The 141129-nt window shown below is 32.9% G+C and overlaps 16 protein-coding genes across 20 annotated transcripts; 10 read left to right on the top strand and 6 right to left on the bottom strand.

Moving 5' to 3' along the window:
* The first annotated feature begins 571 nt into the window (after window positions 1-571).
* LOC118030758 (uncharacterized) lies at window positions 572-9849 on the top strand. Of its 2 annotated transcripts, XM_035034995.2 has the most exons (13): window positions 575-939; window positions 2687-2861; window positions 2996-3079; window positions 3412-3653; window positions 3785-4028; window positions 4695-4774; window positions 5036-5120; window positions 5575-5706; window positions 5793-5906; window positions 6640-6684; window positions 7432-7513; window positions 9084-9134; window positions 9240-9849. In XM_035034995.2, exons 1-13 carry the CDS (start codon window positions 806-808, stop codon window positions 9329-9331), a joined length of 1560 nt encoding a protein of 519 aa, XP_034890886.1. In that variant the 5' UTR covers window positions 575-805; the 3' UTR covers window positions 9332-9849. The 2 variants fall into 2 exon arrangements, with proteins under 2 accessions (XP_073266111.1, XP_034890886.1); XM_073410010.1 differs by lacking the exons at window positions 9084-9134; window positions 9240-9849 and adding an exon at window positions 7619-9074 and having other exon boundaries at window positions 572-939.
* A 6035-nt stretch (window positions 9850-15884) lies between these two features.
* Window positions 15885-20040, top strand: LOC118030756 (protein phosphatase 2C 50). 3 transcript variants are annotated; one of them, XM_035034990.2, is made up of 5 exons: window positions 15885-16192; window positions 16678-17958; window positions 18072-18389; window positions 18499-18604; window positions 19284-20040. In XM_035034990.2, the coding sequence occupies exons 2-5, from the start codon at window positions 17071-17073 to the stop codon at window positions 19616-19618; spliced, it is 1647 nt and encodes a 548-aa protein (XP_034890881.1). In that variant the 5' UTR covers window positions 15885-16192; window positions 16678-17070; the 3' UTR covers window positions 19619-20040. The 3 variants fall into 3 exon arrangements, with proteins under 3 accessions (XP_034890881.1, XP_034890880.1, XP_034890883.1); XM_035034989.2 differs by having other exon boundaries at window positions 15885-16197; XM_035034992.2 differs by having other exon boundaries at window positions 15885-16457.
* A 296-nt stretch (window positions 20041-20336) lies between these two features.
* On the bottom strand, window positions 20337-25918 carry LOC118030755 (aminopeptidase M1). Its single transcript, XM_035034988.2, has 19 exons — window positions 25634-25918; window positions 25404-25549; window positions 25230-25332; window positions 24963-25149; window positions 24784-24877; window positions 24219-24372; window positions 24007-24111; window positions 23808-23924; window positions 23620-23733; window positions 23138-23320; window positions 22724-23009; window positions 22524-22645; window positions 22343-22440; window positions 21723-21900; window positions 21525-21639; window positions 21375-21442; window positions 21200-21274; window positions 20874-20951; window positions 20337-20740 (listed from the first exon to the last, which is right to left on the bottom strand). Exons 1-19 carry the CDS (start codon window positions 25841-25843, stop codon window positions 20555-20557), a joined length of 2619 nt encoding a protein of 872 aa, XP_034890879.1. The 5' UTR covers window positions 25844-25918; the 3' UTR covers window positions 20337-20554.
* A 9924-nt stretch (window positions 25919-35842) lies between these two features.
* Window positions 35843-37394, top strand: LOC118030757 (uncharacterized protein At4g33100). The gene is made up of 4 exons (XM_035034993.2): window positions 35843-36000; window positions 36123-36207; window positions 36312-36452; window positions 36998-37394. Exons 1-3 carry the CDS (start codon window positions 35912-35914, stop codon window positions 36402-36404), a joined length of 267 nt encoding a protein of 88 aa, XP_034890884.1. The 5' UTR covers window positions 35843-35911; the 3' UTR covers window positions 36405-36452; window positions 36998-37394.
* Window positions 37395-39599: 2205 nt separating this feature from the next.
* Window positions 39600-43918, top strand: LOC118030754 (protein PLASTID MOVEMENT IMPAIRED 1-RELATED 2). The gene is made up of 3 exons (XM_035034985.2): window positions 39600-39804; window positions 40130-42499; window positions 42613-43918. Exons 2-3 carry the CDS (start codon window positions 40206-40208, stop codon window positions 43703-43705), a joined length of 3387 nt encoding a protein of 1128 aa, XP_034890876.1. The 5' UTR covers window positions 39600-39804; window positions 40130-40205; the 3' UTR covers window positions 43706-43918.
* Window positions 43919-47256: 3338 nt separating this feature from the next.
* LOC118030753 (probable WRKY transcription factor 51) lies at window positions 47257-48614 on the bottom strand. Its single transcript, XM_035034984.2, has 3 exons — window positions 48256-48614; window positions 47908-48049; window positions 47257-47710 (listed from the first exon to the last, which is right to left on the bottom strand). The coding sequence occupies exons 1-3, from the start codon at window positions 48485-48487 to the stop codon at window positions 47587-47589; spliced, it is 498 nt and encodes a 165-aa protein (XP_034890875.1). The 5' UTR covers window positions 48488-48614; the 3' UTR covers window positions 47257-47586.
* A 4055-nt stretch (window positions 48615-52669) lies between these two features.
* Window positions 52670-57761, top strand: LOC118030751 (25S rRNA (cytosine-C(5))-methyltransferase NSUN5). The gene is made up of 12 exons (XM_035034982.2): window positions 52670-53000; window positions 53128-53186; window positions 53277-53327; window positions 53459-53597; window positions 53851-53936; window positions 54082-54180; window positions 55175-55228; window positions 55793-55937; window positions 56122-56180; window positions 56613-56772; window positions 57015-57176; window positions 57322-57761. Exons 1-12 carry the CDS (start codon window positions 52745-52747, stop codon window positions 57591-57593), a joined length of 1542 nt encoding a protein of 513 aa, XP_034890873.1. The 5' UTR covers window positions 52670-52744; the 3' UTR covers window positions 57594-57761.
* A 335-nt stretch (window positions 57762-58096) lies between these two features.
* LOC118030752 (17.9 kDa class II heat shock protein) lies at window positions 58097-58907 on the bottom strand. Its single transcript, XM_035034983.2, has one exon. The coding sequence runs from the start codon at window positions 58806-58808 to the stop codon at window positions 58335-58337; it is 474 nt and encodes a 157-aa protein (XP_034890874.1). The 5' UTR covers window positions 58809-58907; the 3' UTR covers window positions 58097-58334.
* A 6623-nt stretch (window positions 58908-65530) lies between these two features.
* LOC118030750 (uncharacterized) lies at window positions 65531-67383 on the top strand. The gene is made up of 2 exons (XM_035034981.2): window positions 65531-66221; window positions 66482-67383. The coding sequence occupies exons 1-2, from the start codon at window positions 65613-65615 to the stop codon at window positions 67277-67279; spliced, it is 1407 nt and encodes a 468-aa protein (XP_034890872.1). The 5' UTR covers window positions 65531-65612; the 3' UTR covers window positions 67280-67383.
* Window positions 67384-67922: 539 nt separating this feature from the next.
* LOC118030749 (uncharacterized) lies at window positions 67923-70778 on the bottom strand. The gene is made up of 2 exons (XM_035034980.2): window positions 70012-70778; window positions 67923-69636 (listed from the first exon to the last, which is right to left on the bottom strand). The coding sequence occupies exons 1-2, from the start codon at window positions 70624-70626 to the stop codon at window positions 68854-68856; spliced, it is 1398 nt and encodes a 465-aa protein (XP_034890871.1). The 5' UTR covers window positions 70627-70778; the 3' UTR covers window positions 67923-68853.
* An 8484-nt stretch (window positions 70779-79262) lies between these two features.
* Window positions 79263-81513, top strand: LOC118030748 (uncharacterized). Of its 2 annotated transcripts, XM_035034978.2 has the most exons (2): window positions 79267-79774; window positions 80337-81513. In XM_035034978.2, exon 2 carries the CDS (start codon window positions 80444-80446, stop codon window positions 81299-81301), a length of 858 nt encoding a protein of 285 aa, XP_034890869.1. In that variant the 5' UTR covers window positions 79267-79774; window positions 80337-80443; the 3' UTR covers window positions 81302-81513. The 2 variants fall into 2 exon arrangements, with proteins under 2 accessions (XP_034890868.1, XP_034890869.1); XM_035034977.2 differs by having other exon boundaries at window positions 79263-81513.
* Window positions 81514-83791: 2278 nt separating this feature from the next.
* LOC118030747 (PHD finger protein ALFIN-LIKE 4) lies at window positions 83792-88211 on the bottom strand. Its single transcript, XM_035034976.2, has 5 exons — window positions 87823-88211; window positions 87682-87714; window positions 85527-85755; window positions 84591-84723; window positions 83792-84329 (listed from the first exon to the last, which is right to left on the bottom strand). Exons 1-5 carry the CDS (start codon window positions 87917-87919, stop codon window positions 84060-84062), a joined length of 762 nt encoding a protein of 253 aa, XP_034890867.1. The 5' UTR covers window positions 87920-88211; the 3' UTR covers window positions 83792-84059.
* Window positions 88212-88640: 429 nt separating this feature from the next.
* Window positions 88641-90705, bottom strand: LOC140955658 (uncharacterized). Its single transcript, XM_073409639.1, has one exon. It carries the CDS (start codon window positions 90668-90670, stop codon window positions 88967-88969), a length of 1704 nt encoding a protein of 567 aa, XP_073265740.1. The 5' UTR covers window positions 90671-90705; the 3' UTR covers window positions 88641-88966.
* Window positions 90706-105435: 14730 nt separating this feature from the next.
* On the top strand, window positions 105436-110389 carry LOC118030745 (omega-amidase, chloroplastic). Its single transcript, XM_035034975.2, has 10 exons — window positions 105436-105748; window positions 105835-105951; window positions 106168-106392; window positions 106536-106629; window positions 107394-107468; window positions 108238-108316; window positions 108575-108590; window positions 109705-109785; window positions 109869-109951; window positions 110061-110389. Exons 1-10 carry the CDS (start codon window positions 105479-105481, stop codon window positions 110140-110142), a joined length of 1122 nt encoding a protein of 373 aa, XP_034890866.1. The 5' UTR covers window positions 105436-105478; the 3' UTR covers window positions 110143-110389.
* Window positions 110390-113541: 3152 nt separating this feature from the next.
* On the top strand, window positions 113542-118196 carry LOC118030744 (phytanoyl-CoA dioxygenase). Its single transcript, XM_035034974.2, has 8 exons — window positions 113542-113798; window positions 113882-113942; window positions 114159-114227; window positions 114403-114521; window positions 115955-116102; window positions 116203-116347; window positions 116472-116558; window positions 117989-118196. Exons 1-8 carry the CDS (start codon window positions 113622-113624, stop codon window positions 118029-118031), a joined length of 849 nt encoding a protein of 282 aa, XP_034890865.1. The 5' UTR covers window positions 113542-113621; the 3' UTR covers window positions 118032-118196.
* Window positions 118197-133886: 15690 nt separating this feature from the next.
* LOC118030743 (protein BIG GRAIN 1-like D) lies at window positions 133887-135903 on the top strand. The gene has a single exon (XM_035034972.2). The coding sequence runs from the start codon at window positions 134246-134248 to the stop codon at window positions 135623-135625; it is 1380 nt and encodes a 459-aa protein (XP_034890863.1). The 5' UTR covers window positions 133887-134245; the 3' UTR covers window positions 135626-135903.
* Window positions 135904-141129: the final 5226 nt, after the last annotated feature.

The raw sequence follows: 141129 nt of genomic DNA, 5'->3' as shown, positions 1-141129 counted from the left end.
ATAAATGGGAATTTCCATAATAATAATAATAATAACTCACAAGTGTCTTTTTTTTCCCCCCTCGTACAACTCAAAAGTACAGTGAAACTAATACAGCCATTTAATGTATGAGTGTATAACAGACCAACTCACAACCCTTCAAGCAGAGACACCCAATCACTGACCAAGGAATTAACGCATCAACATCACCATGTCAGAGATTAGACGACACGCCCCAATCACAGCCAAGCAACATGGTCCCTCCTTGTATTCTTGTGCTGTACTAAGATGTGTTGAAACGTCATTTATTACCTGACACTGACACCTTTATTGCATCTCACGCAATATTTATAGCGCGTGAGTACCATCATTCACCCTTTTTGACAACAATTGTTAAGCTCACTTGATTAAAGACACAGAGCTTTTATCCTCTACTTTTCACTAACTACGAGACTGATTACACGTCATTCAAGTACGAGAATGATTAAACCCATTTAATCCACCTTTCAAGTTTTCATTGGCTATAGAGTTTGTGTTTGTGTGATCATTATTTCAGGGAATCACATGGCACTGAACGTTTGGGTGTCTAAGATAAATGAAGGAGAGACTGTATGAGTTTCAGCGACTCACTGAGCTTTAGAGAGAGAAAGCGAGCGAGTATTCTTAGAGAGAGAAAGCGAGCGAGCACTCGAAGAGAGAGAGAGGAATTTTAATTAAAAGAGTTGTTCTGCTATATGCTTAGTTAGATACAGAGATAGATACAGAGAGAGATTTAAGAGAGAGAGAGAGAGAGAGAGAGGAGGGGTTTCAGAGAGAGAAAGTAGAAATGGAGGATATAGAGGAAGAAGTGGAGGAGGTGCTGGGATCGAGCTTGACGATGGAGAAAGTGGCGGCAGCAAAGCAGTTTATAGAGAATCACTATAGAGCTCAAATGAAGAATATTCAAGAGCGAAAAGAAAGGTCTCTCTCTTTACATTACTGCTACAAATTCATTGATTAGTTAATTAGATTCTGAATAAGCTTGGTGATTTAGTTGAGCAGCTGTGCTATGCTGTGCTTGATTGCTCTTATTATGAAGAAAATTCTTGAATCTTACATTGTGCATCATTGGATGTAGTAGTTAAATTGATTTAGTAATTTGTTTTCTACTAATTGTATTTAATAAATTGGATGCTTAGGGATTTTATGTTAAGTTTTAATTAGATTAAATAGTGAATATACATTATTGGATTGTGTTATGGCTAAGCATGATTTATGTGTCTTCTTGATATCAGTTTGTTTTGTTTTGGAAATGAGAAAAAAGTAGGAAATGATTAAGGGAAGAAGATCTTTTCTTTTTTCTTTGGTTATTAAATATGTAGGGTGTTTTGTGAAGCTGATCTAGCGGGACTAAGATACCGATGCATCGCTATTATTCAACCCTAGTAGGTTGAAATGTACCTTTTATCAACCGAAATGGTGTAAGGTAGTCTAGTGCAGATTGTCAATGTATTTCTCCCTGGATGAATTGAGTTTCTTAGATCATAGAAAATTTTCTTCAGAGTTCACAATTTTGAAAACCCATGCTGATTGTCTAGAAGAGTCAACTACAACATCTGAGTGGCTGCTGAAAATTGTAGTTTAGTAGTTGATGAAGAGCCTGTCCTGAAAAGAGCTGCATTTCTCTGAAAAAAAAAAAAATTATCAGCAAAAATATACTTTAAGTACAATAAACTAGGCCTCCTTCTGCAACGCTGACATGAGACTCCTTTGCTGGATTGGTTTAAATAGGTTGTTTCAAGAAATTCCAGAAGAGTTTTTTCATACCCTACCCATTTAAAACTTGTTCATTTGTTGTTTTGTGATTGAGGCAGCTGCTGTTTTTTTTCCTTTTCTGGGTAATTTCTCATAATATGGATTATTTCTATCAATTCGGTGTGCATTTGATCATGACAACGAAGGGAAGTGTCTTCATTTTGTTTTTGACTACGATGTCTAAATACCCGATTTATTTAAAACCTTAGGATCTCTACCATCTGGATTTTGTAATAGTAGTTCAAAATCTTTGGCATATGTATTCTGCAATTAACAGCGAAGATTTTCTCCAGTTAAGTCAATTACTCTTGGCATTAAATTATATGGCTCATATACAAGGCACTTATTTTGTAATTTTACTTATTACTTTCATCTAGGATCTATTGCTTGGTGTAAGAGCTAAAGTCTCCTGCTTGCATTTGTAAAGGTGCAGGTTCAAATTCTGATAGCAACAATTTTGTTGAAGATTAGGATTTCTTTCCAAATTCTTCCTCTTGAGACCATCATGTCCTATCTGATGGACTTGAGATTTGTATGACTATCCTGACTAGGCTTCTATAGATTCTTCATTGTGGATGAATGACATAAATCTTTTGTTTCTTCTTGTTATTTTTTCCCTGCTACCTGGAGCTTTGTTCTGTTAATGGATATACTGCAAAAGATGAGTTTCCATCATCAAGTTGTGAATGGTTGTTTCTTGAAGATGACTTACAAGATGATACAAGATTTAACTTAAGACAGATTTTAGTTATCTACTCTTTAAAACCTTAATTCTGTAAATTGACATGTTCCCATCAGTTTATCCTGACCTGGCTCAAAACCTTAATTTGATGATGCTGTTTCTCAGTCATTGACATGCTTTGTTCAAAGATATAGTTCTGGACTTTACAGTCATGATTTACTTTCATTGCAGACGATGGGTGTTAGAAAGAAAGCTAGCTTCTTCTGACGTTCCCAAGGAGGAGCAGATGAACCTGATTAAAGACTTAGAAAGAAAAGAGACAGAGTTCATGCGACTTAAAAGGCACAAGATATGTGTTGATGATTTTGAGCTTTTGACCATCATTGGAAGGGGAGCCTTTGGTGAGGTTAGAAATGTGCATGATACATGGGCAGTGCACTGAACAATTCATCATTCATTAAATTCTCATGTTAGGCATTATATTTTGTCACCTTTTGCAGCTTTGAATATATTTGTTTCTCATGTTTTCTCAAACTACAGGTTCGATTGTGTCGGGAGAAGAAATCTGGCAATATTTATGCCATGAAAAAGTTGAAGAAATCTGAAATGCTAAAGAGAGGACAGGTGAAATGAGAACTACCATCACTGATCTATTCTGTGTCCCCAAGCCTATTCTGAGGAATGACTTGTTTCATCAGTCCCACTATTTGCACAATGTACTGCCTAGTCATCACTTTTTATTGCAGCAAGGGTTGTACAGTCCCTTTTTATCTGTCTTGCCCATGTGCATGTTTAAGTGGAGATGACTGATCTTTTTTATTTTTTACTCTGGTTACAATGGCTTGTTTTGGCACCTTTCTTTTTGTGTTTTTCCAGAGAAATTCTGTGGTGTTATCTCATATTACTCTGTACATTGCTTCTTTAATATTCTGAAAAAATATTTTTTTGCAACATAGGTGGAACATGTTAGAGCTGAACGGAACTTGCTGGCAGAAGTTGCAAGCCACTGCATTGTCAAACTGTATTACTCATTTCAGGATGCTGAGTATCTATATCTGATTATGGAATATCTGCCCGGTGGTGATATGATGACTCTGCTGATAAGGGAGGATACCTTAACTGAAAATGTGGCTAAGTTTTACATTGCTCAAAGTATCCTTGCCATCGAGTCGATTCACAAACATAATTACATTCACAGGTTAAATATTATTCCAGCTACATCCTTAAACTAATGCTTTTGACCGGGTTTATGTGGAGATTTTTATCACTTTCAGCTTTCATTTAAGTATTTTTCTCTTTCTTATTAAATTACTTTCGCTTTTCTTCCAGAGATATTAAACCTGATAACCTTCTTCTGGACAAAAATGGCCACATGAAGCTATCAGATTTTGGCCTGTGTAAGCCTCTTGATTGTGCAACTTTATCCGTGATCCATGAAAATAAAACAATTGATGATGAAAATATGACTGAACCAATGGATATCGATGGAGGTATTGCCGATGCGGACAATAAAAGTAGTTGGAGAAGCCCCCATGAACAGCTTCAGCATTGGCAGATGAACAGAAGGAAGTTGGTAAGGAACATACTTCTATTAGTATATTTCTCGAGGTGCTGAAAAAAACATTCCACAAGCATAAATATGGGCATGCCTAAAATTTTTGTGAAAGTATGATTGAAGTTTTGGAGCATAATTTTTAGATGATGCAACATTTCATCCTTGTTTTTGTGAAGAGACATCTAAAGCCATTGAGAAATGTTAGAGAATTTTATCCAGATTATTCTGTCGGATATTCAAATTTGGATGCAGCAATTGTTATTTGCTTTGATCTCTAATAACTCTTCATTTCCCATTCTTGAGTGCTTTGAAGTTGTTGTGAACTTGAAAAATTTCAGAATGCATTTCACCCATTGAAGGGTCCCCCTCCCCCCCTAAAAGAAATTAAAGTCACTCTGCTTCCAGGCTCTCAAAAAATGTTAGTGGTATTGATTGTGGATTAAGAGCGCCGCATGGCATCTAATGGTGCACGGACACACAAGTGCATGCAAAGTAGTAACTTAATTGATACCACTACTCTTAGAAACTCTATAACTTAGAAAGGAACATGAATGCACAATATATTTTCCATCAGCAAGCCTTATTATAAGTTGTGCACTTTCTTACATCCCCATAACTGTTGAGATTTTACAATGCTTTTTCCCCCAACCATTATGGCTAAAATCGATGTATCTTCTCCAAAAGGCATTTTCAACTGTGGGAACGCCAGATTACATTGCTCCTGAAGTTTTACTCAAGAAAGGCTATGGCATGGAGTGTGACTGGTTAGTTGACTTTATTAGTTCATTTATGTTTAAAATTCTCTTACAGTTACAAGTTGTAATTTGTTGTTGATTTTAGTTTCTATTCCTTTTTCATGGTTCATAGTCTTCTCACTTCCTATATGTTTTATAATAAGGAATGTCGTAGACCTTTCTTGATGCTTACCATGAATTTAGAAAATCTTTTTTACTGTTCTTAGAAATGCATTTGGTATCAAGTTTTCTAAATGGCAGTCATTTGCTCTTTATCTCATCTCCTTGTAGGTGGTCACTAGGAGCAATACTGTATGAAATGCTTGTTGGCTACCCTCCTTTTTACTCAGATGATCCAATAACTACCTGCAGAAAGGTAACTTGTTATATGCTTCTGTTTAGTGTTTCTTTCTCAGCTTCAATTGATCTTTGTCAGCTTTCTTTTTTCTCTACTCCTTGTAGATTTCCATGCAAACATTCATTCCAGTAAGTTCAAATTTCATCTTACAGGGCATAGCTCTTAAGCCATATATGCTCTAAGCTAGAATTTTCTTTATTTTGTGTTTTAAGCACGTGTCCAAGCCACTTCTTGTTTAGCTATTCTTTAGCATTTTTGGGAGAAATATTATACTGTAATTACATCATGGTGATTGTGCCATACCAAACTGTTTTCACTTCATAGATCATTATAAAACTGCTCCGTAGCTTTCTCTTGTGGTTTCAATCCATGCATCTTTCTTTGGATTTCTTCCCTCCTTTCAACCCTTATTCTCTTGGTGCTGTATGGATTCACTACTCTAACTGATGGTTGGTTCATTAATTGCTTTCAGATTGTTCATTGGAGAAATCACCTTAAATTTCCAGAAGATGCAAGGTTGTCACTTGAAGCAAAGGATCTCATTTGTAGGCTCTTGTGTGATGTTGAGCATAGACTAGGTACTGGGGGAGCAAATCAAATTAAAGTAAGAAATTTGAATCATCTTAAATATTTTCCTTCATTTAAACTGTACGTTCTTCCCTGACAGCTATTATAATTTCCCTGTATCAGGCCCATCCTTGGTTCAATGATGTTGCATGGGATAAACTCTATGAGATGGAGGCAGCGTTTAAACCAGAAGTCAATGGAGAACTAGACACTCGGAACTTTATGAAGTTTGATGAAGTATGAAACAGTTAGCCAATTTTTAATATTTCTTGACCAAACTCTTAATATACCACATCATCATTGTTATGTTCTCTCTCTTCAAATCAACAAATTTTCATTAGACCCACTTCTACTCATTTAGTTCCAAACAAGAATGACTGCATATTTTAATAAATCAACAATAGTTCTGATTCATAAATATGTAGATTTATGATGTGTGTTATTATGTCATGCTGCTTTGCACAGTGATATTTGTAAACAATTTCAGGGTGCAGTGCAGTAATGCATGCAATCAAAACTTTATCCATTGATGAGATATTTATGATGAAAACTGTGGACATTTTTTTAAATTCTGGGTTCCTCCTATTGATTCTTAGCGTTTCCTTGTATGAAATTTTGGTTACATTATAAAAAATGTTAGACAACAAATAATTTATGCAATCCGTATTCTCTTTGGCATATCTGCAAATAAACGTACTTTGAAAAGTTAACAATGTAGAGGAAGAGCATGCAGGCGAGGCACCTTGTTGTTTCTTACTAAGCAAAATCTTTATAAAATAATGGAAATGAAGGTCCACTTAAGCATGACCAGAAAAGAAAAAAAAGGTTCACTAAAGTTCAATATTGTTAGGCTTTCCTGCTGCTGCTTAGTCATAATAGATTTCCTGATTTCCTTGTTATAATTTTGTTTATGATTATGCCTTCCATGTATTTTATTATTTGTGTACTAAGATTTTTCAATTTTTATCAGTCAGATCCTCCAGCAGCAGCAAGAACTAGCTCAGGCTCACGGAAGGTTTGTTTTTCATGCTGGCTAGCCCATGTAATGCATTAACCTGCACTACAGTTGGTATTATCATATCATCACCATTGAGCTGAGATAATTCCACTTGGAAACTTTACGAGTGGATATCTGCATCTGCAAAGTAGATTGTTTACTGTCCCAGCATGAAGATAAAGGGAACATTGTGCCATGAGCCCAAGATCATTTAGTTGTTTGTGGACTTGACTTGACTTGAATGGCACCATGCATGCAATTATTTCCACTGATTCTTCTAAATATAGTAAAATGGAAATATTAAAGCGATTCTTGCTGTAGAATTTTCATCCCTCAATCTTTTCTTTCTGCAAATGTGCCTGGTGCCGTCTAGCTTTTATTATAGGATACTTGTATGCAAAAAACAAAAAGAGATACAAATATTGCTTTCCCTCTTCTGTCACATGAGATACTTAAACGTTCAATTGTTTTCACCATAGAATGATTGATCAAGGAAAAGAAGATTTTTCTTTTCTTTTCTTTTGGTGGTGTGTTGTATACCCCACTCTCTTTCTTTCTTTGTTCTTTTTTTGTACAGAATATGCTGGAGATATAAAAAAATATCTACTGCCATTGAACATGGTTTTCCTATGGATTATATTGTTTCTGAAATTTTTATCTTGTTTCCCATGTGTCTTCTAACTAATGTTACCTGCCCATCCCAATATAAGACTGCAATGTGTCATCTACTTCCTGTGAATTCAAAATCTATCCGTTTCCATGCAGATGCTTTTGACTCCCAAAGATCTAAGTTTCGTTGGCTATACATACAAGAATTTTGATGCTGTTAAAGGACGACATCATTTCGGTTTGTAATTTGACTCTGACTTGTCCATGCTATCTTATTCCTCTCATCCATCGTTGAAAAATTTTATGCTTTGCTAGTTGAATGCAAGAACTTATCTTTTGACAGGCATATGCAACAGTAACTTGTACACACATCCATGTACGCCCACTTATCTGGGATCATTGAGGATAGGAGTATCCTTTTTATCATGTTGCCAGTGTCTCTGAACCATGAGTAAATTTTATCTGAATAGCATGTAGATGATGGAATGCCAGCCTACCATCTTTATTTTGGGCTGGTGGATGGCCTTGTATCTGTACAAAATTTGAGTCAATTTTGATTTGAATTGGTCTGTCCCTGGCCTACAGTCCCTATGCTTTCTTGCAATGGATGGGAATGCATCTTAAAATTTTAGTTTGGAATGGAAAGAAATAGTCAATCCAACAATCTTGTTATGTATGTGGGAGGTATGATAGGAAGATTGGGTAGTGATGGGTCAAACAGTTCTGGATTCCATATTATTTGTGTGGTGAAAATAGAGAAGGCATAGTTGTGTGCTGTCTACAGTATCTTTACTTTAAAGCAAAGGCACTACCTTCATATTCTGCAGCGAGGTTTTGTCATATCTGGTAATACTTGACTGGATATCACCCAATATCCGGTCAAGTACCTGCAGATGTGGTAAATTGTTCACCAGATATGTTTCTATCTGTTATAGATCATGGAATGTTTGAAAATGCATTTAAAATCTGTTTAGCACAATTCTCGAAAGACATTTTAAGTTAGAGGCCTTCGCAACTGAAGCAAGGTATTGTGGAATTCACCCATTGTATTAGTATATAACCCCAAGTATCCTTCCCAGGACCTGCTGGCTAAAAGATATCCAGTGAGAGGTTGACTTTGTAAGCAAACAATACAAATTTTAGTGTCTTAGGACCACCTTTGAATCCATCCCTCAGCTTTAGGCACTAGCTCTTTTTATGGAGAAATCCTTGTAAGACTGTCCACTCATTGCAGATTGGTAGTTGAATGGCAGGCTCATATATTATGCATATTTGATAAAATTCTCAGAAAATTGGTCTTCAAATGATCGTGTCCTTTTATTCTGTGCTAAATATTTCATCCTTTTCAACCAGAGGTTTTACCATTAATGTAAGTCCAAAAATGAAAAAAAAAACTAAAACATGACAACTAATCTAGCAGTGATCAGAAGTGAAGTTTTCTAGGTAACGACTTGACTCTATGGGTAAATTCTGGTGAAAACGCATGAAGTGGAAACCAACAGGATGCAACAAAAATGAATATTTGCTAGGAAAGTAGGATGTCAAATCCAAATAAGAAACAGACTCAAATTTTCCAGGTTTGGAATCACAGTACTGCTAATGTTAAAGCTGTGGAATCATAAATGAGCACATGAAAAAGAAAACGGTGAAATTGGTTTATATGATCTTTAAAGGCTTTAGAGTTGTGTTTTGATTTCATTTGATGCACTGTCCAAGCTCTTTGGTGTTAATTTTTCAGTGCTAATGCTTGTGTACTCTCTTGAATGGGAAGAAACTAATCTTGCTTTAAACTATTTTGATGCTTGCAGATCCCAGAGGTAGTATGTCACCACAACGGCCATCCATCAATTCTATATTCAGTATTAGATCTTACTTTTTGCCTACTTTTTAGTAGTGGATGTCCATATGACTATTGGATTTTTAGAACTCTAAAATGCATTAAACTTGATCATTAATTTCTGTAGGTGATTCTGGGGCAGATTATACTACCAAACAGCCAGCCGAAGGAACAGAGGTGGAAATGCTTGCATCATCAGGCGATCTAATGTTACCATAATAAGAAAACATGGAAAACCTGCAATGTGGATGTCAAGTATGCCTACTTCAAGTTAGTTTTTCCTCCAAAATCTGGATCTCCCATGGTTCGGCTGCCACACAACTTCCAGAATCACTGCTTAGGTGTACAGCAGTAATTGAGAAACTTATAAAGCCCGCTGGTGGGTTGACTGGCAGGACAAGTGATTATTGCCAAAAAGGCTCTGTAATAGATTTAGAGCAGAAACTGATGCCTTGGCTGCCCAGGTAGGCTGCTGTAACACTTGCCTTCTCTAGTGGCAGTTTCTGGTCAAATTTTAATTGAAAACAGACTACCAAGAAACTCAATAGCTGGTTTAATGAACCGCCCCTTATTATCGTGTTTGTGTTATGTGTAAGCTTTTATGCAAAAAAATGAAATATTAGCAGTGGAGAAACTGATTGAGAAGCAGCACTGAGTGGCTGAAAGATGTTGTCTTTCAGGCGTTTATTAACCACTGAGGTGTTCATTAATGGCGGCTGTTCTGCATTATTATTCCAGCTTGTGTGATATAGTTTTTGAAGGTTCTAGATTAGTAATTTGAATCATCTTCTGTTTTGCCTTTCCTTTTTATGGTTTAAAGTTTAAACTCTCTTTGAAATCAACACCCTTTAAATTAAATACAGAAACTACAAGTAACTATTGTGTTTTTCTGCAATTTCATTTCAATGGTGAGCTATAAAGTGGTCATCCCTTCCCGTAAATCGACATTTCACTGTTCTTGAAAGAATGTACTCTGTGAAAAATTATTAGGTATGAATATGTTAGATACGTATGACTCAATTGGTGAAATAATATCTCTCTCCCCAAAAGCATGTTAATATTTACTGCCATATAAAAAAAATATTTTGTTGCAAATAAACAGGATGTTGAGGAATTATTCATATGTAAAATCATAATTTTTGTTACAGGTCTTTTCTGCATAAAAAGAAAATCTTTTATTACAATAAAAGTAGAAATGATGTAGATTATTCAAGAATAAAAGTCATTTACTTTATAAAAAGAAGATATCAATGAATTTCTATGAAATACATTTCTCGTAGCTAAGATTATGCATTGAATTTTTGGTAGTAGTAATAAAAAAAGTATCTGTTATTATTCCAGAAAAAATAAAACAAAAGGTACAGTAAAGCTAGGAATAGTCATTGTGTAAGGTCTATCCAATGTTAGATGTAAAGGCGCATAATAAATCTATATGAATATCATGAGCTGCTTCGTAATAAAACTTGTTGTTGCTAATACCTTCTTCTCAGTTCCTTCTTCTATAACCCAAGCTTGAAGAAGGAAGAGATAAGAGGGTTCCATGGAAAATATGGTCAGAAATCCATAATAGAATCCGACCACAACAACCAAATTAATTATCTTCATGCATAAGGATACTAGATTACCTAGTATAAAAGATTTCAAATTCATCACAAACCTCCTTTATTTTCTTTTCTATTGCAATTTCTAGATTATTATATGATGATTTTGAAACTTTTCATATATATAGAAATAGAAACAAATAGACTATAAACAACATATCTTATGTTAATGACACCAAAGAAAGGGGATATTAAATAAATGGAATTGAAATATGGATAAAATATAATGAAATAGAGTCATTTTGAGGTTCCTATAAAATGAGGCATGGAAGAAGTTTCGAGAATTTTCAGTATTTATGGGTCACTCGTATAAATGCAGAAATTCACGAGAATGTTGTATCCTATAGTTATATTACATTAATAAACAATATGTTTCGTTTCATCTGTCACCATGAACTTGCCTCCCAAGTCATGGAGGAACAAGCTAGTTCTGTTTCTCGGTGGTTTCCCTCGTCTACCTAAAACGCAGAATATCTTCACCATATTCAAATTCCCTCATCAGAAACATGTTTTGCATTCCTCGCTACAAAAGTCCTGTCATTGTAGCGTAACATCCACACACACAAAACAATGGAAATAGAGAGTGGAAAACTGATGCATGGAAAATCACTCAAAGAGACACACTACTGCTCTGCGGGGTCAATCTCCATGGATTTGGTGCGTGTTCTGTTTACTCCTTCGGCCCTCTTTGTTGAATCAAACTCAATTGTCCACTTCGTTATGTTCAAAAAAAAAAAAAAAAGTCATCATATGACCCTTAACTAAAGAAATCAAGAAAATCGAGCTTGATTTCACACACGTCTACCAAATTTTATGTGAAAAATGGGTTTTGTACAGCTAGGTTCCCCTAACTCCACCAAGGAAAAGAAAAGATTATAGGACTAAAAGTAGGTCAAATTTGATACATATTGCTTTACATGATTAACTTAGATTAATCAATTTAGGTGAAGATAAGCACCAAATCAAAGATTATGTCACACTCATGATGGAGTTGTACATCTATCATAACACTCAAAAGGTTTTAAAAATTGATCTGACCTTGTTGGTCTTTCAAATCCAGGTTAATTAATATCTAAGCTAGTCTAAATCAACTCCGTTAAAATTTACTCAGAGTGCAGGTCAGCGATTGCATGTTAAATTAACCTAATAGATAGATATTGGTTGGTGTCCCACGCTATGTTTTTGTCAATCAATTTTTTTTTTAATATAAACATTAATATTTTTAAAGAAACAAGAAAAATTTAAAACCCGAGTCATTGACATAACAATGTTTAATAAGTCCAATTAATTTAATAATATGATTAAATAAAAAGGCATTGATGGTAGATAAAGTGAGCAAAAACATGGCAAATATTAACTATAAAAAATGAGTTGTTAATATCATACTTGAAAATAAAAGAAAAAAAATTTGTTGAAGACTTATTCGTCGCTCTGCCATGAAATCCACCACACCATCAGAAAAAAAACTCATCGAGACGGTTATAATATCATTACAAAAGGTTGAATGACAACACTAAAAGAGGTCGCACAAGCTGTCACTTGAAAAGCAAACAAAAAAAATATCATGAAGTTTGTATTTCATGCTTTTATTTAATCCATTAATTTAATTTAATTCAAAAACAAATTATGAAAAAAAGCTAAATTTAATAAAGAACGACAAATAAAAAGACCTAAGATAACTTGAGTTATTTTTAAAATTAGTGAGAAATCCTATAGATACCAAATAAAAAAATAAGTGAGCCCAATATCCAATTAAATATATGCTGAAAGATGAAACAAAAAAAAAAAGATGAAATTTACAACTCATGAAATCATAGACTCAGACTCAATCAAGCAACTCAATTTTCAGCAAATATATTATTGAATGATGAAATCATAAGAAAAATATTAATTAAAAAAATTCCAGGGTAAAAGCATGGTAATCAAAATAATGATAATTAAATCTAATAGGAAAAAAACTAAAAGATGATGAAATTGTAAAAAAAAAAAAAAATAATTTTAAAAGTTATTCAAATAAAACAATAGCAATGAGAAAATGAGAAAATGAGAAATAAATTTGACAGATGAAAGAATTGATGAATGAAGATGGAACTGAAAAGCAAAATTTTAAATTTATAAATTATTTCAAATAAAATAAATAGTAATAAAAAAAATTTAAAAGGACATAGAGTTATGCACGAAAATTAAGAAGGAAAGAGAGACAAAAAGAGGTTACCAACACTAAATTGAAAATTAGTGGCTATGTTGTCTAATGATGGAGGAGCCGCCAAGACAATTCTAAAATCATTATGGAAGGAGGTGTTTGGCTTCTAGGAAACACTGTATGCATCGCTCGAAGAGTATTAATGTCTCCTATCCACGCTAGCTCGTACTTTGTACACACCAATTATTTTTTGGTTTTAAGTTATATTTTATATTTATTAAAATATCAAATTTTCCCCCGTCAACTTGATTATAACTAAAAAAAATGAAAATACAAAAAAAAAACCCCCTTAAAAATCAATTAAAGAATGCTTGTTTGTAAGGATAATTTAATTATCTTATTATGATTTTAAAAAGTAGAAATAAAAAAAAACTAGGACAATGATTAGATATTCCTTGTTTTTTCTAGTAATTTAGTCATTTTATTACGTGAAAAAACTAGTTATTCCCAATCAATTTAATAATAATTAATAAATCATGTGTTGGTTAAATATTTCTTGTTTTTTAGAGTAATTTAATCATTTTACTATGTAAAAAAACTAATTATCCCCAATCAATTTAATAATAATTAATAAACTCAAAAAATTTATATTAACCAACCAAAGGATTTTATTTGGAAATAGCAAATTCACCATTGCATTATTTAGTGCTATAGTACTTTTTATTTAATTTTAATTATAATTTGTTGTATTCACGTCCTTCTCCTTCTTTTCATTTCATTCTCTTCCTTTTTCTTCCCAAGATTGTTGAATGATAGAATCTTTCCTGATATTATTTAGAGGACGTAGCTCTCTGCTTTTTTTTGACGTTTATTATTATTATTATTATTATTATTATTATATCCTTATGCATTCGATGAACCGATGGAATGCAATAGATTTAGACATACAAAACTAAATTTTTAATTAGTAAAGGTAAGATAGAAATGTGGGTATGGAATAAGTTTCTCCTAGCATCTTACAGGTGCATGAAACTATAATATATAAATGAAGTTCTTGTTTAATTCTATACACCAAGCATTACTCGATAAAGTTTCTTCCTCTAATTAAAAAAGATTCGAATATTTTTAAAATTAGAATTTAAATTAAAAACATTGGGTAATGTATACACCCTTTGTTCCTATAATTTTAATTTGGTTCTTTGATTATCAAAATTGGGTCCTTTTTTTTAATTATTTGCTAGATTTTAATGCATAATTTTCCCATGTCTCGACACAAAAATTAATGATACACGATATTAAATATAAAAAATAATTTTAAAAGATGTAGTTTAATTATTCAGATTTTAGATTTGTTTTCTAGAGATTACTAAGTTTAAATTTCACAAACCTCAAGACCACTAAAATTTATATGGTTGTTAAATTTAGGAATTCGTGAGATTAATTGAGATATATGCAAGCTAACCGGAACATCTATGTATATATATATATATATATATATAAACAAAATTGGACCCTAGATGAAACTTATAGTAAAATAAAATAAGGGATCAAAAAGTTTGTACAAAAATCTATTAAAAAGTAAGATTAGAGGAATAAGACATGGCATTGACCCGGCAAAATGCGCAACGCGGAAGGCTTTATTTATTATTATTATTATTATTATATTTTGTCTTGAGGCGGTGGAATAATACATTCACAAGAGAAGTCACATTTGAAGGTTGTTTGTTGTCAAATTATTAGCGGTCACGGGAGATGAATTAGCATTTTTTTTTAAAATGTCAACAAATAACATAATCTTTTTTTTTTAAATAATGAAACAACACAATTCTTTTTTCTATTTAGAAATGTAAAAATTTCAAAAATCAACTATGATATTGTTAAAAATAATAATAAAAATATCAAAAACACATTGAAATTTTAATTACAATACTACTAGTATTATTAAAAAGATCTTAAAAAAAAACATCTAATAGGTGGACCAATAATAAGAGTTTGGGATTAAGTGTTTTGCTTCCCCTATAATCTCATGTTTAAACTCTGTGGTTGCTAATATTAATAGTTACTGGAAATTTACGTAGTTATTAATTTCAGAACCTATAAAGATTAGTCGATACATAAGCAAGCTGACCTGAATACTCCACGTAAATAAAACAACAAAAAAACTTTAAAAAAGTAGTTCACTCGAATTATTATTGATGATGTTTTATAATGTATAGTTAAAATCTTTTTATTGATTTTTTTATTAAATTAATAATATTACATTCGAAGCTTCTTCAGACCTCTTTGCTTATTATTTTTATATGCATTCGATTTTATTTTATTTTTTATTGTTGTGTTACAGGAAGTGACAGATTTAAAAGTCATGATTTTCAACTTCCACATATATAATCTGTACTATTACCAATATTTTTAAAAAACCATGCTAATAAACAAAAACAACCGGAAAAGAAAGCTTCCTATAAATCCAAGCATCTCTAGGCTCACGAGTTGCTACAATACTGTATTATTTTATGTGAAAAAATCATCACATAAGCTGACAAAACTCATTAATGTCTTCATGACCTCGCCTCATTTCAATTCCTGATAGAAGATACCTCGAGAAGTAGTCTGTTGATTATTTTATTTATTTATTTATTTTGGAATTTTGAGAATTGATTTAGAATATAAAGGTCTTGAAATTGCCATGTATCATGAATGAGCTCGAGCAGTTCATTTGGAGCATGGATGTGAAATATTTTTTATTTTTTTTAATTTATATTTAATTTTAGTATCAACGTATTAATACGAAAAACTTGAAAAAAAACACCATATTGATATTTTTTCCGAGAAAAAGGGATAGCAAATGTAGAAGGAAGCGGTCGATTATCACTTGCACTTCACGTAAAAAGGAAGCCAAAATCATCTTAAAATACAGCATGGCAATTTCCTCTTTTCCGCAAAAAGATAAAAAGCATTAATCATGATCTCAACTTTAAACTTGATTCTGCAGTTCAATTAAAGAAATTTAAATGGCAGCAAGGAAGAATGTCTATGTATTAAAGTGAAGAAACAAGCTGACAAATGGATTGGATTAGAGAGATAAAAAGGAAAAGGAGAGCTTTGGACGGGTGGAGATGCTTTAATATGCTCTTCAAGATTTGACACCTGTCCATTTCTCTCTGTTGTTAACTTTATTTTTCTTGATTTCCCATCTCGTCTCCACCCTCTTTCTTGCTCTTTCAGCTTCCAAGACTTAAGCATCTCCCAGATATTATTAAATAGAGATATGTCCAAGGGCTTGATAAAGAATCAAGCAAGCCAAGTCCTTTTATTTTAGCTGACAGTAGTTTTTAGATGGTAAGGTGAGCAAGCACTACTCTCCATATCTTGTTTCTTGATCTCTTTTTATGGTTCTTGGTTCTGAAGAGAAGTTGTGAAAAGCGAAAGCCTCATTTACAGTTGACACAATTACGTAGTGTAGTGTCTTTGTTTTTTTCTTCCTTGTACCTTCACTTTCCTTCTTGCTTTCAAGATTTAATTTTTGCAATTATTAGAGAGAGAAAGAGTGCTAATTTACAAGAGGCTGAGATGGGTTGCCTTAGATCCAGGGATGTGAGAAAGGGTAATATCTTTTTTAGGGTTTTCTTGTGATTATTGGGACTTTCAGTTTTCTTGGGTTCTTTCTCATGACCTTTTTTTATTTCTCTTTCTTGTGTTTAAAGACAAGGGGTTGGCTTCCAATTTAGTTGCTCGCTCTATTTTTCTTCTTTTTTTTGAGATTTTGTTCTTTTTCTGTGTGTGGATTTAAAGTTACTTTCGTGGTTGTTTCTCTCTCATTGTAGTTGATGGTGGTAGATAGAGAAGACTCCAGAGAAGAAGTTAATGAGGCCATTAACAGGTCTAGCCCATCTACCTAGAGTCTCTAATTTCCACTAAAGGAAATTTGGATCCATTGCTGTTGACCAGATCTGACTTAACCATTTCACTTTCATTAACTTTTAACCCACCCATATCTTTGCATCCTCTGGATTTGCCTCCTGATTTAGTTCAAGTATTGAACTTTGTTTTACCTTTTCCTCAAAGGCATGGAAAATGGTCTGTCAAAACCTCTTGCTCACATTCCAAAATCATTCTTGATAAGTGAAGGGTTGTTAATTTTAGTTGAATAATGACAGGCTGTGTGATCTTGGAGGGGTTAGAGGGTAACTTTTTGTACTGCCCAGATAGTGATTTTGATGGAGGAGATGTATCCGGCGGTTGCAGTGCCATTTAGAGTAGGTAATTCAGCCTGTGAAAGTCCATCCATAGATACCCAAATGGATATCACAAGAATTTTAATGGCAGACACGGCTAGCTTATTATCTGATACTGTAACTAAGGTTCCTACTGCTGGGGATAAGGATTGTAATTGTGGTGATTTAGACAATGAAGTTAAAGATACAGCGGCTCCAGCTTCAAAAGAGGACAGGGGAGGAAGAGGAGCCCCTTTGTTGGATATGATCTCTGAAACTGAAAGAAATTGGGTTGTTGGCGATGATGGGATAACACGGGAAAGTGAGGAAGAGGATTCTTTGTCGTTGGAGGGTGATCCAATTCTTGATGGTTCTTGTTCTTTTTCAGTGGCTAGTGAGACAAGTAGCTTATGTGGAGAGGATCTCTTGAGTTTGGAGACCACCTCTGAGGTAGGAACACTGAGTTCTGTAGAAATTAAAAAGAGCATTGGTGGTGTTGATATTGCTGCCAAGACAGCAGATTTGGGGGATTCAAACGTTGACACTGTTGTGAGCGATCCCCCTTCGGTGGCAGGAAGTGTTGAGGAAGAGGCTGGGGATGGATCTGATGCAAAGACATCTTCTGTGGTTCTTCAGTTGACTCTGGAAAGAGGGACCAGTGGAACAGTCTCAAGAAGTGTTTTTGAAGTGGACTATGTACCCCTTTGGGGATTTACATCTGTTTGTGGAAGGAGACCGGAGATGGAAGATGCAGTTGCTACTGTGCCTTATTTATTAAAATTTCCTATTCAAATGCTGATTGGCGACCGATTACTTGATGGAATGAGCAAGTATTTGCCTCACCAGACTGCTCATTTCTTTGGAGTTTATGATGGTCATGGAGGCTCGCAAGTAACTTATCCTTTTTTTCTATGCTGCGTTGATTTTCTTCCTACTTTTAAATCATGTTGTTGCTTCCTTTCTAGAAGTGATTAGTTTACTTTCTGGTGGCTTTCTTTGTTTAGGTGGCAAATTATTGTCATGATCGTATCCATTCGGCTTTGTCCGAGGAGATAGAATTTGTTAAGAATGGCCTGAGTGATGGAAGTATTAAGGATAGTTGCCAGGAGCAGTGGAAAAATGCTTTCACCAATTGTTTTCTCAAGGTTGATGCTGAAGTCGGAGGAAAGGCTGGTGCCGAACCAGTTGCCCCAGAAACTGTTGGTTCTACTGCTGTTGTGGCCATTATTTGTTCATCCCACATCATAGTAGCAAACTGTGGAGACTCACGAGCGGTTCTTTGTCGCGGGAAAGAACCAATGGCATTATCAGTGGATCATAAAGTAAGAGCCTTTTACAACTGTAAGCTAGGATATTTTAAGTTTTAATGGTAGTAATAGACAGGAAAGCTGTTTCTTGTTCATTTGATTCTCTTGCTAAATCTAATCTTAGCCAAACCGAGAAGATGAGTATGCAAGGATAGAAGCAGCTGGAGGCAAGGTCATACAGTGGAATGGGCATCGTGTCTTTGGTGTTCTAGCAATGTCAAGGTCCATTGGTATGTTTTTCTACCCTGAATTTTTTCTGTTTCTTCTCTAATTAAGCCATGGCATCTGTCAGCAATATCCTTATCTGGTTTCTTTTGCATCTAAGTTAGTATTGTGCTCCAAATGGCTAATTTTGAAGGCAAGCATAAAATGACCACATTCACTTTCAAAAAGGACTCCATGGCATCCAATGACTATTCGACCATAGCTGTCTTTTCCCTCATCGTTGATTGTCTCTGGTAACAATTTAGGGGATGCATGTTCATAATCATAAGAGACATGGCAAGTTCGTACTTACTATCAATGAGATGCTTGGACATTCTTGGTGATCAGAAACAAATATTCCTGGATTAATTTTAGGTGTTGGAACCTCTGGAGAATATGTCCAAGTCTGAAAGAATTTCCTTGTCCATGTCATCAAAGACAAGTAAATAGAAATACATGGTATTTGTAATGCTAGGATAAGCAAGTGATCCATCAATGCCTGCTAATAATTTTTACATGTTAAATTTCTCTTTTTCCTACTTTGTTTATTTTCTTGGATAGCGAGTTCTTTGATGTTGAGGTGTTTTTTGGCCAGTTCAAGGACTTGATGATTATGGGCATATAAATTTGTTAGTCTCTCTTTATGAAAATAAATGGATCATATAGCCTAAAACGTTATGAATCATTCTTGCTTTTGGATTGCAGGTGATAGATATTTGAAACCATGGATTATTCCAGAACCCGAAGTTATGTTTATTCCCAGGGCAAAAGAAGATGAATGTCTCATTCTGGCAAGTGATGGTTTGTGGGATGTCATGTCAAATGAAGAAGCATGTGATCTGGCACGCAAACGAATACTTGTCTGGCACAAGAAGAATGGCGTTGCGCTCTCCTCCTCAAGGAGCGAGGGAATTGATCCTGCAGCTCAAGCAGCAGCTGAGTTCCTCTCAAACCGTGCCCTTCAAAAAGGAAGCAAGGATAACATCACTGTAATCGTGGTGGATCTGAAAGCGCAAAGGAAGTTCAAAACCAAAACATGACAGTATTCTTTTGGCAGCTCATTTTGTACACTTCTCATCTGGTACGATATAGTGTTGCCCGTCTGTTTTTCACTTGGGCTTTATTGCTAAATGGAATTAGATGCCTGTATGTATCTGTAGAACTCGCAGCGTCCTAGACCTCTTCTTTAAACTGAAGAGTTGCCATCTACTGGCTAGTTCTGGCTATGTAAATCTCAGCTGCTTGTTGTAGGATAGGAGATCGCAACGGTTCCTTCTTATGACATTATGGGCAAGTGTATTTGTTATGCCTCCGAGTTGGAAAAGAAAACAAATTGCTCTGTGAGGTATTAACTTCCTCTTATTTTAAGCATGTTGAGCTTCTTATAAAGGAATTAGATAAACTTTGGAGGTAGTTGCCGGTTTTGATGATGCCCGTCATCTCACTTTCTGGAGTTTTTTCACCTAGCTATTATGGAATTTATGATCATCCTAATTAGTTCTACTGAAGCAAAAATAGCATAGAAGGCTCTGGTTGAAGGCAAGGAATGCGTGTAAATTGGGCGACACAGAAGTTTCAGGTCATTGGCAGTGGGTTAGGGCAGCTCAGCAGCTTGATGCTTCTCTCTTTTTCAGTCATCTTGTACCCAAATGAATCGACAACATGTTAGTAGCTTGGAGGTGGGATGCATGCCGGCCAGCCATGTTGTCAGGTTTCAGTTAATGAGTTCTCGATGTCCAAGTACCAAACAAATTCAGATAAAAAAAATACAGCACCTTCGTTTCTGTGAACCTGTGATTTGCAAGTTTGATGATACACTGCCGACTACTTCGTTGGTAATGATCAAATATATCAAGTAGTTGATGAAGTCTCTTTACAGGCTTATTTTTCAATACCAAGTTCTTATTTTGACACACAGTCCATTATTTTTCTTCCTCGAAACATAAAGCCAAGACGCAAGCATGGGGAATTCATCCCTAGTATTTCCTGAAAACCAATTCTTTCACCACCTCGCCAAGGTTTGTCTCCTTCTGGATGCTTTGAACCCAATTTGCATTGATGTGCACCCGCTCAATGCTCTGCTTCAAGGTTCTAGAAATGGCAGGCTTCGTGCGGCTTGCAAAGAACTCCTCTACCTCCTTGGCCTTCTCAAATGAAGCAAACTGTAGAAGGAGGGAACAGCATAAGAACATAATTTCAGAAAAATTATTGTCCAGATATAAAATATTTACACTAGAAAAAACCAAAAGAAAATAAAGCTAGAGAAATCAATAGTATGAGAGAGAGGGGGCGAACCGGTGAGACAATCATGTTGACAAAGCGAGCTAATAAAAATCCTGAGCCCCAAGTTTTTGAAATGTGATCCCATTTATCCTGCGTACAAATAATATAACAAATTTTATTTTATTTTTTAAAAAAGGAATAAGAGGAAACAAAACCAATTAGATGAAAAGCAGGTTTCGTATTGTTCTTCCAAGTAAGAGTTGCAAGATGGTAATTCTGTGAACAACTCGTGTGCGGTGTCTTGGAACTACCCAATGTTGCAGATGTTCATGCTCACCAAACAACTTTACCATAAAGCTTCCCGATGCTTCTAGAATGACTAGCTTAGTAGGTATTACCTTCAGCCAAGCCCAAGCTGTTTCACGTCCTTCCTTGCTAACAGCAAGTCCAAAAACAGCATCTTGACTACGAACCTATATAAATAAAAAAAATGCACCCGTTAAGCTTCAAGAGATTTTACTTCTAGATGTGAAATGCTGACCTCAATAATTGTTCAAAAAAAAAAAAAAAAACCTCTGATGTCAACAAAAAGTTGAGAGCTTCAAGAATTATGTTTGGATCTGGACAAGATGCTATTGAACCTGCAAAGCATTAAAACATAAATTTACCAGAAATTTAATCGTTCATATATCAAGCATTACTTTAGCAAAAGACAGTAAATACCCAGAATGCGCGTTTTCTCCTGGCTTAGATCAGTCTCTCTATAAACCTGTAGAAGAGAATCATAATCTGATCTGTTTGAAGTGCTGACTCTCTGCATTACAGCCACATATGCTGCCTGCAACCATAGTCATTGGCCATTAGGCACTATAAATGGAGGAACACTTGAATTTAATAATAAACTGCAAAAAGCTTACAAACCTTTCTTATATCAGGTGGGAGGAGTGGCGTATTTCTGTCCTCTAAAAATGCATGAAAGCGCCTACTTGCTTCATCCAGTGTCAGATCATGTCGAAAATAAGCAAGGGCAGTCAAAACTTCTCCTCTTATCATTGCATCCAAATGGCTTTCGCCTTGCTTAGGGTCCCAACCAAGCTTCCTGCAAAGACAAATTGAACATTGGAAAAAATGGGAGCTAAAAGCATAAGAATTAACGAAAAATTATGCTTCTGGAATTGATAATGCTAGATATTTAGACCCATACACACACACATACATATTTTGCTTGACATATGTATTTATATAGCTTGAAATTTTGTTCCCTATGTGTTGGAGAATCCCTCCAGAACCAAACCTCTTGGTAGTCTTATACAAGCTTCTGTACCTATTTTCTTGCAGATTATGGGAAGTGACTTTGAATCTTTTTAGTTATGTTTTTATTCACAATACTTCACAAGAACCTTAAAAGTGCAGATTTGATGTTTTAATGAGTATGGTGAGCATGATCTTGGATCCACATTTTGCTTGGGCGCCACTTATTGCAAATACATGTTCCAGTTGATAGGGTGTACATGCTATAATTTCTAGTCGGTAAAACTTACTCTGCAGAAAACTGGAGAAGATTGATAAAAAATTGGTTAATGTCATCCTTTAGATCAGGGGTTGCATCTGCTGCAATCCTTCCAACTTTAGAACTTATCTGTGAAGAGAAGGGATCTTGATCAGGACTAATAAAGTATTGAAATAATTGAGATGAAAGATATATGTTGAGGTAAAAATTACATTAATCAAGTTAGATAGCACAATATACTCAAGTTCCTCTCTGTAAGCACCCATCAGTGTAAGCAAAGAGGTCAAAGATTGCTGACGAGCCATACAAAGGGCAAATGAATCATCCAAAATGCCTGTTAAAAGAATAACTGGGAGTTATTTTTCTCTTTTTCTTCACTTGTCAATGAGAAGCAAGTAGTAATCCAAATTACCAAATCTGTCTGTTTCAGTGAGGTTCTTCTTCTCTATAGCACATCCAAGTCTAGCTCTGAGCTCCTCATCATACTTAACCCTATAGAAACCTGTCTGTTCCACATTAACTTTAATCCAAGAACTTCCACTCCCCACCTGGCAGGAACCCAGGAGTTCCTTGACATCTTTAGTTTCTGACTTTGTTTGCAATAAGAAACTCTTGCGTGCATCGTATGAACAGCAGCATAAGGTTATTGGGACAATCCATTGTCCATCTCCAGGGGCACCACTTGACAGGAATTGTGACTGCCAATTGTTACATTTGCTTGTTAGAGAATGAGTCTTCTAGAAGACAAAACATTTGAATTGAAGTAAATTCAAGCTTTAAAAGAGAGAACAATAAAATAAATGTGTTGAAAATCAGAAAAGAAAACCTGTTCAAATTCCAATTTCTGATCCTTGAGTTTGACAGATACAACTGGATATCCTTGCTGCCTCGTCCATGAATTCATTAGCTTGTTCACAGGTTCACCAGATCCCTCCTCAAGAGCAGCCCATAAGTCTTCTGTCTTTGCATTTGAGTACGCATGCTTTTTTATGTATGAAGCAAGTGACCTCTGATTTATATAGACAGGGCATAATTAATTAATTAAATCATGTTCACCTATAACATATGCAAGTGCGAGCATGCATATGCATTACTCCAACAACAATAAGCTACAGTAATTGAAAATAAAAAGGTTGACTAAAAAGGATCAAGAGGCATGTTATGACAAACATTTATCAAATGAGCAACACATGCTATGCTTCTCTATGTCTCTGTTATATAGATGAAAATAGATACAAGAACAAAGATATAAAAGGCTGCTTCAATGGTAAAGATAAATCTTGAATTATGTCATATCAAAATATGAACCTGAAAGCTCTCGGCACCAAGATAGCTTTGTAGCATCCGGATAACAGACGCGCCCTTTCTGTAGCTTATTGCATCAAAAATTTCATCAATCTCAGAAGCATGATTTATGTCCACCTGTAGACAAAATTTTGATTGAGATAAGAAATGCTAGAATGAAGTGATGGTGTGGAAAAAAAAAGTCCATTTACCTCAATTGGGTGGGATTCTGCAAGGCCATCCAGCTTAAGACCCTCCGTACATTCATCAAGAAACTGGGTCCATATTTTCCAATCTGGGAACAAGCTATCAGTAGCTAGATAGCTCACCTGAACACATGCAAATCATTTATACATGATGCATTAACTAGCATCTGCTGCAACTGGTGTAAGAATAGAGCAAGAAATATACCCATGTAGCAAAACCCTCGTTTAGCCATAAATGTGTCCACCACTCCATTGTTACAAGATTGCCAAACCACTGGTGTGCTAGCTCGTGTGCCACAACAGTAGCAACCTGGACAACAACCAAATTGAAAATAATCAAACGTCTCACCCAAAGCAATCATACATTATGTCAATAAAAGTCTGACATCCAAAACCAATTTTAGTTAATGGACTTACCCTCTGCTTGTTGGCAGCAGCAGAATGCTGATCATCATAAAGCAAGGCTGTTTCACGGTATGTAACTAATCCATAATTCTCCATTGCCCCAGCAGCAAAATCAGGGATTGCAATCATATCCAACTTTGGAAGGGCGTATGGCACAGCAAAATACCTGTGCCAATCAGAAGAGTTGGTTTAGCTTTGACAATCAAATAGAGCACTATAAACAACAAATAGGGCAAGAACTTTATGCCATAGGTAGTATAGTTTTTCGTTACTATTGATCTGTATCCCTCTGTTGACAGCAGACACCTACAGCTAGTGGTCAAAACAAATCGGCTAAGACATAGTTTCAAACTAGTAGAAGCATGAACGTTAGTGATTTCCTTTCTTATCCATCCAATTCTGTTTAGAATCGAATTTTCAGTGAGCTATTGCAATCTTACCTCGCTGGCCCCACACCTATTTAGACTACCCCGTCACTTCTTTACCCCCGTAACTTGAATCTAATCACTCTACTGGACTGCCATACACGGCTAATGATCAATTAATTGAAAAGGTTACTAATGAGGGTAAAACATACCCTTTAAATAACTCAAGCGTCTTCACAGCAACATGCAATGCAAAGTTCCCTTGTTTTGTTTTCCCAACTTGACAATATACACGAACTTTCACCCCTGTGAAAATTTTTATAACATCCCATCATCAAAACAGAAACATTAACAATCATAAAAATCAATTCAAATCAGAGAAAAACAGCACCATCAGATGTATGATCTTCCACATAATCAAACAGGCCAACGACAATTGCAACCAAATAAGTAGACATGATAGGCGTTTCTTGATATGAAACCGTCTTCAAATCTCCATTCACTTTCTCCTCGATAATCGGCATATTAGAAAGAGCCACAAGTTCAGCTGGCACTTCCAATGTGATCTTGAATGTAGCCTACAAAACACCAGCAAACAACCATTAATAAAGAAAAAATAACACACTCACTCCATTTTTTGGGTTTTAAATTGACAGACCTTGCAAGCAGGCTCATCCCAACACGGAAAACATCTTCTAGCATCAGCAGGCTCAAACTGCGTGACGGCCATGTTCTTCTTCTCTCCATTAATCTCATAAGTACTAAACGCAACCAGAACAAAAAATCATAACATAACTAAAAAAAACTTACGATTTATTAACCTTTTTTTTACCTTCTGTAAAAACCTTTCATTTTGTCATTCAAAACACCATCAAATACAATGTCAAGAACTCCAATCCCAATCGGAAGCGTTTCCGCAAATTCCAACACCAATATCTCATCTGCTTCAACCAAGTCAACTTTCAATGGTTGCAAAACCTGCTTTAATTGTTTTAATTGATTAATTAACAATCGCATTAATATTATTATTTATAAAAAACGACATCGGATGACGTCGGTTACCTTGGAGGAGGAGGAGTAGGAGACGGAAGCAGAGTTGATGGAGAGGTCAGCAGCGTTGAGGACGATGAAGTTGGTGTTTTCAACGATATCGAGATCGATCGCGACGGAGCCAGCGAAAGTGCAGGCGGTTAAATCGGGTTTGAGGCGGATGTCGTAGCGTTTAGGGATGGCGAATTTTGGGAGGCGTGCCTGTCCTTTGAACTGATCCATTTTTCTGTTTGTATGTTTGGGTTTGAGAGAGAGAGAGAGAGAGAGAGAGATAGAGAGTTAGCGTGTGAGATGAGTGGTGAGGTTAACCGGCGGAAGGGTGGGAATTTATAAGCGTGATTGAGAGTGTGGTAATGTATGTTAATAATATTTTTTTTTAGTTTTTAAAAATTTATTTTGATATTAGTATATTAAAATGATATAAAAAATACATATTATATTTAATTTTAATAAAAAAAATAAAATTTTTGGAAACGCGGTTGAACCGCGTTCCCAAACATAATCTATATTATCGAAAGCATTAGTACTAAATACAACCTTGTTTTTTTAGATTACGATGTTTTGGAATTTTGATATTTTTTAAAAGTATTTTTTATTTAAAATATATTAAAATTATATATTTTTTATTTTTAAAAATTTATTTTTCTTATCAATATATTAACCATTCAAAATCATAAAAATAATTTAAATATAAAATAAATTCATAAATTTTAAGCACTTTTTAAATAAAAAAAACAAACCCACTTTTAAGGGTCATTTGAAATTACATTCACACAGAATTTTGGATTTTTTTACTTAATGTTTTTTAATATTTTTTATTTGTTTTGATATATTGCTATTAAAAATATTTTTTTTAAAAAAATAAATAATATTATTTTAATATAATTTTAAACAAAAATATACTTCAAAAAAACAATAACTACTAGATTCTTAAATATCTATTTTATATATTATTATTTTATGGTATAACATTTTTTTCATTTTTGAGATCAGCACATCAAAACGATCTAAAAAGTACAAACCGAACTCAATTTGTGCCAAACACTTCTTAGGCGAGAATGATTGGTTGAGTAGGCTCAGAGATAAAACAAAATAAAGATGATTTGTTTTTCTGGTTAAATCTATTTTTAAAATCTATTTTTATCACAATTACCAAATTCATATATAGATGACCAATTAATTGTTTTTTTTTTATTATTTAATTTAGGATTCCAATTATAGAGATCTTATATATCGAGGTTTCATTAAAAGTACTGTAAGCGAAAATATATAGTATTGTGTTTTAATCGAATAATTATTTTGAGATAAATAAATAAATAAGTTATATATGTTATAAAATCTATAATTACATGTATTGAATAACCATTTAAATTTTTTAGACTTCATGAATTTTGAGTCTAATCTTTTGGTTTTCCATAATACTTGGATCTGCTAGTATTTTTTAATGTTTTTATTTTTTTTTTCTATAAATAAACTACTTGTCTTGTATTTAAAGATTGAAAAATATATATAAGAAAATGCATGAATTTCTTTTTTAAATTTTATTTTGAATATGATGTTTTTATTTATTTTTTATTTTTTAAACACATCATCAGCATGTATCACTCTATATAATTTATATTGAAATCTTAGCATGCATTAACTCCTGTGGCTTATATCAATTTTTTTATTATTATTATTGTTCATATTTTTATGAGATATATTTGGTTTTGTGATTTATTTTGACAAATTTTTTTTTTCTATTTATCAAAATTTAAAGTTCATGAAAAATTAGTATAGTAAGCTCTTAAAAAATTAAATAAATTAAATATAATTTTTAAAGAACTAGTATTTTTAAATAACTAAGTAAATAGCGTAGATTGATTTTTTTATATTTATAATTTTATTTAATAAATTATTTTCTTTAATTTTTTAGATAATATCAAATACGATGAAAGTCGAATAAATATAAATTATGCAAGCTTCGTCGAAATCCTACGTTTTTTCCTTTCGTTTGTTGCTGTCTTATTTTCTTCAACGTAGTAAATTACGGTTCACATTTTGTTGGCAAGTCGCCTTTTATTATTTGAATAAATTTACAATTTTGTTTTTCAAATTTTAATTTTATTTTACTCGGTCAAATATGACCTACATAAGGTTGCATACATTTGATAGTTTCTATAATTAAAAGCAGTCAACCAAGAAAGTTTTTGAATTTATAAAACAGTTAAATAAAAAAATAAAAGTGCACATACTTAAATAAAAAAAAGATTATAAAAAAAGTAAAAAGTTTATGAACATTTGACATACATTACTAGTTTATTACATATCAATTTAATAATAAAATAATCAATAAAATGTTAGTCTAGTAGTTAAGGCACTTTTATATCTCTGTAAGGGTGAAAATATAAGTTCGATTATGAAAAAGCGTATTTATTGGGAGGAGCAACTACAAACCCCGAACGGGACTAATCTTATCCTTTAAAAGGGTGTGAGGATACCCGGATAAAAACAAAAAAAATAATAATAATGATAATATCAATATAATATTTAATAGAATATAATATAATATAAACATCTAATTAATAAAAACTACACACTCAAATAATATAAATAAAATATAAACATTCAAATAAAAAAGCTAAAAATCAACACATTAAATATATAATAATAGCTAATATCAGTATACTACTTAATAAAATATAATATAAATTTTAGACAGGCAACGCTTTGATGTATTAAAATTTGAAAATCAGTTTAATAATAGTTATTATTTAGAGTATTTTTAACTTTAAAATATATTAAAATAATAATTTTTTATTTTTTAAAAATTATTTTTGATATTAACATAATAAAACTATCTAAAAACAAAAAAAATTAATTATTTTTTTTATTTTTTTTAAATACAAAAATAAATAAAATCTTACTCTATCCCATGTGAAATTTACTTTTACTTGTTCCATTCTCAGCAGTGAGAAGGATAAGAAGTCACTTTAAAAAAGGTAGAATATTTGTACCCATAAGTCACAACTACATTATTGCTAGCCAAAAAACAGCATCATATTGAAATTTTTAAAAAGTGAAAGCTCACAAAGTTGACTATATTAAAGTATTTTTTATTTAAAAATATATTAAAATAATATTTTTTTATTTGTTAATATTATTTTTATATCAACATATCAAAATAATTTAAAAAAACTAAAAACAAATTAATTTTCAACAAATTTTTTTTTTAAAATTTTTTGAACAAATTATATTTTAACCACATTGCCAAACATGCTATATCCATCATATTTGTACTGCCATGGGGATATCACGTGAAATTTACCCTTCCTTATTCCATTCTCACTAGTGAAAGGGAAAAAAATGTCACTTTAAAAAGGTGGAATATTTGTACCCTAACTACATTATTACTGCCCAAAAACAGCATCGTATTGGAATTTTAAAAAGACAAAGGCTACGCGTGTTACCTCGAAATTGGAATAAGTTATTGCTTCCGGAGACGAATATATTATATATATATATATATATATATATATATAAGCATCGTATTGGAATTTTAAAAAGACAAAGGCTACGCGTGTTACCTCGAAATTGGAATAAGTTATTGCTTCCGGAGACGAATATATATATATATATATATATAAAAGTTTGAATCAATTTACATGTATTTCAATTAATTTAATAAATTTTAAAATAAATGATTATATAAACTTTAAGTGGCCTGAGATTTATGTGGAAAAAAAATTTATAATTGGAACTGAAAAATCTAGTATTTTTATGGCTATTATTGAGATTAGAAGATGATAATGATTTGGTTCGTTATGGTTCTATCCATGTTCATTGCTTATGATTTATGATGTGTCTTTCCAAAAACTTCTTGATGTAAAAAAATCAGTTCCAATCATGTCATAGACAATTTTTTTTCTCAAGATTTAGATAGTGTTTGGAATTATTATAACGATTATTTTTTAAAAAAAATTATTTAAAAATCTATTAAAATAATATATATATATATATATATATATTTTTTAAAAAATTATTTTTTATATCAACATATCAAAATATTCAAAAATAAAATTAAAAAAAATCAAATAAAATTCAATTTTTTTTAAAAGTATTTTTAAATAAGAAAACAAATACACTCTTAGTGTGCATTTCACGAAACCTCTTTTTTCCACTTCCAATCAAAACAAAAAGACTCGATTGTAACTATCTAGTAGATGACCAAGTAGTAGGAGATTGGGATCAAGAGGTTTGCTTCTTCTATGATCTCAGGTTCAAGCCTCGTGGTTGCTAATATAATGGTCACTGGAAGCTTACATGGTTATCAACTTTAAGACTTGTAAGATTAGCTGAGATACGCACAAGTTGACTTGAACATCCATGTTTATTATAGAGATGAAGAATTTTATATGTTCAATGCACAAATCTTTTATTTTTGTTATTTCATTGTGAGAATTTTCAATTTTTTCTATTCAAACACTTCTATTAGATTTCTTTAAATATATGTCAACATGCTTATTAAATTACATATGTTACATTGACTTGCACATCAAATATTTATTTTTCTGATCGGGTTTTTGCACTTTAATTTTTTTTATTCGAGCAAACCTGTGTATGTTTATGTATTTTTTATTTATTTATTTAAGTTTTTGTGCTTTCAAAAAATTATTAATCATGTATATATCATCATCTTGACAAGATTTCTAATGAAGTTACATTTTTTCTTTATATATATGTTAAGTTTCTAAAATATCTTTTTGACAAGATTTTCACTCCAAAACCATAGAAATTTCATTTTAAAATGCCCTTATAATTCAGACAAATTGAAAGCTTTTAAAATGGTTCTTGAAATCTTTTAGATTTTTTTTTAGTTTTTTATTAGACTTGTTTGGCTAAATATTAAAACAAAGATATATTAAAAATTAAGAGAAAAACATTAAGGTGTGTTAGACAAACATGTCCTTAGCCTAAGTAATGGGTCGGTTAGGCTCGAGACCCAAACCTAGTTTAGTTGGGTTAGGTCGATTGAAGGCCCAATATTTCTTCTCTTTTTTATATAAAAAAAGATGATATGAACCCAATCCAACCATATAAATGGTGCTAAGGTTAAGCCCATTTTAACTTTTGTTGGTAAAAACCTACAGATGCAGGATGTGAATTAATTCACGTCTTGCATGCAATAAAAGAGCAGATGTAGGAGCTAAGGATGATTACCTGGCATAAGAGAGAAATGTTACTACTATTATTAGTCTATTGGGGTGGTTGAGATGTTGCTAGAATTGCTCCTGGTGTCGTTGCTAGAGGTTACGATGTCAAGGTTAAAATTGCAAAAGGGAAGCTTGTGGTGCTGGACTTGTTTAAGCAGTCACATGGGGTCTCTAGTTAAGCATATGCACGACTCTTGGTATAGGAGGCTGGTGTTGGTAAAGGAAAAAATGGCAGGGAGATGTTTGGTAGTGAAGAGGAGATGTTGGGAGGTTGATTTGAGAGGGAGAAGAGAAAAAAATGGTGTAAACGATGATTTTTTAGCTTTCTTTTCACTCTGATTTCTCCTCCCCTAATGTACGAGATTCACTCTTATTTATAGGGGATGAAAGATGGATATTTGATCTTTATTGAAAATAAATCTTGGCCCTTGATTCAAACGAGAACGATCTCAATCGTTGGGCAAAAATCATCATCACAAATTGTAAATTTTGGTTGCAAAGGTTGATCGGGTCGACCTTTTTTGGGTGATGTCGTGGTGGCTACGTAGATGTCGTTTTGTATCAAAACAAGCTGTTTTGGTCAAAACGCACTGTTTCATTTAAATAAAATGACGTTATTTTGACATCTTTGAGGTTTTAATTAGGAATTTGACTAAAATTTAATTTAGTTTCTTTTCTTTTGATTTTTTTAATTGCATCCCTAATTGACTTCAAACTTTTAATTTTATATGATTTTACCATTACTAAACTCAAATATCAATTTTGAAGTTCAACACCTTTTTATTTTGATTATTGATTTTGGATTTATGCAAATTGATCCTCAATTATCATTTAATTTTCAATTTGCTTGAATTTCACCCATGTTTTCAATCAAGAGTCCTTAAAGTTTAGCGTCTTTTTTAAAAAGATTTTTGGTTTTGAATTTCTCCAATTTAACCCTTAATTGAACTTAAATTTTTATTTTCTTGCAATTTTATCCATGATTTCAATCAATTGACTATGTAAAAAATAAGTTTGGTCATATAAAATTTCAATTTTTCTAATTAAGCCTAAAATGGCCCCCCATACTTAATTATTCACTAATTAAATATTTAATAAAATTAATTTGACCTATTAAAAATATAATTAAGTCAATGCACCTAATTAAATCTTTTATTTTGACTCAAATTAACTCTTAAACATAATTAAAATTTTCAATTTGGCCTATGATTAAATCAAATTGGCCTATTAAAAATCTAATTAATTTTTATACAGATTTGTCCAATAATCATTTAATTAATCTTGAATTTGCATTGTTTCTTTAGTCTTGGGTACAATGAGGTATGATTAGGTTTCCAATTTTGTCTAAAACTATGACTTGATTCTTCTATACATTTGAAACCTTCCCCAACTTGCTTTTGATAAGTTGCTAGTCTTGTTGTTGTTGTTGTTGTTATTATTTTAAAAGAAAAAGATAAATTTTTTTCAGGGAAAACCTAAAAATAGGTTATAACACCCTTCAAAGTAATTTTTTTAAAACTAGCATTCAAGGGCTTTTCGTACTCTCACCTTGGTTTTTTAGTTATAATCAAGTCAACTAAGGGATAATTTGGTATTTTAATAAATATAAAATATAATTTTAAAAAAAATAAAAGTGGTTGGTGTGTGTGATAAACATGTTAGCATGCAGAGAACCTCTGCTGTCTTTAGATGACATGTTTGGCATCTCCTGACAGTTAAGCATAGCTTTCACGGTGGTGTTGGGAGCATCGCATCAAGCTCTTTTAGATGGTGGGGTGCATGTTGGTAGAAGACCAATAATAGGACTTTGACAAACTATTTTTCTTCTTCTCTCTCTTTTATCTCTCAATGTCCTGGGTTGTGTCTACTCTTCCAAGAATAAAATGTGTGGAAAAAAATACTTAATATTTATTAATCTTTGTTTACCTTATGTAAAATAGTTTCATTTTGTCATTAAAAACACCATCAAATACAGTGCCAAGAACTCCAATCCTAATTGAAAGTGTTTTTACAAATTCCAACACTAATATCTCATCTGCTTTAACCAACTCAACTTTCACTAGTGAATAACCCGCTTTAATTTTTTTAATTGATTAATTAACAATCACATTATTATTATTTATAAAAATGACATCCGACAAGGTTGGTTACCTTAGAGGAGGAGTAAGAGACAAAAGCAGAGTTAATAGAGAGGTCAGCAATGTTGAGGACAGTGAAGTTAGTATTTTCAATGATATAAAGATTAATCATTATGAAGCAAGCAAAAATGTAGGCAATTAAGTCGGTTTAAGGCAGGTGTCGTAGTGTTTAGGGATGGTGAAATTTTGGAGGCGTGCCTGTCCTTTGAACTAATCCATTTTTCTGTTTGTTTGTTTGGGTTTGAGAGGGAGATAGAGAGTCAAACAGTGTGAGAGGAGAGTCAAAAATAATATACGACATATGCTTGTGTGAAGATGTATTTTTTTTTTTAAAAAAATTATTAATGAAAGATCTTGATGGTTAAATATGTAAACGGTATATTTAAATTGATACGGAAAATTATCGTGGAACATGTTGAAAGTAAAAATAAAAGAGAGAGAGAGGGAGAGGGAGAGAGAGAAATGGTTGTTTCTGAATTTCAAAGAGTAATGTTGATCAATGGATAAATTGATTCACAGGGGTACCTTGACAGCCAGACCACTCACTTGAGCTAGAGAAGGGACTTCAAATACATTCAATAGGTACCTAATGCCAATAAAATTTTCAAGTTATGTTATTGTTATTATTTTTGAATATCATTCTCTCATTCTCGATATTATTGTGAAAAATAAGTAAATAAATGAATAATGAAAGGAAATAAATATATGGATGAAAAAACTTGATTAGGTATTCTTAATAGAAGTCTAATGATGTCTAAGGACCTTTGAAATCGATGTTAATAAATGATGAATTAAAGTATTTAAAATAACTTTATTAGTTATTCCAAGTTTGAATAGCTAATAATATCAATGAGTTGCATTAATATCGACATTTACATAGAATTTAATTAGCTAATTGGGGTTAGAATAACTAATGATGTCAACGGGTTACATTGATATTGGCATTGGTGTGGAACTTGATTAGCTATTCCTAATTAGAGGCTAATAATGTCACGAGAGTTCTTGACATTGATATTTTTAGATGACAAACTTAGATAGCTATAAAGAAATTGATTAGTTATTCTAAACCAAGACAACTAATGTTATCAATGGATTATATTGATATTGACATTGTTTGTTTACTCTAATTAGTTGATCTCGGATAAGAGAGACTAATGATGTTAATAGGTTTATTAGCATTGGCATAATCCTAAGAATTAGGATAACGAAAAGAAACCTGACTTAATAATTCTAGGTATTTGAGAAAACTAAGAAATGATGATAAGTCGATACTAGTGACTTGGTATTTTATAAATTAAGGAGATCTATTTTAAGACTAATATTTTAATATTGAGCTATAATCAAAGGATTGGTTATATTATACGTTTTAAATGTACTCATTATTGTTTATGACTGCTTTATTTATTGTAATATTTACATTGTACTTTTCAAGACTATCTTATTCATGTTAGTAGTATCCATATCTCATTTCATTTTTATTATCATAAATTTGAAATGACATATATTATTTTGGAATCACATGTGATGTACTTAATTTTATAATAACCATGTTAGACTTTTACTTTTGAGGCATGAATGTAAGCAAGCCTTTTGAATTAAGATTTTTTCATAATTTTATGCATATGTTTGATTTATAATTTCCTTATGATACATGATTATATATGAATATTTCCTTGAGAATTTGAGTGAAATAATGAGTACCATTAATGAGGTTAAGATCCAAGATGATTGGATCTTGAATGGAAAATGTAAATTAAAAGTGTAGCAGGTTTTTGTCAATAACTCTGGATCTCTAGATTTAAAGAAGACTTTGCTAAAATTCGATAGATAAAAAAAAAGATCTTGTGTTTTAACAAATATAATTGCGTTTTTTTTGAACCAACATCGAAAAATGTTACATTAAAATAGAATGTTTCATTGCTATAACATATTTGGTCACCTCTGATGATCAAAAAATTATAGTCCTAATTTTTGGATCCACAAACCAAATTTCAATATATTTTCACCTAATAACACCTTTATAAAGACCTTAATAATTTCAACATTAACACACCTTTTAATCATTTTAAAATTTGAAAATCAAATTGAATTAAAAAGCTTTATGGGCTCTTATTTATTTTCATGGTCAACCTCCATTAAATTCTATCTTTAAAATAAATCTATTGACATTATAATTGATATTTTTTATTGCTCGAATGTGGCTAATTAAAATCTTTCTATCTCTTCTTTCTTTTCAATAATTTTCTCTTTATTTTCTTAAAATATATGGATTAAAACATAATAAAAATAAAATTTTAGTATTAAAATGTAAATACTTTTTAAACTACTTAAACTAAATAATGTAAATTGAACTTTTCCACCTTTTATAAACAATCATAATGTTTCTTAAGTATAATCCATGTGTATCTTTAATAAACATTGCAAACATGAAAATAAAAAATATTTTATTTTCTTTTATAATTTTATAGTAATTCTTCATGTTTTATAAAACCTAGAAGGATAGAAGCAAGGCTACTCAAGTATAAATAAAAATCATTTCTAATTATACAAATATTCCCAAACTCAAAATTAAGCAATTGTTTTTCCTACTAACCTTTTATTTGAGAGTGTGATGTAAGCAAAAATTGGTTAATTTTTTTTTTATTATTATTATTTTAATATTTTTTAAAAATCATTTCTAATTATACGAGTATCCATAAGCTTAAAATTAAACAATTTTTTTTTAATCTAAACAAAAATTAGTAAATTTTATTTTTTTATTTAAAAATATTTTTTAATATTTTTATATTATTTTAATATGCTAGTTTTAAAAATAATTTTTTTTTAAAAAAATTATTTAATATATTCTTAAATAATAATAATAATAAAAAAGCAATAGATATCCAATTGGAGCATCCAGACCAAGACGCCGCCTTTATTTGTTGTTGCAGAAAAAGGGGCAAAATCATTAGGGAAGCAAGATGAGGATTACAAAGAAGGACAAAAGAGATCAATCTTCAACATCTCCTTGTGCTCATCTCAGAGCTGCTTACCACAATTGTTTCAACAGGTCCTTCTTCCTCGCTCCCTTAACAATAACGGGTCTCGTTTCCTTTTCTTTTTCTTGGCTGTTTTCTTCACTAAAACCCCTCTTAAACCCTAACTATCATCCTCTGCATACTTTTTGCATAGGTGGTATTCAGAGAAGTTTGTCAAAGGACAGTGGGGCAAAGAGGAGTGTGTTTCTGAGTGGCAAAAATACAGAGCTTGCCTTTCTGTATCTTCCATTTCCCTTACTTTCCTTTTCATATTGTCTCTTTAAAAATCCTGAATCCCATCGTTCAAAGTTTATAATTTTATTCGTTTATGTTTTTGTTATAGGAACATTTGGATGATAAGCATTTGAGTCGTTTCTTGGAAGCTGAAATAGTTCCATCTGATTTAGGAAAGCCAGTTGACGGTGTTTCTCAGTGAATTTTATACTTTAATCTTTATTTAACACGCTAGAGAACAAGTTAGAAGGTGAGTGCTGTAGCTTTTGTGGGTTTGCTGCTTGATTGTTTATATTTTTTGTAAGATGTGGTGTTGGATTAATTCGATCAAATGGTTTACTGGGTTGTTTGAGTGGTGTGATTCTATTAAGAAATTGATTGCAAAATATTTCGATGAAAATGAACTAGAGCCCGTAACCTTGCTCTTGGGCAATAGACTGTCTATCTGTCTCTAATTATGTATCTGTGATATCTCCATTCTGTAGCTCCTCCATGGTTTAAATTCTGTTCATGCTAGGGTACATGTTCAGCCTAAAAGATTATCGTGCTTCAATTACAAAAGAAGAATCGGTAATTGTTATTTGTGAAATATCAGCTCATTTGTTTGTGTTTGCGATTCTATTGAAATGATGGATTAAATCAACATCTCTGACAAACCAAGAACGTGCGTATTTTACTTTGACAAAATGTCTTCCTTGCATTTTGTGTTTTTGCTGTTTTTTAGCAAGGAGAATATAGGATGAACATACTAGTTTTTGATTTTCGTTGACTGGTGATAATTGTTGTTTTCTTCAGGTAATAAATCTGCAGAACCTTCTAGCAAGCAAAACTGATAAAATGTATAATGATGGCATCTGGATGCAGACTATTACCACGCGCTAAATTGCTGGAGATGCATATCCATTGAATCTAGAAATTTATCTATCCCAGGTTCCTCCTTTCGTTTTGCATTTTCTGATGTAGGAGAGGTTTGTTCTGTAGAATAAATGGAGAGAAGCCTGCTGTTGAATTATTTTATTGGTTGTACGATGTGAATTTGAGGGCATGGCTCAGGAAACTTGTTCTGACATGCTAATGTTGAGAATTTCAAGTTAAATGTTAGTTATTTACAACAACAGATTTTGATTTGGAGATCTTGTTCAGTTGCTTGTACTCTTTGATGATGAAATACAGCCAGGTTTCTTGTTTCCTATCTTCTTTTGTACAGTGCACTGCTCTTAAATGATCAGTACTTGATACTAATGCTCAAGCTTGATGGCAAACCCATTTATTACACTGCAAGAGGATTTTGAATCTATTTGACAGAATATATCTGCATGCATTACAATGCTTGCAAAAGCTTTTTTTTTTTTTATCACTTGCTATGTTTGGCAACACGGTGCGCATGTTAAGCTCAAAGTTACATGGTGACTGAACATGACTTCACCCTTCCACCACCAGATACTCAGATAGCATATAGCAAGCAATTCCTAATGTAGCATTGAAAACTGAAATCAAAGGAGGAAATTTTAATTGAACTGAGAAACTTGGACCATAGCTGGCCATAAAGCAGTTCCTGACATTGATTCTGGGAGCCCAATTGCAACTGTACTTGTGATTTAAGAACACTGTTATTCACCTGATGATGGGTTACACTTTCAAAATGCTAAAACACATCCTCCTTGTTCAATCGACAGATTCGCTTAGACCATATCATGAAGGCTTTATTGACTTCGACAGCGAGATTCACAGCACCACCTCTTCCACCGTAGTATTTTCTGCTGAAAAGGAGCCAGGAGTCCTTCATTTTTTCTTAAATAGGAACTGTGCAACTATCCACCCTTCTCCAATGTTCTATGCAAAGAGTTCTGCAACAGCAATGAAGAATGTTCTCCTGTAGACGGTTCATTTAACAGCTTGATCTTTACCATAGGTGAAATCCTTTATTGGCTTAATGGAAGCCAAGTACTGGTCCTTTCTTTTGAGCCACTCCTCACCGCGAGATTTCAATTTCAAACTTGGGATGACTTTACTTTTTTTTTTTTAATTGATATTTTTTTTAATTTTATTATTAAATTTTGAATTAATTCAAAAATTAAGTTTGATAAATTTTTTTAAATTTTTTTCTATAATACTATCATAGTCTCATGATCTAAGTAGCTGATTTAAAAGATTACCGAGTTAATTCAAATCAATTTAATATATTGTCGTTTTATTATTTTTTAAAAAAATATTTTCTTGTTTTTCTTTTGAGTTAAACTACAATTTTATTGGTTATCCTATTGTTTTTTAACTTTTTAAATTAATTAGATTGTTTGATTTTTTTAATTAAAAAACATTTTAACAATATGTTTTACATCCAAAACAAATTTGATTTTGAGGAGGCGTTTGTTTGACAGAAAGTGATTCCCTGAAAACCACTTTCCAAACTTTTTTATATTTGTCTGTTATTAGAAAAGTTGATCAACGGAAAACACTTTCTAGTCAAAAGAAAATTTAGCTTGGTTTCCAGAAAAGTATTTTTCCTTTTATTTTGGGTGAAAAACACTTTCCAGAAGTTGTAAAAAATTTAGAAATACCATATTATTTGCTGATTATTTCAAATTTGATCCCACACTTCTGATTGCTATATATATTTTGTTTTGAATATATTTTTTTTTAATTTCATCCCTTAGAATTTAATTTTTATATTAACTTTGATTCTTATTTTTATAATTCTTATTTATTTTTTCTTATCACTTTTTAATTGAAATTTTTTTATCCATCAAATGTGGTCTTCATTCTTTTAATTGTTACTTATTTTATTTAAAATAATTTATGAAATGATTATTATTATTATTTTAATTTCTTTATCTTTTAATTTTTTTATTTGTTAGATTTGATCTCTATTAATTTCATTATTATTTATTTTATTTGAGATAATTTATAAAATTATATATTTTTTTTCAATTTCATTCTTTTCAACTTTTTAATTTGTAAGATTTATTTTTTATTATTTAATAAATTTTTAAAAAATAAAACATTAATAAATTATTTTTCTTCTTATTTTCCATGATATAACCAAACACTAGAAAATATTTTATAATTTATTTTTTAATTTACTATCAAATATTAAAAAATAATTTATTTTTCTAGAATTTACTTTTTTAAAATTTACTTTTCAAAAATAATTATTTTTCAATAAATAAACAGGGCTGAAATTTAGCACGGATAATAATATAGTTTCTTTTGTAATTCAAAGTTCTTAGAACGAAATACAATGGCAGATCAAATGCAAAATCATTAATGTGGATTCGTTTGTATCGTTTTTATTATCAATCAATTAAAATAATTTAAAAATATAAAAAAATAATTTTAAATAAAAAAAAATATTTTAAAAAAAAATAATGTCAACGGCGTTATCTAACACTACCGCAGACAAAACATTGATTTTCTCACTCAAATTTCGTGAAAACTTTTCAGAAGGCAAGGACACGATCCCCGATAAATTACCGGTATAACCAACTTCAATTATCATATTTTTATCCCCATTTCCTTCGACCTTTCTTTTCCCTGTTTTGGACCCATCCAGAGCTTAGCTATTGAAACAAAATTTGATCATTGGGAACTGAGTTTTAATCACTGTAAGTAAACTATTCTATCTTTTGTTAATTTTTAGTGCTCATTTGATTTGATTTCTTAGAAGTTAAAAAAGATTGGTTCTTTTTGTACGATGTAAGTGTTTATTTATTTATTTGAATTGAATGAGAAGTTCAAGATTGATTGGTATGTTAATTTTTTTTTTTCATTTTGCATTTTTGGGGTTTCTTGTGATTTCCCTTTTGCTAAATTGATCTGGGTTTCGCTTATCTGAAGGGGTTGTCTCTTTGTTTGTTATTTGATGCATCCAGTAATCTCTGATTGATTAAATTGTTGATACTTATTTATCTTTTGTGAATCATTAAACAGTGAAAACTGAATTGGCAAGATGTTCTATTGAGAATTGGGTTGTATGTGAGAGGTTCTTTGTTTTGATGATGCCAAAATGATGCTTTCGAAAGCTGAGTCTAGAAGTGGTGATGGTGATGGAAGTTCGAATAGTGGTCAACTGCTGAGAGACATTGAGGCAATAAGCAAAGCCCTATACTTGCATAAAACCCCACAAAAGGCTTTGATTTCCTCATCCAGTGCTCGATCTAAATCAGTTGAGAAACCCCGCTTATCAGAATCAAAATCGAGTCTGAACCCACAAAGTTTTAATGAAACTGTGTCATATAAGGACAAGAAATCATCATCAGCATGGAATTGGAAGAAGCCCTTGAAAGCTTTAGCCCACATTGGTCGTCAAAAGTTCAATATTTGTTTCTTTCTCCACGTGCATTCTATTGAAGGGTTACCCCCGAGTTTTAATGGTATGAATTTGTCTGTGCATTGGAAGAGGAAGGATGTGGTTTTGCAGACACGTGCAGCAAAAGTTTTGAAGGGAATTGCTAAATTTGATGAGACTTTGATGCATAAATGTTCTGTATATGGTTCAAGAAGTGGGCCCTATCATGCAGCAAAGTATGAAATGAAGCTTTTCTTGATTTATGCATCCATAATTGGGGCTCCAGGCATTGACATGGGGAAACAGTGGGTAGATCTGACACTGTTGCTGCCATTGAATTCGGAGGAACTGGAGGGGGAGAAAAGTACTGATAAATGGACTACAAGCTATAAGCTTGAGGGCAAGGGTAAGGGTGCTACTCTAAATGTTAGTTTTGGTTTCTTGGTATTGAGAGACAATTTTGTTGAATCAAGAAGTAATATGAGTGTCTCTGACCTTCTAAATTTAGTGCATGATAGGCCTGCAGTGGATCCCAAAACAGGTATTGGGCACACTAACAGTAATGGAATGCTTCAGCAACTTGAAAGTGTTCCTAGTGATTTAAATCGCTGGCCTCCTCTCTCTTCTCAGTCTGTTGATGCGAAGAGTTACCATGATGTTTCATCAAATTTGGGATTGGAACTCTCCAAGTCAATAAATTTTCTATATGAAAAACTCGATGAGGTGAACTGGCAGAATTCAGAAAAACTTGACGCATTATCTGGCCATATGCAGCAACTCAAACCAAAGTTTCACTTGGAGTTTGAGCTTGATGAAGCTGACTGTGGAAATGAGTGTGATATTGAGTTTACTGTTGTTGAGCAGGGGATAGAAACATCTGAAATGGAACAAATGGAACCAGAACAAGATGATGTTCAGACTACTGATGGTTCTGCAATTGAAACCATTGACTTGGATGAAATAATCAAGGATGTTGATATAGCCCCTGATGAGGAGACAAAGTTCCATTCGGAGGGAAATATTTTCCATGGACATGTAGATGAGGTTTTAATAGATGATTGCAAACATGAAGAGAATAGTGCAAGTAGGAAAGGATCAATTATGGAAGATCTGGAATCAGCTTTTAATAACCAGCTCATTTCAGAATCTGAGAAGTTGGAATCCCAGCTTGCTATGAGCAATTTTCTAGAGAATGGAAACTACATGGAAACTAAATCAAATTACAGGGCTAATAAAGTGGCAAAGAAATTGCCGAGCCTGGATGAATTTACCACATCTGTTGCGAGTGATTTTTTAAATATGCTGGGAATTGAGCATAGTCCATTTGGTCTGAGTTCAGATAGTGAACCTGAGTCTCCTAGAGAGCGATTGTTAAGAGAGTTTGAAAAAGAAGCCATAGCTTCTGGCAGCTTCATCATAGATTTTGATGGAAACAGAGGGCATGAAGAATTGGGTCGCATTGCTCAGGCTGGGTCTAGTTACGAGGACCTTTCTGATGATCTTGATTTATCTCTGGTTATTCAGGCTGCTGAGCAGGAGCATTGGAGAGCAAGTCAGTTGCTAAGTGGAAGAAGGAAGGTGAAGGTGCTTGAAGACTTGGAGACAGAAGCTTTAATGAGAGAATGGGGCTTAGATGAGGGGGCCTTTCAGAATTCTCCACGTTATTGCTCTGATGGGTTTGGGAGTCCAATTGAGCTTCTTCCTGAGAAACAAGCTGAATTACCTCCACTTGGAGATGGCTTTGGACCCTTTATCCATACCAATGATGGAGGTTGTCTGCGGTCTATGAATCCTTCTCTTTTCAGAAATTCTAAAAATGCAGGGAGCTTAGTTATGCAAGTTTCTTGTCCTGTAGTGCTACCTGCAGAATTAGGTTCTGATATTATGGAGATATTACAGTATCTGGCATCGGTTGGCATCACAAAACTATCTCTGCTGACAAACAAATTAATGCCTTTGGAGGATATCACCGGGAAGATATTGCAACAAATAGCAGAGGATATTACTGAAAGGTTGGTGAGCATATGAATTGCATTGAAGCATGTTTGCCTAATCTTTTATCATTGAAAAAAAAGTCATTTTACATGTTTCCTTATTGGATCTTATTTTCTCATTGCTGTCACAGGAAGGCTCCTTTGTGTCATGAATCATTGTTTGAAAAAGATCCATTTAATCGGAGAAAGGAAGTTGAAGGAGTTTGTTCTCATCAGTTCTTTAATAACATAAAGTCCAGCCTTATCGGCGGTGAGGTAGACTGGGAATATGTTAGTCTTGAAGATCTTGCACCTTTGGCAATGAAAAAGATTGAAGCCATGTCCATTGAAGGGTTGAGAATCCAGTCCGGCATGTCTGAGGAAGTGGCAGCATCAAGCATCAGTCCCCAGTCTCCTGGAAAGATGCTGGCTTTTGAAGGGAAGGATGCCAATCTTGTTGGGTTTCTCAGTTTGGGAGGTGCAGAATTGCACCATCTTGATACCGAAGATGCTGACAGTGGTGCTGACGGATTATTGTCTCTCTCTATAACATTGGAGGAGTGGTTGAGACTTGATGCTGGAATCATCAGCGAGGAAGATGAAGTTGATGAGCACACAATAAGGATCCTTGCAGCCCATCGTGCTAAGTGCATAGATTTTAATGGAAGGTTTACAGGAGACATTAATCGGGGTACAGCATCTTGTGGAAAGCATGGTTTGTTGGGGAACAACCTCACGGTAGCTCTCAAGATACTGCTTAGGGATCCTCTTCGAAATTTTGAGCCAGTTGGTGCTCCGATGCTTGCTCTAATCCAAGTGGAGAGGACTTCTATCCATCCCATGTCAAAAGTGCATGGTTCGGTGTTAGAAAGAAGTAGAAATGAAGAAGATGATCATGAATGGATCCAGTACGAAAAGAATGATCGTCTTTGGTTTAAAATCACTGAAGTCCATGTTTCAGGGTTGAATACTGAACCTGGCAAGACACAACATTGGGCTACCAAAACGCAGCAACAATCTGGGACACGCTGGCTGGTGGCAAGTGGCATGTCTAAGTCCTACAAGCAACCATTTTCGAAGTCAAAGGCCATTGTATTAGCGTACCCACAACTAATCAGAAAGGTGGAGGCAGGTGATATCTTGTGGAGCATAAGCTCTCAAGCTAAGGACACAGTAACTAGATTGAAAGACCTGGCAGGATTTGTTCCACACGTACGGAACCCTAACGTCATCTTTCCTGGATGAAACTGTGAAAATTTGAGTATTGCTCTTACATGGTATTTAGCATGAACTGAGCACATTTAACCTTGCTACTTGGTCTATTGAGTTTTAGAACATAGCAAGACTGGATAGCATGCTCGGAATAAGAGTTAGCTAACAAATATACTTGATCGGTCTAAAGGACCCAGTGAAAATGGTGAGATATATAAAACGAGATATATAAAACCTGCAGTTGCATATTGTTTGTTGATGCTACAGAATTGTCGAACAAGAATACATTGCTGAACTCCAATTCTTTTTGTAAAATCAAATGTTTTTAATGCTTTGCTTTGATAGAAAATATATCATCAAAATTAAGCACGAAACACGAGATGAAAGGCAGAATTGAAGACTATGTACTTAGTTAAAGTAGAAGCCAACACTTCAAGAGTTTCCTCCTCACCAAGAATCAAACAAGGCTTGTTGTTCACATAATAAGAAGTTACCTTCCATTGAAATGAGAAACCCTAGATTTGATAAATACCTATGCGATAACTTACTACCCCACTGTACCTCACAATTAGCCACTTCCCTCTATATTTCTTCAGGTGCACGAGCTTATCTTTGATAGCTTTTCCCATGGCTTCACTATGCCTATTAGCAAAAATAAAAAACCACTAAATGTCGCTACCATCATAGGTACTTTTAACCAATTAGTAATAAACCTTGAAGCGGTTTATGATAGGCTTTACACCGATTAAGTCCAAGAAACTTGTCAAATGTTGACAATATCACCTATTTACTAGGATGTAGTTGTCCAAGTCTAACCTATAATATCTAAAAATATCATTAATAAACCCTCGAAGATGAAAGAAATGTCCTAATTCATTCATACATAAGGGGACTGTAATTTCAAAACACCTTTGAGCAGAAGCCAAGGTCTCCTCATTGATTTTTTTTCTCTCCTAAAAGGCAACCGAGTCACATATGCTTCAAGTTGTCGACTATTGACAAAAGCCACCTCCTCATCACTCAAAGTGCTAGGAGCCTTATCTACAAGGGTTTTGAGGTGACTTTTCTCTTTTATTAAAACCTTTTGAAACACTTTGTGAAATGATGTTTACGCATTTAGAATCAAATTTATCCTTATAGAAATCTTTTTTTTTAAAAAAGAAAGAAAGAAAAGGAGTAATAAAGAATGTAAGATGAAGAGAAAGAGATAAACTTACTTAAAGAAAATCTTCAAAGAAAAAACTGAGAAAAGATAAAGGAAAGAAAAGAATAAGCGGCTAGGATTACAAAATGATTTATCATCCCCATCATTGAATAAGTGACCCATCATGTCACCACAATCCCTATAAGTCTATTAAATTACTGCAGTAAAGGTGAGCTGTCATTTTAATTCTCGAAAAAGATCCCTTTTAATAAGAATGTGATGTCTAGCCTCAAGAATCTCAACAGTTCTACATTGAGAAGATAAAATGTAGGAGGAAAGTAAGAAGATTTCTCAATTAAAGAGGATGGCCTTTTCAAGATTTTTGTGCATTAAATATGCCAAGACTTGGGGCTTCAAATGGATAGATGTATTTCATACTAAAAACCTTTTTTTTTTCTTTCTCGTAAAGCCTAGAAAGGTCCAAGAGAAAGAAGATTCATTATAGAAGCTCAACGAAGACCAAAGCCCATGGCAAGAGGGTTTGACAAGATGTTAGACCTAATTCCTCTAGACTCGACTATGTGTTAGGCCCAAGGGTTCACTCTCTTATAACTTATTCTCAACAGTTATCATATATTAACTAAGAATAAACTTTCTTGTTCTTAGAACTAATGCTCATTTACTGCAACTTCTCATAACAAAATCATTGACTTTATTATTGGAGAGTCCCTAAAATTCCAAAAATTAGATTATTTTGTAGGAAATTCAATCTGTCACTAACCCTTGAAATCCTCAGTAATAGAGAATGAAAGATTGACATGAATACATGATCATCTATCATCCAAACACTATAAAAAATAATTTTCCTAGCATTCTGGATTTTAGAAGCATCTTCATATATAAATTACATTTTTCATATCCTTTCATAATTTTTTCTCTTTCCGGTAATACCATTAGTGTGTGTGTGTGTGTGTGTGTGTGTGTGTGTATAAACCATCTCCTTTTAAGTTTAGCCAAAACACTTTTTTCCTTGTCTCTTCTCCTCCGTTGTTCCATTCTATCGCTACTTCTCTCTCCCTTCTCCCTTCTCCCTTCTCCCTTCTATTGCCAAAATTTGAACCAAACACAAATCTTTTCTTGTTTTGTATGTCATCAGTCGCTATGGGGATTGACCTAAAAATTAGGTCAGATGTCCTTTTTGCAATTAACCTTAAAAAACCAAGATTTCTTTCCCAATTGAAGTTTTTTCATTATAATTTTTGGAAATATAGTTGTGATTGTTTTTTAAATAACTTTTTATGCTAAAATATATGTTAAAGATATTTTTTTATTTTTTAAAAATTATTTTTGACATCAACACATTAAAATGATTTGAAAATACTAAAAATATATTAATTCAAAGTAAATAAAAAAATAAAAAAAATTTAAAATTTTTCAAAAACATTTTTGAAATGCATAAACAACTTGCTTAAATCACTTCTAAATTTTATATAATATATAGATTCTTTGGTTCAATATTGCTTTGACAATTAAAACTCTAACAAATACTTAAAACAAGTTAATAAAAAACAATCATATTAAAATTACATCAAATTAAATCCATAAAATTATTATTTTGGATACTTTCTCACCTTTTTCCTTATAGGGAATTCTTAGTTATTGTCTGATGTTACTTCTGATTTCTTTGATAATAACATTATCCTATCCCTTTTTATTAACAATGCTGATACGAAAAGAAAAGAGAAAAATATTTAAGAAAGGATTTATAATCTTTTTTACTCATATATGTATCGTTAATTTCTATTGATCTCATATATATATATATATAAGGTATCCTTTGAATAATAGAGTTTAGAAATATTGTGATATAATAGTCATTGTAGTGGAAAAATACACTGCAATTTCATAATATTTAAAATTAAATATTATTATCTGACATCAAATTATCTATATCAAGTTTATTTATTTTCTCTCAGACATTTACAAGATATTTTTTAACTATAAAAATATTTACTAAATGTTTGTAATCAAAACCAAATGTCAAGAAATATATTATTTATTATCAAATTTGAGTTTCGATTTCTGATTAATTACCAACTTATCAAACTAACTTTATTTTAACTTTGGTTGTTATATATGGTATTTGAAAAGTTATATTCATGAAGGAATTTATACACGAGGATGCTTATAATATTTATTGATGCTATAGTTATATATACGAGACATGACTAAGATAATTCTTAGCATATCATATTAATTTATAATTCAGTATTTTAAATTAAATTTTATTATAACAACATGATCTAAAAAATATTATTTCAATTTCTAACGATCCTTGTAAAGGCTTTAGTGCAAATTTCTTACTGATTGTTAAATTTCAAGAACTCCTGTGATAAATATATACAGTCTAGCTAGCTAATGAAAGAGAAGCCAGATAAAGTAATTTAATAATTAATCATCAAACTTTATAAGAAACATAATTAACTACAGCTGAAATTGTATCAGACGCAATTAATATTGCATATATTGAGGGGATCCCGACTAATTAGTACCAAAAAACCACTCAAGGTCCTATATTATAGCTAGTCAAAAAGTTGGCAAAGCTGACTTTGTCTGATGTTCTTGCAAGTCGTCCATGAGCTTTCCAACTCTTAAAGATCGCAGCAAAGTCAAACCAAGATCGATGCAATACGTTATCCTTAACAAGTTCATCAATATCAAGCATGCCGGAGGATCTGAAACCATGAGCCAAGGCAACTTCGCTTGAGAACTAGGAAAAGCTCTGGTGAGAGTGAATGCCCTCGTAGGTTGTTATTACATATCTTGGATCATCCCTGTCTCTTTCTACTCTCTTCTTCACAGGGCAGCCTTCAACCGAGCACCTGTAGTAATTCCTGGTAACAAACACATGATTCTATAAGGTCATTATGACAATATTATGCATTGCAGATTACTACTCTTAGCTGCAGTTGATCAAGTTATGGCTCTCAATTTCTTAACAGTGGTAAAATATTTAGCATAAATTAATCTCGTGCATCTAGCCTATGATCCAAAGCTTAAATATGTAACAAAGCATTGTATAAATATATACCTCGGGTTGGGACTATTCTTCACCATCTTTTTCCCATATTTCCTCCACTTGTACCCATCATCTAGTATTTCGATCTCTGACTTTGTTTTGAAAGCAACCCTTTCTTTGGTTTCCTTCTTCTCTCGCCCTTCTTCACCCTCTCCTAGTTAAGCCACGAGCAATCAATTACTACCACAAATTAACACGAGGAAGCGACAAACATATATATATGGAATATATTATGAAAACGAAGATATCAGGTTGCTTATCAGCATCCTTACAGCAATGGCTGGACTGCTAGAACTATCATGGCTTCTTAACATGTATGTGCACGTACATGCTTATTAATTCATGACTTAATTTGCTTACCACCACTTAGCTCTTCACGAGGGCTGCTACTTCCACCTGACTCGCCAACGACACGTGCTCTATAAACCGGGTTGCAGGCATAACCGGAAGCTATGGACGACGGAGCATCTTCTAGCGCTACCCATTCATCGAAGGTCAAGAACTCTGAGAGCTCAAAATTGGACATTTGGTCGTGAGCGTAGTCACTCAGCTCGGATGTATCCTGCTGTGTGCTAAACTTAGGACTGGACATCTTAGTATAAGAAAATCAGATCATAATTCTCTTGATCACCAGAGCAATCAACCTGAATGTTCAGTACTATAGAATTATATATCTGGTGTCTCTCTATTTATGGCAACCTCATGCTGGCTGCTTCGTTATGACCTTCCTGTGACGTTGCAGGAAACTTCACCGCTAATGCCAAGAGACCGGGAAGTTTGATGGTCAGCCATAGCATTTTAGCTTCTTGACATTTATAGGTGGTGGGGCATGCCAAGGATGACTTCGAGGAAGACTTGGGCTTCATTTTTGTGAATTTGGTTTTAGGTCTCGTGGTTAGACCAACCCCTTCACAACGGTGAAGATTGCTATAAATATAGAAAAATGATAATGGAGTCATTTGAGTGTGACAGCTCTAAGAGAAAAGGAAAGGGTGTAGTAGATTATTTCTCAAAGCATAAGCCTTTTTTTATTAAGATAATAGTGTTATTAAATCTTACGCGAGGTTGAATTGATAAAATTTGAGTTACAGAGCAGATGAGTCAACTTTGGATTGTCCTTGAATTAGATTTTTTTTCAAAAAGATTAGATTAATGTTGTTTTGAAAAAAAAAAAATTGCTTTTGATAAGATTAATCGGGTTAAATTAGATAAATAAATAATTAATTTTTTTTATACCTGTCATGAGCGGGGAGTGAGTCAATTGGATCTCAAGTTAACTTATAAGGCTGAATAGATATGAATTTTTAATAACCGAACCTATTTCAATCATGTCCTTAACACTTATCGGATATTTATAGCTCGAACTCGAACTTCAAATCAAAACCTGATATTTTTAGTTTAACGTAGATGTTCGGACCAGCTTGCATGTACCTCGACTAATCCCATGGGCCCTGAAATTAATGACCATGTAAACCTCCAGTGGCCATCATATGAGCAACTTAGGGCTCGAACCTGAGACCACAGAGGGAACAAATCTCTTGGTCCCAAGCTCTTACCATTTATTACTTTTCAACTTATTTGAAAGTGTAATTATAATTAATTTAAAGTAAATAAAAAAATAATTTTTATTTAAAATATTTTTAAAATACAAAAATAAATTATAATTTTTAAAAAAATATATAAAAATAGACAGGTAGTATGGGCTTAATAAAAAGTATACAAGGCTTTTTGGTGTTGAATTATGTTCTTTCGATGTTGACACCTTGATTTGACTGGATGGTAAAATCTTCAAAATTCCAAGAATATTCCCGGTTTTTTTTTCTTTTTTTGGGAAAAGGGATTTGGAAATATTTTTCTATGTTATTTCCGGGAAAAAAATACATTTCACGGGCTAGACAAGCAATAAATTGTACGGAGACAGTTGTCAAAGAGCATCCAACTATCATCTTTCGAATCCATTCCACATCATTTCATGGAGGGGCTACGGCAGCTTTTTGCACGGGGTCTTGTAGAAAACACAGTAAAAATTTTTTTTATTTCCTGTACTTAAGTTATTTTTGAAAGCATTTTTTGAATTAAATATATTAAAATAAAATTTTTTTTTTTTAATTTTTTTTTTTAAATTAACACATCAAAACAATCTAAAAAATATAAAAAATTTTATTTTTAACAAAAAAAATGAATTTAACAGCTTCTTATAACCACGCAGAACTGCAAACAGAAACACAACTGTAATTTTCTTAGATATTTTTTATTTTTATGTTTTAAAAATATTTTTAAAAAATTAATTTTTTTTTTTTAATTTAAATTAATATATTTTTGATATTTTATATTATTTTGATAATGTTAATATTAAAAATATATTTTTTTAAAAAAAATGATATCACATTTTCAAAGCAGACAGGAGTGGGGAGGAATCTCTTGAAGACATTCCTACGGTTACCAGCTGATTGGAGCCAATTAGCCACAGCGTAACTTAAAAAAGATGGTGTTGAGAAGTCAAGGCCATTCACCTAACCAAGTAATGTTCTTCAATTCAATGCATCGAGAGGAAATCAGACTCTTTGACTCACTGGGAAGCTTATGAGTAACTTCCAGCTTAATTAGAGTTGTTTTCTTCTGTGCCGCCCACTGATCCGATCTCGAGCCTTCCCTTTCGATGGTGTCTCCAGAGCAAGCATGTCGACTCAGTTTCATTGGCAAGCTGCCCCACTAAAGTAAGTCCAAGACTTCACGCCGTCAAGTCTATCCTTTTTAGGGTCTGCCAATTCTTTCAAACACGCCTTTCTTCCAGGAAGCCCTTTGCTGGACCTCACTAACGTTAAAAAAGTGTTAAAGAAGCAATTTGGAGCATGGTTTCAAGACCGGGTTCCGGGTTTTGACCGGATCTTGACTGGATTGTCAAGTCATTCGGGTCAAATTTTTTTATAAAAAAATTAAAATAACGTTATTTTAGTAAAAAAAAAAAAATCAACGGGTTTACGGCCGAGTCTTGACTGGGTCTTGCGTGGTTAATCGGGTCGTTGGGTCAACCGGGTCACAAGTCTTTTCTTCTTTTATTTTTTCTTCAACCTGGTCTAGTTCCAGCCTTGGATCGGCTGGGTTCTAGGTCGACCCACCAAGTCTGACCGGGTTTAAAAATTATAGTTTGAAGTAAATTTAGGTTATGTTTGGAATGATTTAAATGTTAATAATAATAATAATAATAATAGTAATAATAATTTAAATTTTTTTTTTTTATTTTTTACTTTGATTTAAATAAAAAAAAGATGTTATAGGACGATTTGGTTATAATTAATAACCTCGAACTTAAATAAAAATCTTGCTATAAAATTGAGTTAATTTTTTTTATTTAATTAAAACTTATAATTTTTTAACTTTTAACTTATTAATTATAGCTTTTATAACATTTTTTATCTTAAAAAAATACTTTGGGTCATTTTTGTCGGTCAAATATATTTCTAATTTAAAAATGATTTTAACTCATTTTATTACAGGTTATTTATGAAAGATAAATTTTAGATTATAACTCAAAATAAAAAATCATAATCCAAGTATTCTTGTCCCTAAATAAAAATGTGTACTTCCGTAAGTCTACAAGTATGATTTGCAATTTTTTTATTAAAAAAAATACATTCCAACAATTGTTTTTCTTATGTATTATATCTTCGTCAAGAATTCAAGATTTGAAGATAAACATAATAATTATTAGTATTTTTTCTTTTTTTTTCATATGAGCATTTGTTTTCTCCCTATGTAAAATTGCGAAAACTATCAAATTTTATTTAGTCAAGTGCTTCAATTATATTTCACCTAAATATATATTCACGGAGTTATTAAATTAACATGTTCATCAAATATGCATTAACTTTTCAATTGACTCTAAAAAAGGATGGTTTTAAAACTCTAAACCCGGGCTGGCGGGTTGACTGGAATCCAGTTGACTCAGGACTTTAACCCAGTCTTACAAAGCAAAAAACCAGAGTCACAATTGACCCGGTCAACCTCAGGTCAACCTCAGACTAAAAAATAACAAGTACCCAGAATCAAAATCAAGAATCCATGATTGAATCTATACCTAGATGCAAAATCAAGGTAAAAATGGTAGAAACACTGAAGATTGAATCTAGATCAGAAATTTAAGAATACTATTAAGATTGAGTCTTTTAGAAAAATAGCAAGTACCCAGAAGCAAAATCAAGATCAAGAAACTAAAAGGGCTGTAAAGACTCAGACTTTTCTCATAAGAATTAACATACAGATGGTTAGATTATTAGGTTGCAGATAACCACATGAGAGATATAGAGTTTCCTCCGATTGATTGAGTCTGTGGGCAAGCGAACTCTCCAACCCAGTCTCCTAGAGTCTAAGACAGGGAGTGAGCAAGTTTTCAAGGGGAGACGGCAGGTTAACGAGCCAGTTTCTTTCACCAATCCTGTGAGCTAGCTTCTTTCTTTCTTCCATAAGAGAGCGGCTAGACAAAGAGGGATTTGCAGTGATTTACTTCAGTGAATGTCAAATGTGTATATCTAAAGCAAAGAAAGAATGAATGACGAAGATTTGATTGTTTGGAGGGGTGGATGGTGGGTGAATATAATTTTTATTGAAAGATTCTTTTTTTTTTCTTAATTTATTTTTTTATATAAAAAATAGATTAATTCGAGTGAGTTTTGACCGGGATTAATTATCGGCTCAGATTTTAAAATTATGATGGACAACTTATATACTTGGTGTTATTTTTGAGGTTTATTAAAAAGAAAGGAACGCCTCGTCGTCTAGTTGCACTTTTAACTTTGCGCTGTTAAGGCATCACTTTCGCTCCCTCACAGTTATTCAGAGCCACCACACTATGGCTCGAAACAAGGCGCCTTCCGTCAAACCCAAACCGAAACCAAAACAAACCACCGATAAATCCGCCAAGCCACGGCTGAAAAACGCCGAACGGTCTGCTTACTTCGCTAGAAGAGAAGCAGCCAAGGTCTTACACACGGTTCTTCAAGGAGACGCTAATCGCCAAGCCGTTGCCTCCATTAAATCACTTGTCTACAGCCCTTCCATTAGAAACAAAAAAGCAACTTTCGCTCTTGTTTGCCAAACTCTCAAACGTAAGTCAGCTTTATCAAATTTATAATAGTATTTTTCCAATGCTAACCGAACAGTGCCGAAGAGAGTGAAATGCTTATAATTCAAGCTAAATGTGTGTGTGTGTGTTTTTTTTTTTTTAATTTTCAGATCTAAGAATAATCAAGGATGTTTTGGAGATTGCGAATATACTTAATAGCAAGTGGAAGGTAAAGAAAAATAAAATATTTTAACATTTTTTCATTTTATTAAAATTATTTTTTTGGATTAAATTTGTGTTTATTGTTGTGTTATTGCAGAGACAAGAGGAATTGATTTATATTATAGCTTATGACATTTTATTTGGAAAGGTAATTTATGCTAATTTAATAAAAAAATATATATATAATTCTGTTATGCGTGATATTTGATATTTGTGGGGAAAAAAAAGATATTTGATATTTTTGGTGGTGGTTTGATGTGGAGTGTTAATTTTTCGTAGGAGATTTCATTGGTTGGCGGTGATGCGGAGAAGTTCCTTGCATGTCGAAAAGATGCTATGCAGTCAGCTTTAGCTAAGCTTGTAGTGAGAAAAAAAGCGAAGAACATTGATGACTTTATTGCTCTTTATCAGCCTCCGGGTACATGTTCTTGCTAATTTTGAATTTTAGTTGCGCTCCGTGGTAAAGCTGTTAGAGTGAGAAGGGTTACTTGAGGATAGGTTTAGTTTTAAGCTCTACATTCCTTTGCTATAATTGATCTAAGTCGAGACTCTACTATTGCTAGATTTTGGATTTTGTTTTTCCTTGTCCTTGACCTTCTTTGAATTTTTTAAAGGTTAGCTGTCTGCTTTCTTACAATTTTGTGAACATTTGGGTGCTAATTGTGGTGCAGATATTACAAAACCCTGTTATGTTCGCGTAAATACCTTGAAATTGGATGTTGATTCCGCCTTGCATGAATTAGGAAAACAATTCAAGGTACTTTCTGAGATTTCTGTGAAGCTTTAGTGAGGGAGTTTGAAATATTTGTGCAAAGTAGCAGTTATCCTTTCACGTGAAAGGAACGTTGAATGTCATGAACTGGAAATAATTTTTTTATGTTTTTTGTTCTTTTGTTAAACAGGTTCAGAAGGACGACATGATACCTCACTTGTTGGTGCTCCCACCACATACTGATTTGCATAATCACTCTCTGGTCTTGAATGGAAGCATCTTTGTGCAAGTAAGAAGTTATTTGAATTTTACATTGATGCTGTGACTAAAGCTTTTGATATTCAAATTTACACTCAGAAAACATGTCAAGTCCAGTTTCTATAGGGTTCTTTTAAATAAGCACGAGATTGGAAAGGTGCAGGGGTTTAATTTAACCAAAAAGGTTTGCAGTGAAAAGGCAACTTTTATGTGTATTTTTTAAGGCCAATAAATGTTCATGCACAGAGTGATTAATAAATATGGAACCAATTCAAGAATCAAAAATCAAAATTTGGGAGCCAATATTGGTGTTTTCCTGCTACTGCAAATCAAATGCATGAAGTTATATTGTGGTTCTTTCTTGTTCTTTTGGAATGAGAGACCAATCTGAATTTTTTGTAATTGTTTTAGAATCTAAGAGATGTTGGAACATTCTACCATATGCATTTATGAATTCTGGAAGGCGTATCACCGAAGTTTCCATCTGCTTCATACCCAGTGTTAGATATCCTTCCACAGTTGAAAATACTAATGATTCTGAATCACTTTGCAAGGAAAGTGGCTGCATAATGAGACATAAAATTGAGAGTCAAATATGAATCCCGACTTTGACTAGGAAAAACCAAAGGAAAATTACTTATCAAAACACACATACTAGAAGGAAGACCCACCTATTGTAGAAGAAGAAGAACAAGAAATTATTAATACATCCCCTAACTCTTAAAAAATCAACTTAATTAAGGAAAATAAGAACATACTGAAGTATGGAAATTAGCAACATACTGAATTATGGAAACATGAAATTGAGAATCAATGCAGCTAAAATACAGATATAAAACACCATAGAGATAAGACCACACTGCATCTTTTACCAATATAGTAGGCTTCGTTGATTCTTGAGGCCCATATTGTTCCCATTGAAGCATTTTTTTTTCTTGATAAAAAATTTGTTGACTAAGGTTTGCTGATAAATTCTTATTTGGGTCTTTCTATATGACTTATAATGGAATCCTCTATTCTCATAGGGAAAGGCAAGTTCAATGGTGGCAGCAGTTCTTGATCCCAAACCAGGATGGGAGGTGAGTTTTGGTAAATGCTAGCTACTTTCTACATTCTTTCTCCGCTTCTTGTATTGGTAACCTGTTAAAAATCTTTTACTAGTCAGTTTTAGATGTGCCTTTTCTTTTCCCCTCCAGAACCTGGGGTATACCCATTCCCATTTGATTTGATAATTTAACATAGTTTGGTAGCATGTGTTTTACCTGTTTTCTTGAAGAAATAAATGAAGAAATAAATTATGGTGCTCAGCATAGTACCCTTTTAGCAACTAATTATTTGCCGACAAGTTATTTTCATTGTATGATGGCGTGTAATCTCTTTTTTTGGGCTATTTTATAATTTTATTAAAATTATTAATTCTTGAACCATAACAATTGAGAATTTTTACTTTGATATGCCTTCTTTCTTTCTGAAACATGACGCATGAAGTACAAAATAATGTTAAAAAATTCCTTACAACAATTCCTTTACCCTGCCATGTATATATTTTTTTGCTTCATGTTGGCAGTGGGGCCCCAGTCCATTGCATTTCTTCTGTAGTTTCCCTCATGCTCTCTGTGGTTAATGTTTCATTTTCTGTAAAGGTTCTTGATGCATGTTCAGCTCCAGGGAACAAAACCGTTCACCTTGCTGCCCTTATGAAAGGAAAAGGGAAAATTATTGCTTGTGAGCTGAATAAGGATAGGGCTAAACGTTTAGAAGACACTGTCAGACTCTCTGGTGCTGCTAGTATCCTTTCTGGAGTTTTCTGATATTTTCACTTTTGCATGAGATCTCTCTCTCACTTGGCTCCCAGTTTTGTTCATGCTAAATTCTCTTTCGTGGTCAATAATTTTATTTATTATTGCTTTTATTCTTAGCTTTTAAGTTTTCATCCTACTTGACATCCCATTTAGCCTTAACTGGCTTCTAGACATTGAAGTTCTGCATGGTGATTTTCTAAACATTGACCCAAAAGGTCCTTTTTCCAAGGTAAATAAATCGATGATGTTATTTAAGATTCCTGATGCCTAACTGTTTGCACACTGTTTGGCTTTTCAGTGCTCAAATTTTTATCACATTGAAAGAATAATTTAAGCTTGAAACATAATCTATCGGAATTCGCCAAGCTCATTCTTGAACTGCAACTGCAGCATCCCCACATGCCGCCACTTCTGCAACTGTGGTGACTGATACCTAGTATTTCTGCTCTTTTTTAATGAACATCGAGTTGCTTTTTCCTTGTAATTAGCAAGTTGTTTCCAAAAATTATCTAGCCAGTTAACCCTTAAAAAATGCCCTCGTTTTTTTAATTTTGGTTCACTTTAATAGGTAGGGAATATTATTTATTGTAGCCTTACTATGAGGGATCCATCTACTTGGCATATCATGTGCTCTTACTTACGAGCAAATACTTTACCACAGGTCTCTGCTATTCTTCTAGACCCGTCTTGCTCTGGATCTGGGACTGCTGCTCAAAGATTAGACCATTTGCTCCCGTCTCGTACCACTGATTTTGTTGACACAGAGAGATTGAACAAGCTTGCAGCTTTTCAAAAGAAGGCTCTGGCCCATGCTTTGTCTTGTATGTTCTCCTTTTTAATTGATTCAAACACGTTAATTCTACAGTTACTTTCATGGTATCCTTCCTGCAACTTAAAATTGCTTATATCACCAGAACCATATACCAGCCAAAATGAGAGAGTGCTGCGTATAAGGGTTTCCAAAAAGTGTGGGATATGAAAATTATTGGCTGCTATTAGTTGCTTACTGTTGTGCACTTCAAAACGTTCTAACTAGCATGGTGTGAAACAAAAACTGTTGCAGTTCCAGCCGTTAAAAGAATTGTCTACAGTACATGCTCCGTCAATCAAATTGAAAATGAAGACGTTGTTAATTCAGTTCTACCTTTGGCCACATCCAATGGTTTCCAGCTTGCAACCCCCTTTCCTCAATGGCAACGCCGCGGTCTCCCAGTTTTTGAAGGCTGTAAGTGCTTCTGTGAATCATTATTGTATTGCTTTGTGTAAAACTCCTGATTTGACTCAATTGAATGCAATCGCGTGTTACTGAATGAATTGTGCAGTATGAAGTTCAAACCTTTGTAACTATTTCTTGTTTTTTTCCCTTGCAGCTGAACATCTGCTTCGAACTGATCCCGTTGAGGACAAAGAAGGCTTCTTCATTGCCCTTTTCGTCAAGAAGGGCTCTGAAAAGAACTCAGAGGAACGAAGTGGAAGCCAGAAACTTGCTGGATCTCTTTCAAATGGTAAAGGCTGGTTAAAAAGATCTTGCCATGTGAACAAAAAAAATCTTGCGCTGCCTGTCTTCTACAGAGGTATTTGTAAACCATGGTTGCACACCAAGAGCTCGCTGACAAGAAAGACATACAATTCCTCTAATTGAACTATCCAAACCTGAAATTAGTTCAAGGAACTCTCCATTTGATTGGCTTACTTTAATAGTTTCGGTCCTCGTCCTTTCCTTTTAGATAATTGCCTTTTGTTTTCAGTTTAAACACTGACGAAACCCATTACATGATTGATGAGAAGTTCGAAAGCTTTTGCAGATAAATTTACCCTTGCTCGATAGACTTTCAGGCTCCTGCTACTATCGGGCAAATCAATATGGCAAGCAAATAGGGTTTCAAGTTTATTAGCTTTAGTTAGTTTTAGAATAGAGTTTCAAGAACCTCAAGGCATGCCTGCTCCGTTTCTAAGCTAGTAGGATTATCGTGAATTGGTATGTCAATGGTGTATGACTGCGGTGATTAATTAATGCTTGCTCTATCATGCAACGATCGTCGAGAATTCCAAATAAACCTCGAAAATATCAGAGATGAAGATGTTCAGGGGAAGAAAAATGGCAGAAACCTAAAAATACATATGAATTAGAGTAAAGCAACCGAGTGGAAAGAAAAGGTAGCGTATAACGCCACCACTACATTCATATATTTCATACCACGTTTTGAACAAACAATCACTAGTTTCCTAAAGAGAAAACTAACAATGAACTCATTCAAACGCAAACATACTCAAAATTAGCCCACACCCCATAGCAAAGCACCCAGCAAAGCCCACATTATTTATCTTAATCACCTTAGAACGCAGAGCAAGCCACATTATATGTGTAATCAAGCACTCTTCTTCAAGCAATCTTGACCTCGATAGTCTTAGGCTTCTTAGGCTCAGGAGGTGGTAATTTCTCGACAGTAACAGTCAGAACCCCATCTTGACAAACAGCAGAAATAGCGTCTGTGTTAGCATTCTCAGGCAACACAAACTTCCTCATAAACTTACCAATCCTCCTTTCCATTCTCACGTACTTGGCCCCTTCTTTCTCCTCTCCGCGCTTCCTCTCCCCACTAATAACCAGCACATTGTCATCCTCCACTTGAACCTTGATGTCCCCTGATTTCAGTCCCGGCATGTCAATGATGAACGCGTAAGAGTTTGGATACTCTTTCACATCAGCTGGTGTCGATGCCATTGCCTTGGCATCGCGGACGTAAGTGCGTGTTGGCGCATTGAAGGACTTGTCTGCCTCATGATCACTTGCATCCATCATGTGCTGGAGGGTGTTGAAGAGTGGCGCGTCAAGACCCATGATTTTGAAATCCATCTTTCTCTTCTCGCTGGAGTTTTCGCTTGTTGAATTTTTTAGTGTTTCTTCTCTTGCTGGTGTTTGAACTCGGCGAGCGGAGGGTGGTTATTTATAGAGAGGGACATTGGGGGGGGGGGGTGGGGGTGGGGGTGGAGGGATGTAGAAACTGAAGGGACTTTCCAGGGGTTTCTGCTGGGTTTACGAGAGGGGTCTAGAATGTTCATAGAAGTCTTCACGAGGAGCCCAAAAAGTAATTGCCAAGACTTAGTGCCTGTTTGGATATATGTTTTGCTAGTATGGTCCACTAATATTTAAGGTTGGACTGCAGGTTTTGAGAAGCAGGCTCAACAGATTTTGCTGCTTCTTGAATAATGGAGTCATACTTCATTGCGCACTGTTCGCGTGAACTTTTTTTTTTTTTTTTGAAAAACCAATGTGCAAAATTTATTTTTTTCCTGAAAAACTAGTACAGTTAATTAATTGCACTCGTATTGTTTACGTGAACGTGAACAATATTTTTTTTTGTTTTTTTAAAAATTAGTTTAAGGTAAATTAAATTTGTTCATACTGTAATCTCAATTTTATTCCTGATAATATTTTACTTAATTTTATTACACGCATGATAAATCATGATAACTGTAGTTATTGTCGAATGAATTTTGTACATTGTCGCACCCCAAAAAAAATCAGGCGCGCGGCATCGGCTGGCGATTTTTCTCGTTGTTGCGTTTGCTTTGAATTCGTTCGTGGGAGTCGTCACCTAGTAATTTATTGAGGGCTACTAGGAAACCTGATGTACTGGTCTTGTCAGAGATCATGGGTAAGGGACTGGTTGTGGTTAGGGAAGGTATTAGCACCCCTAACACACCCTACCTGAGATAAGCTGCTTCGTGTTCTGATGTGATTTGAAAATTTAAAATATTAATTAAATTCTTAGGCTTGAATAAATCAGTTATTAAATGAATATATGTAGAAACTTGTCCTCATATTTTCATGGAAAATACAACTTGATTTTATTTGTCCTTGAGATATTTAACCATATTTAAATTAACAAATAATTCTTTTTGTCCTTTTTTTATTTTTAATTCAATAACATAAATAAATAAAAAAACAAACATGCAAGCACACACAAACATTTCTTTTTTTTTTTTATTATCACTCTCTTTTTCTTTTCTTTTCTTTTTTACATTACATTTATACAATAAAACAAATAACAAAAATTCAAAACAAATCAAATACAATAATATCTAAATACACACAGCATCTAGAAATTACAAAAAGGAAAAAGGAAACCTCGGGAACAGTGCTGCACAGCCTTGGTGCCATCTGAACAGTGGCGGCGCGTGGGCTTCCTGCACCGCCGCCGCTGGCGGCGCGTTTCACGCGCCGTCTCGGAAACTGGGCAAAACAAGGTGCATGGAGTGGATTCCTCCCCGGTGACCTGCAAAGAAAAAAAATCAAAGCACAAAAAGCCAGTTGATTTAGTTATTTTCTCATCACTGTTTCGGATCAGCTTCTCCTCTTTTTCTTCAAATCTGCCGAATCTGAAGCTGGGCTTTACACGCGCCGCCGATGACAGATCAGGCATGTGGATGGCAGGATCGGCAACTTCCCTCTTCCTCCTTCATTTCTACGCAGGCGGTGAAGATCACCGCCACCTGCAACAACAACAAAAAAAACTCACAAACAGCAATCGGTTTTTATTTTTTTTCTTTCCGTTACAGATCTGCTTCTCTTTGATCTGCAGAAGCAGATCGGTTCTTTTCCTTCTTCCGATCGATCTCGCCTCTGTTTTCGTTCCTCTGCTGGTTGCTGGATCTTCTGGAGGCTGGAGCTGCTGCGGACAGAACTGAAACGGCGCTGTCGCTGCTGTTGTCGGAGGCTGGACGGAGAAGAGAGGTCGGGGAAGATGGTGAGGCAAACCGGCAAGATGCTCGCTCTGGCTTCTGTCCGGCGTGTGGCTTGTTGGAAGTTTCCGACCGTGCTGCCTGAGAGATGAGGGGCTGCTGTGTTTGGCCGGTTGGGGAAGAAACGGCTGAGAGGGGAAGATTTGTGGGATTTGAAAGTAAAAGGGGGTGGGGGCGGCCGGCCTTTGTGATCAGGGAAAGGGAGGCTGCGGCCGCCCCTGTTTTCTCTTTAATTTTTTGACCGGGGCTATGAGCGGCTGAGGCTGGAGAGAAAAAGGGAAAAAAAATTTGATGAGAGGCTGCTGGCCTTGGTGATCGGCTGGGGAGAGGTTGAAGAAGAAAAAAAATCAAAACAGGGATGTGTGGGGGAGCTGACGGCTGGAAAAATCAAAACCAAGGAGGGGCTGGCGGCTGGTCCCTTGTGAGGGAGAAGAAGCTGTTAGTTTTTTTAGGGTTTTCCCCTTTGTGTTGCCTTTCCCCAAAATTACCAAATGAACCCCCCCTATTGCAAGTGTTGGAAACCAGTATTTATAGGCAAAAAAATATTGCCAAGTTTTCAAAATTGGTCCCTTAACTTTCTTTTCTGTAAAATTTGATTTTTCTTGTTTTTTTGTATTTTTTTGAAAACGAGCAATATCAGCGTCGACTCAAAATGCGGAAAATCAATGATTTTAAAAATGACGCGTGAAAAGTCGAACGCGTTCGAAAGACCCTTAAAAATTTAAATTCTTTTTTTGGACGACGTTGAAAATGCTAAAATGATGAAAATATATTAAAAAACATATTTTTTGGATTTTCTTTGTTTTTCTCTATTTTTTTGGAATTTTTTTGAAAATATATCAAAAACATGGGTCGAAAAATTTTAGCAACATACATAATGAAATTATTGATTTTTTTTAAAAAAAATTGTGTTTTACTCGAAAAACTAATACTTAATATTATTTAATAACACTACATAAATTAGAAGGATATCGCATGATGACGTAGCATTTGTGAAATTTGATTGCAATTCCAATTATGTTATTGCCAGGTCTGGCCCAGTTAAAAGAAATTCAATTTTTATTTTTATTTTAATTGTGTTCTATTCAAAAAATTAGAAAGAGATTGCTTGATGACGTAACAAAAGATTCAGTTTTTGTTGTTGCGCGCTTAAGAAACCATGAAAAATATAGTCCTTGTTGGATAGATTTCGTATGTGATGACATTGCACATAGTTTAATGGAATAATAAAAAATATTTGATATCAATATTATTTATTTAATGATGTAATAACAGTAGTTAAATTTACAATATTTAAATTAAAAATCATTAATATTAATATATATATATTTTTAATTATTTTATAACCTCAATTTAAAAAGCATTTTTTTAACCAAACACATTAAACTACTTTTTCTTCAACCTTAATTTCAACCATAGTTTTTAACCAAACACCTATTTTTTCAAACTAACATCAACTAAAAGTACTTTTTATAAAACAATTTTTTTTCAAATCATAACCATAAAAGTTATAGCAATACAAAACATACTCTTACTATTTGAAGTCTCTCTCTTTCTCTCTCTGTGTATTCTTCTACAGAAGAAAAGTCAAGTCATTCCCTTGGCAAGGATTCCTTCCTCGAGAGAGAGAGAGAGAGAGAGAGAGAGAGAGTAAAAGAAAAAAAGCAAGGATTATTTAGGATTGGTTAAAATGACAATAATATACAAAAAGACCCGGAAATTTTGATTAAATTAAAAGGGTCACAATCCGCAATACCCTTCGTCAAGGGCGGTGTGCTCTATTGCACATTTCGTAGTTTTTAACATAGAATTAATTTTTTTTTAAAAAAAAAATCTAAAACCCATCAATGTTTTGCTATAGAAATAGATTTAGCATACCATGAATTACTACTTTTTCATATATAATAAAAAAAAAAGGTCTTGTTTTTCAAGGCAAAATAATCTTTTAAATATAATTCATTTGTTATTATAAAATTGTTTGGGATTTAATTGTCTATCAACTTTTTTTACATAGTTAAATAACATAACTTCAATTTAAAACAAATAAAAAATTAAGGCTTTTACATTTTTTTTTTAAAAACAAAATTACTTCATTGCCTTTAAAATAAAATAAAAAACTTAAAGAAGAAGTCCATGGGTATTTTGTTTTAATATACTTGAATTACTTCATGGTTATTTTGTTATAATATACTTGAATTAGGGGCAAATAATTTTTTTAACAAATAAAAATATTAATAAAAAAGTGGTTAGTAGTTATAAAACACACGTCAACGAGTGGATGGTGTCTGCGCTCTTAAAACGATGCTTGCAGTGACATCTAGCAATCAAAAAGGCCCAATCATCATTTCTTTCGAAACATCTAATAGCAGCAAAGCTAATAGGGGGGCACATGTAGTTAAATTCTTGACAATGGTGGGATTCAATTCTTCCCTTTTTGTTCTCTCATTTCCTTGAGAATCGTGCTAGGTCAATCAAAATTAAAAGTTTTCCTAACATTTATCTTTATTTTAATTGTGATTCTCATTCTTTTAATTAGTTCTTATTTGTTTTGGATTTTTTTTATTGATTTTTTTTTAAATTTCATCCCTTACCATTTGGTTTTTATATGAGATTTGATCCTTATTATTTTGATTGTTATTTATTTTTTTAATTTTTGATGATTAAGAGTTTTGTTCGTAAGTTTTTTTTTTTTTTGCCTTCTACAAGGTCATCCAGGTCTTATGACCAGGGTCACTGATTTTAAGAATTAACTCAATTTAACTTTTGGTATGAAGGCTTAGTTGAGTAAGGCTAGTTACACAATTGAAAAGCTTCCTTAAGACTGGAACCAATTAAAGATGTGATTGCAAAATTACAAGAAAAATAAGAAGCAAAATTGACTTGAAAAAAAAAGGCAAAAAAAATCTAATTAACATAAGTTGAAGAAACAACATCGTTTTATCTTCAATAAAAAGTGTATTTGGGGCAAAGTTATGTGTATTATATATATAAAAAATAACATTATTTCTATGTGTTTAAATAAAAAAATAAAAAAAAAAAAAAAAAAAATCAAATGACTAATTATTTGATACCATTCAATCTTCCTCATTGCTTTATCCCATTTTGAACCAGAATAGCTACCCCAAGTAGCCACATAAACAATCTTGGTTCAACCCGATATTTCCACTAAAACACACCAAATCTTTCCCAAATCACAGCCTATATGACCTCCTTCAAATCTAAAAGGAGAGGCCCACAACTACTACCTTTACTACTTTTCTTAGTCTTGCTTCTTTTCTTTTAAAATCAATGGATATATTGTCTCAAATGGTAATACTCTTTTTTCTAGGGTTATATATTGCATGACATTCAGGCTTTAGTAGTTAGCTGGGTTCTCACAACTTTTGTTCTTGATGTAATTTGGTTGGTTCCATTTACAATATAATTGATGTTGCTTTCTGAATCACGATATTTAATTAATATAGATGATCTGAAATATGTCTCAATTTACTCTTTAAAAATATTAGGGCAAGATGAAGAAATTATGTTTTATAATTAAATATTAACTCTTTAATGTAGATGATCTGAAATATGTCTCACAACTTTTTTATTTTTTTTTGCAAGATGAAGAAAACAAATGACCTAAATGGAATTTTACTCATAAAATAAAACATATCAACACTAAAAACAACGAGTTTCGTTGATGAGAAGTAGTTTTTCATAAACTTTCTCTCCTTTTCATTATTTTGTGATAACCCTCTCTTACCTCTCTCAAAATTAGAGACTAAAATGCAAGAAAAATAAAATTTTAGACTAAAATATTTAATTTCCAAACTAAAAGGACCTAATGTTTTTTAGCAAAATCTCAAAGCATTGAGGCTGCAAACAATTTTTTTAAAGGCCTTCCATTATTTCTCTATTTTAGTTTTGGTCCCTTTACTTTTTATTTTTCTCAAATTCTAAAATTGGATTTATTGTGAAACCAAGCCTCAACCCAATTACAAGATTTTTTTTTAGATTAAGATAATTATATCAAAAGTAGATTAAAACAAATTATAAATCCTAAATCTCAATGAAAACAATATCAAAAAAACAAATCAACAATAAAAAAAAAAAATTTGATGATAGAAAGAAAAACAAAAAAAGGACCAAAGCTGATAATATTTAAAAAAAAAAAAAAAAAGCAATACTAATTTATATTTTTTTCAATTTTGGTCATGTCCTCTCATTTTTAATTTTTTTTTGAAAATAAAAAAATTGATTTTTGTTTTGTGAAATCAAGCACTAAGCTGCTGCTGAAATGTTTTTTCCAAGACCATGATAGCTAGATAAAAAACAAATCGAGATAAATTATCAATCTTAATTTTCAATCAACACAACATTGAATGGTGAAACTGGAAAAAAAAAAAAAAGAATCAAAGTAAGAAAAAGATGTAAAAAAAGAAGAAAAACCTTAAAAGTGATTCCTCTCATATGGCTTGAGTGAATGTATGACTTTTAGTTTTTTTTTTTATTAAAATTTTTTTTTTAATTATAAATTTAACAAATTAATAATTACTATCATTATTCAAAAAAAAAAAAACACGATGTAAATGACTTAATAACATAACCGAAAAATTTTCTATCTCAATATACTTCTTCTTAGGAATTTTTATAGCTAGGCCCGCTTAATAAAGTTGGAGTCAAGCTACCTCTTTCCAGGGTTGGTTGAGTAGTCAACAAGAACAGATGGGAATTTCAAATTCTGGTACACATTTTTTATTGACATATTCAAACATTTCGTCTCATAAGACTTATTTTATATTTTATGCTGAATATTACGCTTTGATCTTGACTTCGTAGAAATTTCTGTTCATACAAAAAATAATTTGCTCTCCTATTATTGAAGTAGAGTCGTCAGACTAATCATCCTCGTAAATCGAGGGAACTGAAGCAAATGGTACTCATAAAGATCGGATTGGAGGGAACTATGGAGGAGATGCAAAGAAGACTTAAAGAAGCAGCGGTGGAAGGGAATGTCATTGCCTTGTTGAAATTGCTTGAAGAAGATAAGCTTGTCGTTGATGGATGTGCTCCAGATTGTTTTACAGAGACACCTCTGCACATATCTGCCATGCTTGGACACTTGGAATTTACAAGAAAAATCTTATGTCGAAAGCCTGAATTCGCAAAAGAACTCGATTTCCTTGGATCATCTCCTCTTCACTTGGCAACAGCAAATGGGCACCTTGAAGTGGTGAGAGCACTGCTGTCGGTCAACCCTGACATGTGCTTTGCTCAGAATCGAGATGGCCGGAACCCCCTTCATATTGCCGTGATCAAAGGCCGAGTTGATGTCTTGAAAGAATTGGTTCAAAACAAACCCGAAGCTGTTCTTCATCGGACTGCACGAGGTGAGACCGTCCTACATCTCTGTGTCAAACACTTCCAATTGGAGGCATTGAAGCTCCTGGTCGAGACAATCAAAGACTATGGATTTATAAATTCTAAGGACGAGGATGGCTCAACTGTCCTGCACTTAGCAGTAGCTGATAAAGAAACTGAGGTACGAGAATAGATTTCTCCAACTACTAAACACTCCAATCCCTTTGACTTTAGCGTGACATGAAGAGTGTAGATTTTAAATTAAAAAATTAACAACTTGTTAGACACAGGAGTAAAAAGAATTTGGTGTTTCACACTCCACAAAGAACTTGCATATAACTAGATTAAACGAACATTAATTAGAGGAGTATCTGAGACGATTGAAAAAGTTAATCGAAAGTTTTTTTGTGCCCATAATAACTTGAAAAGACAAATTTTCAGATCATAAGTTTTCTGACCATGAAAACCGAGATAGAGGTAAACGCGATAAATGCTAGTGGTTTCACAGCGCTAGACATTGCCTTAGCACAGGGTCGAAGAAATTGGAAAGATGTAGACGTCCAGGATTCCCTGCATCAAGTAGGGGCCTCAAGTGCAAAAGACCTCTCTTCAACAATGCACAGACTGGACGCTGTTGGGGCCATGAACTTACGATCAGAAGATCATTTTACAAGCTCACAGTCGCGGTTGAAAAGGAAGCATCGAAGGAGACAGAGCTATGGTTTGGGAGAAAAGCGAAATGCGTTAATGATAGTGGCATCCCTCATCGCCACCATGGCTTTCCAAGCTGGGATTAATCCACCGGGTGGTCTTTGGCAACAGGATTTACAGGGGGCAAATGAACACGAAGCTGGCCGGTCCATAATGGCTGATAAGTTCCCAGCTGCTTATAACAAATTTGTGTTGCACAACTCCATAGCTTTTCTAGCATCTCTCAGTGTGATCTTGTTGCTGATAAGTGGCTTACCATTTAGGTGGAGGTTTTCAATGTGGATTCTGACGGCAATCATGTGGGTTGCAATCACCGAATCAACATTTACTTACTTGATTTCCATCTACTGTCTGTCGAGCCTTCATCAGCGGAGGACTTACATTGTGACGGTGGTTGTACTCAGTGTGGTGATGCTTGGACTGTTGAGCGTTCTTCTTGTGGGGCACTCTGTCCGCTTGATTCCCAAGATTGTCAAGTTTGGAAGAAGGTTAATGGCGCCAAGGGATCGTCGAATTTTGTTTGAGTGAGTCACACCAATGTTGTCTCTGTACACAATCTTCCTATAAAAAAATGCTATTTGTATCTTGCGGGGCATTCTTCTTTATTTTATTCCATTTTGTAGTTAACTTTATGTTTCATGTTAAAAAGTTCTAAAGAGGGACCCAGTCGAGAGATACAAATTGTTTGGATTCTAAATCTTTATAATAAAAAACTATATATTAAAAAAAAACTTATAATTAAACATTTGGTGTTCTCCATGCCAAAGTTACCTCTTTTACATGTTAAAAGTTAAACGACCAAGGAATTGAATACGAAAAACAAAACACACATCTTGTTTAGACTTCGGGTGTTGTTTAGTTAAAATTGAGAGCTAGATTGGTTAAAATTATACAATTTTGAAAACCAATAATAAATTTGCAATAAATAATTAAATCTGGAGGTCTAAATTAATCCATGCAATTGAAAAGAAAAGGAGGATTCAGGACAAATTTAGTTGATATCGCAAGAATTTAAGAAACATAGACTAAATTAAGGAGACTAAATTGAAAAGATTTGATTTAGGGATTAAATTGAGAAACAATTCAAGATATGAAGCCATAATTGAATGAAGCGAAGGACTGTAATGAAAAGGAAGAAATATTTCGAGGACCAGTTAAATCTATTTACATAGCTTCATTTCGGTCCTATTTGTTTCAATCTAGTGAATTCATACCAATTAAGTCTAATTAAACTGATTTAGTTCAATTTAGTCCCAAATCAATTCGTACCAGTAGAAACACAGCTGCTACCATCTCTCTCACACAAATTCCGCCAAACCTTAATTAGTTCCCAACACCATCGCCTTCAAACATCCAAAACCCAGCAAACACCTATAAATTCCAGCCCTTAATCCAAGCAACAACTCCTTGCAGCATATTCCTAGCCAGACCTGCCCAGAAAAACCAGACCCAAATAACCCAAAATCTAGCAGACCCACTAAAAGCCCAGTTCAAACACCACAGTGACTCTCAGTCTCCAAATCCCACAGCCCTGAGCCACCATATGCATTCTACAACCATCAACCACCGTGTGAACCTCCCTCTCACAAACCTCAGGAACCACCGTCGAAATCACTAGGCAGGCCCCCCTTCACGCTGCCACCATCAAACCCCCACAAACCCAAGCGATCCTCTCATCCCCGTCATCGAAAACCACCCAAACCCTATCACCCTCTCGATTTTGCCCATAAGACCAACAGGGAGAGACACCCACGTGAAATGGAAAAATGTGGGCTACGGATTGATGCTGTGTCCTTAGGTTTTTGCAGGTTATGTGAATCGCGCGTGAGCTACATGTGCACTGCACTTCAGAAGACTCAAGTCACCAGCGAGATTTTTGTAGAATCTAGTATCTCCGCTTTGCTACCATTTTATGAATACGTGTAAAGGCTTATCTTTTCATTGATACATAGAACTAATTTATAGAGCACATAGTAGCATCTAGGTCTTAATTACATACTAATATTTAGGCTATAATCAAGAAAATATTTCTATAACTCGGTCTCAATGTTGGCCAAGAAAAATAATAGATTAATTCCCTGATACAAAACTGCATATACAAATTAAATGTTGGCGTGAGTTATGGTTGTTGATCGTGAAAATCTCCTTGCTCTCGACCTTCTTGCAAGCGTGAGAACTTTGCGTATTAGACGGATGGAATGTCCTATAAGAACAATGCCCATCACTCCATAAAATACAACACCGGCGCCAGCTTTGGCTGTAGTACTTTCACCCCGACGGCTAGACAAACAAGATATAGAGATGTAGTATGTCCAGATTGTTGCTATAACTGCGATCCACATGACAATCATCAAAATCCACGTGAAAATCCTCCATTTGAATGGTAGCCCACTAATCAATAATATGATCACACTAATGGATGCTAGAAAACTTGTAGTGTTGTACCCCACAAAAAAAGCAAAATCATCTGGCATTTTATCAGCCATTATGGACCGACCAGCTTCATGTGATTGTGATGGTGGTTGTTGTAGGTCTTCTTGCCAATTACCATTGGGTGGACTAATTCCAGCTTGGAAAGCCATGGTTGCAATTAGTGATGCAACCACCATTAATGAATTTCTCCTTTCTTCCAGCCAGTTTTTCTTCCTCCAACAATTCCTCTTATTTATAGTCGTGGAGTTATTGGGCCTGATGGCATCCAATCCGTGCATTGTTGATGGCATATCCTTGGAACTTATAGCTCCACCTTCTCTAAGAGTGTTTTGAATGTCTATATCTTTGATGTTTCTTCTGCCTTGTGCTAACACGATGTCCAAAGCTGTGAAGCCATTTGCGTTCAGTGCGTTTACTTGTATTGGACTTTCGAAGATGAGATAATTTATGGCCTGAAAATTGATTTTGCTACCAAGTCAGAAGGAGCAGATAAACAAGTTTTAGCACAACAGAAGAGGATCGGGAAAGATTACATTTGTTTCTTAATCAAACACCTGTTATTAGAGCTGGTTTATTTTAAAAAAAAATGCCCACCAGTTTTCTGGTACAAAACCTTTGTTCGCCTATGATGCCGATTGCGGATCACCGTGCTTTCCAATTTGGCAAACAGAACAGGACTGGAAGACCAGTAACCTTAAACAAAATGACTGATTGCTAATTGTAGGTGAAACTATAATGGGTCATGATTCAAGGTGCTGAGAAAATAAGAGGTCAAAGCATTTGAGCCTAAAGGCTACGGCAGTTCGAAAAGTTATTCTTTCTCATACCTCAATTTCTCTATCAGCTACTGCTAGGTGGAGGATAGTGAAGCCATCATCATCCTCTGAATTTACAAATTCAGTGTCAGCAATTGTGATCCCTACCAAGAATTTCAATGCCTCCAATTGGTAGTGTTTGACACAGAGATGCAGGATGGTTTCGCCTCGCCGACCACTGGCTCGAATGGCATCAGGTTTGGCTTGAACCAGCTCTTTCAAGACATCAATTCGGCCTTTTATCACTGCAACATGAAGAGGATTCCATCCATTTCGATCTTTAACAAGGCACAGATCCGCGTCCACCAATAACAATACTCTTACTACTTCCAGGTGACCATTTGCTGCAGCCAAATGAAGCGGAGATGATCTATGCAAGTCTACCTCTTTGACCAATTCAGGCTTCCGACAAAGAATTTCTCTCGTGAATTCCAAGTGTCCAAGCATGGAAGCTATGTGCAGAGGCGTCTCTGCTGGACATGTAACAGCACATCTATCAAGAACAAGTTTATCTTCCTGAAGCAATATAAGCAAGGAAGTTACATTTCCTTCAACAGCCGCTTCTCGAAGCTTTCTTTGCACTTCCTCCATTCTCTCCATTGTCCATTCTATCGGAGCGCGCACCATTTGTCTCAGTGGCCTAGATTTTATCAGAGAGACCTTGAGCCTTCCTTAGAGCATGAACACAAAATTTCCACCAGGTCATAACTTCAAGCTCGCATCAAGTCACATTATCGATCTCATTGTCTAAACGCCAGTGGCAAATTTTCGTCCTGACCACGAGGTGGACTTTTCTTATTGGACTTTGTACGCGTATACAAAGAAAATCAACAGTCCCTGAACATTTTTTTTTTTTTGGATCCGAGGAAACCCCATTTTCCGGAAAGCGTATTTTGTGGACCCAGATAAGTAAGTAAAACCCCGGCTGTCTCAGGCTCTTACAAGAAATGCACGCCCTGACTCGAACTCAAGACCTGCTGTGCAGATCTCAAGCTCTTTGCCACCACGCTACACCCCTTGGGACAACAGTCCCTTGGCATGCTAAATACAGTCACACATGGTAGGCTTTTAAGTGATATTGTCCTCGTTAACAGGCTAGAGCATGTAGTAAATTTTATGATTGAAAAAACATGTTTTTTTTTTCAAAGACGACCCTCTTTCGAGTCCTAATCGAAGAACCTACTCCTAAGAATTTGAAGACAGCAAGGAGAATTTATTAAGTGGTTGTTGAATTTTCAATGCCCTGAATGTAGCCTTCTCCACAAAGCAAGTAATAACAGGTCAAAGGTTGTTGTCATAAACATTTCTAAAACCAATGCACCCAATTCTTTTCTTTCTTGAATTTTCTTTTTTATTGAACAATTTTTTATTGGTAAATCATCATCCTTGCGTATCTCTAGGTCAACTCGTTATCCCTCTATAACTACCAACGTAAAATAATTTTTTCTTCACACACAAAATAATCTTCTTCAAGAAAAATGTTTTTGGATAATCTTGTGCTAAAAATCAAATGAAGGTATAAAGTTATATATTTAAGAAAAAAAATGATATTTCATCCTTTCCCTCAAATAAATTTTATACGAGATTTTCTTTCATATATATTTTTTTAATTGAGAGCTTAGATGTTAGTTAGTTTAGGTAAATAATATTTGTATAAAGATAATGTAAAGAATATATTATGACACCCATATTAAATTAAGTATTTAGTCCCATACCAAGGGAGTGTTTTATTAATTTATTAGTATTATGGATTTATCATGTATTATTTCCACATAATATTCATTTAGACTATTGTAATATTTTTTATTTTAACTTTAGTGTTATGAATTGTGGGGCTCATTAAAAAAAATATAAACTGTTAATTTTATGATTTTTTTTTTTTAAATTTGATGAGTCAAGTGTTGCATCATGTTTTTAGTGTCAACATTAATTGATTTTATCGAATATATTATCAGTAAATGGAAGATTTTATCTCATTAAAACCAATCTTAAGAGGATTCTCTTTGATCAAATTTTAAATATTTAAGGACTAAAATACTTTTTTCTATTAGTTTTAATAAATGAAGAGAGAATATTGATCCATCTAAAATTATCAAGCAACTAGCAATGAGGAGAGAATAACGTACAATCTGTGTCCTTTAACTATCAAAGAGAGACTAGCAACTCCTACGATAGACAAACAAAGCACATCGAATCAGCTAAAAGAAGATGGGACATTTCCAGCAGGGGATTCTCCAAAATATCAAATTTAAATACCCTCTCAGCATCCATCTTCTTTAGTTTTAGTTTTTGTGTTTCTAGTGTAAAAAATAACTTATTTGTTCGGTAATATATTAAATTTCATTTTATATTATGGGATTTATAAAAAAGTTGAGTTTTAAATCAGTTTCATGAAGTAGTTTTTATATATATTTTTAATTGAATTTTCTAAAATTTGATTTATTTTTGTGTTTGAAAAGCATTTTTTTTAAATATAATTTTTTTATATTTTTTTACTTTAATTTTTTTTATTTTTAAATTATTTTGATGCGCTATATCAAAAATAATTTTTAAAAAATAAAAAAAAATTATTTTCTTGTATTTTCAAGTAGAAGACAATTTTAAAAAGCAATCATAAATAAATATTTTTTTTTTTTTTGCACATAAACTCTAATCACAATTTTTACCAAACATATATATAAATCCAACTAATAACACCTAACTATATTTTTTAAAAATTACAATCATAAAAATTATCAAAAAAAAAAATAGACTGACAGATAATCAGAACAAGAATTAGCTTTTTTTTAAGGATACGTTGAAGAATAACCTCCCACTCGACTCAATAACTCCTAATATCCAAGATAATATCTCCAAGCTGATAATACTGAATATTATATGTCCTCCAGAGCAAGTCGTAAAACCTCCATAGAATCTGAGCTGCACAAGATCCTTCGAAAACCCTTATTCCTAGTACCCAGCAGCCCATGTTTGAAGGCCAGGAGCTCAAGAAGAAGTTATGTTGATATAGTTTTTTTTTCCTCCGCATACTCTCATATAAGTTTTCATTTCTTTCTACTTTTATCATTGAACTTTGTTTTTGTAATTTGTTATCGGAAGTTATGATTGCATGGTTTTATATTTTTGAATTTATTTTGGTGTGCATGCTCTCATGTATGTGAGATGTTTGAGAATATTTTGATTTTAAATGAAATATTGATTTTATGAAATAAAATGTTAGATTATTATTAAAAAATATATGAAAGAAGAATCATAATTAACATAACAATAGAGCCCCCTTTTTTTCTTTTGCACGGTTAAAAAGGCATGGAAAATTAATTTGATCCCTTAAGTTTTTTTTTTCATAATTGGCCCTATTGTTTTAGGTTTTTATATTTTGATATCAATTTTTTTGTTGTTAAATTTTAATCCATGGATTTGTTTTAAAAAAAAAAGTTCAATAGAGATAGTGTAGCTTTTTAATTATGTTACATTTTAGTCTATAGGTTTTTTTATTTAAAAAAAAAAAAAAATTGGTCCTGAGTGAATAAACGCTTGGCCTGCACAATTTCCCACAATCATATCATAAGACATTGGATTTTTTTTTTTTTTATCTTACAGAATTTCATGCATTTATTACACATTTACGTGAATATTAATGATAGATGTGATCGATACCATGAGATGCGTATGTTATATGGTAAAGAGAAACATAATCAACTCATGCTGATAGATAAAGATAAAAAAGTCAGTACTAAATTGATTTTTCATGGTTTCTTGTGATGGCAGTCACTTACTTGTTATTGTTATTGTTGTTGTTATTATATATTTATAAAGCTTAATAGGGTGATATTTTTACTATAACTACTCCACTGTTCACTTTTATGTATTTTATTATGGGTTATAACAGTAGAATTTTTAAACGTTTTCAATTTAATTTTCAAACATTTTTATTACACAATTAAGCTCAAAATAGAATTCAATTGCATGTTCTTTTATGATTGAGGGTTGAATTGCAAAATAGATGACTAAATGCAACATACGAGTAACATAAAATTGTTTCCTCATATTTTTTTTTTTTGTTATAAGGTGACCGGTACTTTGCATTTTTCAAATAGATTAGTTGGAGTGTCTTTATTCTCTTTTCTTTTTTTTAATCCAACTTGATTTTTATTTTCATTTTTTTTTTCTTATATTCTAAAAAAATATTTTCATAGAAAAGTTCTGACAAGTTTTTTTTTTTTTTTTTTTTCATTCTTGTTTCCAACATTATAGTATTAGGTTGGTGTTTGATTTTATGACCGTTTATTTTTGTTATTATGTAGTTAATATAAAAATAATTTTTCAAAAAAAAAATTATAATCTTGTTGGAGTCAATAACCTGATTCACAAGTTTGACATGCTAACCCAGGTTATATGGTTTATAGGTTTGACGGGTTCACTTACTAACAAAATATTTTTTTTATTGGTCCTCTAATTATTTTTAATATATTTTTTTTAATTTTATTTTTTAATATTAGATTGGTTAAGAAATAAACTGCAAATATAATTAAAAAAATAATTTAAAAAATATATAAAATTTAATGCAGTCCATGACAAGAGTCATTTTAGGACTGAAATTGAACCAATATGTCACTGTTTTAATAATTTTTTATATATAAAAATATCATTTATTTTTTTTTAAGCTAAGTCTTGTGTTTATGTTTATTTAAATTTATAAAATTAATTAATTTAAATTAAATTAATTTTTATATAATTTAATTAAAAACTCGTATCTCTAAACGATAAGTTTTCAAAAAAAATCAGTGTAATCCGCGGGGAGCGGGAACCACCGAAACATGTAAAGATAATTACGCAACTCAATTTAATTGCAGTCATGTATACATACTGCTGTCCTCCACTCATTTGAATCCATCATAACTGGTTTTATATTAATTGTCTCCCACAGGTCAACTTTCCTTCTTGCTCATTTTATCTTTGAATTTAAGTTCCCTGCAATTAATTTTGTTTTCTAAGAAATAATATAATATGGATGGAAAAAAAATTAAAATGCGATGAAAACCTTTAATTTCTGGAAGTTTGAGTGTAAAATTGATATAAATTATTATTTAATGGTAAGAATGAGACTACATATAGTTGTGGGATTTATTATCACTATTTTAACTCATTAATAGAAAGATTTTTTTTAAGGAGGTAATTAAGGAATTTTGATGATAAATATTATAAATAGAACCAATGTTAAACTATAATTAAGATTTGGTGGAATTTGGGTTTGAAGTGTAATTTTTTTTAATTAAAATGGGTGTTCAGCCAACTTACATATATCTTAATTAATTGTATGGGTTTTAAAATTAATAATTATATAAATTTTAATCATTATTATATTAATAACTACAAGAATTAAATTTGAAATCATAAAGAGGAAACTCGATCGTCCTAGTCAGACTATTTTATATCTAAATACGTTTTCTGGATAAATTTTACTTTACTTTGAAGATTGAAAGCAAAGCACACGTTGGATGTGAATTTGACAGTTGTATAGTCTGATTTTTATATTCAGGATTTAGATGTTTGAGATTGGATATTGAATTTCTACCCTTTGTATTTTTACTTTTTTTTTTCTTTTCCCTATTTTCACCGTTTTTTTCTTGGGAATATTTTTTTTTAGGATGAGATAGTAGGACACGTCAATACCCAATATACTAATTTAACAATACTAAATATATATATATATATATATATATATATATATATATATATATTGATATGGCATCTCACTGTTTTGTGTATTTCCTCTTATTTTCCTCTTCTTCTTTTTTTTTTTCTTTTTTTCCTCTCCAGTATTCGTTATCCTTGTCATGTTAAGCTTCACTTCCTCTTTGGTAGCAAGCTTTAATGAAAAGTTTGATTATTATTTTATTTTATTTACTCATAGAGTTAGGTCAAGTGATCAAACTTCCAATGCTTTGCAAGCAGGCATGAAAATACATCGTTAGAAAATTAAATCTTGTATATGAAAATATATGGTTAGTAAAACTGATTTGAGTTAACCCAAGTTAACATGTCAAATCTATTATTCAAGTTACGAGGCTATAATAGCCACATTAAAAACAAATCAAAATAAATTATGAAGCTCTATTTCCAAATAACCCAATATTAAAGGATAAAAAAAAAAAATTAAAAAAAATCTAAAAAAACAACATGAGTTAACATACTAAACCATTGACATAGGTCATAAGACCAAGATAGTTTCATAGAAAAGGAAAATAAAACAAAAAGTCATGAGGCTATGATAACTTAATAAAAATAAAACCAAAATAAATTATAAATTTTAATTATCAATCAAACACAATATTAAATGATAAAATTGAAAAAAAAATCAACTAAAAAAGAAAAGAAACCGAATCAATTGGGTTAACTTGTCAAACCCGTAGCTCGAGTCATGAGATGGGGACAACCTCTTAGAAATAAAATAAAATAAAATAAAAAACAACTCAATTTAATAGGGGTTAAATTATCAAAACCCGCAAACCTGATCATGAGACTAAGATATCCCAATATAAAGCAAATCAAAATAGATTGTGAAGCTTAATTCTCAACCAACTCAATGTTGAGTAATGAAATTGAAAATAAATTAAGGACATAAAAAACACCTCGAGTTAACTCGTTAAGCACTATTCTCGGGTATTGGGGCCAAATAATATAATAAAAAACAAACAAAACAAATTATGAGGCTTAATTCTCAATCAACCCAATATTAAATGATAAAATAAAAAAAAATTAATTAATGAGGTTAATTTGGCAAACCTGTAATCCAGATCATGAGAGTGAGATAAATCAATAAAAAATAAATATAATGTTAAATTATAAAATTAAAAAAAAACATTAATTGCAAAAAAGAAGGAGGAGTATTCCGCTATATAAGAAAATGTACAGTAAAAACTCATCCTCCTTTAGTTATATTTTTTTTTTAATGTTAACACACAAGTCATTCTCATCCTCCGTTAGTTAATTGGTGTTTATGTCTCTCAGCTAATAGAACACACAACACAATGATAATGAGATTAAAAAAAATTATTTTAAAAATATAAAAATTTATTTCACAAATTTTTTTAAAATATATTTATTTATATTTTAACTAAACATGTTTTATTTTTATAAACAAAATAATAATAATTCAATAATAATCAAGGGTGGGAAAAGAATAAAAGAACTCGGGTTCTTAAACCCAATAGATTAGGACAAGACAATTATTTACATTAGATTTTAAACCTATTTAATTATTAATAAATTACTAAACTCGGGTTCTCTTCAGCTACCTTCTTCTCCCTCCTTTCCCTGTGCACAAGTTGACGCTATATCAAGTGATGTTTTTTTTTTTTTTTTATTATTATTGTTTTTATTTATTTATTAAGATACATGTTTGGATTAGCTTACACGTACCTCAATTAATTTAAAAAATTCTAAAAATTAATGATCATATAAGCCTCCAGTGACCATTATATTAGCAATCACAAGACTCAAATTTAAGATTACAGGAAAAACAAATCCTTTAATCTCGAGTTTTTATTATCAAATCATCTAATAGATGGTTATATTTTTATATTACCATTTTGTAGATAATTTTAGTGATGTTTTTCCTCTTTAATTAGTATGTTTATTTTTTTATTCCTTTAAAGTTTTTTACACAATTCACAATAGGGCAGGTTTATATGACATGTAATGATAAAATTTTAATTTAATATTTGTCCCAAATTGCCTGCTTAAGAACTATATAAAAAGCCAATAATCGAAGCATGATATAACAATATCAAACGGTCAAAGATTTCCAACAAAATATAGGTAATAGTTTTTAATATTTTTATATTAAAGTAGACAAAGACACTAGAGAAAAACACTATTAAAAGATGTTAAGCACAAGGTGGTCAAATATTAATCCATTTCAAAAAATTTACTTTTAATTATTTTTTCACTTTACTTAATTTTTTCAGAAATTACGATTAGCATCCAGTCAAATAATTTTTAAAGTTGTATAACATTTTACATTCTAATAAAAAAATCAACAAAAAAATTTGGATTATTTACAAGATTACAATTATATTTTAATTCATGACTAAAAAGTTATTTTATTAAATATTAAAACTTTACCATCAAATTAAAAAAAAAAACTCAAGCCACCTAATAACTCTGCTCTTTTGCTTTGCTAAATTAAGTAAGAATCACTGCAATTTGTATGGTTTAACCTGTTTTTATAAAAAAAATAATTTTTTATAGTATTTTTGGATTATTGATATTAAAAATAATTTTTAAAAATAAAAAAATATTATTTTAATAAATTTTTAAATAAAAATTACTTTAAAAAACAATTTTTCTCTCTTTACTTTTAGCCTTGAAAAAAGCAAATGTGAAATAAACAGGAACTGGGGGTGATGAAATGGGTTTTTCGTGGGATTTGAAGGAGAGAGAGGTAATTGAGGATGAACAAATGGATGAGAGGATATTTGTGGATTTTTGGGTGACCGTACAAACGATAGACATAAATATGCTTGATAAGCTTTAGTTTGATTCTGTAATAGTTGTTTTTTTTTAGTAATTTTTATTTTAAAATATATTAAAATAATATTTTAAAAAATTTATTTTTTTATATCAATACATCAAAATATCTAAAAATATATAAAAAAATTTAATTTATAACAAAAAACCATTTTACAAAAACACTTTCAAACTACAAAAATAAATATCAATTAATCAAGCGAGATAGCAAATATCCCAAGCTCCCTTCGATCCATGCAATCACCACCGTGTACTTATTATTTTTGTGAAATGCAGTAAGTCTAATTTATTTTTCATCAACGTAAGTTTTGATTGTACTTGTGGGTGTTTGTAATATATATATATATATATATATATATATATATTATCAAAATTAAAAATTTAAGTTGATCTAAAATATAAAGTATAATTTTTGAAAAAATAAAAGTAAAATGAAAAAATATAGAAGGTTTAGGGTTATTAAAAAAGAAAAAGGAAAGTAAAACAAAAGTTAGAATTGGATATTTGGTGTTGTTGATGAAAGAGTATTTGGAATTGCTGTAATTTTTGTTTTTTAATTAATTTTAAGAGTACGTTTTATTTTAAAGTATCAAATTAATATTTTTCTAATATTTTTAATATGTCAATATTAAAAATAAAAAATCTAAAAAATATTATTTTCATATATAAAAAAATCATTTTAAAAAACACACAACATCTCACCTCCAAGCATTCTATTCCAAGGAGAAAAAAGCAGAGGCGGCAGTGATTCAGGGAGCCCCAGGCAAAAGTGTTACATGGTAAAACACCCACAGAGTTGAACTTGAACTTCGAAACAAGATCTGATAAAAACAGGGAGGAAAACAAAGGGAGGGCCTCCCTTCCTCTTATAAACTATTCCTCTAAGTGTTTCCTGAGCTTGAACCACCAGCAGCGAACAAAAAAAAGGCAAATTATCTAATCTGTGACCTGTACTCGTTGAAATGGTAACAGACACGTGTACACTTTCCTCGATCCACAAAACCCTCTCTAAAATCCATACTCTTGTCTTCCCCTTTCCGTTAAATTAACGTCTGCACTCACCCTCTCTCTCTCATTTCGCTTTCTGCGATTTATCCACTTTCTCTTTCTTTCTCTCTAGATTTTCTGTTTGTGATCATCTTTCACTCTCTTTATTGCATGTATTTTATCAAGTTGGGTTCTTGTTATTTATTTTCCAAGTGGCGAAGCGGTGAAGAATAGATAAACAATCATAAGACTTCTGGTAAGATTTTGATATCACCACTATCTTTATTGATTTGGGTTTTATCTGTTTTTGACCCTTTTATGGTGATCCAAATCTGGTCTGAAATATGCTGGCATAGAAGGAGGAAAAAAACCCAACAAAACCGAACCCACTTCCAATCTCTAGACTCTCTAACTCTTGCTATACCTAACCCTTAAATATCTTCCTAATATTTCAATTTCATTTTTCTTCAAGATTCGATCTTTCTCCTTTTCTACTTCAGATTTGTTTTTTTTTTAATATACATAATCGTATCGCCAATTAGTAGTTGAAATAGTGAAGACTGAGGCTTTTTGGATCTGGGTTTAGTTTATTTTAGTGGGGTTCTTATCAAATTAGTTGTTTATTGGTTTCCAAAGATCATAACTTTTTAGCTAGTTGAGCAAAAAGGGCTTGTCTTTTGATTGATGATTTAGTGTTTTAAAAGTGGCTAAGATGAGTTTGAGTGCTGCCGAGGATAATTCGGCGTCAGAGATTCATCTACCAGCTGATATAGATTGGCATATGCTTGACAAGTCCAAGTTTTTCTTTTTTGGAGCAGCTTTATTTTCTGGCGTTTCAGCTGCTCTTTATCCTATTGTTGTTTTAAAGACTAGGCAACAGGTTTTGCCTACTCAAATTTCGTCTCTCAAATTGTCATTGTCAATTATGAATCATGAAGGTGTGAGAGGATTCTACAGGGGCTTTGGTACTTCTTTGATGGGTACAATCCCAGCTCGAGCACTTTACATGACAGCACTTGAGATTACCAAGAGTAGTGTTGGGACTGCAACTGTTAGGTTAGGGTGTTCTGATACTACAGCAACAGCTATTGCTAATGCTGCTGCTGGGTTGAGTTCTGCCATGGCTGCACAGCTAGTTTGGACCCCAATTGACGTTGTGAGCCAAAGACTCATGGTTCAAGATTGTAACGCTAGCAGTATCAAGAGTAGCAAGAATATGATTCCCTGTTCAAGTCCTTGTAGGTACATGAATGGTATCGATGGCTTTAGGAAGATCTTGAATGCAGATGGTCCAAGAGGGTTGTATAGAGGATTTGGGATATCAATATTGACTTATGCACCATCTAATGCAGTTTGGTGGGCGTCTTATTCTGTGGCTCATAGGCTTGTTTGGGGTTGTATCGGTTGCTATGCCAATAAAAAAGATGAGAATGCTGTAAATGGTGGTGGGGGTTGTGGTTATGCGCCTATTTCAAAGGAAATGGTGGCAGTACAAGGAGTGTGTGCAGCCATGGCTAGTGGAGTTTCGGCTATGATTACTATGCCACTTGACACAATTAAGACACGCTTACAGGTTTTGGATGGAGAGGAAAATGGAAGAACAAGGCCATTGACAGTTATGCAAACAGTTAAGAATTTGGTGAAGGAAGGTGGTTTTGCAGCTTGTTATAGAGGTCTGGGACCAAGGTGGGTTTCAATGGCAATGTCTGCAACAACCATGATCACAACATACGAGTTTTTGAAACGGTTATCTGCCAAGAACAGAGAGAGCTTGACCTCTTGACTCCAGAGCAACAGGAGAGGAGACACCTTTTCCACTTGAAATCCTTACAATTTTTTTTACTTCTATCCTGCGTGTCTTTATTGGCGTGCTTGCCAAGATGGCTTATCAATGTAAATTCTTTTGTTTTCCTTCCTGCTTCCCTGTTAATTGTAGTGGAAATCATTGCAAAATCAATGTAAACTTATGTGCAGTAATAACATGGCCTTTCTCTATGTGCTTCCAACTTTACATTTACTTTGAGAATGAATAATGCCTGTTCTAGCAAACCTAACTTCGTATGCATTGTAGTTGAGATGAAAGGTTCAAACTGTAAAGTATCTGTCTCTTTAATCTTGATGTCTCGTCTATGGAAGAGAAGGTACGTACCATGTAGAGATTGTTATGCGTACTTTCTGTAGGGTGAACTATAAACATAGCCGATGATGACAGTAATCTACCATTCGTGTCCGTATATGCATGGAGAGACAATGAAGTCCTCCATTTTCTTGTTTAACTAGCATATATTATGAACTTCACTGTTACCTCAGCCAAAAAAGAAAATCAAAATATGGCAAGACCTCCGCGAGGCAGTTGACGTGACTTAGCCGTCCTGATGCAAGTGGCTCGAACCCTGGAGCAAGGGGACAAGGATTGCCGGTTGCAGGTGAGGACGAAGCTTCCATTATGAGGTCATGTATGTGCCCGACACGAGTCTCCTCGTTACACAACATCCATTACTACTGCTAAAAGAAGCTACCCGGTATGGCTCTAGCTCTGCTCTCTTGTGCCACTGCTAAATTAAATGAAGGCCCAGAAAATGTCTCCTCACTTGATAATGTTATTGTTAAAGAAGATCAAATAACTGCCTGATAGGCTTATCAGACTGCCTAGTAAAGAGTGCAAGTTCTCTCAACATAGTTTGCTGGTTACGGTTTTCCTTGAAAAGAAAGAATTCATTTTAAAACTGTAAAACTGTTGTATGTTCTTGTATCGTTTATATTTTTCTACATGACATTGACCGAACATGATCCAAAATAATGATGATTTTACATGTCTGGCAGATTGAATGGGCAAAGAGATGAGCTTTTGTCGTTTAACGAGGTTAAGTGGGCATGAAACCGTGGGCTTATATGGAGAAATCCATTAGCCAACGTGAATTCCTATGGACCTTCCGGTTTTTGCCATCATCATGAATCTCTATCAGCCATAAAGCCAGCGGAAACAATGGGTGCATTCCCTCTCCCTCTTTCTGAGATTATCCTCAGCCAGGGCACCTGCGTCAAAAGCAAGATTGAGGACCCTTTTTAGCCTGCCACACCCCAGTGCGCTTGAAATATGAGATAGAATTTGTCACTCACCCTTCACAGGCAGTCACAGGTTTCACCATCCATAAGGTTTTTTAATTAAAAATATATAAAAATAACGTTACCATAATAATATTAGAAGTACTGTAATACTCCCGGAAGGTGTTCATCACACGTGTCAAAAGTGTTTCAAGAACATTTTTCTAGAAAAAAGATCCCGTTTATATATATATATATATATATAGAGAGAGAGAGAGAGAGAGAGAGAGTTTTGACGAGGTACTAGGCAAGGCAGACATGGTACTTTTCTCGTGCTGGCCTGAAACTTCTTCTGATCAGAGGGGTCGCCGAAGGCTGAGGTTGGGTTTTCAAGAATTGTAAGTTGGGAGAATCTAAACTTTGATTGTTCGTTCATGAAAAGTGGAGCTGCAAGCACATGCAACCACTGGACGACTTTTATGCCCTGGCATCTGATTTAGGTCTCAGATTCGCACTTATGCATCCGTCTAGTCTCTGCCCCTTTATACTCTGACACGTGCTAATGGCGCAATCACTCGCACATGGAGAGCCATGCATCCGTGTAGCTCATGCCTGGTCCTAGCAGCCCCAAGTGGATACTGCCCGAAATGAACAATTGACATTTTCAAGACTCGGTGATTAACTCACTAATGTGCAATGCTCCCACATGGATTGTGGCTCCTTTGCCACCTGCTCCTCTTCAAGCTCTTCACTGAGTTCAGGCCATCGAGATTTTGGCACATTTATTACGCTATTACTCCTGCCTTGCAATCATAATGCCCAGAAATGAAAATCATTAGCTCTCCCAGGTGTGCTACATACAGGATACTCTAAACGCTGATGGATATGGCGAGAACACAAGATACGCTGCTCAGAGTTGCTGATGATTTTTCTTCTGAAGGGAAGCCCCTTCAGAGCATATTGTCAGATAAAACAAGTCCACGCTCCATTGAATAAGGCCATGTACCCTTCAGACTAGAGGCTGGCACAATAAAGAACAAGTTGAATCCAGCAATGCTCGCAATTGGGACAACCAATTTTTAACCAACATCCAGGTGACAATCCAGCTTTGAGGCGTCTTTCTAGATTTTTTTTTTGTCCTCCGAGATGCGAACCTGGTTTAAGACATCCATAATTCAGGCAAGAGCAAAGCTAAAGCCGAAAGGTGAGACGGACGGAATAAACGGTCTTCGTAGAACTGGACAGATTGCATATAAACATAACGTCAACAAACACTCATATCCCAGCCATGGGGAAAATGGTTGCCAAGCTGAAAGTGTAACAAATATCCTAATTTATGGTTAAAATAAACAGAAGATTTTGCAAACTACTCATAACACCCAAATAGTTTTCCTAGATAAATAAAGGACACATGACTAAGAACAAACCTGACCTACTAGACAGTTAGCAGTCCCACATGCCATACATAATACACAGAGAGCAAGCTCCAGTCTTCATCAAGGCCGTGCTCTTTTGTTGCTGCAAGATGGGCATTTGTACTGCTTAATATGCTCAGCCCTTGCTGGGGTGATCTTCACACATTTTCCATGGAACCACTTTTCGCAGATGTCACAGCAAATCCAGAACTCATCAGAGGCATAGTTTTCTCCACAAGCACCACATAGTGTCTCTCCATGCTCTTCTTCATCTTCTTCATCCAAGCCCTCCCCGTCTTCATCTTTTGCTTGCATTACCTTTGAAAACTTGCCTTGGGATTCAGAGCCTCGCTGCACATTCAATCAAACAAGATACATTGCCAACATTATCATTATGAAACTTATAAGAGTGCTAAGCATCATAGTTCAATACTGTCATACCAACAATAATATAGCTGCTAAATCAATTAAACAAGACTGAGTCATCTTTAATTTTAATAGGAGCAGATAATTAAAATTTGGCATCAAATCTTGCAAGGTGGACAACTATGATTTCCTATCAGTACAGATATAACAGACCAAATAGAGTTGCAGCCTCAAAGTCCTTGATACCTTAGAGTTTGATTTAGTTTTATTGCTGCTGTGATTTGAAACTGATGACTTTTCCTTTACTTGTTTCTTGGCCGTTCCAGTCACAACCTCAAATACTGTTGGAAGATCATTTATCATGTTGAAAAGGCGTTTTCTGCATCATAAAACCAAAAGAATATTATTAAAAAACACGATAAAGCTTAAATCAAGAAATTCTATCCACAAAGAGAGGCCACAAAAACATCATAAACAATAATAGTTAAGAGACATTGTTAGGCGAAGAAGCAGGACTCAAACATGCTTCTTGGAGTCAAGAATAAAGCATAGAACTACCACCTTCACTGCAAATCAATCTTGACAAGATTTAAGTGTAGAATCTTTTAAAAAGAACATAAATTTCATTGATACGCTTTAAAATAAAATAAGTTCACTTGCAAGCAATAAATTTCATTGATATGCTTTAAAATAAAATAAGTCCACTCACAAGCAAGAAACACATAATATATGACTAATATCATTTACAGAGGATGAGTTTTCACCAAATCACACAGAATCATTCATTAATGTGACTGCTTGTTGATAAAACAACCCATGATGAATTTCATGGCATATTTGCTTAGAAAATTTCATTACGCAAATTCATACAATGTGCTGCAAACCTGATTCCATGCCAAAAAAGATAATACTAACTAATTCATGTAATTAAGAGTTAAAGACACCAAAATCGATTTGCAAAGTACTAGGACAAAAGCAAACCACTGATCAAAATAAAAGTAGGAGTAATTCTTCATGATTAAAAAGCAGAAAAGAAAAAAGTTGTAGTTGTTCAGAAAAACAATTTCTTATTGGTAAAAAAAGTGAACCGTGGAGACCAGTCACCACTGAAAGCGAAATTCATATGCTACTCACACAAAGAAGTTACACTGCAGTTGTACCACATGTGCAAGAGAAATATACCTATCTGCTTTGTCAAATCCAAACCTAGACCCAAAATAGAAGGACACAGAGAGTAACCATGCATCACTGTGAACAGCTACCAGAGACAACCAGTCCTTTTCTTGCATCCCATCTCTGGCAAAGTTGATACCTAAAGCAGGCTCTGGAAGCTCAGGAGGCACCTCTTCAGCAGGTAAATTGACCTCCCACTGCTCGCTAGGAAATCCATAAAGGCAGAGATTTTCCTTCTCTGCAATCAAGAAGATCACATAAATCTTATCAAATCTAAAAGAATACTTTCAGATGTCAAGAAAAAACTGCAAAAGTAAATAAAAAAAAAAAGTTGTTTTGACACAAACAAATAGGCTTGAAAGCCGATAAAAGAAAAACACATTCGAAGGTGGGTTTTTTTATAACAGAGATGAAAAGAACACGGTAAAGTGCATGTAAAAAGGGCCACCCAATAATAATTAAACATGATTGACTAAGGAAGAAAGCAGAATAAAGAGAGAAGCTATACATGGACATTAAAACAAAAGGTTCCAATTAAAGCAATCATCGGACTACCAAAGCATTAATGAACACAATCAATCCAGATATTATGTTCATCTCTGTCAACATACCATAATAAGCACCTGGAGCTCTTAAAACCTAAACTTTTATCACAACCAAACAGTTCCATGCATATAAAATTACATCCTAGTTATGCCATCCAATTAAATTGTGATATTTGAAGCTTCATTATACGTGAGGCGGACAATTCCGTGCCTATTTCTTCACCACTTTATTCAAACTCATTAAACATATGCACAGGTAACCATTATAGCACTTAATCTAGGATTTGTGATCAACTAAATTAATTACATTTGATACACTCTCTTCCTAGCAGTTAAGCCTAATCCACATGTGGATATCTTAGACAGGAGCAGTAAGTTGGCAGGACTGCCTTATCTTGTTTTACATATCAATACCGGAGGTTGTCACGTCAAAGTGGATGCAGCTTATCCTGAAAACATCTTTTTGTATCACCCATTTGCTTGAAAAATGTGACTCTGCATCTAACTGTAAATGATAACCACTTTCTAATTAAAGAGGCTTAAATGACTACAAAAGATGAGCTGCTCTTATGTAACCAGTGCCACATCTCTGGTTCGCAATTACAAAACATTTTTTATATACTTTTTCTGCATTAACATTGATTTGTTGCATTCATACTTGTTTTGATATGTAAAATCAAGAACACTTGACTGTGACCGAGTATGCACATTAAAATCAAGAAACTCAAATGTTTGAACTAATTTAAAAACCCCAGTGGTAAATGCATACTTTTACCCCACAGATTATGAGCTTTATGGAACATGACAAAAGTGATTCAGTAATTCAAAACTAATTAATGAGGTTACTAAAAATCACTGATATCCTCAATTCCTTTCTTATTTTAAAACAACTGCTCACACTTCCTAATGATACACACCGTAAAACCTCAAACAACTGTCAACACAAGAACAAATCAACAATCATAGAAAATATGTATACCCTTTACAGCCATCTACAAGTATGCATAGCTTATCAGCGAATAAAGTTGTCAAAGTCAACTTCCACTTCCACTAAAATTGTCAAAATGAACGGGCAAACATAGCTTATCCGCGAATAACAGCATCTGTCATTATTAACAGAAGGAATGCATAAAGCAATCATGATTAATAAAGCTACATTTTATCTGCTTCCTTCAGTTAAGATATTAAAGAATGTTTTTTTTTTTCAATGAAATTCACAAATTCTAAATACACCTAAAAAAACGAATTAGAAATATAGCTAAATTTTACAGGATAGTTAAACTAATGCAGTTCAAAAGACAGAAACCTTTAGCCAAAATAATCTAAATGCAAAAACAAGCGGCAAAAATTCAATAGCAATTAAATACATGACGTCCATTTAACTACTGAGATTAAAGAAATCTAGCCCATTTTTAAAAAAACTAATTTAAAAATTTTACTTCAAGTAGGTGAAATCACCACGTAACCCACAGTAAAAAGAAAAGGTCCAAATTTTTCCATATCCAAAACTCGACCTCTCCTTTTCCCCCGCAAATTCCCAGAAACCAAAAGGTTAAAACGCGAGAAAACAAACCAAACAATTCACCATAATTTTTTTTATTTAGAAAACGAAAACTAACCAGGATCACACTGCTGGTAAAACTCTTCAACATCTGCAACAAAAAACGAAAAACGAAACCACATTTAATAATTCTCCAAAAAGTTATATATCTAAAAAAAAACCTCAAAAGAAGAAGAAGAAACAAATAAAAAAAGATTACCAGTAGTGAGAGCTTTAATCATGCCAGCTCTTCGACCTTTAAAATCCCTAAAGACTTCCTCCACCGTGCGAGGATTATAAGATGCTCCGCCGTCCATCGTCACTAAATGACCCCCGCTTAATCAAGAAGACGAGCTTCGTCCTTTTATAGAGAGAAGAAAAGAAAAGAAAGTTGAAACTTGTAGAGAGAGTAAAAGAAAGAAGCAAAAAAGAAATGGAGATCGAGAGAAGAAACAGAGGACAGAGAGAGAGAGAGAGCAAGGAGAGAGAGAGAGTTTTATGTTTTAAGGAGGGAAAGATAAGAGAGAAATATTTGACCTCTGTCTGTCACTCTCTCTCTCAAACACGGAGAGAGATAGAAGAAGGAAGGTGTTGGATTTGAATCGGGAATGAAATGGATCAATTAATCGGATTTTATAAAAGGGTGAAGAGTCCGTCAAGTACCGGAGATGGACGTGTCTCTCCAAACAGGCCCATCATCTTGCTTTTCTTTTCTTTTTTCTTTTTTCTTTTTTCTATATATATTTTCTCTTAGAAAAAGCAAGCAAACCCTTAAAAAAACACACACACATAAATTTAAGGGTTTTTTCTTTTTCTTTTCTTTTTCATCAAGGTCAAAGCCCTTAAATCTAAATGCCACGTGGGTCTTGTGGACTGGCTTCTTGGTTTATTTTAGCGCGTAGCTGCTGCTGAAGGATTATTAGGAGAGTGGCAATGTTTTTTAAAAATTCAAATTTATTTTTTTATTATTTTTTTATTATTTTAATATACTAATGTAAAAAATAATTTTTAAATATAAAAAAATATTATTTTAATATATTTTAAAAAATAAAAATCACTTTAACCAATAAGCTAATGGAAACCGAGGCCAATGTGATGAGAGCATGTTAACAGGCAAAGGACACGACAGAAGAAATAAAATGCGACAACATTCTTTTAGTACGAGACTTGCACATTCTCTCCAAGTCTCTGACATTGCAAAAACTTCATGTCTCAGCATGGTTCTCCCTTGATTCAGCTGAAAGCATAGCATATTCTGAGCATTCAGTTTATAAAATAGGTCAAGAGCAATTTCTTGTCCTCCTATATTCATTAGGGTATATTTGCCTTTTGGAGGTCCAGTGGCTTGCCACATCAGTTTCCTCTCATCTTCTCCCTGAGTGTTTATGCAATTGATCATCTAGGACCCTCTGGTAACTGTCCACGTCAACTAACGAGCATCTCCTACACATATCCTTGAATATTTGTTCAGCCTCGATGACTTTTCCCTTTCCACACATCAGGTTGACAAAAAATGAAAAGCTCTGCAAATTAATGACATAATTCTTATTAATTGAGTCATAAAAGGCACGCATTGCCATTTCCTCATTGCCAGCTTCACAGAAACCACCGACTAAGCAGCTATACAAGGTTGCATCCATCTCAAAACCATCCTGAAGCATGTCATCTACAAGATCTGCAACTTCTTGCATCCTACCTTGGGACCTGCAAAGACCACATATCACGGTGCTATACGACACCAAATTTGGAAGGCAACCCATATTCTTCACTTGTTTAAGAAGAAGAACTGCTTTATCAAGCTCCCCAATCTCCACAAGAATCCTAAGCACAGCATTGAAACTTCCAACACCCCGACTAATGCCCTTAGCCTGCATTTCCTTCAAAAGGGAAATTGCTTCATCGGGTTTCCTCATCTTGCAATACGCAATAATCACAACTTCATACTCTTTTGCATCAAGTTTCATTCCTTTTCTAATCATCTCGCTGAAATATCCAATAGCTTCCTCCGACTTCCCCGCAACGGAAAGGCCCTTCAAAATACTCAAATGAGTTGCAACATTTTCTTTCACCCCATTCAGTCTCATCTTTGTCAGCAACCTCCTAGCCTCATCAACATTTCCTCTCAAACACAAACCATAAATAATAGCATTATAGGTCCATAAATTCGGGTAGCAACCCCGAATCAACATCCCATCCATCCACTTCCTTGCCTCATTCAATTCCCCTTTCTTACAATAACCATCAATCAAAGTACTATAAGTAACCGTATCTGGCAAACAGTCCTTACTCTCCATCATCCTACACAAAAATATCCTTGCATTCTCCATATCACCTTTCTTACAATAACCATTAATCAAGGTATTGCAAGTAATCAAATTAGGCTCACAAATCATTTCATCAAACACTTTCCTAGCATTCTCAATCATACCCACTTTGCAAAACCCTCTAATCATTGTTGTATAAGTTGAAGCATCAGGCTTTACAACAGCATCATTCACAATTTGATCAAAAAATGACTTTGCTACATTAATCTGATTGACTTTCACTAACACACCCAAAATAGCATTCCAAGAAAACAAGCACTTCCCTTGTTGAATCTCTTTCACTTTATGAAACCAAAAGATTGCACTTTTAGTATCCCCACTATACCCATAAGCTCTAATAAGTTTACTAACTAAAAGATCAGAAAACATGCCATGTTTTTCAAGGAGGTTTTTGGCAATGGGAAAAAGCGAGTGAGAGAGGAGAAGGTCAATGATGGCTACATAGCATCGGTGATTGTGAGAGTAGTTGTTTGGGTTTGGGTTCAGGTTTGATGCCCAGTTGAAAAAAAAGAGGGCTTGGTAAGGATTGGGTTGCTGTTTTTTGATGACTTCAATGACTAAGTTGGAGTCCAGGTGAGGGGAGAACTGGTTTAGATGGGTTGGATTGAGGTGTTTAGGGTTAGGGTTTTGTGGGTTTAGGGTTTCGAGACAAGAGGTTATGGCAGTGACCAGGGAGGCTAGGTCAGAAGAGCGAGGATGGCGGGTTAGGGTTCTTGCTGTTGCCGCTGCTGGTGGCATAGCCATTGCTGCTGCTGAAATGAAACTAGAATGGATCTTTGGTGTTAAATTAAGTTTTTTTCATATATAAAAATACTAATAGCGCTTCTTTCACGGTAAAAAGACATATTACACATTACACTTTGAATTCAAACATTATAATAATTATTTTATCATTCATATAAAAAATTATTGAATTCATTATTAATGGTAATGCATGTGGTCTTTTACAATGATTATTAGTTATTATTATATTGATAAAAAATAATTTGGTTTTTTTTATTTTAAAATAATTAAATTATTTTAAAAATAAAATTTATTTAACTAGCGTCTAAAAATTAAGTTTGTTTGTATTTTTATTTATTAAAACACATTATAATAAATAAATTATTCTTAGAAGCAAATATATTTTAATTAATAACTAGGAGCTTTTTTATATTTTCATTACAGTTAATTAAAATAATTTAGGTATAATTTAAACATAATTTGATATTTTAATAAATATAAAATATAATTTAAACAAAAATGGTTGGAGCATGCGCCAGCCGCCAACATATAGGAAATGCTCTTCAAGCAGCGTATGAGGAGTTTCTTGGTGGCCAAACACTATCTTTCACAATGGTGATAGAATCTCTTAACGTTTTTTCCATCTCTGAGTGGTATAAGTGGTTTATGGACCTCTTATTTAGTATTGAAGATTTTTTTTTTTTCTCTTTCCTTCTTGATTTCCGCATATGACCCTTGAATTTTTAAAACAACATTTTAATTTTTTTTTTTTTAGATTTGATGCTTATTGTTTTGGTTACCTTTTATTTTATTTTTTTTTTTTTAATTTATCATCTTTTAAAATTTTTTCATCTATCAGATTTGATTCTTATTCTTTTTATTACTATTTATTTTATTTAAGATCATTTTTAAAATTAAATTTTTTGTATGATTTCATCCCCTTTTATTTTTATTTTCTATCAGATTTGATCATCTTTATTATTATTATTATTATTATTATTTTGCAACTTTTTAAAATTGATATTTTTTATTTCATCATTCAATATTAAATTAATTAAGAATTGAGCTTCCTGATTGAGTCTGGATTTAGAATTTCATGGATTGCAAGTTAAGGAGATTAACCTTTAATTTTAAAAAATTGTCTGGGTTTACTTAATTTTTTAAAAAGATTCATGTTTTTTTCATTTTCATCATCCTTCAACACTTATTTAATTGGATATTGAGCTCTGATTTTTTTTTATTTAATTTCTATAGGATTTTTCACTAATTTTGAAAATGACTTGGGTTATCTTATGTTTTTTTATTTGTAAGCCTCATGAAATTATTATAAAATAAAATAAAAATTGAACTAAGGTAATGCAAAGAAGGGTATTAAATGTTAGAAGAAGGTTAGAAAATAACCAAATAAATGAATTAAAGGAATTGTGGGGAAAAATTTTAAATTTTAAAAACTCTCATCCTCTCCTTTTATCCCTCAAGGTCGGTTGTTGGACACAAGGGAAAAAAGTGAGGAGAACATCGCATATGTGTGGCATCGAGGCGATCGTTCTCCTAGGTTGGGGTCTCTCTAGGGTGATGAGGGAAAGAACAATAAATTCTTTTTTTTTTTATCAGTAAAAAAAATGAAGTCGCTACTTAGTATTTTGGTCATTAGAAACTCTAATTGTTTCATAATCTGGTTAAGGAAACTGATTGTGTATAGGGAGAATATATCATCCCTAGTACATCTTACTTAAGGTAAAATTTATTGTTTGTTTGTTTGATATAAACTAAAATATTGTTGTATTTTTTAATCGTTGGTCTGTTTAAAGTTTTAAAAAAATCATCTTCGGTAAGGAGATGTTTATCTTATCAGGTTAAAACCTAATCATTCTAAAGTCAAAACAAGAAAATAAAAAAAATGTCTTTTTATTCAATATACATAATACATCTTCTATATAAGTTCATAATCTTATATATTAAAAGAAAATCAAATAGTTTTTTTAGTATTTTTGAAATGTCGGTCGAGTTCCTCATGACTTTAATAAACTTGTTATTAAATCCAATATCTATACAAAACATTTTTTTTTTAGTGTGCAAAAATATGCAAATATAATTTTTTTTAAGAGACTTGGCTATATGTGTACACAAATAAAAATTTATTTATTTATTTATTTATTTTGAAATTTTGAAAGAAAATATATAGCCAACTGGGTTAATATTTTACATTATAAGTCTACGGCCTGATATTAAGTGAAAGGGTTAGAAAAATATGTGAGGGACTCATAAATAGTTTTAAAATAATCCATGAAATTTTTCAAAGATTTTGAAAATTATTTAGTATTTGTTTGATAAAAAAATTAATAAAAAAAATTTGTTAAAAGTTTAATCAGGACATGCTTGTCAAACATGCTCTAAAAACCAAAAAAAAAAAAAAATTTCCTCGTAAAATTTGCATAAGCTAAATATTGCATAAGGGTTTGCAAAGGTCCAACCTATTATCAAAGTAAATAAACCAACTAAGTTCTCGACACGCTAAGGGTGTGTTTGAAATTGTGATAGCAGTGATGGTTCAAAGTATTTTTCGTTTAAAAATGCATTATAAAAAAAGAATTATTTTTAAAAAATTATTTTTGACATCAGGATATTGAAACAATCTAAAATCATAAAAAAAAATTTATTTTAAACAAAACAAATAAATTTTTTTAAAAAACACAATTTATACCTCATTCCGAACACACCCCAAGTTCTCAACCCAATATAAACATATTATAAACGCAAGCTATACCCATGCATGACAAACGTCTGCACTCAAAAACTTCAACAAAAATGAAAAGCCCCTACACTATTAATCCAGTGTTCATGCCATTTTTGTATTATTATATGCATGCATAGTTTCCTTCAAAAATATATCTAAGCATCATATGAAAACACTAATTTAAATGAATTTTCTATGAACAAATTTCTTCAAACATTATTTCCAAATCAGGCACATGTAAATCATAGAAACAAACACGCAAAAATGATGCATATAATTAATCTAGGAATTCATGCTTCAAGAAGTTTGAGGATTGATAGACCTTCAATAGCAAGAAAATGAGGATGTAAGGCTGCTGGATTTCTCACAGTTAGGGTGAGTTTGGTGCTGATGAAGACGATTCTCCACTGCTAAAAGAGACGAAAGGCTGAAGGTTGACAAGGCAAACCTCCTGCTGCTGCTTGCTCACGGTGCAGAGAAGATGACGCTGCTGGAAGGAGGAGCTTCCATCTCTTCCGTCAGGAGAAGCTAAAAGACGCTGTAGCTGGACTAAAAAGAAAATGAGGCGCTGAAACTCGTGCTAATGTTATTGCTCTGTTTCCTGTTGGAACCTTGGATCAGCTGTGATGAAGAGACAAAGACCTGTTGTTGCACGATCTGCTACTGTTACTTGAAGGAAGATGCTGGACTACAACTGGTCACGGTGGAACCGGTGGTTAGTGATGAAGAATATCTTCCACTACTGCTCACGGTATAGAGGAGATGAAGGCTGAGCTGTTGTTGCACGATTGAGAAGATATAGTTGCTGTGAAGCTGGTCACGCTAATGGCTTTGAAATGCAAAGGAGTTCACGGTTCTTTTGGGTGCTTGGCTAACAGTTGGTGAGGCTAGCTGTTGCTTACGTTGCTGAGAGGAAGAAGCTGATGACGAGCTAGCTAGTGCAAAGCTACTTCTATAAGATACCACTCGTGGAAGTGTACTTAGAGGCTCACAGATGCACTGCTGAGGAGGAATGGCTGGAACGTTGGAGCTGTCGCTGGAGAAGAAGAAAAGCTCATTGCTACTGGGTTGCTGGCTGGATGAGGGAAAGCTTCTCACAGTGGCAAGGCACAACTCTAGCAACAGTAGTGATAGAGGTGCTCGTCAATAAGAGGAAACGTGAGGGTGAGCTAAGTGGTGGCATACGAGAGGCACAGCCGCACAAAGTGGTGCTGATGGAGAGGGTGTCACAGTGTTGGCATCGCTTCAATGGAGGAATGGGCGTTGTGAGAAGAGGTTGTTGGTGGTGGTGCTTAGAAGGAGTGCACAACTTCTGATAGAGATGAAAAGTGCTGTGAGTGAATTATTTTCTCTCTGGCCTTTTTTTCCCCCCAGCTACTCCCTCACCTTTCAAAGCAGTGAAGTTATTAATTTAATTTAATTTTTTAATTTAATTAATTTTTTTCATTTTTATCCAATTAACTTTTAAAATCAATTTTTATTCAATTATTAAACCTATTAGAAGTTTAATTAATTCTTTAGACTTACTTAATTCTTCTAATTTTGATCAGGTTAATTTGAACTTCAATCTCAATTTTTTTTTTCTTCATCTCATCTTGTTAAAACATCTCAATTTAGCTATTTTTTAGTATTTTACAGCTTGAATGTTTATCTCCTCATGTTCCAAAACTATTTTTGGATTTCTTGATTTTCATTAGAAATATTCTTGCAAAATTAAATTAGGGCTCTAAGTGAAAATTTGAGAGAAATGTAAATTATCTTGAAATTGGTTCCCTGAGATCATTATAGGTTATTATGGAATTAATGAAATCATGATGAAATGATGAAAACAATTAGGGGATTGGTGGGTCTTGAGTGGTCGGCCATGTGTTGATGGGTGAATAGTGAATTTTCTTGCTAGTTTGTGTACATCGGGTTATAATTGTATTATAAATGGTGTGAATGATAGTTTTTTGGGTGTTTGGTGTTATTTTACATAATGAATTTGATAAATTGAGAATTTACTGTAATTAAAAAAAATGTTAAGCAAAAGAAAGAAAATGGCTCCTCAGCAAAAAGATAATTATACAAATGAATAAGGGTAGAAAGAGATGAAAGTATGATGAAAGGGTTATGTATGTTTTCATAACCTTTATGAAGAATAATTAATAAGAAATTTGAATGTTGAAGTTACGTGGCAAACATGGCTAATTCTGTTAGAGAATGAAGCAAAACATTGATAAGGGAAAGTTGAATATAATAATGACTTTTATTTTGAGTCTGTTAAGGGTAATGCTAATCAATGAGAATTAATTGGCAGGGAATAGTTTGGTTGCTATGCCACTAACCTGAGCTGGAGGAGGAGCTTCTAACACGGCAGATAAATGCTTTACATTTATAATTTTGTTACATTATATTAATATTTTTAATGTGAAAATTCAATCATTTGTTCGGATATTACTATGAAAGTAAGCAAATAAATGAATTATGAAAGAAAATGGAGTAAATGAGTGAAAATTTTGATTAGCTACTTTCCAAGGGAAGCCAATGATATCAATGGACCCTTGACATCAACATTAAAAAAAAGCACAAGTAAGATGTTGACACAAAATTTGATTAGTTATTCCGAATATTTGGATAGTTAATGATATTGATGGATTATATTGATATTGACATTGACATTTTAGACTTGATTAGCTATTCTTGAAAGGAGACCAATGCTATCAAAAGTTTTTTTGATATCAACATTTCTAAACAATACATTTAAAATACTTGAAAAAATAATTAATTAATTGTTCAAGTTAGGATAACTAATAATATTAATGGATCATATTGATATCGGCACTAATTATTAGATTTGATTAGTTGATTCCAAGTAAAGGAAACTAGTGATGTCAATAATATCAATAGCTTCAATAAAAAAAAATATCGGTGTGAATAAAAATGGATGTGTCTTTATTCAATTAAATTAAGGTTGTTATAGTATTTATTATTCTTTGTTAATATTAGTTTTTTTTTAATTATTTTAAAATTAAATTAAATTAATTGATTAAATATAAATATAAGATGTTTATTTCATGATATTTTATTTAATTTGTTTTTTGGGTCGTTACTCTAAAGATTTATGTGGTATCTTTTGGTATCGTTATGTAGTCTTTCACAACGATATTAAAACTATCTTGATGAGTTATTTTTAGTGATGGGACAATATATAGAAATAGAGTGACAAGGAGTACCTAATAACTTTTCTTTTTTTTTCTTCAAATCATGATGTTAATAGCTCGTTTGTATAATAATTATTGCTAATTTTTGTATTAATTTTATTTATTTTTAATTTTTTTAATTATAGTATTAAATTAAAATTCAATCAAATATCAGATCCGTCTAACTCTTTTAAAATCACAATAATTACATCAGATAAAAATTAGCACGGGAAACACGAGTCCCCTGAGCACAGCCTCAACTCTAGAGCTACACGTAAAAGAAAAAAAATTTGGTGGGAATTCCATGTGAGTGGACATTATTGCCATCTTGACAGTGTTTATTTCATCGTCATTATTGAAGTCATTTGTTAGGAGAGTGGATGTCTGCGTGGACACATGTGCTCCACATGATCACCTTCTAACATGTTTTGTGAGGCCATCTTCAATCAGGTTAATCAGTTACCGTTGACTGGTTGAGTTGACACATCATAGAAACAACATTCCATGCTGGCAGTGTTCACTCCATTTTCATTGGTTATGGCTTTTGTCACGTAGGGGTGATTGTCGGTTTCATTTGGACTAAAAAATTTGGATTTTTATTTTTAACTGAAAATTAATTTGGTTTGGTTGGATTTTATATTCTTAAAAACTGCACAATTTTATCATTGTCCATCCCATTCCAAGAATAAAACGTTTGATCTCTTGTTTTCTGCCTGTGCCAGTTCTGCATTGCATTAAGAGATCGTTTGGTAGTGAGTTTGAACCTGTATTTGCTGAAATTTTGAATTTTTTTTTTTTGCTAAAATTGAGTTCGATTTGTACTTTTTGGATCGTTTTGATGTGCTGATGTTAAAAATAATTTTTAAAAAATAAAAAAACATCATTGGCATGTATTTCGGCACGAAAGCTATTTGAAAAGCAACCGTTACCACACTGCCAAACACATTCTAAATACCACTGATTTTATGATGATCTTTTGAACTGACAGTGATTTTCCTTAGCTTTCTAATATTGCGTTTGTTTTTTATGTAATTTTTATAGCGATAAATTTTTTTTAAAAATATAATTAATTAGATTTAAATATATATTTGATAAAAATTATAGTTCATGTTTATATACAGCAAAAAATATATATAAAATATTTGGTTATGATTACTTTTTAAAAATATTTTTTACTTGAAAATGTATCAAATTAATTTTTTTTTAAAAAAATTATTTTTAATATTAGCGCATCAAAATGATTTGAAAATATAAAAAATAATAATTTGAAGTAAAGAAAAAAAATTAATTTTTTTAAAAATATATTTTTGAAATATAAAAATAAACAGAATTTTATGAAATTTAATTAAAAAAACATGTAAAACTACATTTTAAATTTAATTTTCTGATAAGCTTCATAATATAAAATATAGTTTAGTATATTATCAAATACCTAACAATATTTTTTACACCGCAAACACAAAAATTAAAACTAAATAAACGGACTATAGAAAGAAAAGTCCATTAAGAGTTGTGCTTTTTTTTTTCTTTGTTTTTGTATAAAATTTGCGCAGAAGAATCAACAAACAGTCTTGGAGACTTGTGTGTTGGGGTCTCGGTTTTTCCACCATTTCGAAATCGTGGGCTGTGATGGACACACATCCAGGAGGGATTGCAGGCTAAAATCTCATATTTAGACATTTAGGACATCAGCTTATCATAGGATATATTAATTTTTGGACATCAGAAACCACAAGTACTGTCAGGACAAAACATGGAAGAAAACCTACCTTGCAGCTCAGTGCATTGTTCCAAAGTAAAGTCTCCTAAAACTGCAACAAGCTTGCTGCTTCACTCGTCTAACACAAACTTCTATTCAGAGTGAGAAGATTATAAATTTCTCATAAGTCTTAGCATTTTGCAGCCATTACTGTACAATTAAGAAAACTCCGATGTGGTCAATTTTCCCATGCCATTTGTGTAAATATTCTTTTATTTTCTATTATGATAATGCCATGAAAGGCCGTCTCTATTGATTTACTAAGCCTACAGGTGCATCCACCAAACACCACCTTCCTCATCAGAGAAAACATATAAAAGCTGGCTCAAATGTTGCAAGAAACTTTGCCAATAAATGAGTTTGCGATACAAAGACATTGGAAATGAGAGATTTTTGTCGATTTACTCTGGTCTCATTCACTTTGTGAGACCTGATATGGTGCAAAGGGCAATAAGGTTACTATGTTAGACAAGAGAAGACATATTTCGCATACATGTTTCTGCCTAGTGATTCTTCAAGAAACCAGAACGGACATGTCTAGAACTTCCTCGTAAACTCCTAACATGATAAATCAAAGATCAGAAGAAAGCAAAACGATAGCTATATATTGATAAATACTTTGCTAGTGCATTTATTGATTACAGCCACAAAATAAAATCATAATCAACAAAAATCTCCTCGATCTCTGATCAAGAAGTGTCTCAGTACTGCCACAACAAAATTCAAATGTTTCTACTCAGCATTTCACAATCCTTGGATAAAAATTAAATAAAAAAACACTTAATTAACTAGCTTGCTTGTCTAAATGAACACGCATGTTATGCGCATAATAATATCATCCAGCGGACCCAGAACAGGCATTTCTTATTTCTCCTTGAAGCCTCATGGTTTCTACTTGTGCACGGGCCCTTTCTTCTGCATCGCTCGAATTTAAGAGCACTTGGAGATCTGTTAATTGCCTATGGATGCTTTTGATCTATACGTAACCAAAAGAAAAAAAAATGGAAAGAAAATTCAATGATATGAGAAAGTTATGGCGAAGAACAAGGAGGATAAAAACTGAAGGACGAAGGCAGACCTTTCTGTGTGGCCATCGAGTCATCCCGAATTTCCGGCATATCTTCTTCACTACAGTGGGACACAAGTGCAACCTCCTCGCTGCATCTTCTATAGGGAGATGGAAATACTGTCTAAAGTCATCCAGTTTCAACCTTCCTGCTCTTTCCCTCTGCATGGACCCACAACCCCATAAAAATTACTCGATTAATTAGTACTAATAAACAATATAAGGTCTTAATTGTTTTTATCTATCCTTAAATTGCAATGCGAATGCAAGATGCCTTTATTGTGGGTGAAGATAGTAACTAGAACCTGCAGTGCAAGATTGCTTCGAGTTGTTCTCTCTGTCTCGATCTCTCCCTCTCCTTGATTCGTTGCTTGTCGTTCCCCTGTTGAAGTTCCAGCTTGCAAGTCTCGTGATATTGACATGTACAAAAAAGAAAAAATTCAATTCTCCTCGTAATGTTAAGAAAAATCTAAGGAGTTTGCAACTGCAACAGTAAATAAACGTATTATTATGTGGAGTCTAGTTCATGCAGAGAGATACTAACCTGAATTTGATGGCGATGGATCGTGGAATACATCGAACTGCAAATCGTCAGTCCAATCGTATCCAACACAAAGGGCTTCATAGAAGAATGAGTGTGGATCTTGGACCATAATGAAGCCTGCCTGCCTTCTATCATCGCAATACTTCTGCAGAAATTCCTTGACATTCTCCAAGCTTTTCTTGCAGAAACTGCAAAATGTATGAAACCACGGCGTTTATGATTTCAGAAAGTGACTCATAATCAAAACACCAAAACTATCAAGTGCTAGTTTTCTTTTATCCCACAGTTTTAATTGCATTGCATCAATCACACACTTCTCTAAATCAGAGGAAACGAAAAACAACTAAAGTAGACAAATAAAACTTACTCAAACATATAATATTGAGGATGAATTGCCGTGACATGATCCCGATTCTCAAGAATAGCATGACAGATGATACCCATTCTCCCATGTATCTCAAGTTTTGTAGTATAGTTTCCTGCCACCACAGAATAGGTAAACTTTACAAGAAAAAAACCAGGAAAAAAAAAAGAACTAGAATTATCAAAGAGAGAAAGAAACGCTATGTAAAACACACCATCAGTGTGGATTATTTCTCTTAGAACTTGACAGAAAGTGCATTGAAAAGGGACTGGTTCAGGTGGCCAAACAGCAATATTCCTCCCGTCAAGGAAAATCTCTTCACTTCTTCCTGATGCATTTGAAGTTTGTCCATCAGGAAATGACGCGTTGGGAAATGACGCGTTAGGAGATGGTGCATAAGGAATTGGTCCTAAAGAACTTTGTCCCTGATTCTGATGCGACGGACCAGCCTCATGAGATTGCACTGTAAGATTTTCATAATAAAAATTCCAAGCCATTGGATCCTCATATGGGTTATTAGGATCCAAAATGTTTGCATTGCCATTTGCACTGCCACTGAATGATTCAGGAATTGCTGGAGTGGGTTCATTGTCAGAGGATAAACCTGCAAGGCTTGGATTTGCGTCATTCATGAAATTTAGATGTTCATAGTCAATTGGGATGTCATACGGGTCATGGTAGGGTACGACTGACCGAGGATCTGCCATTCAATCGATACAGCACTACATAAACAAGTAATCGGTGGTTTTTCTTTCTTCTTTAAGAGAGATCAAGCACCAGACAGTAGGCGAGTCTGGTGCTTGATGAAGAAGAAGATAATGGAATGTGAAGAATTTTCCTGAGGAAGTTCTTGCATTTGAAGGAGATTTCAGGGGGGGCGCGAGTGGCAGTTAATGACCGTTGTGGGTTCATGACGGTTGGGGTTTTAAATCCCTCCGTTGAACACTAGGTTTGATTGCAAAATGCATACGACACGTCATATGTTATATTTAAATTTAATGAATTCTCCCAAGTATTGTTTCTAAAGTTTGAAATAAAAAAATAAATCTTCTCAACCATCAAATTAAATAAATAAATAACACGTATGTTATATAATTTAATCGTTACTCTTTTATTCCATGACTCGAGTGGATTTTTTTTTATAAAAAAAGATCTCAAGAAAATAATTTAACAAAATAAAGTTTAACAATTTCTTAACAACTCAAAATTGATATCATATATGAACTTCCAATCATTCTATAATGTTTAACAGTGTAATAACATTTATTGTTTAAAGTATTTTTTATTTGAAAATATATTAAAATATTTTTTTAATTTTAAAAAAATATTTTTGATATCAACACATCAAAACAACAATTATTTTAAAGTAAAAAAAATTAAAAAGTTTTAATTTAAAAAAAAACACTTTTAAAACATAAAAACAAACAAATTATTCATCATCATTTTTTTCTAACTTTTGAATATATTTTTAACCCCATCCTTCAACTTCATGTTGATTGCAAATTAGACATATATGAACATATAATCACTATCTCTATCATATATGAACATATAATCACTCTGAAGTGTTTAACAATGTAATAACATTTATTTTTTTTAATATTTTTTATTTGAAAATATATTAAAATATTTTTTATTTTTTAAAAATTATTTTTGATATCAACACATCAAAACAACAATTATTTTAAAGTAAAAAAAATTAAACAATTTTAATTTAAGAAAAAAAACACTTTTAAAACACAAAAACAAACAAATTATTCATCATCATTTTTTCTAACTTTTTAATTGAATATATTTTTAACTCCATCCTTCAACTTCATGTTGATTGGAAATTAGATTTTATTTTTTTATTTGTTTTCTATGAAGTTATCCCGATCTCCTAGCCCAAGTTTGACAAATTAATCTAGGTTGACTTTGGTCATATTTTTTATTTTTTAGTTTCACCCTTAATATTGTGTTGATTGAAAATTGGGCTACATGTATTTTTTTTAATTTGTTTTTTATGAGATTATCATGGTTTTATGATCCAGGTCATAGATTATAACTGTTAACTCGAGTTCTTTTTTAATCTTTTTTAATTGAGTTTATCCAATTTTATCTTTAACTATTAGGTTGATTGGAAATTAGGCCATATAAATTGTTTTGGCTTGCGTTTTATGAGGTTATCCCGGTCTCATTATCCAGGTCGCGAGTTTGGTTAGTTGACTCAAGTGGTTTTTTATGTTATTTTTTTAATTGATTTTATTTTTATTTCAAAATTCAACATTGGGTTGAAATTGAATTTCATAATTTATTTATTTTTCTATATGGTTATCCTGATCTTATGACACAAGTTTGACAGGTTAACCCAAGTTGACTTAACTCATTTTTTTTAGTTAAATTTTATTTTTAGTTTCATCATTCAGGATTGAGTTGATTAAGAATTATTTTTAACAAAAAATAATATGCTTTCTTTTGAGTTATTTAGATTTCATGACCTGATTAACAGATTTGACAAGTCAACCGAAATTGATCTAAGTCGATCAAATATATTATAGTTTTTATATATTTTTTTTAAATGTCATCTTGATTATAATTTTTAGCCAAACTATATTTTTATCAGTTTTCCATGTTGTTTTTTGATTTGCTGCATGGACTAAGTCACATCATATCAATCCTAATATAATTTATTTATTTTTACTAAAAAATACATTAACAACATTTGATTATTTTTTTTATCCGAACTGCCATGAAAAAGGGTCTAGTGCCAAACTAAAATGTCCCTTTTGGTTTATATGAAAAACTACTTGAATTAGGTTTTACTATTTTTCTACGTGTGATCGAATAATTAAATTTAAAGCTTGTCACATAGTTTTATAACATATTATTAAATTTTAATACAATTGTGTATATGTGTATATATATTAAATTTCTTATCTTTTTTTCTTAGATCTATATTTTATTAGATAGGTTGTATGTGCTATGCTATGAATCAAGATAAAATTTGCATTGATTGAAAAATAGAATTTTCAGGCAAAACTAGTGTTTTTAATCAAGCAAAAAAAATCCGAAACTCGGGTCATTGACTTGGATTAGTCTAGTTCATTAACCTTAATTAATTTAATAATATGATTATAGAAAAAAATTGATAATAAATAAAGCAAAAATAAAAGACAATAATTAACTATAAAAAATGAGTTACCAATATCATACCTAAGAGGAGAAGAAAGAAAAGTCCATTGGAAACTCATCATTGCTTTGTTGTGAACATTAGCTCACTCCTCAAAGAGCTCATTAAGATTATTCTAACGTTATTGTAAAAAGCTGTATGACAACACTAAAAGAGACCACAAGCACCATAAGAGGAATAACTCAAAAAAGTAAGATTTCTTTTTAAAAAAACTCTATTTAACAAAGAAAAATAAATAAAAATACTTGAGATAATCAAAATCATTTTTAAAATCAGTGAAAACCCTTATATAAAGAAAGAAAGAAAAAACAGAACTCGGTCTTTAATGAAATAAATATGAAGGGTAAAACTGAAAAGATTAAGCTTAAAAAAGAAGGGAAAAAACAATTATACCCTGTCAAATATCTTAAACTTGAGTTGATCTTCAAAACTCATAACCTGTGAAATTCTAGACCAGAGCTTAATAAAAAAACTCAATCCCCAACTGATTTAATGTTGAGGGATGAAAAAAAAATCAATTTAAGAAATTTGCCAAAGTAAAAAAAATAGAATGAATGGAAAATTTAATATGAAAAAAAAATTGAAGAAGAATAAAATCATAAAAAAAATAAAACTTTAATAATTATCTTAAATAAAACAAATAGCAATTAAAATAATAGAGATCAAATTCAATGGATAAAAAAATTAAAGGAGGATGAAATTGAAAAAAATAATTAATTTTATACATTATTACAAATAAAACAAATAGTAATCAAAATAACATGAATCAAATATCAAGTAAAAATAAATTGAAGAGTTAGTTTGAAAAATTAGCAAGTCAAACATAGAAATTAAGGAGAAGAGAGAAAAAAAAAAGAAAAAGAAAAGGACACCAAACTTAAATCGGAGGTCTGTTTGCTATATGCAGGGGACTATAGATGAAGAGGCTACTGAGAGGATTCAAACATATCTTCGGAAGCCACTATTTGGTCGGCAAAAGCTCCCTAACGTGTTGTTCAATGGAGCGGCCACAACCCAATCATAAGCCATTTTTTATTAAATAATATTTATATATTTATCATATTATTAAATTTTCTCTCAATCAACTTGATTATAACAAAAAAACAAATCAAAATGAAAATACAATAAAGCCTTTGAAAACTAATTTAGTAATATTTGCTTTTAAAAATAATTTAGTTATTTTACTATTTAAAAAAATAAAAAGAAAAAAAATCTCTTAAACACTAGTGTAATATATATTTTTTAAGAGTAATTTTGTTATTTGCTTGTAATAAAAAAATGTGAGAAAAACGATTTTTTGCCAGTTAATATGATAATGATCAAGTAACTCTAATGAAAAAACCGTATTAGTTCTAATGGCTAATTATTAATTTTGTTTGGAAAAGATAAAAGAGTCATTTCATTGTTAGGTCCTTTTATATATATGGCCGCGTATTTTTGGTTTTCTAAAACAACAATAACAAAATAATTATTTAATCAATATATTTACCGCATAAAATTTACGAGCAAAAGACTGAATTTTATACTTCAATAACTAATTAAATAATTTCAAGAAATTATAAAAATTAAATTATGAACAGCTCTTATATTCATATTGCTATTTGTATAATATATTCTAATATTTAATGGTTAATTAATTTTATTTTGTTATGTGTATATCTCTCTTTTTTTTGCAATTTAAGTTTTCAATATTAGGTTTTTGTTAATTTTTTTTAATTTCATTTTAAATGATTATTTGATTTTAAATTTAACTTTAAATTTATTTATTATATAGCCAATTGTATTCCAGAATCACAAGTTTAAGAGATTAAATATATTGTTTTTTTATTGCTTAAAAAAAAAAAAAAAATCATTTAAAATTTTTGGTCCGTAACGCGAGAACTAACCTGGGTGTAAAATAAAAGAGATGTTTTTACAAATTCTTCAACAAGGATTAAAAAAAAAACAATTAAAAATAGTGGAAGACTGGAAGTAGCCATCTATCAATTGAAGAAGGGGAGAGAGTGAAATGAAGTCAGCAATATCATCAACGACAACACTCTTGAGCTCAAAAAATCTGAGCCTGAAGCTCCATCTAAATCATTCCCCTTTCTCTCGCTTGCCCTCTTTCCTTTTCCGCTCAAAATCGAACAGCCACCTCCCTTCTCTCCTACTACGTAACAACAGCACTCACAACCAGAAATCCCAAATCCACACTCCAATAATGGCTTCTTCTTTCATGCCCGAGCAAGCCAGAACCCCTCCCGCTCTTCCCTTGCCCGTTCCTCCTGTCACCAAGGCACGATTTTTTTATTCATTTTTTGATTTACTTACTTCTATAATTGACTTATTTTTGCTTGCTGTGTGATCTGATGCGATGTGCAGTTTAAGATTGGGCTGTGTCAGTTATCGGTGACGGCTGATAAAGAGAGGAATATTGCGCACGCTCGCAAAGCAATTGAAGAGGCTGCTGCAAAGGGTGCCAAGCTTGTTATGTTGCCTGTAAGCTTTCCCATTGAGCTTTGTATTTTTATTGCTAAATTAAATTATACGCCCTCGTAATCATCATGTAATCATGTTTCTTATTACTCAAGGAGTGTTTTTGATGTATAAAAGTGGTTAGATGGAGTTTTTTTTTTTGAAGACAGAAAATTCTGGCTTTCATGTTTGGTAGAAAACTTTTCAACTGATGCTGTGGGTTTGTTGTGTTTATTACAGGAAATATGGAATAGCCCGTATTCGAATGATAGTTTCCCAGTTTATGCCGAGGACATTGATGCAGGTGGTGAGGCGTCTCCTTCTACAGCCATGCTCTCTGAAGCTGCTCGTCTTCTGAAGATCACAATTGTGGGTGGCTCTATACCAGAACGTTCTGGGGACCGGCTGTATAATACATGTTGTGTCTTTGATAGTGACGGAAAGTTGAAAGCCAAGCACCGGAAGGTACACATAAAAGCATGATGAGATATTGAATTCAAACTTCACTTTAGTATACAGGCAGAGAATAGTGATTTTACTGAACAGTTGTCTGATGCTATTTGATCATGATGACAATCTATTAAGTCATTGTTTGTGTGTAACTGCAGATACACCTTTTTGATATTGACATTCCTGGGAAGATCACTTTTATAGAATCAAAGACTCTAACAGCAGGGGAGACTCCGACCATTGTTGACACAGGTTTTCTGCTCCTTAAAATTCAATTTTCAAGTCTGAGAATTTATTACACCTTTCTCAAGTGCCTGTTGAGATAGCATATACATTCTGATAAAGATCTTTGTCAAGGTTCAGTGACAAAGATTCTTACATTGCATTCTGGAGCACTTCTTTTCTGGTTTTCAATTGTTTCCATTGAGATGCCCTTGTGCTCATGAAGTTTAGAATTCTTGGAATCCCTTGGGTATTCTTGATTGGTTTGACTTCTGCTCTAACTATAGTGCAAAGTCATATCTCTTTGGTTTCGAATGGTCTTGTAAATGTATAATTGAAAGAAAAAAAAATTGTGGTATGTTGTTTGTGGATTAGCCTCCTGAGATTAACAGTTGAACGCAAATACCTTTTCCAATTAAACTGTTGAACGCAGCTTGGCCACCACTTCAAATCATTTGGTTCATGCTCATGACTCAGTTGATGACTCCATAGTATCTCATTCCGGATTGTGGTTCCTTTTGAACAGCAAGTGCTGTTCAGGAGTCCTATTGGAAATGCAAGTCTCCAACATAATGTTTTTGTTTGTAGAACATAAGATAAATGAGAATACATAGCAGCAGCCATTAAATTGCTGTTCTTTTTTTAATGTGCAGTAGCAATTCTTATATTCAAGTTTTTTGTTGATCCTGTTCATCTGTTTCACACCTCCATTCTCGGTTGAGACAAACACCCTATTGTTATTGTTGTTTTGTTTTCTTGGGATTGGGAAGTTAATCATGGATTGGGCCTTGCAGAAGTTGGTCGTATTGGTATAGGAATCTGCTATGATATTCGTTTTCAGGAACTGGCAATTATATACGCAGCAAGAGGTTTGTTTCTTCCTTCAGTTGACCAGTAACATACTTTTCTTGTTCTTGTTGATCTGCCTGCTGATAATGAAATATTTGTTGCAAGTAGCATAATTTAGTAATAGAACTCATGATATCTATATATTAATTTACTTGCAACTGTAGGAAACCTCTGTTTTAGTAATACTGGGTAAGTTGCGAGATCCTTCTTCCCTCCACTAATCAGTAACAATACTTTATTAAAATCAAGTCCTATATAGAAGTGCTTAAGAGGTCTTGGATCAGATCTAGTCATAATACTAGCATACTATTATTTCCAGGTCTACTAGTTTTTGCTTCTAAATGTACCTATTGGCATCTTTTATTACACAACATCTCTTACATCTATTGAGTTTAGCAAACTGGGAGAAAAAGTCTAGCACACTCTAAGTTGCTGTGTAATAATTTTTCTTATCCTAAATGTAACATTTGTCATGTTCTTTTACAATTATATCTCTTGTTTCAGCACTTCCATTGACGGTCAAAGATATGACATATTTTGGTTTTACATAGCTTTGTATGGTGCATTCTGTAAGGCTATCAGCTTTAATATCATCCTTCATATCATCTTCAATATCAACCATCTTATCATCTTTAATATCATCCATCATTTCTCTGTTGTGGTGTAGGCTGCTAGTTTTTTGAAAATTCTTGCCCTTCCGACAATTGTCAGACTTTAATGCTGCTGATCATGTTGATTGTTGAGTTTATAAATAGACCGAACGCTGACAGTAGCTGCCTTTGGCACCAGGTGCTCATTTGATATGCTATCCTGGGGCATTCAACATGACCACTGGACCATTACATTGGGAGTTATTGCAGAGGGCAAGGTACTGCTTTATTTACATGGTCGAGTATATCTGGAATTATTCCTGTGTACCCCAGACAAGTTTACTGTATGCTTTATTTCTAGACTTTTTTTCCAACATGAAGTTTTGAACTTTCCCTTCTGAGAGCTGTCCTCCCTTCTTTGATAAGCCAGTGATCTTCATGATAGAAACATAAAAGAGTGTGATGTTTGCTATTTTTTAGTTCTAGATTATGGTTAGGGAATCTTGCTGATTACTACCTTCTCATTTCATTCACAGGGCTGCGGATAATCAGGTAATGTATCAAACACACCTTTTTTAATGTGGAAATTATAGAGCTTCAAATGTTTCAATATCAGTATTTTGAACTTTTGTGCTCTTGTAAAGGTTGAAGCAATACCTTGCATGCAAATTCTCTCCCTCCCTCCCTCTCCTTTTGATAAAAAATAAGATTATTTTGAATTAAAAAGTAAAACAGAGCATGTATTTACTATTTACAAGATGGAGGATTAGTCATCCCCTAAGAGGAACAGAAACAGAAGACAATTTTACATGATGAACCGATGATTTTTAAAAACCATTCTTAAAACCAGAACATAATTACAAAATCACCTAACATTGGTTCCCCTGCCAGTAAATACATGATCTTCGGATGATGCCCTCCTTCTAGTGGTTAAATTGGTCACTGCATCAACCTCTTAGTCTGTGCCTTTGTGGTAAAATTTGGGGCTTAACTATAGTGAGATTGAGGTACATGTAATTATTAGATTTTGTAATTGCTATTCCGGGCAGCACTCTATTGCCCTAGAAGATTTCATTTCAGTTTAAGGTGGTGTTTGGGATTATGGTAGCGGTTGCTATTCAAAATGTTTTTCGCTCGGAAATGCATTAAAATAATATTTTTTTATTTTTTTTAAAATCATTTGATCACCGGCTCATCAAAACGATCAAAAAACATAAAAAAATAATTTTAAGCAGAAAACAAATTCAGTTTTTTTAGAAACGCCGTTTGGAACACAATTCCAAACGGCCCCTAAACTGCTCTTTCCCTTTTCAGTATCAGTATTTGTTGTTCCTGGAAAGATTAAAAGTAACATAAATGAGGGTGAGAAACTTAAAGGAGATTCATGTTATTATTACAGGCGATTGTTGGCTTCAATATTGGTTTGTGTAAAAATATAGAAGTGAAACATTTACAAGGACTGCATGTGTGCTGTGCTTTAGTATCGAAATGTGAATTTCCTAACATTTTGCGACCTATTTTCTTCATTGCCAGAAAGCAACCTTCTGAAAGAATTTGCAAGTTCTCTAATGCAACACTACATGTTTTCATGAGTTTGGTTTTTTCACTAGAAACCTGTTAGGAGTTTCTCACAGGTGCTTCTTTTATGGTAACTTCTAAATGACAGCTATATGTGGCAACTTGTTCACCTGCTCGTGATGTTGCAGCTGGTTATGTGGCCTGGGGCCATTCCACTCTTGTAGGACCTGTGAGTAATTTCATCATTTCTTCATTCTATTGGTCTATTTCTGCAACTAAGCCATTCACAAAAAAAAACGATATGAGTTACAGTTTGGAGAAGTTCTGGCCACCACTGAGCATGAGGAGGACATAATTATATCAGAGATTGACTATTCACTACTTGAAGTGAGAAGGTGACGTGCCTTCCAATATTGCAGATTCCCATTGTTTCCAGATGTTACCGATTAATTTTCGTTTGCTGTTTTTCTCTTTATATTATTGTCTTGTGTTAAAAACATTCAGGACAAACCTCCCCCTAACGAAGCAACGAAGAGGTGATCTTTACCAGCTGGTGGATGTTCAGAGACTGAAAAGTGACTCTTAGCAATCGCTGAAAGACAGCTACAGAGACTGAAAAGTGAGCCTTGGCGATTATCAAAAGACTGCTAAAACAGATGAAAGTTCCAGGAACGAGTTATTTAGTGGAAACTATTGGAGGCCTCACCTCGTCAATGTCGTCTTTGAAATTGTATTGGAGAAAAGTTATGACTGGAAGTTCAAAATAATTCCCAAAAAACACCGCTACTCGCAAATTTCGAAGGAATAAATTCCCCTGTTTGTGCTCTTGTTAATTAGAGAAGGTAGATGGCTATCCTGATTATCCCTGATAAGTGGATATTGGAAAGGAAATGAGGATAGATTTGCACTAATCATTCCCATATAATTTTGCTGCAGTTTGAAAAAAACAATATGGCTGTAATGCTAGATCCCTATAATTCTCCACTTGGTCCACATGCACGGTTTCAGCTTCATCCTCTGTAGCTGCTTCCATGTCTTCCCATTGTTGACATTCCCAATCTTCATCCCTTCCTACTTCAATAATAAACAGTTGCCTCCTTTTGCACCTGTGTTTATTATTCTGCTTGAAAGTGTAGCTGGCATTGGGATTGGGTGGTGACTTGTAAGCGGAAAGGAAAGGATTTAATAGAGTGTTTTCCATATTCCATCTCAGCTAGTTCTATTGCCTCATTCAACGTTTTCGGTCTCCATTTCTCCACAACATGATAAAAGAGAAAACTGTTTGGTTACTCTTCTAATATAGAAGGGACGAAGATAATGAAAATAGAAATGTGACTATAAGGGTTTGGTTGCTCTTTTAAGATAGTAGAGATAAAGACAAAGCCTGGTTATAGGTTAAAAAATGATTATTATTATAGTTTAAAAACCTGATTTGGAGTTGACTCGAGAAAGGTTCAAGTTACGAGTGGGGTTAATCGTTGATTTGGGTCAACGTAAGTACAAAAATAATTATTATTATAGTTTTAAAACCTGATCTGGGGATCAACTCAGGTTAAAGCCCAAGTCACATGTTAGGAGAGTCAACTTAAGTTAATTTGAGTCAATATAAAATAAAAATAATAATTATTATAATTTTACAATTTGATTTGAAAATCAACTCGGGGCAAGAATAAATTATTATTATTATCATAATTTAAAAGTCGATCGAAGCAAGACTCATATCTTGAGCTAGAAGGGTTAACATACAAATAAAAATTGTTATTATTTTAGATTTAAAACTCGACTAGAGAGTTCAACCCGAGATAAGGTTCATGTCATAGTTTGGGAGGGTTAACCTAGCTAACTTGATCATTTACTCAAAATAAACTAAAGAAAAATAATAATATCTAGTTATTTTTTAAATATTAAATTTAGCAAGAATACATATTAAAAGTTAAATTACTTTTTTTCATATTTTATTATGTTTTGTTCACTATAATTAGGGGCGGAGACAGGGGGTGGCAAGGAGGGGCTGGGGCCCCTGCAAGAAAATTGTTTTTCCAGCCCTTCCTTGATAATTTATATGATTTTAACTAAAATAATAATACAACTGAAATCTTGTCCCTTTTAATTTTATCTTTAGGCTCTGCCCCTGACTATAATCAAATAAGATATAAAAATAGCTACATTTTTTATACTTTACTACTAAACATAATTTTATCTCTATCATTTTTTCTATCTTATTTTTTTTGTTCTTATTATGTTTATGTATTTTATCTTCAGGCAATAACCAAACATAGCCTAAAGAATGGTAAAAATAACGTTCTTTGGGCACATTACAAATAATATTTTTACCATTTTGTCCTTCAAATGAAAAACTTCATAGGCTAATGGTTAAGGTTTAAGGGTAAAAGTATCTTTCTAAAGGGATTATTTTGATATTTTTAAATTAATAGAGAAAAAAAGGTTTTTTACTCTCTAATTGCCCAATAAAATAATAGTTATGCCTTTAAAAGTAAGAAATTATTGGGCTAGCATGGAGTGTTATTTTTGTATTTTCATGTACAAGTGCACTTTAAAATCACTTCAAATTGATTGAAAGACAGATCCTAAGTGGAACCCACCATCATCAACCCCTGTATTCACATTACCAACCCTACGACTCTGAGGTTTGGAATTAGGCATAGGCGTGCTTTTTGACAGGAGAGCCGTTACCTACTCGAACATCTGTTAATATTAAAAATAAATTAAAAAAATATTATTTTAATATATTTTAAAAAATAATTATTACTATACTTCAATATTTTCTAACTAAAAAACCACGACTGAACTTAAAAATAAAACAAATGGTAACTTAAAACTAATCTTAAAAATATATTTATTTTATATTTTTATTTCTCGCATTATCACCAAACTCAGCGTGGTGTGAAAACATTTTGCACGCACAATTAAAAATTGGATAAAAGACAAAATATAGAAAAGGATAGAACGTCCTTCCCTTCAATCTTATCAAGTTGGGCTTGTGGGAAAATATTTATTCTAAAAACAAAATAAGAATAACGCTAATTTTATAATATTTTTCTTTCTAAATTCAAAATTTTTTAAAAAAAAATCAACGAATTTACTTGTAAAATCCACTTATTGATATTTTTTTCAAGAAAATATACCCGGTAAAATAAACACTAGACATTAGGCAATAACAAATCCAAAGCTTGAGTTTGAATTTTTTTAATATTCAATAAATAAGCTATGTGTTTAATATTATGATATATATTATATTCAATAAATAAGCGTGTGTTTAATATTATGATATATATTATTTTTTTAAAATATTTTTATTTTTAATATCAACCTATTAAAATTATTAAAAAAATATTAAATTAATATATTTTTAAAAATAAATACACTTTAAAAAACCAGTGCACTTTCAAACTTTAAGGCCATGTGAGAATATATTTGGAACGATATTTTTAAAAAACTTAAATTTATTTCTATTTAAAATTAATTTTTTATATTTTTAATTATTTTAATATGATGATATTAAAAATAATTTTTAAAAGATAATTTAATATATTTTTAAATAAAAAATAACTATTTCCACACTTCCAAACATTTTTTATATACGAGTTTTAAGAGTTTATTTTTTTTTCATTTCAAAAATATTTTTGAAAAAATTTAATTTTTTTATTTTTTATTTATTTCAAATTTTTTTCTTTTGTTATTTCAGACTATTTTAATATAATAATATTAAAAAAAATTATTTCAATATATTTCTAAAAAAAAAATATTTTAAAAATTTACCCCACAATATCAATCATGGGCTACAACTTCCAAGTGTGAACTCAATTCAATCCCAAAAGCGAGTACAGGAAGCAGATTTGGACATTCGGCACAAAAATCCAAAGAAGGTTTCCTCTTTCACACTACTCATTATTATTATTATTATTATAAAACAACAATAATAATAAGATTAATATATTTCCAATTACTATATATATTTGAGGAAGAAGGGCGTGTGTGCTCGCTCGCTGTCTTCTCTTATCCCTCGTCATTTCATTTATCAATCAATCTCTCTGAGTTACAGCGATGGGGATCACCGGAACTCTGAGTTCAGACCAGCTAGACTCGTTCAATTCGCAAGGATATCTTGTGATTGAATCATTTGCTAACCCTGAAGATATCGAATCCATGATGAAGAGGATGGATAAGTTACTTGATGATTTTGATTACACTAACGTCTCTGTTTTCTCTACTAAGAACCAGGTTTCTCTCTCTTTTCTCTCTCTTTTTTAATATTATTTTACAAATAAATAAACTCTGATGTTGTTGTTTCTGTTTTGTTTCAGCGAAAGGTTACTGATGATTACTTCTACCAGAGTGCTGAGAATATTTCTTTTTTCTTCGAAGGTATAATTTTATTATTATTATTATCTTTTCGTTTTCTTTTTGGAGATTAAATTTTTGGGTTTTTGATTGCTTAGTTAATGGGACCTGTCCTGTCCCATCCTTTTTTGTGCCATTCTAATTAATCCCCCGTGTCTGCTGTGGTTACAATCACAATTTTAGTGTTTTTTTAGGTTTAGATTTAGAGGGTAGACAATTGATATTTGTGATATTTGGCAGAAAAAGCATTTGGGGATGATGGAAGCTTAAAGCAACCAAAGCAACTATCTATTAACAAAGTGGGGCACGGTATGCTGTTTGAAAATTGCATCTGCTGCTGTTACTTTTTAATGTTACACCATGATGCTTCTGGAAGTGGAGTTTCTTTATAGTACTTGTAGGAACAATATTAATATTGCATTTTCATTTGTTCAGAAAAAAAAATGGTACTAATGTTGTAACATGTGGGATATACTTCGTGCAGCCCTCCATGAGCTTGACCCGGTGTTCAAAGGCTTCTCTAGCTCTGAGAAAAGTTCTGGTTTGTTATCATCGTTAGGTTACAAGAAACCAGTGATCATTCAGTCCATGTACATTTTTAAGGTACACTAATAATATTTCTAGTGCTGACAGTTTCATTTGCTTTGTCTTTTTGACAATTCTTGACTTTTTATCTAGTTTAGCTAAGGCCTAATTATGGAAAATGGCCTTACTGCTTGTTGGCATTATGGTTTCCTTGGATTTTATATCTTTACACTATCAGGGTCTTTTACGAGGTAGCATAGCAGATTTGTGTGAAGCAAGCACAGCAATGTTTTAACTTGGTCAAAACTTGATTTTTTTGAAAATATTTTCTTTTCTTAACTAGGTATTCTTTACTTGCTGGGATTGCTATTGATTGCAAAATTTAAGGAATCTAGCATGGAAAAAAAAGCTCTGAATAATTGTTAGGGTTCTGTGCTGGATGCTATATGCCATTGTATAGGGTAGGGTCTAAGAGTAATAGTGGGATACTTTGAAATATAGTTAATTTTAAAAGCTAAAAGGTTTATAGTGAATTTTAAGCTCTGAATTTCTGCAGTTAAGGCTGATATGATACTAGAGACTGCTGTAGTAACCCTAATATTTTATTTTATTTTATGAATCAGTAACCCTAGTATTTGAGTAGCCATTGTTGGATTGGTATGATGAACTTAGAAGACTTCAATTGTTTTTTATTTTAAATCTTTTTAAAATTGATATCCTCTGTTTCTTGTAAAACCTGGGTTCTGTTGTTTGTTGGTGGTGTTGCCATTTATGACTGTTGTGTTATGTTTTGAATACTTTTTACCCTCAAGTTAATCAAAGGCATTGTTGTTTTCCTTTTCTTTTCACATGTATTTGTTTTGAAAACTTTATAAATGACCTGCATTTAATTTGTTCTCTGTATATTACATGATGTAGCAGACTTGAAATTCTTTGGCATACATAGTAAAAACTGGCGTTTATGATTTTGCTGTATTCCTAACTTTGTCAATTGTTTCTTGTTTTTGCTTTATACACTCACATTAATTATTATATTCGTGAAAAATGTTCATGCATTTGTAAGATGTGACATCTAAACAATTTTAACTTCTCATTTATTACATTCTCTAGTATTTGCTACATTTACATTGGATCGTGTCCATAAATAATGTTAATTCTGCTATTTTTTGGGTTGCAACTATTCCTATGTTTCAATGTTTTTGACAAGGAACTGACTTCTTTTAGTGATTGGAGCTGGGTTTTTCAGATGTTTAGAATGAAAACATTTGCTACTGGAGATTGATTTAAAGTTAAAACTTTTTTATTTCTATTATTTGCATCTAATACAACGAGATTGTTTTAAACTACAACAATGTGAGTTTTTGTTGTATGAAAGGTAACACTGTTCTTTTCTTATTTTTTTTGAATTTGCTGTCTGAAAATGGCCATCATGGCAGCATCTCTTCAAGTATGCATGCTCTTGCCATTTCCTGATTTTTAAGTGCATGAAGTAATAAGGTATTTATTCACAGCAACCAGGTATTGGAGGTGAAGTAGTGCCACACCAGGATAATTCATTTCTGTATACTGAACCAACTACTTGCACGGGGATGTGGCTGGCTCTGGAAGATGCAACTCTACTAAACGGTTGCCTTTGGGCCATTCCTGGATCTCACAAAAGTAACTCCCTTCCCCCATTTCGCTTCTGTCTTGCAAGAAGAATAAGCCTGTTAGAATTTTCCTTGTCTAATATTTTTGTTCTGCTCTGTGGTGTCTTAAGATGGCTTGGTCAGAAGGTTTCTTAGAGGGGAAAATGGGGTGTACTTTGATCAGCCTTCCCCTTCGTATGACCAAAAGGATTTTGTGCCTATAGAAGTGAAAGCTGGTTCTTTGGTTCTCATTCATGGCGATCTTATCCATCAAAGGTAACTTAAAAGGAAATGTTGCATGATTCATTTTCCATTCGATGGATTAAAAAATATTAATTTTCTCCAAGGCTGATGTCCTCGAAATCTCCCTTTTCCCTTTCTTTGTACGTGTGGGGAACAGTTTTGAGAATCAGTCCTCGAAATCAAGGCATGCCTACAGCTGGCATGTGGTGGATACTGATGGCTGTAAATGGGCGCCAGAGAATTGGTGAGTGAAGGATCTGGTTTATGTTTCTCTTTTCTTTTTAGCATCTACAATTTCTAATTTGAGTTCCCTGCATTTCACTGTTTGTGCTCTGTTTATCTTTTTCATCCTAATAATTTGAAAAGGTTTCTAAAACTTAACTTCGCTTTTCTTTGTTGAAGATGACATCATCATGCTCCTTAACTACTAGAACAACAAATAATTCTTGATAGATTTTAAGTCTTTTCTGAATGTTTGCCTGCACTTAGTTTTCACGTGGAAGTACTTGAAAGACCAGTAACAGTGTCTTTATTGTGAACTTTGTGTTGTGGCTCTACCAAAGAAAAACGCTAACCTATTCTTATATTTTAGGAGCTTCCTTCAATATGTCCCAACATGTGTAGTTGCATCTATCACTTTCTTATTTTGCAGTTAAATATCAACTAGGTCTTTCTGTTACAATGTGCCATCCAAACTAACCAAACTTATACATGTGAACGGCCCATGAATTTTAATTTTCTTCTTTAAAATTAAAAATACCTCCTCTTAGGAACTTAAAACGAAGACATGCACATGATTAGTCCTTTTCTGTGTGTTTTGCAACCCATGACAAAAAGGGTGTTTAACCAATCAATCCTAATGGAGATTTCCTTGAATTAAGGACATAATAGATACAATTAACGTGCAAGGAAATATTGGAAAGATGTGTGTTTAATCAATCAATCCTATTGGAGATTTCCATAAATTAAGGACATAATAGATACAATATTGGAAAGAACTCAGAATACAAGGACGGGTTGAGTTATTTATACAAAGAAAAACTTTGTGCTGTCAATGGTGTATTGGTGGTATCCATATATGCCCTTTTTTGGTCCTTCCCGTTGAATCCCATTCATTTTATTGTTCTGGAATTAGGATGGAGAGTTAATATTCAGTCATTGCATGGCTAAACTTTTACTCGTGTATGAGCTGTTGGATTTCTTAAGAAGATAGCTCTGTTCATAACATCCATTTCTTGGCTGTATGTATCAACTATTGGAAGGATTATATTGATTGACTGTTTTCCAATAAGAGCAAATTGGTAGCAGATGATTTAGTAATGAAGTTTTTTTTTCCTTGCTCAAAATGTCTGAGGAAATCAACTATTCTTTAAATCTTATTGTGCCTGTGAAGGTCTTTTGTGCGACAGTTCCCTTTTGATATAACGAACCATTCCTTCATTCTAAACCACAGTTCCTTTTGCCTTCTTTAGAAACAGGCTATGAGTGGACTAGTTTTAAAACCAGTAGTGTTCATACTTGACTACAGAGCTCAAAGAATCCCAAGTTTACACCACTTCATCAGCTGTGGCACTTTGCTTTAGAATGATTTCTAGTAGAGTGCTTTCGCACCCCCACCCTGCCAACTGCTTGCGTGTGTGGTCTAATGATTTGGTGCTATGATATTTTTCTCAGGATTAGAAGAAAAGTGGAGCCCGAGCCTCTATATGCATCTTGATCTTGCCTAACAGATAAGAGTATGATCAAGTTTAATAAAGTTGTCGTGTGAATTTCAATGTGCCTTTCATATTTGCTTGTCTGTAACATGTAAAATCGGGTCTGTGAGACCATAAATAACTTGTTAGCCGTTACTCCTGCTGCTATTCAAATATTTCTTCCAGAAGCAGGTTGCACTTTTTCTTCTGATTTTAGATTAATGTTGATTTCCGGGACCAAAAACTGAGATCTTAAGACTATTAACAAAGCAAGCAAAGAGTTTTAGTCAAAAACCAGTATTGTCAATGAGGGTTTTTGATTTGTTCTTTGGATAATGGAAGGACAACAATCTCGGTGATGTGCTGATACTCCATGGTTGCTGATAAGGAGGATAGAAATAATAGAAAGGAATAAATGTCGGCAATCCTATTTCCATAAAAATCTTTTTATTAGATTTTGTACAGTATATATATATTTTTTACATGAAGCAATTGAAAGTCTTTATTATTAATTAGTTCTTTTATATAATTGGAAATATATTATTATTTACCCCTTTATTGTTTTCTAATTAAACCTTTTATTAAGTAATTGGAAATATATTATTATTATTATTATTGTTATTATAATTAATATATTTCTAATTAAATCTTTTATATAATTATTACTGTTTTCTAATAATAATAATAATAATAATAATATAAAACCAATCTAATTTGTCTTTTTTTCCCTTATTTAAATCCAACCAATATCAATTGATAGGTTTGGAAGTTCTTTCTTCCAATAATTACAATATGTGGTTTGGAATAGTCTCTGGTTTCAAAAACCAATTAATTAGTTCTGACCCGTTTTTCGTGTTTTTATGACCGGGCTTAATTTAATATTATTTTATTCTAGAAATTTGCTTCCTTTCTCGTAAAAAAAAAAAAAAAACGGGTTCTTCTCTTATCAATCTTTTATATTATCTGATTTTTTTATTTTTTAAATTGAAAAATCAAAATAATGTTTTTTAAAAAAAGAAAAAAATGGACAAAAAGGATTAAGTTACATGTAAATTCTAAAACACATGGACTAACTAATAATAACCTGTTTTTTCATATATAATATCTTTATTCCTTTTCTCCTTTCATGCGTCTTAACTACTTAATGAAGAAAATTCTAGCCCTACCAATTCAAGTACCAAATCGTTTTGAAGGATTAAATTATAACTAGATTTTAAAATATATGAACTAATTAATAATAATTAGTGCAGAGAGATCGATCATCTAATGCATTTTGCAAAAAGTCCTATTTAAAATAAGAAAAGAATAGGAAAATAAAATACTGGAGAAGCAAGCCCTCCCCTCTACTTCTTTCAAGCAAAAGAAGAAATTTGGTGTCAGGTAGAAAAGTCGAGAGCCAGATTTTTTGAGTCCTAAGGAGCATCGCCCTCGAACATAACTTTTCTATACTGATAGATTATGCAAGTGCAAGTCTTTATGCAGGCAGACACCATTGTTTTAAACAATAGTGACAGCACAGACAACACCACTCTCAATGTAAAACATGCGCATCTTTCAATATTTATAATTTTTTAAACATGATTATAAATTATAAATATCTTAAATCCCCGGTTAAATAAAAAAAAGCTTCTTGGGTCATAAATTTATACTCCCCATATTTTTTTACGTTACAAGACTTTGTCTTACATTCTTTCTTTTATATTGCAAGATTCAATTTCCTCTTACATTATTTTTTTCTGCTATTATTATTGATGGTAAGTATCGAACAATCCCTCATTATACGGAGGACTTTTTTTTCAAGAGTACTCAAATCCAAGCATGAAAAGCCCAGCTCACACGTCTTGGCCCGCATAACATGGAAATCCCAATTCCTGAGTGAAGTTATGAGCTGTCTGTGTGGCCTGGGACTGCTAAAACACTTGAAAGTTCTGAAAGAGAGTGGAAACGATTGGAGGCCTCGACTCTTCACAAAAAAAAAAAAAAAAAAAAACTCGATGATATGCCTCATTTTCTCATATAAGTTGTTAATTTTTAGGACACGACTAACGAGAGTAGGTGTGCACAAATTTTGTCGGCAATTTGAACGAGAGAAGAGAATAACATGCCATAATGATAGACACCTCAGCGGCTCAGCCTCCATTTTTGACACTCTACATCCTTGTATAATTAATCTCCACTGGGAAGAACGTGCTACGGTTGGACTTGACTGGTGTCCGGCGGCTGAAAACCTCGATGCATCAAGTTTAGATCCGGGGCAAATGTTTTTAAGGTTCCACATTAGATGGACCTGCGTGTTCATCTTATATGGCCAATATTTCCTTTGACAAGCAGGTTTCAAGCTCCTCGAATTAAGCACCTTAATTATCACTTGTCTCTCGTCCACCATTAGTAGATCAATGAATTAAGCTCCTCGAATTTATTGTGACATGCATAGCAGCTATCCATTCACAACTACCTACTCTGCATGCATGAGACAGTATTATTGAAGAAGACGACGACCTTGGGTACATCACATACGCTAGATCTCGTTTATTCACATGGCTTATTCCCCACACACAAAATGGTGGGCTTCTATACTAATTGCAAGATGTATTAGCTAGCTAGGGACAGTCAACTTTCACCTTATCCCAGAACAAAAGGGTGACGATATTGGTATCCCAAAACCACAGTCGTCTGGGCACTGTACTCATCTAGGGCATAGTAAAAATCCTTGTTCAATTCACATCACCCCATAGCAATTTTCCTCTCCTCTATTGTTTAACCTCATCCATTTACCACTTATGTCTACAAAAATAAACTCACAGAACTCTTGACTGATGCATTCACGTTCAGGCAGTTTTTTGCCCCAACTTGACACAACGTCGAAGGTGGGCTCGATTAATGACACTTGGAATTAAATTATGCCTCTGGTAGAAATGAATCGGATTATTTGAGAGGAGAGAGCCGTCCTTTCTTTTAGGCTATGTGGTATAATGGGCCTCTAATTGAGTTCTTAGAAAATTATATGAATCATAGGCAAATGGAAACAACAATAAATTCATTATTTAAAAAATAAAATTGGTTGGTAATTAAAGAATATTTTTATTATTTTTTAGATTCAAGTATTGAAACTAATAAACTCCTTTAAATTCATTGCAATACGAAGGACGCACTTATATGTATTTCCAAGAAATTCTTTCTCATTTTTCTATATTAACTCCCTGGTAAAAAGTCTCGGTTAATGGAAAATATTGAACGATTAAAGCTGGAAAAGCAAGCATTAAACAATAGAAAGAAACTTAAGATTCTCAAGAGATTAAATATTTTCAAACGTAAGTTATTTCACATGAAACAACCAGAATCTAAGTATAACGTTAACCTGCAAAATAGATATTTTTCTCAATTATTATTCCTTGAAAAACAATATTTTCCTTCTTGTTCCTTTCAGTTTTGCAAGAATCCTAACAAGTTAACGCGGATTCATTCATCACTGGTTAGATTCACTGAGTTAATTAAGAGGGGGGCCTGGAGTCTGAGCATCATCATCAACACGATATCCTGCGGGAGGGTTGAGTGAAGATAGAGAGCAATGGCAGGGAGGGGGGGCCATGAGGCATGCAAATAATGCAGATGACGATGAGATGACGACTGAGTGAGAGAGATCCTCAAGAAAGCAACCTAGTCATACAGTGCACGTGGATGCACCATGCACGGAGTCACTCAGAATCGCAGAGACACAAACATTAAACACAGAGAGAAAGAGGCCTTCTTGGCTTGCCTTTCATTCTTGACAGTCAAGAGGCAGGCACAGCCCTAAATTACAAGGAAAGAGAAGATGCCTTGCCCTAGCCTATCGCTTTGCTTTTGCTTTGTTGGGAAAAGAGCACTGTTCCTTTCTTGATCATTGATCACCGCCCCTAAACCCTATATTGGGATCCCCAACAGCACCACACCACTCTCAAACAATCTCTTTCGAACACTTTAATTCACACCTTGCCTGCAGCACCTGCCTAGTTAGACTTGGACCAGACACATGACTCATGAGCTAGCTAGCTAGCTAGCTTTTGCCCTTCGAATTCTCACCCTTGGATCATCTTTTCACTAGTATATACTAGAATCATCCTACGGCGAATATTGCAGGACCACCAGGCAAGAAATGTAATCTTTTGCACGTGAAATGATACTTGCAAGGAGAGGGCCACAGTGGCAAATACCAAGTGCAATGTTTCTTCTCTGCCTTTGACTCTTTGAGAGAGCCGACTAGGGAGTACTGGGAATGATCAGGTGTGAGTCCATGCCATGTCACGTGTTAACATTGCTTAGGAGGCAGGGTGTACGTCCAATTCAAGCTTTGTTCCCTCGTGATTTGATGGCGAGGAGGATGTTGGGGACAACAATTTTCTCTGGACAGCTCCATTTTTGAAGTTTTCATGTTAAATTAGTCCCTGCAAGGGGACAATTCAAGAACGATTTGTTTGAAGAAATTTGGGGCAAATTGTTGTATTGGTTTGGTTATTCATAACGTGTGAAAACTGGCTGATCAGAATACCTTGTATTTTTTTTTATAAAAAAGAATTCTCCAAGTTAAATACACTAATATGAATAAAAGGTGTGTGTATCGGTCATGTCGGTCCTATTACGGTTGATTTGAGATTAACTCAAATGAACCACTACTTCTTCTTTCCTAACTCTATTGGTAGAGTGTGGGATTGATTTCAAATCTTGAGTAAAAGTCCTCAGTTTGATTATTATTATGGAAATTATATTTTTTATATATAAAAATCTCTTTTTTCAAACCAGCATATATTTATAAATTGTTTTCATAGTAATTTCTGCACAACGTGGAATACTTTTTTTCTTTCCTTTTGGAACAAGATACATCATATAATGATCTAATCGTGGTTTAATCGTCTGTAATATTTTTAAAAATTGGTTTAACCAATACCCTGACATTGGAGTGTGCTAACGCCAGACTCAATAAAGAGTTTTTATTATTATTATTGTTTTTAGCATGGTTAGAAAATTAAAATAATACGGCTAAAATATATTTAGAGAAATAACTTTGTTTAGAGAATCACATATGACATCAATAACTCGTGAATCATAAGCGTCGTATGGAATTTTTTTAAAATGGTAAAATAGCCTTACACAATTTACAATAAAGAGATAAAAGAGAGGAAAGAAACAAAAAATAGATATTGAAGACACAGTGAAACTTCAATGATGATACAACTGATATCGTTGAAAAGATCTTGATGAAATAAATGCAACAACACCAAGAAAGGTAACTAACGGTGAATGGAGTGGACCATATGGGCCATCCATAGGTGTCGATGCTCACTTGCATTTAGAAAGCTTGTGTGGCCCACTTTGGTCGTGTTGGCAATCTTCTTTAGTGTTATTGAACTTTTCTCTTCAAGATATTTTTTATGATACTGGTGATGTTGCTGGATTCGTCTCATCGATATCTTTCAAACTATATTAATGGTGTTGTTATTGGAGTTTCGATGTGCTTTTAGAATCTCTCTCTCTCTCTCTCTCTCTCTCTCTCTCTCTTATTTTTAAAGTAAATTATATCATGTTATTTTACAATTTGAAAGAGATGTCACAGAAGATACTTGCGACTCACGAAGATTCTCTAAATTATATTATTTTTCTAAATATCTTTTCAATTGTGTAATAAAAAAAATACATGTTAGAGTCTGAAAATACTCTTCGATAAATCTAGTTGCCAACACAAATAGAGACTGACATCCACGTCGCAAGAGGCAATTGGTAAATATGCTCATGAGATGGGAAAACTAAATGTGAGCATGACACATACATGCTTGTGATCAAAGACAGAGTGTAAAGATCAGATATAGAGTGTAAAGACATGAGGGTGTTGGGGGTAGTGGTAGCGGTAGCGGTAGCAGTAACTTTTAAAAGTATTTTTTATTTGAAAATCAAAATAATGTTTTTTTAAATTTATTTTCGACATCATCACATCAAAATGATTTAAAAGCACAAAATAATATTATTTGAAGCAAAAAACTTACCAATTGCCTAAAAAATATTAATTTCATGAAACTTCAATTGCACCACTGCTCTAAATGGACACATAAAGACAGAAAACAAAGGATAAATTGAGCAATTAGCACTCAAAATATAATTAAATACTGAAATAACACAGTTTGAAGATATCACGGTTCATAAACACGTGATTTCAATAATGTCGCGGTTTGAAAACGCGATATTTGATACATGTTGCGTTTTAAAACTGCGACAACTGATGTCGCAGTTCACAATCATGACATTAATAAAATGTTACGTTTCTAAATCGCGACATTCTCAAAAAGATCATTTTAAAAAATGGTTGGACCGTAGCAAAAATGGTCAGACTATTTTGGCTATTGTAAGGTTTTGAGTCATTTTTGTGTCTTAAGCTTGAAAAAAAAATTAATTTTATTAATTTTATGATTTTAGAGGGTTAAAATATTTATAATCTTATCGAAATGACAACATTTCCTCTATATAATAACCATATCTAAAATTTTTTACTATTTCAAAAAACCGGCAAAAAAATCACAAATAAAAACTATATCCATTTAGTTAATATTACGTTTTAAAAGCTCGATAACATCAAACTATATCATTTCCATGAAATTTTTTTCAAATGATATAATTTCATCAAATTTTCTAGTTTAATGTGCCAATTTGAAAAGTGGAAAAAAAAAAACATAAAGGACCCAAAAACCGCACGTGTCAGATGGGATATTAATGTCCACTACAGTGAATGATCACGTGCCACATAGTGGCTACAAGCAAGAAGAAATAATCAGGGCCCCACGAGGTACGTCCGCAAGATGGGTGAGAGAACAGCAGTTAATTATTGGGAGCCCGTGCAAGATAATTGGTGTTAGCTGTTTCTATTCACGTGTAGGCCCCTCTGCCAAGATTTCCGTACTCCGTTGCACTCTCCCAACCCACTGGCCTCCGGTTCGGTGACTCCGTGCGCTCTCGCAACTAACCATTTCCAGTAAAGAGTAAAACTAATATTTTATGATGATAAAAAAAATGTTTTAATAAAAAAAAACTAATATTTGTTATGATGATAAAAAAAATGTTTTAATAAAAAAAAACTAATATTTTTTATGATGATAAAAAAATGTTTTTTCATTTGATTTCTTAATTCAATTATTCTTAATAATATTTTAATATAAGATGCATATTTAAATTCAATTATTCCGTTTGTGAAGATTTTCAGCTATTTTATAAAACTTTGGGCACCCTTTATATGTGACATAAAAACAACGATAAACTTCAAAATAAATGACCCTTTATTTATATAATTATATAGGTCGTCACAATTTCATCGCCAGGTAATTTCTTATATTTAAACTTTTAGAAATTCTCAATTAACGAGTTTCATCCATTTTAAGATATTTGGTCTATATTTCCCTTCAAATTGTGCTAGTCTTTTTTTCTAAGAAAAAAAAGTCATTTTGTAGAAAACTTAGTGTTTGTTGTAAAATTAATACTTTAGGAAAAAATCTTAATTGAGAAATTAAAACGATTTAGTGATATTAAAATTGATATAAAAAAATTAGTTTAGATGCAAAATTGATAATAACTTAATAATTTAACAGTATATTTTGATGGTTGCCTTTTATAAATAATGTAGTTTGGGAAAGAAATTGCAAAATCTCCTAAACTCATGGAGATTTGTAGTTTATGCTGAAAGAAAGAAACAAAAGATTTATGAAAAATATTCTTAATTTGTTAGTTTCTCATAAATATTCTTAATTAATTGATATATGATAACACTGGATCATTGAGGTATTTATCAAAATAAATGGTTTGACTTGGCATTTAATTTAATATGAATCATGTATATATTTTAAAATTGAATTAAAACGGTTATGTCATATATATTAAAAAATATATATAAATTTAGAGTTTATTTTGAAGTATGGTAGATGTTGTTTTTTATAGTGTTTTTTAATTGAAAATATATTAAAATAATATTTTTAATTTTAATCTCACTCTATTAAAATGATAAAAAATACATTTTAAAAAACTATTAATTTAAAATTAAAATATAAATTCAAAAATTCCCGAGGCATAGTTCAATCACGTTACCCAAACTGCTTAATTCATTGGAAATCGCGTCTGATACCGATTAAAAAAAAAAAAAAAACGTTGAGTTGATTGAAATCATGCCCATGTCAAGGGGGTTCCTTGAAAAGAAGTTCGAAAGACCAAGACTTGAATCTGTGGGTCAGTCCCGAGGGACAAAATGAGGTTCTCCAATGTGCCCTGGATTTGATGGCATTCATAATTTTCTCTCATCTCGGTTCAACGGCAGATGGGCTCCATCCATGACCTACCATATGTTTTTATTAATCTTCGCTCAAGATCTTTTAATATCCGATGCTGAAATTGCATAAGAGCTTTGTCTAGATGTTGGTGGAAGCCACCCTTGCCTGTTCCTTATTTTAACTCCGAGCCACAGTCCATGCAAAGTACTGTTGGAGCCGCTTCGAGAGACCGGAGACCGGAGACCCGTCTGCATTCCCATTCTTTTATCTTCAAAGCTAGCCCGGGGGTGATAAATATTGCGTGCATCGTAGCCATGTCTCGAGAGAGATGAACATGGAGCAAACCAGAAATGGAAACCATGTGATCTTGGCAAGGATTATGGAGGCAGATCCCTGCTGCTACTGTTCTCTTTAAGGCATGGTGTGGGGTTTCTTCAGATACAAATTAAGGATATTCTCAGGCATCCTTTTCAGTCCACCAATGATGTTGTTTCTTGTCTTAATTATAAGATGATAGACACACACACACACACACACACAAGTTACAACACACACTGGAGCACAAATATGAATTAATATTGTCTTGCACGTGAATTCTTTTAATTCTGGGTAATGTTTTCCTTTTTGGTTATGAGAAATGCTTAGCGAATTAATATATGTATATAGCCATGCGTTTGCCAAGGCTGCAGGTAGGTACTTACACATGGATATGATCTCTTCCTTCCATGCATCTTCACATTTTTAATTATTTTTCTTATTTTCCAAGAGTTAATTCCCATCCAATCTCCTTTCCTATAAATACCCATGCGCGCCCTTATATATAATTAACACTACAACATTATTCTTGATAATTGTCATACTAGATATTATATCATCTTTCAATCAGATGATCTAAAAAAATCAATTAATTGTAATTTTTAGTTTATTTATATTCTCTAATATATTTCTTTTTTAATTACTTTTATTAAAATTAACAGTCACTTAGACAACATTTTAGTGATTTCAATGTAAATTACAAAAATACCTCTTTGTAGTCAATATAAAATGCCAAACAACTATACGTAGGTTCACGAATTCAAGATTGAGTAGGCTTGATTAAATATCAAAACTATCATGCATTGCGAATGTCAACGTTATTATTTTCACTTGAATTTTTTTTGTGATATATATATTGTCCAATTGACAATATCTTTGTGTGGGTCAAATATGAGTAAAAAGATTAAAATTAATAAATAATAAAAGCAAAAAAAAAAAGTTAAGAGGTTTTGATTCAATAAAAACTAAACTAATCCATTTCAGATAGTTGTTTTGGATTCGATTATGATGAAGGTTTTGTTGGGTTTAATTCTTATGATTTTGTTTTATTATATAAGGAGTTGGTTTTGATGATGGGGGCTGAGAAGAAAGCAATTAAATGGTGGTTACAGTGTACATGTTAGTTTTTCTTATATGAAACTTGGTATGGATTTGTATTTTGTTTTTGGTTGAGTGGGATCAATTATTTTATTAAAAAATCATATAAAGTTTTTTAAAATAGCCAGCTTGTTTTACAATGAATTTGTATTTAAAATTTTGAATTTTATTAAAAATAAATAAATTTGTTAGCATTTTAAATTAGATGTGAAGAATATTTGTGATTTCTCTCATGTGCCTTTAATTATAATAAGTTTTGACTCTCATGTGTCTATGTATATTTATTTTTTTCTGTAACATGTTCTTTCTTTTTTCCATTTTGGATAAAATTTGAATGTGATAAAGCTAACAATGCTATTGTAATAAGGGTTTTGGAGAATCACGCTGGAACTAAGTAAAATTAAGATCAAGATAATTTTTTTTTAATCCTGTTATTTAATTTTTATTATTTATTTACTAACAGATAATTGATTTGTACCATATAGGTTGCATGATTTTTTTGTACAAAATGTAAAAGAAAGCCAAAAAATATATGAAAGAAAGAGAACTTTCAAGTTGAAAGGAATTGACGATTTGAAAGAATTTCAAATCATCGTTTGTCTCGGAGGCCATGCAGGCGAAATATATTTAGCATGTGATGTTCGATTGTTTCATGCAACGATCACACTTTGGAACGGAGAACCAAAACTGGCTTGTTCACCGTTCCATTACCACACACACCAGTGACTCCATTCCATTCGTTTCACATGTGAAGCGGATGGTAAGATTTGTTTTTAATTACATCTATTTTTTATTTGTTTTTTTAATAAATATATTTAACTAACAACAATTTTTTTTCTTGCAGGCTATGGTTCTTGAACGCAAACCAAGCTCAATAAAGCTTTTTATGAAAACGCATGTGCTGATTGATGACCTCTAAAAAGGGTGTTACAATGCGTGGATAGTCGGCTCAGCACTTTGTGATATGTTGTTTTCAATAATTTCTTTCTTAAGTTATTATTTTTTTGAATTTGCTAACTTTTTTTTTTCCAAGACACATATAACACTCAGTTGAAGGAGAGATACATTGATAGTCCTTTGACCCATCCAAATCTTGGTTCAGATTTGTGGTTGAAGACAGGATTGTTCGGTGTACCTCGATCGAAATTAGGGTATATGATCTCTCTAACACTACGACCGAGGACTTGCAAACACCTCGTGATGTTTCAATCATTGAATGCTCACAATCGATTCTAAGAACTTAAACTTAAGAGTTTGAGGTGATTTTAAACCAGTGAGTTTTAGCTCGGATGACCCATCTTCTGCTGATTATGAACGATTCAATGTTGAGATGGATAAACTCCGTTGATTGATAATAGAGATAAGGTCACAAATGGGTGTTACATATCCTCTCTCTTATTCGCCCGCCCATAGTCTAGGTGAAGGCCCGCCTCCTTCTCAAACATTTTTATTCTATATTAATTGTATTTGAACTTATAAATGTTTAAATTTGTAATTAATATTTGAATTTTATATTAATTTAATTATATTTTTCTTTATGTTTAATAGTTTTTTTAAAAAATATATTTTGAAATTATTACTGAATGACGAAGTTTGTCAGTATATTCAAGAGAGCGAAAACAAAATTATTGCAAATATCACTACTACTGTTTATCAATCAATGGAATAACAAACGATCTGTTTGACGGTTATATGTCAAATTCAATTATGGAAGAAAAAAAAATCACTGATGAAATGACATATGATTTGTATGTCGGTGATATGTTATATTCAACGATATAAATGCCAACAGAATGAAATGAGTAAACTTTTTTATGCATGCTTTTTTTTTTGGACTCGAGGAAACCTCACCCCTCGGAAAGCGTACTTTGTGGGTCCAGGTGAGTGAGTAAAACCCCGGCTGTTAGTAAATCAATCTGTACAATTATTATTGATGGACTCATTGACAGATTATAAATCACCGATGAAAGTTTTTTTGATGAATTATTTTTGTTAGTGAGCTTGTCGATACTTTTTGTACCGTTGGGCTGTGAGTATATATAAATACCGATTGAAAACTCCATTGATAATTCTAAAATTTTTGGTAATGTAATGAGTGATAAAACGTGATTGAGGAAAAACAATGAGAGGTAATATGTTGAAATAAAAGTGAAGAGAAGAATGAAATACAATGTAAGAGATAGCGAAAAAAAGAAAATAAGTTGGAAAGAGATTGAGTTAGAGTGAGAGAGGGAGATGAAGAAAAATGTGTTTGAGTGAGGATGGAAGAAAATTATATTTAAATGAGAGGGGAAAAAAATTGCCATGTAAATTTGAAAAAAAGAATGGAAGTTGAATTTTTTAAAATTAAGGTGTTTATGATATATCAATAACCTCAAATTCGATCACAAATCTATCACAGATGGAAAAAAAAACTACATAATTGTGTGATCTTGTAATTTCTGACCACACCGATTAATTACTAAATTGGGAAATAAAATAAAATTGTGACCAAATATAATGTAGTCACAAAATAAAAAATTGTTTTTAATGGAATATCATCCCTCAATCCATCTACTATTTTGTGGTAGTTAAATATCTCATCTCGTTTATAGTATGTACTCATCAATTAATTATAGTTCAAGCCTCAATATGTCTTAAAAGATGATTTTAGCACCAAATCATAATAATTTGTTTACTTCCCTCAGCTTCACAAGCTCGTATAAAAGAAAAATTACAATTAGATGGTGCTAGAATTATTCATTGTGGCAAAAAACGATAAAATCGAATGGATTGGGACTCCATTGATGATGGGAGCTTGAGGTTTTTTTTCTTCTAAATCAGGAAAAAAAGAAAAAGGAAAAAAAGGTTTAACTCAAGGGTCGTGAGTTAGCAAATCAAGCCCATTAATTGATTATTGTGTTTAAAACTTGAGCTGGTGGGAGAGTCAGAGGACCGTTATTAAACTCAGCGCTCGAAGGTTCTGAGGTTAAATAAGCATATGATTAAAGAGCAAATTTACAGGCTCCTGAGAAGAATTACCCATGGTTAAAAGCTAGCAGCTTGATTCCATGATTAAAGGCCATCCAAGACCTCCACTTGTTCTTCCCTTTTTAACTGTCATTTCTGGATTTTGGTAATGGAGCTTCTACCTTTTTCAAATTCAAAACACTGTGCATGAGAGGGAGGGACCCCGTGAAGATGGCAAGTACAAAACCAGTCATAGAAAGCAGAATCTGTAAATCTCCATGTGCATCTATAATTATGTCTTGATCATGTTTTCTTATGTATCCATAGATTTACCGCTCTATTATTACTCTCTTGAATGATTATCGTGATCTATGCCCTGCCAAGTCCAAGTTATAAGACGGTTTTCTCGACATGTTCTTGCCCCAATTTTTTTAAATGTTCGAGCATCACATCGACGACGATGTAACAAGGGAAAAAAAAGAAAAAAAACTATGAGAGGTAAGTTTTAAATAGTTAGATATTGAGTTTGTTTTTAAATTATTAGAAGTTGGATTTTTTTTAAAATCATTGAAGTTTATATAGTCGTTAATTTCAAAATTTATAAGATTAGTCGAAATATATACAAGTTAGGTCGGACATCCATATTAATAAATAAAATAAATAAATCTGTAATGTTATTGTGATAAATTCTGCTTAAAATTATATTTTATTTTAAAAAATATCAATTTAATAATTTTTTTAAATAATTTTAATATACTAATATTAAAAATTAAAAATAAAACTGTAAGAGCTCAGTAGCCCATCTTAAAACCCTTAATCTCAATAATAAAAATAGAAAATAAGTTTTCTTGCTAAATTGGAAATATGAGTTGCTGCTCTCATAGAAATTAAGTTTTTCTTTGATTATTAGGATTTGAACCACGAATTAGATTTTAAGAAATAAATCTTTATCCGAAAAAAAAAATCATATCCTTCCATTCAATAAAGAATTGGATAAAAAATACCCAAATCGAATGTCCTGATTCAAGATTGTTCCGTTTTGCAATGGATGGTCTCCACTAAGTTGCACGAACATATATATATATATATAAAAAAGCTTTTCAAGAAATACATGTGCCATGTTTTAAATAACATGTGTGGTGCACAATAATCCAAGTTTCTACCTGATAAAACTCGGCCTGATTAATTATTTTTGAAAGTTAGATTTTGATAAATCTTATATTAAATAATCTTTTTATATAAAAAGCATAGTTTATATTTATTTTTTAAGTTAATTCATTAAACTTGTAATCAGAATGTTAACATTGAATCAAGAACTGTAGGATTAGATCTTACGATTATTAGTAAAGTACAAAACCATTCAATGACACCTAATATAAAGGAAACTACCAAACACTAAACACTTGTTTTTAATTCATAGATCCATCGCTTTTTTGTTTCATTCTAGCTATACACGTCATGGGCTTCGGTTTCTTCCATTAATTTATTGTCCGACCATGCCAACTCAAGAAGGAGGATTTATGACCGCCGCCGCCGTACCTTCCACCCTCCTCCCGCGTCTCATCACGCTTCAGATTTTTCCGTCTTGGCCTTTTATTTTTCTCTCTATTCTTTCCGGTTTTCTTTTTTTTTTTCCCCTCCAAATAATAGTAATAAGTTATTCTTCTATTCTTCTACAAAGTTCAATGAGTGTTAAAGTTCACCGCGAAGGCAGCATTCCTTCTTTTCAATTTTTCTTTTCGCTTCCGGAGGTATGTACGGTGTTATTCGGTATTGTAGTTAAATTGTGTTTTTTAAAAAATTAATCTTTTTTAGTTTTAGATTTTTTAAATATTTTTTTATTGTTTTGGTGTGTTAATATTAAAAGTAAATTATTTTAATATATTTTTAAATTAAAAAATACTTTTAAAAAAATCATATTTACTGCAACGACTTCTAAGCAGTCGTATTTACTGCAAAGGACACAAATCTTAAACCGCTTAATAAGAAATAATATAATATCTTCATTTATAATTGATGTTATTCAGAACATTGAACGGTAAAAGCCATGGCATTAAAACTTATATATATATATATATATATATATATATATATATATATATTAGGGTTAAAATTTAAAGATTTTTAATTATAACTTTCAGTTTTTCATGTCATGGTGTCCTGCAAAATCTGAGCTCAAAATGAGCTTAAGCGTGACATACAACCCAACCACCGCATAAATGTACATTGATATAGAACCCAGCCACCAAAAAGACACAATATTGATTTAGAAGATTTCTTTTATTCATAATCAAAGGTAGGTTCTTTAGAATAATAAGAAAACGATGAACAAAGACATCATCTGGATATTACCTCGGAAAAAAATTTAGACGTGTTTTTTTTTTTATATAGAAATTAACTGTGAAATTATTCAAAAACATTTATTTTATACTTTTATTCTTACATCATCAACTCAATCCTTTTTATATATATATATTTTTTTATCTAGAATGAATCCACAAACTCTATATTTGGTATAAATTCCCTGACATCTTAATTATTCAATTAATAGTTGCTCCAAATATGGCGCTGCTTCTCAGCACATTAAAAAAAATTATTATACTTAAAATATATTTTAACTAGTCAAGTTTTGAATTTATTTTTTAAAAATTAATAATTTAAATACTACAGATCTTAAAATTATTAAAAGGTTATGTAATCGTGAACTTTATAATTTTTTAATATTAATTAAAATACGTATAAATTAGCTCGAACATCATGATTAAAAAAAAAATATCCATGAAAGCATTTCCAGTTCACCAAGTCTGTTCACATCCAAAAGAGTTTTCGTCCAGCTTTTTCTTTCCAAAATAATGCTACATCTCTTTGTTAAATTAGGAGTGATCCAATGTCTCCAATCCCCATTCGACCATCTTTATACACCCAACAAAAAATCTCTATCCTTCACCCAACACAAGGACCCACCATTATTGCACACAAAAAAACTTCTCTTTATATCACCACACACAAGAATCGCATCTTTTCTTCAACATGATCAACGGCTTCAAATTCAAATTTGGACAGTGATCATTCGAGGTATGCAACATTAAAGTAAGGGTAGTTTGGGGACAAGCCAGTCAAGAAATGAGCGCCAAGTAAGCACGATTCCAAGCTGGCAATGGCTCCAATTAGGATGGACATGGGCATGCATGCGCATGGAAGCATCCCTTTATAAAGCCCCTTGCTTCTGTTCCCGTTCTCTTCATCTTCCTTCCAAGGCGTGCAAATTTCCCACTTTTTTCTCTCTCAGTCAAGCGTGACATCTTGTGCTCATTAGTCATTAACCTCCTCCTTCCCCCTAGAAACACCACCGGTCCTTACTCTCCTCCCTCAAGTTTCCAAAACCCAGGAGTTTTTTGGAGAGAAAACACACTTGCTTTTGCTCCAATAATGCTCATTTCTTTTTGATGTACTGGTTGTTCTTTCTTTCATGACTCTCCACTTGTATTCCCTGTCGGTATTGCAGCTTTTGAGTCTCTATCAATACCCTAACAAAAGTGAAACATTTTCTCTACTCCTTGTCTCTCTTTGATAGACTCATTTTCAACGTAGAAAACATGTATAGGCGGGAGAAAACAATGAGAGAGGAAAGATACAAGCATGGCATCAAGAACCCATCTTTCTCTTCATCACTTCTTGATGAAATCTATCGTTCTATTGATGATGGTGAACCAAAACGTGAAGAGTTGAAGTTCTACAGAGAAACAATGCCAAAGAAACAAAACAAAATTGGCAGGAACATTGGAGGAGAAGCAGGGATGTCAACTCTTCAACGTGCTTGTTTGATCGAGAAATGGATGGAGCAGAAGGTGACCCAAAAGGCCGTCACTCAACAGAGGCGGCAAAACTCAACAGAACTTGAGAGAAAAGCACAGCTTGATCATGATCTTGACCAAGATGTCCTGTTTTTTAGCTCAACCTCAACCTCTTCGGATTCTAGCTCTGGTGGGTTCTCATCTTCTGACACAGAATCCATGTATGGTGCAAGATCAAGGGCCTCTTCTTTCAATCCACCAAGACCTAAGCCAGTCAGGACAAGCCTGTCGGCTCGGTCAGGAAAAACAGAGAAAACAGAGAGGACTCTGTTCCATGAACAGAGGGAGCTGCGTATGTTTGATGATTATCACTACAGCTCTGCTTCAGAACAGACACCAAGGCTTGAAGAGAACATAATCAAGTCCAAATCAAGAGCCTTAAAGATTTACAGCAATCTAAAGAAGGTGAAACAGCCAATTTCACCAGGTGGGAAGCTGGCGAATTTCCTCAATTCCCTCTTCACCACAGGGAACTCAAAGAAATCAAAGAATTCATCTTCCATAGGAAACTTTGATGAAGAAAGGAAACTTAACTCAGGACAAGCATCGACCTGCTCTTCTGCTTCATCGTTTTCAAGATCATGCTTGAGCAAGCATTCGCCATCGACCAGGGAAAAATTACGCAATGGGGTTAAAAGGAGTGTTAGATTTTACCCTGTGAGTGTAATTGTTGATGAAGATTGCAGGCCAGTCGGCCACAAATCTTTATATGAAGAGGAAGAATCAAGTCTCATGTCTGTTTCTCTGCCAACAGCATGGAAAATAGGGAAACCACCGTCAAGAAAAACTGATGATGAGCTGAAGTATCAAGTAATGGAGAAGAGTAGGAGAGTTGAGGAGGTGGCTAGAGAGTTCTTGAAGGATCACCGTCAAAATCAGAAGAAAAATGATGTTATTATGATTGATGTTCGCGGAAAATATCATGATCGCTATCACGATGAGGATGAGGATGAGGATGAGGATGAGGATGACGATGCTGCAAGCTATTCGAGTTCGGATTTATTCGAGCTTGATCACCTTGCAGTGATTGGAAACGATCGTAGGTATTGTGAAGAACTTCCCGTGTACGAAACTACTCATCTTGATACTAATCGTGCCATTGCTAATGGCTTGATAGTGTAGTTTCTAATTACTATTATATGTAAATTTCTTTCCTTTTTTTCGGTTAGTTTTTTTTTTTTTTTTTGTTCATAATGGGTCAAGGTGGAGATCCATTTTTGAGGTTATTGGAAATCATAGGAATGGTGAAAGGTGATGGTAAATTAAAATATAGTTAATTTGTTAATGGTTGATGCCATCTCCAATGGCACAATTTAGTGGCTCTAATTAGAACCATCTTTCTGTTTCCTTCTTGCTACATCAACTTTTTTTCTATATTATTATTATTACATATATTTGATACATGCTGCTTAAGGGATTGGATCCCTCCAATTTTTGCATCCGCTTGGCTACATGCTGAGTGGTCTGAATTTAAGCTTTTCAGTACTCCTAATTTCATGGGACATATGATGGTGAAATCACAGAGGAAGGTGGCCAAATTTCAGCCCTGAACAGTCCTGGATATTGAGTGTAGTGGAGTCTAATTGGTGTATACCTCTCGAGAAGTAGCATGGTAGTATAAAATACGTATATTGGCGATGCTAGTGTGAATGATTCAGTTTCAAAAAATGAAGTAAAGAAGAAAGTGAAGAGAGAATATGGGTTTTTTCTGAAAAGAAACGAGTGGGGATGTGTTAATTCCTTGATGGCGATCTGAACTGAGAGAGAGACTGACAGTACAGGTTTTGATAGAACTGAGGGAAAGAAAGGAGAGGCCAGAAAGAAAGAGAAAGAGAGAGAGAAGTGAAGGAAGAAGAAAAAAAAAAAATGAAAGATTCGAGATCGTAATCACAAGCAAAATGAGAGGATGTGATGGTAAAGGCAAAGGCAGATCTTCGCCCATGGGAATAGAGAAAGTAAGAGCTTTTGCAGAGGCCCCGCCACCCCCACCGCATCCATTACTTGAACATTGCGTTAGCATCACCACCATTTCCAGGCCAGCAACATTGAAAACCTAAAAAAAGGTCTTATCCCTCCTCACCAAGAATTACTTGTTAATCTAAACTTTCCATCTGCAACAAATATTTGGTACTCAACCCACCAAATAATTCTCTGTAGGCCATGCCCAACTAAGTTTCAATGTCAATTATTTGAGCTCTTGTCCTGCTACTGATGGATTATGTTATATTATACTTGGTGTGGGCATAGAAGAAGAAAAATTCCTCAAGAGGAGAGGTTAAAACTCGTGATTCTCATTAGAAAACTTCGTAGAAGGAATTTGAGGATCGAGAGAAAACTACTGGTCTAAGTCCCATTATTCCTTCATTTTTTTTCATTTTTTTTAAAGTAAGTGCAAAGAAAGGAATTAATGCATTGCGTGTCTCATTGAGGCGGGCATAGAAATTGTTCAAAATCAGCGGCAACAATAAAGAAGCAGTGTGGTTCAAGGCAGGGTAACAGAAGCTGGTGGTCCTCAAAATCATTACAGGATACCTGTACCAATAATACTTAACTGTAAATATCAAATGGATATTTACAATATATCACGGACGATTGCTTCGTTCTGATGAACTGCAGATCTTTATATGTCTGTAAGTACTGATCGTGCCTCTGCTATTGGCTTGATAGCCAAGGGAGAGGGAGCAAGTCAACAGTGGAGGGCTACAAATTAAGCTGTTAATTATTACAGTAGGGCGGTGGTTTCAACTTGGACCATCCTATATACAAGTTATAACCAAAGAAACAGAAGCTTGAAAGTGCTATTATTGCATTACTAACTCAGTACGTTTGAAATGATCGAGTGCTGGTTTTATTTCCTCGATCCCTTCTTCAACGCCACCCCCAAAAGAGGGGGGAAATGAATGTGGTGAGTGAATGCTCACCCCCCTTGTCTATCTAATTTGAAGACGTGTATTACAGAGGATAGACTGGATTTAGAAAACCATTTTCTCCTCCAAATCCTGCAATATATTCTAAAACTAATTAAGACGAGGGATGTTCATGTAGATTTTAAATTGGGAGTTGAGACGTGATCATACGCCCAAAAGGAATCACATAGTTAGCATCCTAATCTCTCTCTCCCGGTGTTGCCATGTGGAATCTTAAGATGCATACACACTCCATGAAACAAGATCAAGAGATCGTGAACATATTTCAAATCAAACTAACGTGTGACAATGACTGTCCAATCCCTTCTAATCAAATTAATTTGAGAATATTAGAAGCAATGATTATTGAGGCGGCAGAACTAATTAAGTTCAACTTGAAATACAACCACACAATGATCAAGCATCAACTATATTTCTAAATAAAATACTTGTAAGAGGCTAGGGCTAGGAGTTCATTGTTAGTAGACCTAATAATGGCCTACATATCATCCATCAATACGTGAGGAGCATGCATAGATTAATATTCCGTAGTGTGAATGGGATGGTTCAAAGTAGTATAATAATCGCCCCCAGTCAAAATTCTACACGATCGTATGATTAGAAACATAACAAACAAGTACAAATTATATTTGTTTAGGATGGTGGTGGAATCATAACTTATTCAAGAAATATTGGTGAAGGGCTCAATTGAGCTCTTGTGATCAACAAGAGGTGTTGAATATTGCAGTTAACAAGATTGAAACTGGGCTGAGTAGAGTATTGTTTTTGCGAGGATCATTCCTCGAGTCTCCCTTGTAAGTTAAAGATTCTGCACAGTAGGTGAGGTGAGGTGGGGAGGTTGGCAGCAATGATGAGAAGAATAATGTTCGTGGGCGTGTAGTGAGTTTCTCTTTGAAAAGACAAACCTAGCTAGCTAGGTTGACCCTTAATCACTCCCCTCCAGGGCATCTACAAGTTTTTATTTTCTATAACAAATCTCTCAATCATAATCAACATATTCCCTCTTCTTGTTGCTTCATGATTATTCATTTGTTTAAAACCTTAGTCTAATCACTCTGATGCTGTTATTCACCAAATTTCAGATAGGATTAGACAGGCTCAGTGTTTCTTATTACCATAGAATGTTTCTCCTTGTCTTTCTTGTTATTATTAACTCTTCTTGTAAAATAATGTAAGAATGTTTCTTTCTTATTGAGAATCGAGTTTTGGAGCTTCCAGCAACCATCTGCAGACCTCTACAAATATACATACAGGGAGAGAGCAGGCCAGAATTCTTAAATTTACAACACTAGAAACATGCATCGTTATCCATTTTAGGTGTTGAATCTTGAGAGAATTCAACTGTATTCAAGACTCTCAAATTAAATTAGAAATTGCATTAAACTAATGCCTCTAAAATTTCAAAACTTTCTGATATTAATATATGAATAATGATCAACTTTAATAACCACGCTGATAATTTATTAGTTACTATTGAATACTTTAAGTGAATCTCACTAATGACTTTGCTTTCAAACCTAACCCGTGTAAGACTTTTAAGGCTATGAACCAAATACTATTTTTATTTTTTGTCCAAAAGGAGCTCCAATGTATGATGTATCTTTCTTCAATTCTTATCTCAAGTGCCCAGGAATTCCTTAGAATTAAATCAAGCTGAACTTTCATTAACTATTATCAGTATCTATTTGTTGAATATATATAAATGCTGTCATTTTGGTTAATTAATTGATGGGCTCTTATACTTTTAACTTAATGCGGCAATGGTTGTGCTGCAGCTGCCGCTGCCAGACCACCAGCGTTTAAGAGTATCTGTATTCTCTCATGCTAGCGTTTACTGCTCCTTCAATTTTCGTCATCTTCCCGAAGAAGAAGATATAATAAATTAAGGGAGGAGTTTCCATTAAATATTGTCTCACACTCTCACTCACTGTACCATATTGTTTGGTTGCAAGGCCTCTATCTTCACAAAAGAAGGAGGGAGCAATGAGAAAAGAGGGGGGGAAAAACAAAAGGCTCCAACTTTCATGAAAGAAAACGACAGTAATTGAGACCTTGCACCAAAGAAAATGTAGAAATGACTTCTCTCTTTCCATTTGCCCTTTCAGTTTTAAGCATGCCACGTTAAAGTTGGCAAATAGAGAGAGAGAGGGCGAGAGAGGGTCGCTCTCACACCTCCCTCCTCAGTCCTAACATGGAGTAATGTAGATGGTCCACTGCTTAGCACTTTTGCTTTGCAGGTAGAAGACAAAGGTTTTGTAATTTGCGATCCCGAGACGAGTTCCCATGAGATTGTTCGCAGCTTTTCTTTTCCACTACAAAGTTCAAAATGAGGAATGGAACATTAATACTTTGATCAACAAGAATCTTACCAAAGAGAGACAAGGAAAGCAAAGAAAATAAAACAAAGAAAAAACAAAAAAACCTTCAATAAAGCACGCATTCCACTGTGTTCTTTCCACAAAGGATTCCTGTCTCAACTCGTTGCGGTTTCATGGACACTTTCAGTAATTATTTGAAAGCATGCATTGTAATTGTAATGCATTCAAATCACAAATGTATTATGAAGATAGGTAAATCACTCACGATAAACTCTTTTTTTTTTTTTCAACCTCTAGCTTTTTGTTCTTTATTACATTTGTTTATGCCCAAATTGATGACTAATTTATTAAAATTTGTTAAGGAAATAAACAATTCAATAAAAAAGCATCAAAGTATAAAATAAGAAAAAAAATCTCATGTCCAATCTCAAATTATTGGAAAAAAATTATTTAGTCCACCTACTTTTATGTTTTTACTATTCAGTCCCTTTAGTTTTTGCAATTTTAAATTTGGTCTAAGAATTTATTATTTTAACATTTCAGTCCTTGAATTTGAAAGGAGAGAGAGGAAGTTACCTAAAATCAACAAAGAAGAGAGAAAATCTATCGTCATCTCAATATTAAAAAAAAATACATCATCTTAATATTTTTTAGGTCAAATCATGTCTTTATTAGTTATTTGATTTGTTTTTGAACTTATCAAATCATTTGAGTCACGTCGTAACAACTTCTACATGGTTTAATTTAAAATCTGGAATAGAAAAAGAGTTGAGCCGGAAGGTTTTATGTTTGAACTAGTGGGCCGACTTTAATGACACCATCGAAGAGTTCTTCTGGCCTAAAATTGTATTTTTTACATTTAAAAAAAATTTGGTCCGACTCGTAATTTAGTGTGAGTTTATAATATGATGTATTGTTTTATTAATATTGAAAAATACAAATACATCATTATTTTCATTGAATAATTATATAAAAAAATTATTGAGGGAGTTCAATATTGTTGTTTAAAAATGATCTTAACAACGCTAATATTGAAAATTGACTTTCTAAGCAATAAAAGACTATTTTATCAATTTTAATTACAAACTAAACTCTTTAAAATTCTCAAACTTAAGATGCATTTTAATTTTAAAAAAATTATAGCATCGTACATTCACATATAAGTTTAAGCCATTGCAAATAGATTAAGTATGTTTGGTATTGTGGTAGTTTTTGTAGTTGTGGTTTGAAAAAAGTTATTTTATAAAAAATATTTTTAGTTAAGGTTGGTTTGATATTTGTATATGTTTGGTTAAAATTGTAGTTGAAATTGAGGTTGAACAAGAAATAGTTTAATGTGTTTAGTTAAAAATACTTCTGTAGTTGTGGTTTGAAAAAAGTT

This window comes from Populus alba, chromosome 6 (genome assembly GCF_005239225.2).
Source record: "Populus alba chromosome 6, ASM523922v2, whole genome shotgun sequence".
NCBI classification, from domain to species: Eukaryota; Viridiplantae; Streptophyta; class Magnoliopsida; order Malpighiales; family Salicaceae; genus Populus; species Populus alba.
This window is presented reverse-complemented; position numbering and strand designations above follow the sequence as displayed.

Bases quoted from the DNA above. Each gene is read 5' to 3' on its own strand.
- LOC118030758 (XM_035034995.2), top strand. From the start codon at position 806: ATGGAGGATATAGAGGAAGAAGTGGAGGAGGTGCTGGGATCGAGCTTG. The intron at 940-2,686 runs GTCTCTCTCTTT...CTTTCATTGCAG, and splicing joins ATTCAAGAGCGAAAAGAAAG to ACGATGGGTGTTAGAAAGAA. The intron at 7,514-9,083 runs GTTTGTAATTTG...TGATGCTTGCAG, and splicing joins TAAAGGACGACATCATTTCG to ATCCCAGAGGTAGTATGTCA.
- LOC118030756 (XM_035034990.2), top strand. From the start codon at position 17,071: ATGGAGGAGATGTATCCGGCGGTTGCAGTGCCATTTAGAGTAGGTAAT. The intron at 17,959-18,071 runs GTAACTTATCCT...TTCTTTGTTTAG, and splicing joins ATGGTCATGGAGGCTCGCAA to GTGGCAAATTATTGTCATGA. The intron at 18,390-18,498 runs GTAAGAGCCTTT...ATCTAATCTTAG, and splicing joins CATTATCAGTGGATCATAAA to CCAAACCGAGAAGATGAGTA.
- LOC118030755 (XM_035034988.2), bottom strand. From the start codon at position 25,843: ATGGATCAGTTCAAAGGACAGGCACGCCTCCCAAAATTCGCCATCCCT. The intron at 24,373-24,783 runs GTATGTTTTACC...TGATTGGCACAG, and splicing joins ACGCTTGAGTTATTTAAAGG to GTATTTTGCTGTGCCATACG. The intron at 21,443-21,524 runs GTATTTACTGTC...AATGCTTTGCAG, and splicing joins GGAGAAAACGCGCATTCTGG to GTTCAATAGCATCTTGTCCA.
- LOC118030757 (XM_035034993.2), top strand. From the start codon at position 35,912: ATGAGGATTACAAAGAAGGACAAAAGAGATCAATCTTCAACATCTCCT. The intron at 36,001-36,122 runs GTCCTTCTTCCT...CTTTTTGCATAG, and splicing joins TACCACAATTGTTTCAACAG to GTGGTATTCAGAGAAGTTTG. The intron at 36,208-36,311 runs GTATCTTCCATT...TTTTTGTTATAG, and splicing joins AATACAGAGCTTGCCTTTCT to GAACATTTGGATGATAAGCA.
- LOC118030754 (XM_035034985.2), top strand. From the start codon at position 40,206: ATGATGCTTTCGAAAGCTGAGTCTAGAAGTGGTGATGGTGATGGAAGT. The intron at 42,500-42,612 runs GTTGGTGAGCAT...TTGCTGTCACAG, and splicing joins GCAGAGGATATTACTGAAAG to GAAGGCTCCTTTGTGTCATG.
- LOC118030753 (XM_035034984.2), bottom strand. From the start codon at position 48,487: ATGTCCAGTCCTAAGTTTAGCACACAGCAGGATACATCCGAGCTGAGT. The intron at 48,050-48,255 runs GTAAGCAAATTA...TGGCTTAACTAG, and splicing joins TCGTGAAGAGCTAAGTGGTG to GAGAGGGTGAAGAAGGGCGA. The intron at 47,711-47,907 runs GTATATATTTAT...GTTTGTTACCAG, and splicing joins AAGAATAGTCCCAACCCGAG to GAATTACTACAGGTGCTCGG.
- LOC118030751 (XM_035034982.2), top strand. From the start codon at position 52,745: ATGGCTCGAAACAAGGCGCCTTCCGTCAAACCCAAACCGAAACCAAAA. The intron at 53,328-53,458 runs GTAATTTATGCT...AATTTTTCGTAG, and splicing joins ATGACATTTTATTTGGAAAG to GAGATTTCATTGGTTGGCGG. The intron at 55,229-55,792 runs GTGAGTTTTGGT...TTTTCTGTAAAG, and splicing joins ATCCCAAACCAGGATGGGAG to GTTCTTGATGCATGTTCAGC.
- LOC118030752 (XM_035034983.2), bottom strand. From the start codon at position 58,808: ATGGATTTCAAAATCATGGGTCTTGACGCGCCACTCTTCAACACCCTC.
- LOC118030750 (XM_035034981.2), top strand. From the start codon at position 65,613: ATGGTACTCATAAAGATCGGATTGGAGGGAACTATGGAGGAGATGCAA. The intron at 66,222-66,481 runs GTACGAGAATAG...ACAAATTTTCAG, and splicing joins TAGCTGATAAAGAAACTGAG to ATCATAAGTTTTCTGACCAT.
- LOC118030749 (XM_035034980.2), bottom strand. From the start codon at position 70,626: ATGGTGCGCGCTCCGATAGAATGGACAATGGAGAGAATGGAGGAAGTG. The intron at 69,637-70,011 runs GTATGAGAAAGA...ATCAATTTTCAG, and splicing joins TAGCTGATAGAGAAATTGAG to GCCATAAATTATCTCATCTT.
- LOC118030748 (XM_035034977.2), top strand. From the start codon at position 80,231: ATGAGTTTGAGTGCTGCCGAGGATAATTCGGCGTCAGAGATTCATCTA.
- LOC118030747 (XM_035034976.2), bottom strand. From the start codon at position 87,919: ATGGACGGCGGAGCATCTTATAATCCTCGCACGGTGGAGGAAGTCTTT. The intron at 85,756-87,681 runs GTTAGTTTTCGT...TCTTGATTGCAG, and splicing joins TTACCAGCAGTGTGATCCTG to AGAAGGAAAATCTCTGCCTT. The intron at 84,724-85,526 runs GTATATTTCTCT...TTTATGATGCAG, and splicing joins GGATTTGACAAAGCAGATAG to AAAACGCCTTTTCAACATGA.
- LOC140955658 (XM_073409639.1), bottom strand. From the start codon at position 90,670: ATGGCTATGCCACCAGCAGCGGCAACAGCAAGAACCCTAACCCGCCAT.
- LOC118030745 (XM_035034975.2), top strand. From the start codon at position 105,479: ATGAAGTCAGCAATATCATCAACGACAACACTCTTGAGCTCAAAAAAT. The intron at 105,749-105,834 runs GCACGATTTTTT...TGCGATGTGCAG, and splicing joins CCGTTCCTCCTGTCACCAAG to TTTAAGATTGGGCTGTGTCA. The intron at 109,952-110,060 runs GTGACGTGCCTT...AAAAACATTCAG, and splicing joins TCACTACTTGAAGTGAGAAG to GACAAACCTCCCCCTAACGA.
- LOC118030744 (XM_035034974.2), top strand. From the start codon at position 113,622: ATGGGGATCACCGGAACTCTGAGTTCAGACCAGCTAGACTCGTTCAAT. The intron at 113,943-114,158 runs GTATAATTTTAT...GATATTTGGCAG, and splicing joins TATTTCTTTTTTCTTCGAAG to AAAAAGCATTTGGGGATGAT. The intron at 114,522-115,954 runs GTACACTAATAA...ATTTATTCACAG, and splicing joins AGTCCATGTACATTTTTAAG to CAACCAGGTATTGGAGGTGA.
- LOC118030743 (XM_035034972.2), top strand. From the start codon at position 134,246: ATGTATAGGCGGGAGAAAACAATGAGAGAGGAAAGATACAAGCATGGC.